Genomic DNA, 144,179 nt, shown 5'->3' with positions numbered 1-144,179 from the left:
CATCACGGGTTTTTGTCAAAAGAGCTTAAGAACTGCTACCAATCCCTGCTTATCTATTTACTGAAGTATTTACCACAAAATTTTCTGCCTGGTTCATGCCTGGACTTTCATGAAGAGAAATAGGAACAAATATTTCCCCTTCTAAGTTTCAGGTTTGAAATTTTATTTTAATTTTTTAAGGACCTTAGGTTGGAACATGAAAATCTTGTCACGGGCTGCATCTGCATTTTGTTGAATGCTGCCTACAGTACCAGCAGATAAAAAAAAGGTCTTCTAGTCATATTTCAGCCACCCTAAAAAAGAAGGTATGACCTATTCAATATTAAAGACAATGTACAATGGATTGTACATCACAAACAAGCACAGCTGCTTCTATACAAGTTGTAGTTAACCTTGCATGCTAGAAGATTGAGTCAAGTAGCCTGTGAAAATGGAACTTATCCCTTTGTAAATCCAATGTGCAACTTTTACAGCCATGACCCTACAGGATAAGCTGTGTATTTGCTATGAAATTAGAATTTTTTGTGCTTCTATGGGGTATCTCTTTTGATTCAGCCTTTTAAATATACAATATCCCAGGTACATTGCTACAGAACTGCTGTTAGAACTGTTACCTAAATATATAAACAATGCAAATGGTCCAGTTTTTTGATGAATCCCTTACATTTCTCCACCAAACATTCTCTATTTTCCCCTTTGGTATGTGATCATGCTCCTCTTATAACAGAAACATGGAGAAGGAGGAATTATAAATTGAGAACTAAAGCAGCACAAAGCCAAGAGGTCTCCAAGTTTAACCTCTGTTATGCTCTATATGAGGTCACATTTAACTTAACAAGCCACGTTGAAATAATTCTTCCTCCTTATAGGGTGAGTAAGCAAACCTATAGGGGCTGAGCTGTACGACAGCCTTCAGGGAAATGTTTGTGTTTGAAAACAGTCAATATAACTTTGAGGGGTTTCAGATGCAATTTTCCCGTGGTTGAATCACCTTTTGCCCAGTATATTTGTGGCCACTTCACTGAAAAGTTAAAAATGTCTGATCTGTATATCTAAATAGGGGCAGGGGGAGGATAAAGTGCCTCAGCACACTGAATTCTTTATTCTGCTCTGCATCTCCAGTACTGCAAAATACTTCAGAACAATCCAGCTCTCAGAACACTTCACTCACTGTGCTGGTATTAAAAGTTAAAATATAGAGGGTGCAGATGACAATGCATAAGAAAACAAAATCCATAACTGGATGCCAATCTCAAATCCCTGTCTGGCAAAATGAAATTAAATGGCAAAGGACTGAAAAGGTACCATATAAAATATGCCAGTAGGCATTTTACTGCTTGAATCTTAATGGGGTTTCTTTTTTGCATTTATGTAAGTTCTTCAAAGATTTATTCTCTCAATTACCAATCAAAAGAACTCATAAAGGTAAAGTTGGTGGACCATGAAGGATTAGAGCTGTCTGCTAAGAAAGATGCATACTTGGCAGGCCCTGTGCATTAAACAACCCCATTTGACACCAATCCCTGGCTCAAAGGATGGCTGACAATAGAAGCTGTTTATCATGAACTATTTTGATTTAAGAAAATAGATAAAGAAATAACCATCTTTCCACATAACTCCTACCCCACTGCCCCCCCAAAAACCTTTACAGAGTCCAGATTTTATTAGGAATTAGCCTATAAATACTAATTTTTAAATCTTGTTTATGGACACAGGATTTCAGGCTGGTAAAACCTGAAGGATAAAGACTGACTAGACATTCTTTCCTCAATTTTCTTTTTAGTAAACCCCCCCACCATATTAATGTTATAGTAGCTTCTGCATAAATTTAGTCTAACATTTACTCATATCTATTCAAGTAATCCTTAATATTCATATTTAATTTGGGGAAATTTTGTATGTTTTCTAAAAAAAGATTTCTAGGGTTTCAGCAAAGCAATTAAGGATGTTAGATTTCAAGTATAAGCAACCCCATTTAGTTAAAGGCTAAGTGGCAAGCCTGTTTCATGGGCTACACAACATGCATGCATAAATTTAATATTTCATTGGACTCTGGCTTGCCCAGAGAATCAGTCAATATATTGAGCTATTTTTTGTATCCTTATTTCACAGCTGCCATTTTCCATGGAGGATGAAATCTTGAACACACTCAGAGTCATGGAATAGCCAATAAATTTTCACCTCTGGAAATCATCAGTTCCACCTTTCCTGCTCACAGCAAAGCCAGCTGCAGCTGTCAGGTTCTGAACTTCTCCAGGGATGGAGACTCCACACACTCCCTAGGCACCATGCTCCAGGACTTCTTTAAAGACTATTTGCTCTTCAAGACAATTAATATGGAATATAACAAGGATTCATCAAAAGCCTGCTGACTGTTAATTGTTTAGCTATTATTTTTAATGCTTGTCCAGGAGTTTCATGGATACTGATCACTGGATTATAGTTTGACATTAATTCCTACATAAGAATGGCCAGCACATATAAAAGATGGTGCAGCAATAAATGCTATCAAAAGTTATTCATTCCTGGAATTGCTGTTAATTATGTGTAAACAGCTCTAAGTACTATACCCAGCAGAAAACTCAAGGTGAATCAACTAGGCAGGATATTTTCACACCAGGCAGGAATTTAGCTAGGATTCAAAGCTGCTCACTTTTGAAATGTAAAAAAATCCTCAGTACATCACCTTTGCTTCTGATAAAACCCACAACACCTCCATGGGCCAGAAAAATGCTCTGGCACCCCAAAGGGTTTGGAACCCAACAGCAAGTACTACCTTGGAGATTACAACATTCTTTTTTTTCTGACATTCCTACAGATGCAGGAAGCAGCACAGCAACAGACAGCAGTGCTGCTGTGCTGCTCTTTGAGCAGAGCTGTGCCTCAGCCTGACACTGCACCGTGACACCGAGCGGGCTCAGCATGGCAAAGCTCCAGCCTGAGTGATCACCACCATGCTCCACTGGGCAGTGCAGGCTTGCTCATTGACCCTGGCACTCCCCCACAGATACAAATCCAGAAACCCTTTTGCCTCCTCTCCTGAAAACTTGCCTTTGAATTAGCCTGCTGGTTTTCTGAAACGTTGCTCTTAGCTTGTTACAAGAGAGAGATAATTAGAAGAATCTTCAAGTCCTTCTTTACAGTTCTTTTTGTATGATCATGTCCAGATCCACAGATCTTCACTTCTTCCTTTGCTGTGCCAAGCATGGAATGGTGATGAATGCAATTCCAACCTCATTTCATATATCCTTCTGACAGGCAGCAATATAAACTTTCCTTGGAGATTTTAGTCATAAATCAAGAGGCAGTGTGGTCTGGTGAATGCAGCACTGGACAGGGACTCAGGAGGCTTGATTGTCACTTCATTTCCCTATACCTAGCTCCCATTATTTATTCAGTACATAAAGTCATCAGGTCACTCCTAACTACGTACTATTCATATCAGCTTTACATAGATAAAATAGTCAGACTTGGTATTACTTCAATAAGAGTGACATTCATCATTAAGATGGCAGAATATACTGAACTAGGTAATGTTAGGAGATAAACATCTGAAATAAAGCTGTGATACATCATAAAGTCCATTCACAAAAATTTTTCTCTTGGTATCTGGTGTCATAATCTCCCAATCTAAGGATGGGCTTTGCCATGTTGTAAAGATCCACTCCATATTTATGTCCTCCTTTCCCTAAGGAGATCTTTAAAGAGCAATTTTGTCAAATTGTACTAGAGAAGAGTAGTGCTTTAACTATTTTATCACATTAAGTAGGATTCTAAAGTAATATAATTCTTTTAAAATAATGGAGGCTTTTTTTCTTTCCTGGAAAAGTATATAAAGAAGCTAGTGTAATTTTTTGATCCACCATTTTTCAGCTGGCATTTTACCCCCTCTTTTATTTTTTGGAACATCATTACTGATTATATGACGGGCAACGTATTGCTGTACTAACAAGGTCACAAAATCCCATTAGTGGTGAAAATGACAGAACTGAGTTGTCTAGTGACAAATAAGGTAGGTTCTCACGGAATACGGGTCTGTAGGTCTCAGGGTCAAATTTACACAATGCAGAAGTAGAAGAAAACTCACATCCAGTATGTACAACTTGTACAGAAACTTCCTTACTCAGGCAAGAAAAAGTCAATGAAGCTAGTAGCTTCTTCTGAGCTATACCTATAAACCCCACATGCATAGCCACAAATGCTACAGAATATTGAGCAAAACAACCTTCTTTCAATATTTGTGTGTGATACCAGCAGGGTCACCCAGGGAGCATGGCAAGCAGGAGATCCATAATTCAATTAAAGCAGGCATTACACGAAAGCTTTGCTCCCTGATGGAAAGAAAAGACAGCTACTGCTTAGGCACAGCCCAGAGTAGAGGTCTAATCTGTGCTGCCAGCAAAACTCTCTAAATTACAATTCCTTCCATGCTTCTCCCTGCCTCTTGTGCAGAGCAACGCAGCTCTGGCATCCCCCAGCAGCACAGGGCAGCTCCCCCCTGCCCCTGGGTGGCTCGGGCAGGAGGGCAGGAGCCCACCAAGCCTCACTGGAGCTGCCCTGCCTGGCATCCCCAGCCCTGGGCATGGTGGAGGAGCAGCACAGAGTGAACAGCTCCACCTGCACACAGGTTTGTAATCAAACAGCAGGAAACAAAGAGCAGGCACTGCAAAGAATAGTTAAAGTGGTAGCAATTCAATGGGAAAACAGGAACCAGATTAAACCTCTCCACTTGGAAATCTGCAAGTTTGGCAGACTGAGGAACCCATGAAAAACATCCAAGCAGAATTTTGATTAGAGCCAGATGAAAAAGGCAAGCTGTCTTTCTTCAGTTCCTTGCCATTACTCATTTCCCTACAAGTTACCAAGGAATTTCTCAGCAACAGACATGCAACTGGGTGTTCAACAATTTTCCTCCTACTTTTAAATAAATGATCCTTTTTTGACCTTATCAAACCACCTAAAATTCTTGTCAGAAGGATATTTTAACCCTTTAGTTTTATTTTTTTTTTAATGGGGTTTTGAGGAAAAAAGAAATAGATATACCTGTTACTCAGCTACACATCAATATTTGCAGGGATAAAACCTTCTGGCTCCCCTAAACCTCGTTGTTCCATCCATTTGTGCCTGATGATTCATTTCTAAGGTCAGGGTTTGCACAGGCTGGACTTGGTTGCAGATACTGTACAAAACCTGCAAGCCAGAGAAAATTCTTTCCTTTTATTAACACTCTATTGAAGCTTTTAAGCACCATTATCCATCCCACGCACAGACTTTTTGGGTACAGCTGGCCTTTCAGTGAAAAAAGGAAATATTTGCATCTCAAAGACATTTGCTTCTTATGAACCATCCCAAGGACTTAAACATTTTTAAGGCACGCTCTCATTTCAAAGACATTTACATAGGAACTTTAACACTCTTGTAAATGAATCAGGCATTGTGCATCATCTGTAATGAATTCAGGGAGTCTTACTGAGCACCTACGCAACCCAAGGAGAGCTGGATTTTCATTACTTAACGCTTCAAAAAACCAGACCATGAACACAGCTTGGTTTTTCAGGCACTGCCCTTTATGTGCTTTAATTATTTACATTGAAAAATAATTCAGATTTAAAGTAGATTTAATGCAGTAGAGATTGGAGGTTTCAAAACAGGAATGAAACACTAAATCTGGTTGCATCAGTGTGAGTTTTGCTTTTTGCAATTTCACTGAAGAGGAAAATTAAAGCAAACCCCTACAAATATCTTGGTGAGTTTCTAAAAGCTTTTTAGGATTACCCAATCCCAGCTTCAAGTGAAGACTCAGGATCAGCAGATACTGGGAAAAGCATTTGATCCCAGGGCACCCAGTGAGGGATTTTGCTGAGGGCAGCAGTCTCCTGCCTACGTGGATGCACAATGCCCTAGAGGAAGGCAGCTGAGGGTTCCAGTGGCAGCCAAAGCAGCTCATCACCTTGTGAAAATCAAACTGCCTGATTTGGTCTGACTGCTCAGAGCACAGGTCGTTGTTTCCTGCTGCTTCCCTTTGGCTCAGGACACCAGCGGTGCACAGAACAGAATAAATGCACTGCTAGTGGGACTTTGGGGAATCACTCACAGGGGCAGATTTCCACCTTCCTCAGCAAATTCTGCAAAAGGGACATGTATATTTTGTCAAAAGAACATTCCACCTAATGGGCAGAAAGTATAATGACTCCTCTCTGTGTTGCACTTTCAGGCTGTCAAAAATTTTGGCTGAACTTGGTAATACAAAAAAGTAGAAGAAAAAGCAGGTTTCAAAAGAAATGTCCAATTAACTTCCTTTTCTGATTTTTATTCTTTCTGAAATTAGATTTTATTGGAATTGTATTTACAAAACTTGTGCTGTGGGACATCTTTCCTCCACAGTCTGTCATTGCTAATGAGCAAAGGACACGTAGAGAGTTCTTGTAGCACTTTTTTCTCCTATTGTTCCTCAAGGTGAACTATGATTTCTTTCAAGAGCTTTGCTTGCAGAAAAGTAAGGATTTTGTGAAAGACAGAGGCGAAAATATTAATTGCTTTTTCCCACTTTACTGACAGTTCCAACAGCAGCAAATGTTATTGCAAAGGAGCAAAAAAGCCTCCCACTGTCAACTGCAAGATCACATCAGTCCTGAAGTCAGCTCAACCTTTGCTGTTCCTCCCACCTTCCTTTCCCAGTAATGTCTTGGGAGGGTGCTGAGGCATCCTCTCCAATAAGGCAGTTATGGAAAAAGTCACAGAACATTACAATCACCAGGTAAATTAAGTGAAATGGTAAAAGCCATTCCTATGGGGTGGAATCTTTCAAATCCTGGAATGGAAGGGAGGGGAAAGCAATAATAGGAAACTAGAAGGGAAATTGCATTCTCCCCCTTTCTTCACAAGAGAGAAACTTTCTTCAAAAATTTTTTTTTTCAATATATAGGGTGTATTATTAGATGCTGATTTCATGCCTTAGAAAGAACAGATAAGGCAAAAACATATATTTGCCAACTAGGATAGAATATTGATTTATTTTTTTCCCAACCTGCCTGCCAAACAAAATCCAAGCTAAAGCAGACTCTGTGGCAACTTGAGGTCACCGTAATTCTCTTTAGTTCTTCTCCTTGTCAAAAGCTATGATATCAAAGCTGCCCTTTTGTTCCCCTTAATTCTATCAAATGCACTCCCCACCTCCAATCTTACCTACTTTGTCAAGGTAAGATGAAGAATAACTCAGAGACTTGGACTCAGATGTATCTACAATCAGGATCTGAGCTAGAAGAGCCAACAGAGGCCTATTTGCACAGCTCCAGCCCTGCAGACAGCCTGTGTTTTCCTGGGAGATGGAAAACTGTGAGGTGAACAAGAGTCAGTCTCTGCAGCATAATCAATAACAAAATCTAAAAGTAATGTGTCACATCCCACTGGACTTTTCCTCACAATATGATAATTTTGAGGATTTCCTAACCAGCCCCTGCACAGACATGTAAATATCCAAGGACATTGGTCAGAATATGTTTTTGAATTCGGTGTCTCCAGTACGTACCCAGGAAAATGTCAGACTGGAAATCTGTGGAGGGCTGGTTACATGACAAAGGTCACGTAGACATGCTCTGGATAGCTGAACAGGAATTGGAAAAGTACCGGACCCAACTAATCTGAGTCCCTGTACCTGCGGGGCCGCTGTGGCCTTGAGCGTAGCTGTAGTATGGTAACAAGATGATGTAGCTGAGAGAGGGACGTGAGAAAAGGGAGATGTAAGTCATAAGGAATGAGGGAGTAAGAGGGGAACTGATATTTATAGTATAACCAATAGATTGCTTAGCTTATAGAATATGCATGAGCTTATTACTTGTTGTGCATAAATGTTGTATTGCACTAAATAGTTTATTTAGTTGTTGTTTGCACTGAGTGATGGGAATTCTTTACTGAGTATGTTGGGTCAAGTGGATGGGTTTTTTCCCTCCCTCACCACATGGTTTCCCCCTCACACACCCGCCCTGTTATACACACCTGGTGATCTGTCTCATGGGTACCTCTCCTTTTGCCCCTTCCCAATGGCATCCCATTGGCCGCAGTCCTCTCTCCCCCACCCGCGTCCCCTAGGGTATAAAACCTCCTGTGTGAGAGTTCTACGTTCTCTTTTCTACCTGGGTTGTTGTCATCACCAGAGTATTTTGCCACCAAGCCAATAAACAAGGTACTTGTACCCACGTGGAGAAGAATGCGTCTCGTCTTTTACTTTCGTCTATGTAGGTCCGTGTGGTCTAGAGTCTGAGCTAGCCAGATTTGGACTCATATAAGGCCCAGGAAAACCACGGAATACTGCACATAAATGTCTGATGCTCTAATCAATAAACGAAGCTTACTGATTCTCATAATGAGCGTCCCAAGTCTCCCTCACTGCAACAGAAATGAGCTGAGTAGCTCACCTTAATTCTCAGTTTTCTGAGAATTTCTTCACAAAATAATATCATGGTCTTGTCCCCCAAGGCCCAGGAACTGCCAAGGCTTGCTGCATGCCGGTTCTCCTGGGCTTTATGGAAAAATAGACCTAGCAGCACTCTTTAAATACACAGCCCACTGTGAGGAAAACATTCCCTCCATCCCATGGTTTGCAGCATGGCTGAGCTGCACTCTGTGGCTTCTTCAGCTCAGTCACCTCCTTGGTCTGAGAGGGATTTAGAGCTACCTCTCTCCCTCAGATGTACATTTTTCTTGCTGTTTTGGGGTGGAAGCAGCCTTTTTCTCCCCACGGTCACATCTCACCTATGTGTTCAGGATTTGGGTTGCTCTCCTCGGAGAGAAACACAGCTAAACATTGGTCATTGTTAAAAAAGCATAAAGTAGATGTACAGCTGATGGGTGGGTGTTCTTTTGTTTGTTGCTTTCTAGCTTGTTTTGCCTTTTTATATCCTATAACCTCTAACTGTATAATTTCTACCTAGATTTATTTCCAAATGTGTCATTTCTTTTATTATAGACAGTATGAGATAACCATGATGCCCACAGCTACATGACCCATGGCTAGCAAGGACCTGTCCATCATGCTCCACACATCAGGAATTCCTGATATGATAGGAATGAGCATAAAGAGCAAGCGGCCAGTGTCTCAAATTTCACTATAGGCTGTACTATCAGTGTGGAATGAGCCTATGAAAAAAAAAAGTTTTAATCCAGAAAAACCAGAAGGGAAGAAAAGCCACTCTTGTCATATTATCATAGGGATTTCCAGTATAATCATATTACACCTTCATTCATTGCCTTTACCACTTTGTGCCCATCTGTTCTAATCACGATTTCCCCTTCACACTGAAGCTCTCGTAATTACAGACACTGGCCACAGTGTGGAATTGGCCATTGCATCTTGTATTCTGGAGAACAGAAACACTGACTTGTAGTTCTTACTGGGAAACTGGTAACAGAGCCTGACCTTGAGATCCTTTTCTATGTTCTTGGGTAAAACAATGACAGTTTTCAAATCTCAAAAGAAAGGAAAAGGAGAATGAAGGCAGCACAAGATTTCTCGAAGCACTGTCAGCATAAAGACTTTTATCAATACTAAAGTTTAATATTCAGAATATTGTCAGGAGTCTGCAAGAGAACACTTCCTAAAGCAGAGGAAGATAAAACCAAACACTGCTTTGAGTTTAGTTAGTACAGAAAGGTCTGAGCATAAGCCAGAATCCAGAATTTGACAGCATGCAGTAGTCATGCTTGGATCCAGTATTGGTTTTTGAGTTAGAAGCAATTATTTTGATATTTTAAAACAACCTTTAAAGGAAGACTATTTTCATAAGTTACTTTTTCTGGCTCTTGCCAACAAGGTGAATAGAAATTGGCTCCTTCCTTTCTTTCTTCTCCTCTTGTCAACAATGGCAAGCTGAGATGCCCTGCAAAGTGTCTATGGGAGCCAGTGCTTTCAGCATAAAGCACGAAACATCTGAGCCTTGTCAACAAGGTTCTCTGTGTCTGCATCAATAACAAATCAGTAGTAGAGAAGGGAATAAAAGCCACAAGCCCTGGCTCCCACTACCCTTAACATCAGACAAACTGATTCTCAAGCATTAAAGCTGCTTGTGTCTGGATGTCATTGTCAGAGCTCTTTGGAATGACAAGATCCCAACAATTCACAAACCTCTGACACTAAGTGGTCTCACAGAAGAGCACAAAGCTGGAGTCAAACTGTCAGGCAATCCAAGGTTTAATACCAAACATAAGGTTTGTGTCATTAAAATGCTGAAATTTTTCAGCAGAAGAAATACCACTGGAGCTGGAAGGTTTACAGAATGACCAGCTGTGAAATAGTCAAGGGCTCTGGCTGATATGTCTTTGACAGCTAACCTGACAGAAAGGACCAGCTGGTCACTTCCCTCCATCCTCTCAACTCAGGAATACTGTACAGGATCATGAGTTTTTAAAAACTCTTAAACTCTGGACAGCAAGCAAATGAAAATACATTCAATACATTTTCCTAGCAACTACTAAAGTGTGAGGAAGTGGTTCTGGGTGATCATTTGTAGTAGTTACCAACCTTTTCAGACATTTTTAATACTGAAATGATTACTGCATCTTCAGCTATTTTTCAATCCAGAAACAATTTTAAAAAATAGCAAGAGTTTTCTTTGTTAGGAGACCTTAAAATATCAAAACACAAAAATTTCTCATTCTTAATATATAAAGTGGTCAATTTACTGCAAGCTACACCATTCAAAATGCTGTTTTCAAAATAAGAGTTTCCAGCCTAGGGAGTTAAATAAAGAAGGAATGTTCTTTATTGTTTTACTATACCTTAACTACATAATTGATGAAAGGACTCATTTCTCAATATTTAATGCTTCTGTACTCAGAAGACCATACCTAATCAGAACATCAGCAAGTTATGCACCAAGAAAAGACAGGAGAAAGAAAATATATTATTTGCTAAAATTAAAGAGAAAAGGACAAAAGTGAGCAGCTCCCCATCTCAAAATGAAAGCACAGACACAAATGTTTAGAGTCATTAATGTCATAACTGTGTTTTCCAGTATGAAATTCTGCCACTGCTATCCCCAAAGCCAGCCACACCTCTCCCCTGACCGCAGTAGGGCCAGCATTTAATTTCCCAGGGCTTTCAGTGGGAGCAGGATTAGAGCACAGCAAAGGTTGGCAGATTGTTAAAATTAGCTGTTTCTGGTGCTCATCCTCTTATGATCTCCACAAAAAGTCCTAATCAATTGCACTGTAATTAATCGAGGAAATATCCCACTAAATATAGCTAAATCTTTCCAGATGCACCCATTTAAGAGAAGAATTTAGTAGCTGCTGTAAACCCACCTTTCTTGACATGACTTCTTTTTTTTTGATTTATTTTTAATCTTGCACTTCTCCATTTTTTCAACAGCTTTTATCCCTTGTTCCATGCTCCTCCCTCTCAGGGAAAATGCAGGGTGACAGTGCAGACTGCATGGCAGCAGGAGGAATGGAAGGTTTATTTCAAAGTTGCTCTGTTCTTTTTTTCTGTGTGTGGCTTTGTTAAGTACATAAGGTATTTCTGAAATCCAGCTAGGAAAAACTAGAAAAGTCTTCCAATTATAATCCTTGATATTTCCCCTGAAGCTAAACCAAAGCCCCTTTGAACTAGAAAAGTGTCTTTCAAAAACGAGAAGGGCAAGACCTGAACTTTTCTACCTGTAGTCTTCCAGTCCAAGATTAGAGTTGTGGGTTGATTTTTTTTTCCCCCTCTTCTCCTCAAGGAAGAAAATACACTGATTTTTAATACAACTATTTTTAGTTAATCCAGCTTTCCTTTTTATCCTCTGTAGCCAATGCCTGCACTAGTCATTTGAGCATTATTTAAGTTATATTTCTACATCAAAAGTAAGTTTCCCTGGTGTGTATTTGCTGGCTGTTCAGGGGAGGTAAGTAAGATTTTGCAGTGCTTCTTGTCCAAAATCCTATTGTCACAGGCATGTTTATTGACTGATTTTCCCAAGTATGTAAGTTGTGGATTAGCCTTTGCTCACGTTGGAAAACATTTTCCATTAGGAAGTCAATGCCTTGTAAGGTGCAGAAGGATTTAACATGTCTGTATTCATCTGGTGCTCTCCCAAATGGCTCCAAGGTGGGGTTGTGGGTGATTTCAGGAGGGAGGGAATTCATCATGCCAGCTTAGGGGCTGGCTAATGGGTTTCTTCCTGTCACCCAGGGTGCTGCTCATGAGAACACAAAAATGGAGACCCTGCGTTTGTTGGTTAGAAAAACTGCTCTAATGCAGGTGGTTTAGAAAACTTATGGGTCACATAGACGTGAGTCTTCTAGCATGAAGTGTCACAGCAAGGTGCAACAAGGGTTTAATGCACAGAAAGTGAATCATTCCAATTTTTCTAATGGGTTTTCATATCCATATGAAGAAAAACAACTCGGTTTTCTACGTCTTTTAAAAGCAGCACACTTTACATAAAAACTATTGCCTTTCTGCTTGATGTATGTTTTTAAACATAATATTATGCCCAGAATCTGAACCAAAAAGGTAATAAAGATACTGTCTTCTGGGACCAGGACAGCAATGAAACTTCCATTCTCATAACTCACCAATCCTCAGCACAGCTTATCAAATTTATTTGCCTGGAATATTTTACAAGTAAACAAAGGGAAACAGGTTCCAGTGAAATAATGTTCAGTATTTTAATCTGACGTCTGCAGGAGGACAAGTAATCATGCATTTTCATTAATTACTTACACTTATTCCTTGTTTTTTAGTATGTCTGCAGCAAATTAGACAAGAATCTTCAAAGTGTTATTGGAGTTGTGTCAAAGATCATGTTACCTGCTTTGTTTGCTCCAGCAAAAGCCCAAAAGCTACAGAGAAGACAAACGACTAGAGTGAGAGGAAAATCTCATGAAAGGAAGTCTCCTGGTACATTAGCAAAGTTAGGAGCAGATAATTCTACTACAGAATCTCTCAAAGGCCTTAACCAGAGTAAGTTCCTTGCTAGATCCAGGAGATGCTGGATGGTTGCTTGGTTAAAGTACAAGGATAAAGCATTACACATTTCAAAGTCTCAGGACTCTCAGAGTTACAAGACAACCAGAAAAGTCTCCTTCTGCTAGGGTGTTTTGGTTTCTTAGCCAGCCCATAATTCTAGCATAAGGTCTTTTCACTGCTGGAATGCCAGCACACAAGGAACACTGTTGGGTGGAAGATTGTGGACATCAATTATTGAGGAATTGAAGCCAAGTGTTGCAAAGTTTAGACTGTTGTGGTGGAGCCAACACTTCTTCTCCTCCCAGACATGTTGCAAAGATGCCTACATCCAACCCTGAGGGGGAAACAGCTGCTGTGGTTCCCAAAGGCTACTTGTTAGGAAAAGCAAGAAGCTGAAATGTGAGAATTTAAGAGAAGCATTCATTGGCTGACAGGACACTATCCTACTCCAAGACTCCCCATATTTGCTCCTTTCGGTCCCAAAAGACAGGACTGAGAAGTGGTAGAGAATTTCTAACGAGTTCTCACAGAAGCACAAATATATTAGTGGGTACTTGACCCTCTCCTTTGCACTTGCTGAAAGGAGAGAGCCTTTGGACCAGTCTAGCACTGCCTTTGCAATGGTTACCCCAGAAGATCTGGGAATGACTCTTGTTGGCCTATTCAGCATGGAGAATGCCATCCCCATATTCTTTTTTAGGTCAAAGATAAAATAGAGTTACACTGCAGTAGTCAAAGTATCCTTTCTAGACATGAATATGATGTGCAACAGATCAAAGGCTTTAAGGTCATTACCCAAGGGAGACAGAAGTCACACTCTGGACTTTACCTACATTGTTTTACCTTGGCATTGGCAAGTTGGAAAATTTCCTCTGCTTAGCAAACAGTGCCTCAGAGAGAGCCAAGCCTGGTGACAACTTTCAAGCTGCCTGTTGTGAGGTGTGCACTTTAGCAGAATTTGTATTGTAGCAAGTACAAATTAAAAACAACGGCAAAAGTTTCATACAGAAAACACCCTCACTGTGAAGCAAGGAAAAACCCCCCAACAGGTTAGCATTCAGAACACAGCTCTTTAAGCTGGTATTGATTGATTGATTCATTAGATGGATACAAGTGCTATTAAGAGGTGAGGGCTCCTGTTGACAAGGATAGGCACATTCAGCACAGCTTCAGAGCACATCTCGAATGCAACCATCCAAATTGAAGACATCCCATCACAAGTAAGTCCAATCACATAAGCTCTATACCCTTTCAGTTCTCACTTCCATACTGTCCCACGAATTTCAGGGGCTCTTTTGAGAGAAAAGACTGAATCCCGTCATGTGCCTTGACTTCACAATGTGCCCTGGCTCAGACAATGTTTTGCTCAGACACAGAAGAGAGGAGGCATTTTCAGAGCAGTTGTCAAGAGCTTTCAAATTACAGCAGTGCTTGGCCCATCTTTCCTCACTCGTTTTAATCAAGGAGCTTCCAATTCAGATAACCCCTGCTGATCACAGCTCAGACTAATATTGTAAGAAAACCAGGAGAATGTTAGAACTGCAGCCTAGATAGGTATGCTACTCCTATGTGCTAATGTATGCACATCTCCTGAAACAGCCTGAAATTGCTTTGAGTTCATGATTTTTTTGCCAGCCCAGGCAAAGCTTCCACTGACTGTTACCAGGAACATTATTTGACTTAAAAGAGCAAGCGTGAATTTTGTGCATCTGCCCAGCGATGTGAAATCAATTCCGATACTGCCATTGAATGTAACTTATCTGAAAATTACTTTCTTGTGCTGTGGTTTTCCCTGTGAAACCCTGCAATGGTTGAGCTGATAATGTTGGATCTGAAGTCTCATGACTATTATGCAGTATTACTCTCCAGCTGGGAGACTTGGCAAGGCAACACATTGACATCTTCATGAACTTAGCACTTCACATCAAGGAGAGGATGTGAGCCTGTCAACTTGACACTCATAGTGCAATCTCTTTCAAATTGGCCCTTAGAAATCATTACAATATGACTGGAAGCTCTTCACAGTCATATAAATAGGATACATTAGACTCAGCTGCCACAAAAAAAAAAAAAAAAAGTCAAAGGGTACTAATCATGTCCTTTCTCTCAAATTAATATTGTCACATTTACTTATTTGTACTTAGAAGATGTTGGTGAAATGTCTCTTCCATCTGCTTTGGTGCATGCTTACACCATTAGGAGGAGTCTTTAATTTTATCTTTACTGAAGCTGTCCTTCAATTAACATAGAATTTCTTTCTAGCTTGCCAGATATTTTTAAAGTTACAAATGTATGTCACACTAATATCTAATCCTTAAGAAATGCCTTCACCTTGTTAAATTAAAGGGAGAACCATCTTAGGTTCACTACAATGGCAGGATTAAGGGAAATGATGGGAAGTATTCAAAAAGTGTTTGACAGGGCTTTAAAGATGAACAGAGCACTTCTGAGCACTTCTTCCTACTTACCTAGTCTGCATAGCTACGAAAGCAATTTAAAAAAGAGAATAAAGATAAACCAACAACAAGAATTTGATTCTTAAGAACCCACTTAGAGTCTCACAGTCCTTTATATTGACCTGGTATACTTTACCTGTTAATAAACTACAATTTAGCTTAGGGAGAAAAAAATAAATTTTATGTTGCTCTCATGATCCATATTACAGAAAATCTCAGAGAAAATATGGAAGTCTAGGCACCAAGAGGATGTGCCCTACAGGCAAAAACTATCTGCCAATTATTCCCTGCACCATCATCTCTTGATGCCAGGGAGATTTAAATTCCAGTATTCACATTGCAAAAGTATTGCACAAGGAGATAAATGCCTTTTGGTATTTTAGGACTATTCAGATCCTCTACAATTTTACACTTTCATGCTAGCAATGTGAGTCAAACTTCTGTTTTCATAACAGGTATGTTTCCTTCCATGTGAGATGAGTGCACAAGACAGCATATGGACTAACTGCAATTACAAAACTGCACAAGGGCCACTTCTGTGCACAATGCAGCAGCAAGAACCCACAGGATCAAAAATGGAGTGCAATCTTCATGCAAAATACAAACTTTGACAGCATTCCTGGCCACCTGAGACAGTTCCCCAGGGTCTCAGGTGTAAAACAGAAATTTGACATCAAACACCCAGCCATCCTTTCATTTAATTACTTCCTCTCATTTCATTAGCTCTGTGCTAGCTGAGTTGCATAAGCAATTCTACGGTGTGAGAAGGATCTGTAGCCATGGAAATATTTTTTCTCTGAAAGCATACTTGCTCACTTTGTGAAAAATGTATAATCCTTCCTGGCAAAGCAGTGAGGATATTGGATGTTTGAAGTAAGCAGATTGAGCCCTGGGTATAGCTTTCACATTGCAGCCCACAGTGTGGGACAAAAATAAAAAAAACCCAAAAAGCTCTTTGGTCCTGAGGGAGTCTGGGTATGGCTCCTGTCTGAAGGCAGCCTTGCCTGACAGGTTTTCCTGGAGCAAAGAGGGTGCATCCTGCTCTTTCTCTGTGCTTGGCAAGCATTGGGAGCCAAGTCTCCATCACTGCTTTTCTGCCTCTTCCCTCTTGGAGGAGCTGGCACCTGGAGGCGGATGAAGAGGAATCCCTCATTTCACTCATCCCAGATTCAAGGAGTAGTGCCTGCAGAATGCATGGAAATGGCACCTGCTGTCTTCCTGTGAGGAATAACCCAGTCCAGGGTGTGTGTCACTTAGTTCTGTGAATTTAAGCACAAACTATGAACCACCAGATTTTTAGATTTGAGTCAATTTTTTTCTCCATTTTGCTAATGGAAGAAACAGCTAGTCAAGCTAATCTTTATTTCAATTATTTTCAAGGTGCAGCAAAATCCATGCCATATTTGATAATCTTATTGTTTGTGTTGGTAGATTGGCAGAAGAGCCTACAACATGAGTTACATGGCAATAAAGATGCAGGCTCCCACAAGATCTAGTTCTGCTCTAGAAATTAGAGGGTATATGCCTCTCCACCAGCAGCCTGGGGAAAAAAAAGTCACAGTAATACTTCATCAGAATTCAGCCAAAAAAAGTTGCCTGTGTCCTATAGATTATTATTTTTTTTCTTACACAAATTGCATTCAACTGCACTTGGCTGCTGATACAGGGAATGGGACAATGACTCTACAGATCCCAGTCTATCAGACAGATTTCAGACACCCATAAATATTTCTGTTTTGTTTCAATCACTTCAGGTCTCATACAAAGTCAGTGATGAATTTATAGAATGAGGCATCTGTGGCTTGTCAAAGTTTACTTTTACATGGCAGGCAACACAGACAAAATTAATTCCTCGCTATCATGACTGGATTACAGTAAAGTGCCATGTTAGGTTGAGCTCAGCTAAATTCAAGTGTCCATTGACAAGATACCGTATTTCACATTCAAGAACAATTGCTAAATTCTGGCCTTTTTGCAAAATCCAAGGAAAGGACAATTTATTATTTAAGCAAGCCCTGCAGTAGATCAGGAGACAAACTGGCATCTTGGCTATTAATTACCCTGCAGGGTGACCAGCAGGGAAAACTGTCAGTATCAAACCATTTGCAGCACACATGTCAGTGAGAGAACAAGGGATGAATACCGACCTGCTTACTACTGCTGCTCAAATACTAGTTTGAGTATTGAAGCGGGGACCTACTCTATTAACAGCCAGTGTCCAGCAGTCAGGGGCTGTCAGCAGCCACCCCTGAACTCAGAGGAGCTATTTTGGACCTGTAGAATGCACTCACACTCTCTGCACTTGGACATAATTTTCCCCCCCTCCTTGGAAGCCACTGTGGGAAAGGGATACTGCGCACACAGGTCTTGCCCCAGCAGGGAGTCAAGTTGTGTCCAAGGTGGGTGACTGGATCCCAGTTTACTCAGTGTAGGGAGCAAACAACATAGTCTGACTTCCACCAAGTCAGTGGCTTCCCTTGGGTCAGAGTCCTGGAGAACACATCCTAAACTGAGTGCTTTCACTTAGACTGGAGTGGGAGGAGAAAGGTCTGTGTCCACCTGAATGGGAATTGCACCCTGGTTCATCACAAACCCTGGGCACTTGGGGTCCAGCCCAAAAAACCTGTGATTTTGCCAAGAGGCCACAGGCTATTGCTAGGCAAGGGCTAATCCTTCCTTCTGACAGACAGGAACAACCAAGGAACAGAAGAGACAGGACATGGGCTGAGATGTGAGCAGTGTATTCTTGGGAACAATTTTAACTTCTTTGCTCCTATAGATCCCAGCAAGCTCACAGGGCTTCTGAGCAGGCTGCTGCTGGTGAGCTGTGATTTCCCCTCTGCTAGGTAAAAAGCTCAAGTAAACACAACCACACAGTCAAAAAGGGTTGAATATGGGTTAAACATATTACTAATATGTTAGTTTTTAAATCTTTCTGAATAAACATTCAAGAGGCAGCATGCTTTTCCCTTTAGGGTAATTTTCTCCCACTAGCCCTCCAGCCTTTGCCCTGCTGATGGAGATGCCATCACATGGCGCAACAGAACTCATTTCCTCTACCTATAACTCCTGAGAGGTTGCACTTCTTCCTGCAAAGTGACACTAAATTTTAAACAGGACTTGCTAAACCCTTGGCAGAAACAACAAATACTCTTTTGCCCCATGCAGAGATTGTGAAAGTAGCAAGGGCTTCTGGCCATTCCAGCACAGCACTGAATGGGCTGCTCTGCATTCTGTGACCTGGCAAGCCTGCAGCAGATGCTCCTTTTGGGCAGAGCAAAACCTCTTAGTAATCTCTCTCTTTTTAGGTACTGAGTTTGTAGTTTATTGACTACTGAGCTGGCAACTGACTGAAAAAAATCCCACAGGAGCAACAGTGGGAAAGGGAAAAGTGTTGCAAGACAGAGCTGAATATGATGCCATGGGTGGTACTTTTTAAAACCACTCCTGTCTCTGCAAACCACTTATCCTTGAGTGTACATAGTTTCCTCCTCAGCAGAATTTTTCCCTGTATTCTTTATTCTGCTGCATAATATCAAAGTATCTGAATCTTGTGATAAGCACTACACACTTAGTACTAATCAAGGTGGATTTTATCCCCTTGTTCTTTCTTGAACTTCCCTTAATTTCTCTACTTGTTTCTGATTGGATCAACTGTAATTGTTATATTGATTTTAATTTTTTTTCTATCTGCAATTTATCAGCAGTATCTTTTCTATTTGCTACTGCCTTTGACTGAAGGCACACTCTGAATGAATCAGAATTAGGTCTACTCACAGCCGAGCTGTGGAAACCTGCTGAGCCATTATAGCTAGAGCCCTGGATCCCTGAAACTGTCATAAATAAAAACCATTATGACTCGTACCTCATGCCATTTCTGACTGTGAACATATGGCAGCATGCTTTGTATGGCCAGGAAAACAATAACTACTTTATGGACCTATCTGAATATTAAAACAAGGAGCTTTTCTCTGATGTTAGGCAAAAGAATCAGAGTTCCTAGTAACTGAACAGTATGATTTCTAAATTCTGCTTCAAACCTTCAGTGCATCTCCCTCCTCTTGTCTGTGAACTGAAAAGTCAGACCCAGTGTGAAGGAGAATTTCTTTTCCATCAGAAAAGCAGACAACACAGTGAGTGCAGCTCTTGTATGTCTCTACAGGGCTGAGTGAAGTGCAGGAATCTTTGTCCCCTCTCTAAGGCAAGTTTATCTCAGGAAAAAAGTCCTCAAACCATTTGCAAAATAAGTGATGCAAATAAAAGAAATAAGATATATCTGGGCAGCTTTGGAGATGGGAGCAAGCAGGAAGAAATCAAAAAAAAAGAGGGAGATCAGGAGGGTGGAGAGAATGAGGATGTCCACAATGAAGCTTTGAGCACAGGAGTGAGATGGACATGTGCCTGCAGCCTTCTGCTGTCCTAGGTGAGATGATTTCATAAAATCTTGATTAAAACTCCTCAATTCCTATCCTAAAAACAAGTTGCAAGAGTCACGCCATCTGTACCATGGGAAAACTCACAATTGCTCTTCCTGTTTTTACACATGAAAGGGCTCTTGTGTCAATGCTGTGGTTTCTGCTCAAAGAACTGTTTTCCTCTCCTCCCTCCTTTAGTGCCCCCTCCTCTGGTAAATCTGCAGATATCAGTCATATCCTCTCTCAGTCTTGTTTTTTTCCTGCTTGAAGAAACCACACTTTTGATTTCCTTTCATAAGACAGCCTGCTGAGACCGTTGTGCCCATCTCACTCATTCCATCTTTAATTAATTTTTGTGAGATTATACAAAGAGATGCACACAGTATTTCAGACAGAGCCTTGTACACAGCATGGAAGTCACTACACTAAAGGAAGAATTTAATAACTTATGACCCCGATGAACTTTTCCATAACTATGTCTGCAGCTGACTAAAACACATGACCTGGCTCCCTCGCTGCTCCCAGCTCAAGCACCAGTTAATGCCTGAAATTCTTGTTCATGGTCCCAAAGTGCACATCTTTGCATTTTGTACTATAATGTTCCATCACATTTAAATGGTTCCTGATCCCAAGGTCATCTAATTATTTCTATATAATATGGTAATTCACATTTTTATTGTTAATGTGCCCCACATCTGCACCACCAGAAAAAAAAAAAAAAGCATTAATTCTCTCATACTTTTTGGTACTGAGGTCATTGATGAAAATATTAAATAATTATTATTATTTTTATTTATTTATTTCTTGGATTATTGTGCCATAATATGATAATTGTACTTTGCTAGACACTCCATAAGAGTTCCCTCTTCAACATGGCCTCTTGCCAGCTTCTTCTGGACCACCTTTCACCATCACTTCATAATTTTCCTAAGTTCATCCTCATTTAATTAAGTTACTGTAAATTTATCTAATATTTTCCCATCTGGCACAGCAGTAGACATTTTACAGGAGCCTGGAATACTGCTTACACATGTACTTTCCTTTCCTCCTCCCCCTCAGCTATTCCATGCCCTACAAATGGTGAGTAGCCTGCAATCCTACAGATGTGTTGGAGTTCCACCACCAGGAGGAAGCAGCAGCTTAGGGGCAGGAGGCTGAGAAGACCAAAGCACCATTGTTCTCTGGGCAACCAGAGACTCAGGGCATTCACCAGGTTTGAAATTCAGCCTTCTCAGCATCCCACACCATGAGGTTGTGAGGGAAATCTTGCCCTATTCCCTTCTCCCTCACAACAGACATCACTAGAAGAAGATGCCTTTGAACATTCCTTCCCTAAAATCAATTTTTCCAGAAAGGACAAGAGATTAGGGAGTTCAGCAGAAACAGGATTTCTCCCCATGTATACACATATATGTGTTTTTAAAGCATCTTTCTTATTTTACACAATAGAAATTCCAGAAACATTAGTCTTTAAAATTATTGGTTCAGCACCAATGCAGTAAATTCTCAAGTGCTCCACTGCTCTCAATTCCTTCAGTGCTTGCAGCATTTTTGCAGCCTCCTAAGAAGTCCAGACTGCTGTAGGATCTATTCAAGATGATAAAGTCATGTTAAAGGCCTTTGCAGCCCTTTTTTCTTTTCTTTTATTCTTAAGGAAATGTCAGAGCTAATACTTGCCCTTTGTGCTGTTTTCCTCTGGTATTACACAAATCCTGTGAGATTTTCCCATTTGACCTGATGACCACATACCTTACCCTTGGCAATAAAAGGCATATCCATGCATGAGTCAGAAACAAAGCTGTTGAATGTCTTGGCCCTTCTGTAAATGGTAGTAAATTTGTAAATAAATAATAAAAATAATGTGTAAATTCATGCTTGTTTAGGCTTTTATAAAAATCTGTACTTGGAGAGCACTGTGGATATGAAAGGGAAAAATAATGGGTTTGGCACTGCAAGTGCATCAGGAAAAAGCCCTTGTTGTATGCTGCTCATCCAGTGAGCTACAGAATTTGTGAGTGCTGATTTTCATTTGCCAAGACATTTAAGAATTATGGAGTCTTGTTTTATGCTCCTATCACATTCCCACCCAGGACTCAGGCTTACTGATGTTCTCTATTGTAGCTAATGTTCTCTTATGTCAGAGCATGACATGAAAAACCTTTAAAAAGATGGCATAAAAAAGAGATTACTTTTTTTGTTCAAGGCAGACTAGCAGGTTTTTTAGAGCCATTTGCAATTGAGACTTTGGAGTCTGGTGCCAATCTCATGTTACTTTCAGCACTGGGGACACGACTGACACTTTGCAAACATTCCCATATTCCCCTTTTACCCTTCCTGTCAAGGATGACTCAAAATAATACAAAGTACTTGAACACATCCCAGCCATATTTTTTTGTGCCTCCAGAAAAATTTGATCCAAATTGTGATAGGATGGGTTTTTAATTGCCAAGGGTTCAGGGAGTCTGGGAAGTCCTTTCCTCCTCTTTGTTTTATGGACAATGCAGCTGTTAGCATAATATGGGCTCTAATACAAGAAGTAACAGAGAAAGGTGAGATGGTGAACTTAATCTCAACATCAGTGCCTTTTTCATTTCATTCTTTATTAAAAAGGTCAGCTGTAATTAAGGTGCTTACTTATTTAAACACCTATAGATAAGGATGAATGATCTCTCAGAGCAGTGCCATGAACACTGAGATAAAGATAAGCTAGATGTTTTCCAAGTGGCTGGGTCTGATTAAATTTCTTGTAAAATATTTTTGTAGAACTGGCTAAAGTAGTCTCAGATTTCCTAGTGATTATCTTTGAGAATTTCTGAAAAATAAGTGGAGACCCAAAAGACTGCAGAGGGATAAAAACAATGCTCCTGTACAGTAAGGTAGAAAAAAGAATATTACAGATAACACAATTTCAGCTCTTGAAGGAATGGTGAAAAAAAACCAAAAACAGTTGAAGAATGTATAGGCAATTAAAAGAAAAAAAAAAAAGACTAGAAACAGCCAATAAGTAGTCACCAGGAACAAATGTTGTAAGACCAATTTAGTTGCTTTCCTTGGCAGGGTAAGCAGCTTGCATTTAGAGAGGTGTTGCAATAAATATCAGATATCTTGACTTAAGTAAGGTTTCTGATCTTATCTCCTAGAACATACTCATAAGAAACCTAAGAAACAGAGTGTAAAAGAAACTAGAGAATGGAATCTAAAGCATCCTGAAAAACATCCAGAGAAAGTACATTGCCAGAGGACAATCCCAAGCAATGCCGCTCTGTGGAGGGATGCAGTCTCTAAATGATTTGTGTCAGACCCAGATGATAAAATATAAGATGTGTGTTGAATTGACAGGTTTGCAAACGTATTAGATCAGAGAAAAAGGCATAGTTTTACATTAATATAAAGCATTATGTAAGGTAAGCTTTCCCTTCCTCTTGGGGCTTGCAAGGACTGTGTGAGAAGAGTGCATTTGGTTTTTGGCCAGCATGCTGCTGGGCAGGTATGGAGCACTTGGAGAGAAGTAGAGAGTGACAAAAAGGTCCCAGTTTTCTGCAAAAATTTGGGCTAGCTTGATTTAGGGAAAATGCTAAGAGGCAGCATAGAAGAGTGTTCGTCTGTGCAAAGAGCAGTGTAAAAAGCTCTTACCCGTGACAAAGGAAGACAGGAAAAAGCTAATGAACTTCAACTACAGCAAGAGTAGATATTAGGAAAAGCTTTCAGCAGTAAAGATACTTAATTATCTATGGAGTTTTTAGAAATTCCATCTTGGAAGATCTTTAGTAACAGATTCAGATAAGTTGTCCATTTAAAACTCCAATTTACCCATAGAGGTAAAAATCACTTCTCCTCTTTTATACTTTCTTGCTCCAGACTCCTTCCCTCAGGGCCCATTACATGCCCCATGTGTGCAGCTCCTCTCCCCTGATGGAAGTTCTGCCACAATTCCACAACTCCTTCCTCTAGCAATTCCCACCAGCAACATTTCTTTCACCCATCTATTGTAACCCCTTCAGCAGATTTTAAGTGCACCAGAGTTTTCCTTCTGCTCCATTAATCCCCTTTCTTTACCAGGCCTCTACATGTTCTTTCACCTCCATACAAGCTGCATGTGCTTGAAAAGGGATGAACCAGTCCCTGGGACATGTTTGACCAACTAGGTCAACATGACAACACCTGGCACCTCGAAATAGTCAGCAGTCCATCAGAATTCCCCCCCAGGCTGGGTTAAACACCTACTCTGAGCCACAGGGGTGGCTGTGATTGTGTCTGGCTGGTAAGGAGCTGGATTGCTTGAGTTCCTGACCTCCCCTCAGTTTAGTTTGGAAAAGAACCTTAAGATCATCAAGTCCAGCTGCCAATGTAATATCAACAAGTCCCCCTTTCCACCATGTCCCTCAGTGCCACAGCTACACAGAGATGCAGCCCTCTCAGGCAGATGAAACTCTGTGCCAGTAGATCCCACTGCATTTCCTTTACCCTCCTCACTGTGATTGCAAGCAGAAGAGGTGATGGTGAGGCAGCAGAAAAATGAGTTAGACTTGGATCCCAGAGGCCTCCCTGGATTAAGCCATGGAAAATCATGCTTTGAAAAGCAAACTGCACTGCTACCCATGAAAGGGGCAGCAAAAACTCTTAACTCCACAGCACTGGCTGAAGCTGCTCTGGGTCTGCCCGACGCATGCAGCTCTCCAATGAGCAGAGTCAGACCTACTCATGATACTCAAATGCAAGCTATCCCTCATTGCTGCAAAGGAACAGGATAGACCCCATGCACTTTGTTTATCAAGCAGATTTACTCAGTTAATGCACTGAAAGCTTTATGGCCATGTTTTACTACAGCTAAAACATTATTAGGGAAATATGGGCTTCTGTATTGGATTTCAGGACCAACACTTCCATACAGAGTTTTCATTCATTGATTTCAGATGGCTGCACTGAGATTGCCAGGCTTGAATGTTTACAAGGACTGAATTTTAGTAATTACCTGTTATTTTCAATAAAATCTATCCCAAACATGCCTGAAGTTTCAGTGCCAAGTTGAATACTTCTAATTAATACAAAGTGTTTTAAACACCTGTACTTTCCTGTCAGTGCTGCCTCTCTTCCAATACATGCCTCCAATGGTTCTAAGTTTTACAGGTACAAGGCATATGCTGAAAAAACCTGTGGACATTAAACATCACACATTTTAATTAAATAAAAGATGGTTGCCGGTCAGTTTAATTTATTATTTAAAGAAACAAATAAGACTTATTTAAGCCTCAAAATTTCAGGCACAGGTCTTGAACTTAGCATCATCTATTTCAGAAGTTTGTGCTTTTTGCCTGTGGCATACTTCATTTTGACATGTCCATCATTTTTCAAATGGATGTGTGCTGCTATCCAAAATCCATTACTTGTGCTATGAATTGAGTAACACTCTATTATTTACTTCTGGCATAGTATAATCAGACACATGCATCTTTGTTGGCTTTGGTACTGCCTTTCACTTCCCAATGAAGGAGCCTGAATACATTAACTCAACATTTTAATGAATTGGTAACAGTAATGGGTGCTTAGAGTATAGATTGCTTTTGTAAAGTGCTACTGTATTGAGAAGTGCCTTGAAGCGTTGGCCAACGTTTACCAAGCAGTTAAGAAAGCATGATTTATTTTGGACTGGTTTTATTAGGCAGTTATTGATAGCTATATAATGAATGATCTGTATGCAAGGAAAAGCATTCAATTGCTTCTTTCAAACCATTCTTGACATGCAGTGTAGCCAAAATAAACAACCTCCTTTCAGAGACTGCTTAAATCACACAAGAAATCCCTACCAGCACTCAATGAAGGTTCTTTTTTTCCCCTCTTAAGGTAATTATTGTTCAGGCATATTAAAAAATTCTGGGTATTTTTCACTCAAATGTCCATGACTCAAAATTATTCTGCACACCTTGTGAAGGGGGTAACATCTCTTCCTCTTTCTTCTTTTCATATGAGTGTAGCACACTGTAGCAAGATAAAACCCACCCAAACACACTTTCTCCGTACAAAGAATACAGTGGTTCAAACTGCAGTGAATCTACATTTTTGTTTCTAGCAGTGGTAATCCTCCATCCCATGTTTCCACACTATTCAAAGCCAAAGGAAAACCATATTTGAGACTGAATTTTAATTAAAAGCTAACTAGAAAGTGATTTTAGTCTCCACAAATGCAAAAAAAAAAAAAAAAAAAGAAGAAAAAAAAGGAAAAAATAAACCTATGGTATCTAACTACCTGCTCTCACCCCAGGAGCTGCTGTCACCAACTAGAAAATTATTAATCACAGATTTATTCAAATTCATATTTTGAACAACATCTAAGCATGTTTGTGAAATGCATCACCAAGAAGCCATCTGTGCATTTTCAATGATACCATTTATATTTCATAAAACCAGGCAGCTGTTTTGCTGTGATTTTTCTGAGCCTTTAAAATTGGCTTTCAAGACCCCAAAGCCGCTGAGGTTACAGAACATAAACCACAAAGCATCTATTTCTAAGTGTGCCTGGAAGGGTGATGATGAGAAAAACTTACAAGATGCAGAGAGGAATTCTTAGTGCTTTACAGTCTCGATTAGAATGAAAAGTAATTGTCAGGATTATTTTGACTCTCCAGCCTAATTGCCCAAATTCTCTTCTTTTATTAGACAGAGATGGAGACTAAAGGTGGGAATGCAAACCTGAACTCCTGATAAGGAAAACAGACAATATGTTAAAGGTAATTATTGTGTCTAATTCCATCAGAGTGAAAAGTTTAAGTTAATGCTGAGCCTCTATAATATGGGTAAATAATTGGAAGAAGGAGCATTTTATCAGCAGAGTAATGCATTTCTAAGCACAGATGAGTTACATTTACTGGAGAGCAGCTAATATTTATGTTAGAGGCAGAAAGCAAGTGAGTCACTGTTCTTTATCTGACAATTTGTTCACTGCTTCTGCCTGAACCAAAATAGTCGTGTTGATTGAAATGGTAACACTTACCTCAGTACTGGCAAGCATAACATACACTAAATTAAAGACCATATTCAGTGATTAGCTACTTTTTACCTAAATACATTCCCCTTTTTTACAGAAAAGAAGCTCTCCTGTATTTTTATTGCTGTTGCTTCACAGGACACCATAGGGATGCAGCTTTTTAGAGATTAGATACAGGTAGGAAGATTAGGAGGAATAAAGAGGAATTGTATCTTCTGGTAAAATCACAAAGCCACAGAATAACTCTGGATGGAAGAGAGCTGGAGCACATTTAGCCTAAATTCTTTCCCAAAGTGGGATCATCCCTGGATTCTGAACAGGTTGCTCAGGGCTTTGACCAGTCAGAGCTTGAAAGCCTTCAAGGATGGAGTCACTGTGACCCATCTGTACAGCCTGTTGCAGATTTTTAGTCCACATTTACAGGGGAAAATGATCCTGCCCTTACCATATTGGCCACCTCCCCTAAACTTTCTCCAGCTCACTGATGCTTGGCAGCCCTCAGTTTGGGTGCAATACTCTAGATAGGGTCTAAAGAGTGATAATTCCAACCTCTTTCTCCATCAAATGGTCAAAAATATCTTCTGGCTACTTATTCTACAGCAAAAGTTCCATTGACTTGAATGAGGGAAAATTTCACTCAGCCCTTTTATAATTTTGGGCCTAATCCTAGCTGGATTAGACTGTGCCAGGTGTAGGTGGAGATTATGCCCTTCCCAAAAGAAGGCTGAGGCAGAACCAGCACAGCTGAAAACAGGGAAGCAACTTAGAGCTCCCCAGGGAACTTTGTCACCAGTTACAGCACTCTCACTGCAATCACAATTTGGCAAGGTATATGACTAACCCTGAAGTGAGAGAATGCTCACCTGAAACCTTTCAGAAGTACTTTGTCATTTCCTTAGTCTCATGCAATGCCTAGAATGGGAGCAATACCCAGGGGCTGTACAATAACACTTAAACAATCAGGTTTATTATCTGCTTGTCTTAATTAAATGCCGCAATTTTTTTTCCCCGGAGGAAGAAAGTTTTTTTTACATGAAACAATTTAGTTTGAAGTAAATGGGCCTCTAAAAGATATATTGTTTACTCTGATTTGATTTACTCTGCACAGAAGATTCCTGTTCATGACTATTAATGTGGCTTAGCCCAATCAGATACGTTTCATTTGTGTCCTACTTCAAATCTTTAGTTTCTCCCATATGTCAAAAATGTTGGGGCTGCTGAATTATAAAGCCTTGTTGCTATGGCAATTAGCTCCATTACCTAGGTGACAGTGCTGGCATAATGTCACCACTAAAGCAATATAAATCCTGAAATATTTTTAGTGTCTATTGCAGATGAACCAACCACAGGAAAAACAACCACTTATCAATGAGCCAAAACACTCCTAGGTGATGGGAGGAAGGTGAAGCTTGACCACTGTCTGTGCTTCCTGGAGAAGTGCAGGTAGAGAGCAGACTGGACAAGTGGACTTCCTACATGCAGTAACACTACAAGAGAATGACAAGGAATAACAAAGAATATCCCACAGAGAATAATAAAAAAAAAGAGAAATAAATTCTTCCTTGTTTGGGCAACTGCTGAATGAACTACGCCTCTCTACTCCCACCACATTGCCCTCTCCTAATTCTCTGGGGTAATATGAAGGCATGTGCTGTAGCTGCATGGATTTGCATATTTTAAGCCTTTGTATTATTTATTATACAATATTTAGTCACACTTTGAAATCTCATTTGGGGTTAAAGTCTCATTGTATGGGGAACTGTACAAATAAAAGCAGTGCTCGATAGCCTCTGCCCTCCCAGAGCTGACAAGCTTGCAGAAGGGTTCAGGTGATGGTGAGGCAAAAAGCAGCTACTGCCATTTTCCTGCTTATCTACAATTTATGAAAGCTTTTATCTTCTAGCCTCTAGTCACACCAATTCATACAGCCCACAGTACAAGTGAAGCCCACAGGTAGCAAATTTGGCAGTGATTAAAAGGACAATGATGGCAACATCTGTTATGTTTTGGGTTTTTTCTCCTCCCTCAGCTTTGCCTCAGGTTTCTGGGGCAGGCTGAAGTGTGCTGGTATTGGCTGCACAGTCAGCATCCAATTGCACCTGCTTTGACCAGGGAATCTGCATAAAACGTGACAGGATTTTAATCTGAGAAAGAAGCAGGAGAAAAAGTCCATGTTGTGGAAACCTGCCAGGAAATCAGTCGTTAGGGGAACACCCATAGCCACGTTAAAACAGGAGAAGGATTTCATCAATCTTTAAGCATTCAGACAGAACAACAAAAATGTTATTTTCACTATCACATGCACAGGGTTCTTCCCCCTGCCAAGACAGTGTGTAAGCAGCTAAATACACCTGAGGAAAGAATATGCATCAAATAACAAAGAGAAGAATTCTCTTCCCTTTCACTGCTCCCAAAATGAATAAATTTTTAGTTTATTTATTATTTAGAATTATGAGGCTATGCTTAGAGCAAGTAGTCCTTGATCCATAAATCATTGCCATACCATTAATTATCAACACTCACTGCTTGCTGACTTGGTTAGTCATATAAATCACACGACACCCTGAGCAGGCAAATGATAGTTGCTAAACATTACATTTGTTCCTTTTGTGCCACTTTCCCCACTTGCTCCTCTGCTGGACTTTTTCAGAAACACTGCATCCCACTTGCACATCAGCAGCCTCTCTTTGTTTATCCCTTCTCCCCAAGTATTCATTGGTACAAATCACATTTGCAGCAAACTTCTGAACTTGCCTAGTTCAGGATGTAGCTCATGGTCTCTGCCTGAGCAGCTGCCATTGAGGAGCTGAAAAAACCCATATTAATAATGCCATTTTGGAAGGAAACAAAAAGGAGGGAACTTCTCTGATGAAGATGCAGACTGACTTCACAGCTGTAGGGTCTGTACTGCCTGTACTCCAAACTGTCAACAAACCACCAGGAGAGTCCTACATGTGGGCTCACTTCTGACATGGACAAAGGTCACATCAGTAATTTCTCTCTCTCAGGGATTAATATTTCATATTGGTCCTCTGCTGGGAGATTCAAGTAAATTAACACTGATGATGTGCCCTTTACTGGCTGGTCTGTGGACTTCATTAGGGCTGGAGAAGAACATTGCTTTACTACAGAAGCCGCAGCAAACATCTCTTTTACAAACCTGACCGTGCGTTATTTCTTGCATTTGATCCCACAGTGACACTTTGCTCTCTGAACATTCATTTCCCTCATATTTTTTTCCCCCTGACAATGAACACAGATGACAGCATCAGAAGCCCACAAGGCTGTGGATCCAGGTCTGCAGTTTTGCAGCACAGTTTGAGAGGTGGGCACGGTCACACACAAGGCCAACCCTCTGCATATGTTGGGAGCTTACAGAGTTTTGGCTTTCTATGAGCAGCTGAGGAATAAAACAGGCATTGTCATTAGCAGCTGAGAAAAGGGGAATATTAAAGCTCATTTATGAACAGTCACAATACCCAGGTGGAGCTTAGCAAACACAATAGAAGTTTGCCTCATCTACCTGCTCAGTTGACAATTTTCTTACAGACACCCTCCAAATGCCCTACTGCATTTTGGGCACACTACTGTTTACACAGGAAGTAACAGTTCTTATTCTCATGCCCCAAGATGTGTGCACTGTATCTTTTGACAGATTCTGTGTAAAATCCCTGTTTTGGACTTATGACAACCTTCACCAGATTGCACACTGGCAGGCAGAGCCAAATGCCCAAGCTGGACTTTTATACAATACATAGGGAAGGACTTTGGCTTCCTTATCAAGATCTTTCTTCTGTTCCAAGGGAGCATCTTTGGCCTGGGTGCTTTATTATGGCACTCAGTTCCAAGAGTGCAACCCTGAGACAAATACTGAATGACTGCATACATGGCAAATAAAGTGAAGGTCTCAGCAGGTGATAACAAAAAAAAATAAAAACACACCCAAACCTTTTGCACTTCACAGGAAAGCACACAGAAACATCCAGTAGGAACTACTAAACCAAGAATAAGGGATGAGGTGCTTCCAAGGCACCCCAAATTACAACCTTTGTCCCTATTCCAGTGCTTGGTCCTGAGAGAGCTGAGCTGCCTTCTCTGCCAGCATCTCCAGTCAGACAAGTGCATGTGTGCTCTGTGAGTCAGAAGCTTTCAGATGAAAATGCTCACACTACACCTAAGGATCATTTAGCAAATGAATAACACTCAGCTACCTCAGGTGCAGCCCACAGGAGCATGTTATGTTGTGCAGCAGTTTACTTTATGAGCTGAAAATTACAACTGATAATACTGTCTAGCTCCTGTCATGAGAAAGACATTGAAATTGCTGACCTTCCACAGAAGATAATCTCAATTCATTCAAAACAGTAACATGCCATAAAAAACAGCGTGCACCAGTGGTGCCTGTGTTACAGAAATAAGTATAACCAGCTCTGTACCCTGTAATTTATACATAATAGCCATAATACACCATCAAAACAAAAATTCAGCCTGAATGTGCAAAAATGGGAGTGAAGATGTTGCCCTGTAGTGGGGTAAAGACATTTCTCAATACAAAGTTTTAAAAACATCACTCACTTGTTTTCAGCAATATTAAGATGAGGCAATCTTTTAGCTTGTCCTTAGAGACATGATACTTTGAGCTCAGCAGTTATCATTTTAGCACAGGTACCAGCTACCAGAAGCTATGGGCTGCAATCTTATAGGCTTGCTTTATTTATTTTAAACTTGTGTGAATGTTGGAGAGAGACACCCTGGGAAATGTGGTGGTATAAATTTCTTATGAGTTATTCCTGATGTTCAAAGATGCCCAGTTAACTAATTCCCACTTCCTTTAAAGAGAGGGTCTCAAAAACTGGGATAGTGCAAACAGTATGTCATCTAGTATCAATGGAGAGAAAATGTCAAACGTTTGCAACACCAACAGAAACTTCTTTAAACCCACACTTCATGTTGCCCTCAGTATTCAGTATTACTGTCAGCTGTATCAGTGTTCAAGGCTCTTCAGAAATCTGCAGCTTGGGCTGTTAAGGACATTCACACACAAACACAAGCCCATTACCCTACAAAGCACATTCTTGCCAATAGCACTTACATTTTCAGCTATTGCTATTTAATTTCTTACTTAGTTGAAGAAAAGGATTTTTCTTTAGTTAGTATTCCTACAGGTCAGTTTATGGCAAGCAGCTAGAAACACACAGATGTCTTACTTAGGGTACAAACTAATCCTCACCAAAATCCCATTTCCAACTAGAGAGTTAGGATTAAATATTTCTGCTGATAATTACCCAATTCACAGTAAGTGGTCAGCTCTGCAGTGACCATTTTTGGTCTGTGGAAGTTGCTTTGCTAAGGACTGAGCTGGGAAGAAAAAACCCAGAATGGGATATAACAGGAAAAATCCTCTTTTCCCTTCTCTTCCCTATGTAGCTGTCTAGCAATGTGCTAGAAGAAGGTCTGTTTTAAAGGGAAGTAAAGGCCTTCCTTGTCTGCTTGTTTAAGGAAAAAAATAACAGCCATCTCTCCCTCCCTCTGTTTCTTCCTCTCTTTTGCATTTATAGCCCTCATTTATAGCATGGTACAAATTGTATATTTGCTTGTGCTTCCCCACTGCCCCATTGTTGCACCAATTATAAAGGGGTGAAAAGAAGAGTCTTTTTTTTCTATTCTAGCCATAATCTTCCACAGATCTCAACTCTTTCTGCTGCAAAGATCTGCCTTGGTTTCCAAGCACTTCACTCAATACTGTCTGTATACACCCAAGGACAAAAACGTGTTTTACTCAAAAGTGGCCTTGTGTGGCTCTCAAGCTGCTGAGAAAGTTTGGCTACACAGGAGATTAGTTTTCCTGCTGAGGAATATCCTTTTGGAACAGCCATATTAGTCCTGTCTTTTTAGAAAGTAGACAAGCAAGAGGCAAGGTGTAGATTACCAACTGTGCTTAAAGACAATGAAACATTCAATGTTTTAATAGGTATCTCCAGGAGAGAGCCCTGCAGTGCACTGCTCACAAGTGTTCTCACTGACCCTCTCATCTATACCCCCTGTAAGGGTTTCTAATAACCTAAGACCCAACCTCAACAACAGATTATTTTTTAAAAAAAATATTTCTGACAACAATCTGGCTCACTCACACCAACATCTTTTCACACTACAAGCAGCCTAAGTGACTTGAAGTACAGCCACTGAATTTTGTTTTGGGCTTACTGAATTTTCATGAAACTCTATCCAAGAACACCAGGACTAGCAGAAAGACAGCAGGAACTCGAGGCCATGCTTGTTATGGAGAGGTTCTTCAGGTTTTGCATGTAGCTCTGGGCTTTCTGCCCATGCACAAGTCATGCAAGGAAATATTTAACTTTCTTCTGGGAAAAAGGCAACAATTCTGCTGGTGCTGCAAAACAAAAAGGGGTGGCCTGACCAATATTTGGGTTTGATCTTAAAAGAGGAGTAACACTTGGGTTTAGCTCACCAGTGTTCAGAAAGGCTGTTCTGTGGAGCAGCTGGAGGATCCCATCTCACAGAAAAGCTCTAAATCTGTGGAAGGAAACAGACCAGGAAGAAGATTGTGATGACTGGAATATAAAAAAGCATGAAGGCCAACAAAACAAGACAGATGTCATCTGAAAAGACAAGTCTATTATTTTAATGTCATGTTCACCCTCACGTTGAGGAGTGGAAAATTAGTGGCCAGAGCTTGTGCATCAGTAAAAATCAGAATATTGCTGGCACTCCAAGTCCAAATGTTTTAGCTACCTTTCTTTTGCTCAGTACAAATTTTTTCAATGGATATTTTTAAGCACTCATTTTTCTATCTTCTGCCAGTCTGGGATGCCTAAAAATGAAGTATAAAAGGAGGGGGAAAAAAAAAAAGGTGTGATGAGAAAGTCTTGATATGTTTTGCTGGAATAACAGAGCCTTGCTCATCAACTGATGCTCAAACATCTGAGCACTTGATGGCTTATCAATATATTACAAATACCTCAACAGCAGTTCTTTTGTTACAGTATGGATGCATAACATTTCTTGCTTCTCCAGAAATACCCTGCTTAAGTTGTCTGACTGATCTTTAACCACTGACAAAGAAAAAAGGTCCACTAATGCAATTTCACTGTCATTGTTTTCAGAGCTATTGAGCTGTAAACCCTGCTGTGTGGGGCAACTGATGTGTGAACACCTCATCTGGAAACCTGTTTTAAAGGGAAATATTTCAGGAGGCAAATTTAGTTAAAATGTATGTAATTAGAACATGAAAGGGCAACTGATTTCCTGGAGAACATGAGATGCTTGATACAATACTGGTATATGGTAAACTCAATTTTTTTTCTGTATTTGGTCTTCACAGATGTAAAAACCAATACAGACATGTTTACAGTATTGTATATACTTAATGAGAAAATTGAATTTCTCCTTAAATTATACTGTGAATTACTCAGCTCCCTCTGCATGAGATAAAAAAAGAAAACCAATCCCTGAATACCAAGGTTTTTTGCATAATTGTAAAGTCCACAAGAATTACTGTTACATTTATATAACTTGGATCCTCTGTGATTTTTGTATGTAATTGAAATAATTCATTATTCACTTGCAATGTCAATACTTTGCTGTTCTGCACAAGAAGTTACAAGCTATCACAAAGTTCTGAAATCCACTCAGTACGCATTTTCAGCAACATAAAGTGGTTTTCCTTCTCATTTATTTTTATTTCAGTTAGTCTATAAAATTCAATATGCTTGATATTAAAGAGGAAGATGGATAAAACAGTTGATTCACTGCATTTGCCACTGGCATAGTGGAAATTACAGAAAAAACTTTACATCAGCATTCTTTGATGTATTAGCTGATCATCAGTATTCAATTATTTTAAAGAGGATTTGTGAATTGTAAGCTAGTAGTAGTAAAAAAAAGATGACAAAATAGTAAAAAAAAAAGGATTTAGAGAACATAAAATTAAAAGAGAAAAAGATAATATAGTCTGAGCTAACAGCTGGGAAAAATAGAATGCTACACACAGAATATCTGTATTTGTCAGTGACACAGCTTGCTTTAGACCATTTGGTTATCTAAATATTTGACAGCATTCAGTCTTGAGCAAATATTCTAGAATGTAAAAATACATTCAATAAAAAAGAAAACATCCTAAGAAAGCAGTCATTCAGGACATTGTCAATATTAACAGAGACAACAGTGGGCTGGTCATCAGCCACAAAGTCTTTACCAGTCAGTGTGAAACCAGAGAGATTTGTCTTATTCCACTCAAAACCATGTCTGCAGTGATGTACTGATAACCTTCAGCTGCACCTTACCTCAGACACACTGTGCTCTCCAAAGCACTTCTCAATTTCCCTGCGCTGCCCAAATTACACACCAGGAACACAATAAAGCCAGTCTGGAATGCTCCTGCTTCCCCAGACTGATTCAATTTATCTGCTTTGCCAGATTTTCTTCCTAAATCCCTGCTCCCCCCTGCCAAATGCAGGTGAATTTCCTACAAACTCTCTACCCTTAATAAATTAAGCAAGTTGTCATGGGATATGTTATCATCACTATTCACAGAAGGGAGGGGGTTGTAGAAACTCTAGGAAGTGTATGCAAACTAGTTACATTCAGAAAAGAAAGATGCATAAGGATAAGACGATGACAATCCTGCCCAGGGGAGTTCCTTCACTGGGTGCTGGCTGCTTTTGTTTAGCAGCTCCATGAAAGTGTCCAATTTCCCTGGAACACTCCTGTGACTGTCCAAATCCTATAATACCAAGAGGAGGAAGAGTGCTACAAACTTAATTTCTTATGAAAAAATGCAGAAATGTTTAAAATAGGGCCATAATTCCATTTTTTTCTCTTACATTTTTCTTTAGCATAAATGCTTTCTAAAGCAGAATAATTAAATAATGAAAAGAAGAACACAATGAAGAATGGTTATCTTCTTCAGGGTTTTAGAGAGGAAAAGGGTTTTTGGCATTCTTTCTGGGGGGTGGGGTGATCTTGGTGTTTTTTACTGTGCTAGTTTTAAACATCCCAAGAAACTGTAGAAGTGATGAGTTAAAAAACTCATATCAGCAAAAAACAACTACTCAGAATTATCAAATCATGTAGCAAATGTTAACTTAAGACAAACTACAATATGGTCAAATTACTGTTAAAAATTTGGAATGACCAGATAAAATTCATCAGTCTTCTATCAGAGTTCACCTATTTTTCCCTCCCTTTACTACTCCAGCTGTAGGCTGTCCAGCAGGGTTTGAGACATAATTTTCCTTTAATAATTGCTCCTTCTCCCACTGATGCTGCTCCTCAGGTCTGGCTTTGCTGTATGAAACATGGAAAGCATTTTTACTCTCCTAGTAAAGAGTTCTCCATTCCCACAAGGCTTTCCTCTCTTCTCCTCTTCTCCTTCTCTTCTCTTCATGAATGCCTGAGTGTTTTTAAGGATCGCGCCTAACGAGCTTCACGGGATACTCCAACACTGCAGGTTGGAAAAGCTTCTCCTGACACATTCTCCAGTCACATTTGTCATTTTTGCACTCAGTTCAGTATTATTAGGGCATGACAATCCTGTGGCCACCCAAAGGACTCGTAACTGATGCACCTGAGCTGAGTTCCAAGCACTTAACTGGATCGCTGAACAAGCTGCAGAGCAGGAGGCTCCTTCTCTCCTGCAGCAGGGTATCATTGCCTGATGACTGGCAGCTGAACAATACCCAGCACAAGCAGCTTCCAAGTGAAGTTACTAATTAGTGCAGATGTTGTGAAGGTAAGAAGCCATCAGAACTTGGCAGGAATAACTTTGTCATTAAGTTATTCCATCTCTGAGTGACAAAATGATTTGTAGATGACTGTGCTGCGTTCTCTGCCTCTGCTTCTCACACTCCAGCACTATGAACAGGAGTGTAATTTGGGATATTTTCCCTCTCAGCTGTGTTTCTTTCTGGTCGCCTGTCATCTTCCAGCAAGGATGGGAGTAAGAGGTTTGGATGTCACCTCTGTTCAAACATTGTGAAATGCAGCAGAAATGGAGCTCTTAATGACAGAGATAGAGCACAGAGCAAGGAGACGTGAAAACACAGCTCAGCGTGAAGTCTGGAGCTATCTTAAGGAGACAAGATATCAAGAGTGGAGCAGAACCTTATCCTAACCTCATGCTCTTAATAAAGCCCAGTGACATGGCATAAGGCATTTTCAAGTCCTAGTCTTCCAGTTTTGCTTGGTTGGGGGTGGCAGTGCACTGTCACTGTGGCAGAGGCAGACTGTATAAAAGACAACAGAGCAGCCAGAGATCAATGTCACAACACTTTCTTAATGAGAACCTCCCCTGATCTGGGTGAAAAAATTTCAGGAAAATGTGGAGGCAAGAACAGGAAAGTGTTCTCCAAATGGAGTCTTCTCACACCTGGAATTCAAGGATCTCCTATGCATGCAGACACAAGCTCCTGCTTCAGAATGAGCTGCAAATATCTCTGAGACAGCCACCATCCCTTCTGATTTGAGCATTGTGCTCGTCATTAAACTCTGCTGCCAGAACTTTTGGGCTGAGTGACGAGCACAGCTACACTGGCACTGTGCACACTGTGACACAAGACACAGCATTCCATGTGCAGGGAAGGAAATGTTACAGTCCTGAGCAACAGGTTATTCAGGACGATGAGAGCCAGAGGACAGAGTTATGAACTACTCATACCATGACTGAAAGGGACAAATAAAGTGCTGGTGATATCAATATTCCAAAAGTACTATTTTAAAAACCCCCAGTTTTTCCTCAATGTGAAATTAAAGGGACACACCAGGCAATACTCTGCTCATACAATTATGCAGTATGCAGAGTGAGGGATGTTTACATCCACAGCACCCCTCCTAGGGCCAGTTTCCACCAACACACTTGCACAGCTTCACTGCTGTCACACTCTCGTTAGCCCCAAATGGCCATTTCTGCTCTCTGGGTGGCTCTGATTGATTAGTCTGCCTTGAAAAGCAAGCTGCTCTGTGCCAGAAAACTCTGAAGCTGTGCACTAAACACACAGGGACATAGCTAGGCTCCCAGTCTTCATCTGGATCAGGACTTCCCAGAGGCTCTGACAGCTCTTTTGCCATACTCATGTGACAATATGAGTCCATGTGCCAGCCCAGACCTGGCTGCTGCCACTACAAAACCACTGTTTCCTTCTGTACACAAAAAGGGCTTCCACCATTATGCTGTGGCTCATCCAACTACACAGACCCTGGAAATAAACTTAGGCATCAACATCAGCAGCCTCATTTTCAGATGTGTTAAAAATGTGCAGCTCTCAGAGTTACTATACAGAAAGGCGGATTTCTTTCTTGGTGCCTAGCACCTAAGTATCTAAATATGGATATTTTTTGATTAATTACCTGTCAAAACCCCATGGATTTGCAATATTATTCATCCAGCTACATTGTAAGAGATCTCTTTCATATCTTTTAAATGCAGATCTAGGCTCAGGTGCATATGTTGATCCCTAAAGAGCCATTTCTGTATCAGATGATTCACTTTCAGCATATGATAAGGTACAATAAAAGCAGTCACCAATAAACCACACCCCCTCACAATTTGCCTTGTGTAATTGCTACATTTAAGGGCTTTGCACATGAAAAGCTACTGGTAACTTTTTTCCACCCAGGTGCAGCCTCTGTTCCTCTGCAGGTGCATGTAAAGATTAGCAAAACATTTCTTGTTTTAGGTTTGCTTGGATTCAAATACTACAGAGAAACCTGTCTTCCTCTTCTAATTGATGGTGTGGGACTTTAGGCAGAGGAAGAACAAAAACCCTCTGTGGTCTGTGTATAGCAGGCACAAAAAAAAAAATAATTGGCAACAAGCTTAACTGGAGGCTAAAGGTAAACCACAAATGAGTGGAAAATCCAGCGTTGCCCATAACAGGTATTTTTGTCACTACTGGGATTTTTTGCCACGATTGTAATCTCTTACAAATAAAGCCATTTACCAGCAACATATCAAAAAGGCATTAGCAGAAAAATCAGCCAGATAGACTACTTCAGCTAGAGCAGTGCATGCAATGCTGCCCTTCTTAAAGGCTCAGATTTATGAGGCAGAAACATTGCTCCAGGTGGTTTGCAAGAATAGGTACAGGAGGTGGAGATTCCAGAGAGGACCATGTTGTGGTTAAAGGTTGTAAAGCTGTGTTTACACCTGCTCCTCAATAGCTGTAAAATTAACTTAGATATTTCAAGAAAGGATAAGCACAAAACTGTCAGTGCTGCAGAGACAAGGGGGGGAAAAGAAACCCTTTTTTTTTTTTTTCAGTAAAATTTCTGTCAAAATGGAAAACAGGATTTATGTAGAGGTATCAGAAAGTTAAAGTTTCATCTGCAGAGAGTTCAATTTAGAAGCTGACTGTGAGAGAGGGGGAGAGGACAAAGCGTAGGAAATTTAACATGCTTCCCTGGCACATGCTGTGACAGTATGATTCTCACCTCCTAAAGCCCATGAATCAAAGGTATTGAAGATTCAAGCATTTTTCTCCTGGCAGTGGGTGGCCTCATCCCAAAATCCAGCTGCCTTTCTGTATGAGACAGCTGAAATCATCTTCACATAGACGCTAGATTTATGTTATTATGCAGATCATATCAAACATATATGCTCTGTTGAGTTTTCTCACAGTATAATTGCCTTCTTTCCAAGCTAAGCACATGTCCCATCGCAAAAGATCCAAATAGGTCTTTAGGCATACCCCCAAAAAATTAACCAAGTTATAAGGTTAATTTATAATTATAAATAGCCATTTTCTCTTTCTTTTCACTCTTCCTCACTGACTTCCATCTACATCAGATTTTCTCAGTGCTGACCTGGAGCTCAGCTCTTTTCAGAAGCAGAAGTGGAGTGCTAAGCTGAAAAGCTCTCACAACGAGTACCTAAGTGATTGTTTGACAGTCAGGGCCACAGAGTGACCACACAAGCTACCAATGTGGCTGGGAGCAGTGATCCATGCAGTCAGACACCTCGTCCTCAGCACTGACCAAAACAAGCCCCTATAGGCAAAACATCCTCACAGGCAGCTGCACAAGAGCATGGAGTCTCATAAAAACCCCTCCATGTGAGCCAAGGGGTCCCATGAGAAAAGATTTCTGTCCCTGCCCTTGATGCTTACAGAAGCACAGAACTGCTGTATGATCCTAAAGTCTCCTCATTTTCTACTCCTCTTCTTCAGTGAAGAGTCCCAATTATACATACAAAAACCTTTCCACAACACTAAATATTCTACTTTTTTTTCCCTTGGAAGACCTTCAGTTTCTGCTGCAACCCTTCATCACTGGCCCTTTTTTCCTAGGCCAGATGTGAGCACCAGCTGTGCCTTTACCACTCAAGATCTTGTCATTTCCATCGAAAGGAAAGTTTTTACACCAAAAACCTGGTACACCAGGATTTGTTTTCTCAAATTTTTTATCATTCACTTAATAGCGCAAAGAATCAGTGCACTGTCTCCCAGTGCTTGTAGCCACCTCTCAATGCAGCAGCTCTGCAGCAATTTACTGGAAAGAGCTTATTACTTAGTGTTAGCTGGTATTAACCATGCTGGCTTTTATGCCATGTTCATCTAAAATGGGTATGTATGAGTGTGGTATCTCCATCTGCAACTACATGCATGTGATTTAAAGCAGGGTATCCAAATAAGAACTTAGGGGGCTAATAGTAGAGACTTGCTTTGTAAAATGGCAGCATTAAAAAGCTGCCACTCCATTTTGCAGTTAGCACTAGGCTTTTCAGCAACTCTCTAAGTGCAGCTTAGCATTATTGGTTCAAAGATCTTAATCTTTGAAGGAGCCCAGCACCTAAATATCCTGATTTAGGCACCAAGGTGTGTGTGAGTGATAGATTCATTTGGGCATCTAGTCCTTGGAAAGAGCAGCTGGAAGCCATGAGAGTTTCATTTAAATGCTGAAGTAGGATCTGAGCTCTCCTGAAAATCAGATATTTAGGGGTAAAATCTATAAGCATTCAGGTCAGTAAGAATTATCATCTCTGTTGGACAGGATGCATTTGTTTTACTAGATAAAGCAGCAATCATTTGGCTGTTTTTCTCACAGCAAGAAATGCCATTTTTCACAAATTTATGAGACTGTGGCCAAATCCTGTATGCTTTATCTTCCCTCTGTATTTGCTATATGAAAGAAACAGGTAAGGTTTGCAATACAACAGAGAACTAGCTGAAAACCTGCTGTCAAGATTGCAGACTTGAAATAAAACTCGTATTCTGAAAGGCTCTACTAATTCAGCCAGGATAAGTGAAGTCTGAAGACTAAAAATATCAGCCTAAGGAAGACCCTATATAAAGTCTGTGCTATTCTGCTAAACAGTTTCTACTCCACTGATGCTATTAGGGTGGTACTTTAGGCGTTGCTATGAAGATCTGAAGTATGTTGAGCAGTTTCCTCAGTTAGGGAAACTTATTTGACTTCTGTGAATGTGCCATTTATATATTGCATACGTAGCAAGAAAATACTGATTTATTGGTGTAGCTCGTTTCTGAGTAGAATAGATTTATATATTCAACTCCAATTTATCTGCTACCTTTTGGGAAAGGTAAGAGGGCAGAGTTTGTGCAATCGAAGAAAAGTAGTATTTGCTCCTTACTGGTTTTGGAAAAAAGCTTCAATTTTTTTACAATCTCTGCAAATAACAAAGAGAATTCCCAGCTCAAAATGTCCCATCACACAATTTCTAGCAAAAAAGCTTTAATCCTACCAAACACGAGGTTCACCACACTCTGCCCATGTGTAGTACCTGCCAGTCCCAGCCTTGCCAAGATGCTGTCTATCCTATTAGGTAACACAGTTTTACTTCTTTAGGTTGGTGCATAATCCTGGAGGAACAAAGCTGCCAGTGCTCACTGTTTTATGGAGTTTCATGTGCTATTTACTGTTTCCTCTCCAGGCCACAAGCCTGAGACTATTACACACACACCCACAGATACAAACACATCTTTCCTTTTAATGGCATTCCCAGCTCTGGAGATTATGGATCATCCTGGAACTGCAAACTCTATTCATCCCAAAATACCAAAACCAACCCAAAATGCATGCAATCTTTGGATCCTTCCTTCCTGGGATTTTTGGGGTGGAGGAGGAATACCTCTGATTTGGGAATGTTCCTGGTAGGCCAAGTTTACCCCCTTGCAGCTTATGCAACAGCTCTGACTCACTCACTACAACCCATCTGCCAGGATGCATCCTGCACCTGCTGCTTGGAGAGGCTGCAAGGGGCATCACAGAGGCTGCAAAATTAACCTGGAAGTGGTGTGCACACTTCCAAAGGTGAGGAGGATCCAGAAGCTGCCTAGGAAGGACCAAGCCCTTGCAAAGATGGATCACAAGAAGCTTTTCTGGAGGGTGACCAGTGGAACATCAGCTCTGTTTCCTTAACACATCCACAGGCAGCATCACCTCGGGTGATTCGAGAGCTCCAAAGCTGGAAACACAACCCACTAAAACCATTTGTGATGATGGGCCAGCTGCACTGGAAATGTCATTACAGCTGATGTCTTTGCTTGCTTCAACTGACATTTATGTCCTAGCACAGTATAATTGGCCTTTATTTTGCATTTATTGAAAAGTGATTTAAAAGACTGACTTTTGCACCTTCTTTTTTTCTGTCAGCTGAACATATTTTGGAGCCTTGGTTGGTTTTGTTCTTTTTGTCATTTTTTTTTAAAAGCCAGAGCCTTAAAAAAGTCAGCAACTTCCATGAGAAGACAAATGTTAACTACTTCAATAAATACAAATCATGAAAGAAGTGAAATTATTAAATGTTCTCCCCTCTTGGAAGCTAGCGATAATTTCATACCTGTGGGAGGTGCTGGCTGCCCAACTGTTTGCTTAAGTATATTATTTGAAGTATTCCTAAAAATACTGTTCCCTCATAACACTGAGCATCCCCATTACCCTAACCATTTAAAATGATTTTCATTATGAATGCAGGGCATTCTCACTTGATTCGTGACAATAAGGAAAATGGAAAGCAGACAGAAAATCATGAATGATTGTGCAGTGTTTCTGTGAGGCTGAGTATCAAAGTCCAGAAAGACCAAGCTAATCATTCCTATACTTCCATTGTGGGCTATCCTACTTAGTTACTGTGAGAATCAAAGGTTCTTCATTTCTTGATCACCCTTGACAAATGAACAAGTACCAGCAGCCTCATGGTCTGCCCTCGAGTTCTAAGCTGATAGGAAAAAAAAAATGCTCAAAATATAATAAAGAAGGTAGGAATACATCTGCCTTTGTAAACAAAATCACACTGATGACTAAATGGCATTCATGCTAATACTGCCAGAGGCAAAACTGTGACCTGAGAAAAAACATCAATCTCTTTGTGCTGCTCTAGCCTCATAGGGATTGCTGTATATATTAATATCCAGATTTTTCCCATACATCAGTTGCTACTACTGCTTCATATTTTCTCCCCTGCAAGGTCAAAATGTAGCTCACGGAGTCTTACTATTAAAAATAAGAAAAAAAGGAAAAGGAAGATTTGTTTCCAGTCAGCTCAAAGTCACCATGAAAGACAGACTGATCTGCACACAGGGCAGCCTAGAAAGGAGCTTCAAACAGCAGGAGCAGGGATGCTAATGGAACCACACTGAAAGGTCAATATCGTTCCCAAATTAAATTAAAAAAGAAAAAGAACCTACTCTGTGCTTCCTTAGATGTTCATGACCATGTGAGGAGTGCAACTATAACTCAGCAGTGACACACAGAAACCTCAGCAGGCTCCTGTCCCACTTGGCACATCCCAGCCTGGGCTGCAGGGTACCCCAGTAAAGCATAGTCTCAGGACCCTGCCTATCCCCTCACCACCCTGGTAATTCAGCCTCCCCCACGTTTATCTGCCAAGCAATTCGGCACTGCCACCCGTGGAAAGCTGGAGATGACAATGATCCACTATGGATCACACCATGGGAGCTCTTCCAGAGCCACCCACTCCCATGGGATGGTCTGGAGCAGGGCTACAGGCTGAGCTGGATCCCCACTCTGGGATGGTCTGGAGCAGGGCTACAGGCTGAGCTGGATCCCCACTCTGGGATGGTCTGGAGCAGGGCTATAGGCTGAGCAAATCCTGGGGTCACCTTAGATTATTCTCTGCCCAAAAAAAGGCAGGACAGTCCCATCCTCATCTGCACCTGGCAAACAGGGATCCCTCCAACTCCACAAAAAGGTGGAGTTTGTTATTACCAAAGCCATGCAAGACACACCAATCTGGCTCACAGGTGTGATAAGCAAGGGTTTATCTCTCATATTTCCAATACTATATTTTTTTGAGTGTAAATTTGCCTGAGATGCAAAGTGGACTCAAAAAAAAACTATCAGGTTGAACAAATCAGTCAAAGCCATCAACTAAGATTGCCCGGAAACCTTATAGAAAATAACTAAATTTAGGATTTTAACAAGGTCCAGGCAGGATGAGTTTCGATTGCTTTCAGATGTGACAGCAAAATTTGAATACTCATAGCTGCTTGTAAATTTAGGCAAGAGCTATAACTCTCTCTCTCATTTGTCAGTTCAGTTATGTTCCAGTTCTGCTGCTCTACTCAAATGCTTGGCAAGATTATGATTTTGTGTTTTATTTCCTAATCTGACCATTATGGTAACTAATTTATTTCTATGTAATTTAATTATCTTTAGCTGTTCTGCATCCTTGGTGCTCTCTGACTATTCCATCTCCAGCTATTTAATTTTCACTCTTCTCCTGCATTTGAATGATTGCTCTTTACATAGATTGCTGACATGGAAATGTTGCTTAACTTGTAGCATCTGCTGGCAGAGCCATTTTTTTATTTCAATACATCATCTGGCCAAGGGGATGGACCTTTGGTCCTTTTATCTTTGGTCCTCAGGGTTTGTATTCAGAAGCCATTATTTTCTTACTGATGTTAACAAGGTTGCTCTGCTCTTTCCCTCTCTTGGTTCCTGCTCCTGTTCCACCAGCAGGTACTATTTGCAAAGCAGAGAGTTTCCTTGATCCTTGCAAGTCTGCCTTTAATTCCTTTATTTCTGTTTTAAAACCCTGCCAGGCCACTGCTGGGAGATTCAAGTTGAGGAAGAACCTACTTCCCCCACTTTTGGTGTGACGGATCTTAGCACGGGTTTCACAGCTGAACCCTGTGGAATGCAGATTTCACCTCTACCTACAATATAAATTTATTCCACCTTCAAAGTCCTCACAGAGGCTCACCAGTAACTTCAGCTTCTCTCAGGGCAGCCTTTCCTCAGCTCCTGCCTCCAGCTCCTGGGTGCTCCCTTGCCACAGACATCCCTATTCCCAATGCAGAGCAAGTGCAGGATACAGGCATCATTTCTCTTGTTTGGCATTCTCCCTGTATCACCTTTCTTACAGCAGTTCTGCCACAGCAATATTTGTAGAAGTATAATAACCTAAAATGTGGCAGAGGCATTTTGCACAAACTTGTCTTCATTTTAGCCATGTGTATTTGTGTCTCAGAAGAAAAGCAGCATTCCTTACACCTCTCTTTTCAACATTTTTCTAAATTAATAAGTCTCAAAATACAATAGCAGCAGATAAATTTACTTATTAGACAACAGCTGCCAAAATTTGCCACTAACAGGTGTATGCAGGACATATTTTTTCACAGTAAAGAAGAAATTAAATCTCTAAATTATTTCATTTGGCACTAAGACAGATGTTCTTTATTCTAAATATATATGGACAAATTTTCCACACAAGGTTTACCTTTGTTGTATATTAAAAATAAATGATAATTCTTGTTTAATGGTCTGTTCTCAGGGCAAACTACAATTGCCAGATGATATCTTAAATAATACAAAACCTGCTTTAATTATCTGGAGATCTTTCTGAAAGTCTGTATACCTCTTCCTGCTTTTTTTACTGACTTCTCCTTCTTGGCTGGTTTCATCCTCATAGACCATGCAGCACCACTCACCTGTTTTGGTTCAAAACTAGTCACTGCCTACTCTGTGTAGTGGGAACTCAGGTGCTACTCCCCAGTTTGAAGATAGGGTGAGAGAAAGCTGAGTATGTAGTGAGATGAAAAGATACAAGTTGGGTCTGGCCAGACCACTTAGCAGCATGAAAGAATATTGTCAGCTGCTCTGGCTTGCTCTGAATTTTTTTTTTTTTTTTTTTTTTTTAAGACATCAGCAGAAATCACACAGTGATTCCTCAGTGTGAGTTTACAGAGAGAATGGGATGCCCACCCTAAGAAAACCAAATTGAATTTAATTCATTTTCTGAGAAAATGATAGGCCTTGAGTGAAAGCTGGAAGCCTGGTGGGGTTTGGTGGTGGCAGGGATCTGCCAGCTGTGCTGACCCTGCTCCCCTTGCACACCATTCTGTGCCAGATCTGCTGCTCACAAACAGCCTTCCCCTAGACAAGTTTCGAGGGGTGAGCACAATTTATCCTGCAAGCACTGCTCCTGCCTGCTGGAGGTGGACTTGATCCAGAGCAGGGAGGATATTCTGCACATTCTCCTCAGTGCTACCCATGCAGACATGGGGATGCTAGAAACAGGAGTTAAGCGTCTGTGGGAGTATCAGCTGGTACCACAGAGCTGACTGCAGACAGAAAGAGAAAGAACAAGCAGGAAGGTGAGATCATAAAAGTCTACAACTGCAGTGCAACAGGAGCCTGAGGTCACAACAGGGACTGTTATTTTCTGGCAGGAGAGAAATAGTAAATCGATGCTTCATTCTGGTCTGGTGGCTGGCTGACATCTATGGCACAGGTGGTTCACACGACAGCCTCCTGCAGTATATCTTCCACACTTAGGAACACTGCAAGGAGCAGAACAGTTTCCACAAGATGTATTGGGTTTGTGTTCTCAGAAGCCTCTAGAATCACACAATAAAACAAAACCAAACAAAACCAAAGCTACACCCCTGCATACAGGTAGCTGAGGTCTCAGAAGCGAGGTTTCAACAGGATAACTTTAGTTTTGTTTCTTTTTAACTTTTTATATATACACTGTCTTAAATGCAGGAGAAAACATTAGGCACTTTTAAACAAAATACCTAGAATTATGACAAACATCTGAAATCTGTGTGGGTGGATTTGGGTGTTTGGTTTTGTTTTTCAAACACAAAGTCATGCAACCTTTCTACTATGTCTACGTGGTTTAAATTGCATTCACCTGTCCCAGAAGACGCTTACCTGGGAACCTTGTATTTCAGATATGTAAACTATCCCACTAGTTTACAGGCTAAAAATACACTCCAGAAGGCACACTCTGATTTCCTTGGCACTGCCCCTCAATCCAGCTCGATAAATGGACCCCCAGCCAACTAATTAACTCTAAAGCCAACCAAGGAGTAATTCTGCTGTGCTCCAAGTACTTGTTCTGCTTTCCTTGCCAACACCACCAACAGCAGGGACAGCAACTGCCCTAAAAACAGGCAGTGGTCCCTGGATCCTTGAGGCTGACCCTCAGGCAGGAGGGTGGGGATGCAAAAGCAGACCTGTTCTTCTGCCAAGGCAAATTGTGAGCAAGCCGATGTGAAATTGCTGGGTACGAGGCACCTGCTGGTTATGAGAAATTTAGTTTGCTCCATCATTGCAGGCAATATAAAACCAGGGCATTACACAGCTTCTGCACTCACATCCAGTGCAGAGAGGGATTCCTTACAGGGACATGTGCCTCCAGTATCACTGCTTCATTTTTTATCCCTGGCTCCATTCACTTTTCTGCTTATAGCTCAGAAATGAAACACTGTCTCTTTTATAATTAAAAAATTAAATGTTTATAATTTAATAATTAAATTATAATTAAATGTAATTATAAAATTTTATAATTGTATAATTAAGAAGTGGATTTTTTTTCAACTCAGTTACTGATGCAGCTTTGTGCAAGTTCACAATGGAAACCTTAGAAATAAAGGTCCTGCAAATTTTGCCTCAAAGACACCCAGTCTGAGTACAGATCTGGATGTTACAACCTTGGGTTTTGTCAGAAGTTTTCAATGTCACTGTAAAACCATTTATGTTTTAATACACTAAACGGACATATTGGATTTTGGTGTAGATATATTGATGAAAGGTGGCATTATTTTTTTGCCAGAAATCAGTGGCTGTAAACACTCCAATTTTGCTACTTAAACTCACAAAGGCAAATTATTACTCATGTGTACTTAGGAGTCCATTTAAACAGGTAATACTCACAAGTGCTAATTTTGCATAAACTCTGGTAATGTTTATTAATGAAAGAGACAATATAGTATCAATTAGGAAGTGTTCAGCAGCTAGTTATTAATAGACTAAATAATCCCCTTTGGCTCCTCAGCTGTCTTTGCAAATGTTTAACAAAGAAGATATCCAAGCTCAAGCAGCCTAAACAAAGAGGCTTTTTCTCCTTACATACCTTTCTGTCCTTCAGTGTTTAGCTCATATAGATCAACAACTGAGACTTATAAAGACAAAGCCTAACTACACATTTCCTTTCACTTCTGCACAGTCACAATATGTTGTCAGGGGCTCCATAATAACAAAAGCATCTCCAGTTCAGGGGGAGACCAGGACATGCAGCCCCTGCTGCATTGGAGATGACATTCCTTCTTGATCAGCCTCTACACCTTGGCTGGTGCCTGCTGTGCCACAGCAGTGTCACTCATTCTGATGGCACCTCTCTGTTTTCTCTTCTCCAGATCCATCCCTGCACAGTCCAGGCTGGGTTAGCACTCTCTCTTACACAAACTGTGAGGAATTGCTGCTCAAGAGGATGCAGGAGCCCTGATGACACATGCCAAGCTCAGCCTGGTGCGCGTTCAGGAGCAGCAGTTTGGGCAGGCAGGGTTTTCCCTCACTCCCTAGCAGCTCTGCACTAACACAGCCTCCAGAACAGTTCTCAAGTGCTGGGAAAGGCTGAAGTCACTGTTGGGGGCTGCAAGAGACTCGACAGCATTGCTTCAGTTGCCTGTCTCTGCTCAGCAAGGAGCTGCCCAGAGAGAGGCTTCAGACCTTTGAGCAGAATCCTTTCTCTCCAGGAGATACACCCTCTCTGTCCTTGCTGCCTCTCCTTCAGACTTCAGTGCATTATCTAGCTCTTCCACAGCAAGACTTCAGAGAACCACCCTCCTTCAAGGCAGGTTTACTTGAAATTTGCTGTGATTTACTCACACCATGGGAGGAACAGTATTTCACTACAGCTGTTTTCAAAAATTAGGTGAATTACAATAAATACTAATTAATTAATCTAATAATAAAACGTTGCATTGTAGACATTATTAATATCATATTATAGCATAATAATTACAGTGAATACTCTTCTCTCTGGTGGTCAGCTAGAGGACATGAGGAATGGCATGAAGCTGTGCTGGGAGAGGTTTAGGTTGGATATCAGGAATGTGTTTTTCACCCAGAGGGTGGCTGGGCACTGCAACAGGCTCCCCAGGGCAGTGGTCACAGCACCAAGCCTGACAGAGGTTAAAAAATATTTTGGATGATACTCTTGGGCAAAAGTTGTGACTCTTGGGGCTGTCATCAAAGGACTTGAACTTTGATGATCTTTGTGGGTCCCTTTCAAGTCAGGATGTTCTATGATTCCATGAACTACTGAGATCTGCCCTTCTCCCTTCCCTCAAATCCATAACACTGAGTTCTGCTTTTCTTTAGGGTCCTTCCCACAGGCTCTCATGTCATGGAGATAAGCAGAAAATGCAGAACTGTCTGAGAGCATTCCAGCAGGAAACAGTGTCAAATTAACCAAGTTGATATATTGTGATAAATGGAATGCCTGGGGTGCCATGTGCTTGAACTACGTGGTGCTGTGTATCACAGCCAATGTATTTCCTAAAAACCCCTAACTGGGCAATATCAACCATATAAAAATGCTACTAAATATGCCTTTGCTTGTTGTCAGACACTTTCTTCTCCTTCTCAGCAGCTATAAAACATATGGTTTACAGTGCTGAGAGCCTCTGTAAATCATGCAGTAATACCTGTGGGTTATGCTTAGTCACAGACACGTCTTCAGCAGCTGATGTCAATTGTGGTAACAGCCCTGACGTCAGAGCTGAGATTATTTACAGCAGCTGAGCACCTGTGCTCAGCACTTACCCAGGCAGGCAGATGAGAAGGGATTTGGCTTTAGGGTCAGGGGGACATAAAAGTAGAACTTGGTCTGGAGACATTAAAGCCAGGCAATGACTCAAATCTGGTCCTTGTCTGCTTGAGAGCAGATCTGTAGATATGAACCTGTTAATCTTTACTCTCTTGGCTTGCTGACTCTGCTGCCCTTTTCCTTACATAGCATAAACCTAAAGAAACATCTCTGGAACAACATGAGTACATACAAAATAACATTTTAGAGGTGTTTAACATTTGTCTCACTCTCTGAAAAGAGAGGGTGGCAAACACCTTTCATAGGACCAGCAAGGACAATGCTGAATCTTGCAAGCTTCTCTATACAGGCAGGAAAGGGAATGCTTGAAGAGGCATCTCCACACTACAACTCACCCACCAGAGAAAAGAAACTTTATCCAAGGATGGACAGAAATTTCTCCTGGACTGTAACCACAGCAGGACTCCAGGCCTCCTCTCAGGGTAGGTTTAGGAGGAGCCTCTTTTTAGTAAGAGGGTCACAGCAGCTAAATAAGAGTGATACAGCCTAGGGGTAAACCTCTCTCACAGCTGGGAGGGTTTCCCAAGCCACTTCTTCAGCAAAGTTCCAAGCAGCCCTCACAATATTCTAAGTTACACATTGCTGCACTGCATATAATCCTCACAACCAAGGTTTTTGCAACTTCCACACAGTAATTTCATAATAGCAGAATGTAATAAAGAGTCAAGAAAAAAAAAAAAGTAAAGCACACCATGACCATCTAATAGGAAAATAACCTCTACCTTCTCTACCTGCAGGAACCTGTGGAACTCACAGGGTTAAAAATTATTTTTCAGTCAATCTCATTATGCATCCCACACGATAGAACTTATCTGACATGAAAGGGAATAGATGGATATAAATATAGTACATGAAGTGCAGCATTAACTTTAGTACAGACAAATTATGTTAAAGACTGTCAACATTTAGTCTGGCACAACTGCTGTACTGCTACAACATTTGGGGGAAGAAAAGAGGGACTCAGGATGGTCTCATTTGTCTCCTTCCAATGGGTCATTCAAAACTAAATCCTGTGTTAGCCCACCCTAGGCTTTGGGGAGCCTCAGTGGAAAGATGTTATTTGTGAAGGGGCTTGTAGGAGCAGCTTGGTGGGGTCTGCACAGGGCAGAGGGAGCACTTTGTGGAGCTCCTTGTGGGAGTGTAACAGCTCATCTGGGAGAAGCCTCTACTGCAGAACCCACGAGGGATAGCAGCTCCTCCTGATGTAGCCCTGCTTTCCAAAGGTGTTCCCAATGCAGGGGCTTCCTCCTTTTGTTTCTGTTTTAACAATTCTGAGAGCTTAACAATTTCTTTCATTTAAAGGAGGAAAATCAAAAAGAGAGCCAGAAAACCCAATTTCCTATTTATTTTTAGTGCCACTTAATGTGCATCCTGCTAAGCCAACAATCATCCCAGCGTGAGCTGACTAGAAGCAGCAGCAGGTAGCTTCATGGCTAGCTGGCAGGGATCAGAGTGGATAAAAGAAAAGTAAGACTAGGTTTGCCATGCAGAGCAAACCCAAGCAGGGGATTTCACTCGTGCTCTCCACCCACATTACAAAGAGCTTCTTTTTTTTTTTTACGACAGGGCCCCTTAGCTCAAGATATAAAACCCCAATGGCTCCCTGAAAGAACTCGCAAGAGCAAATAACTGCTGTGAAGCCACCTCTGGTGCCAGGGCCTGCCTTCTCTTCCTCATCTCTGCTTGCTGCAGACCCATTTCAGAATCACCTGGGGCAAGCAGCATGAGCAGCTCTCCCAGACAGGAACAGGACTGGAATTTTGCAGTGAAGGCCCTGTACCCCACAGAGATACTTCCAGGTTTGACTCACATCTGCTGGCTGGCTTAGCAGCAGCTGCTCACTGACACAGAGGGCAAGGGGTTTAGTGGCCAATGCTCAAACACTGTCATAAAGCTGATCTTTTACAGACACCCACCCAGTGGAAGAAAAGTGTGCTCTATCAGCTGCACAGAGATGCATCAGCTTTGAAACTCCAAGGTCAGATCTCTGTCTGAAGATAGGCATATACATGTAAGGAAAAGCAACAGAGGAAAAAAAATTACACAAAGGGAACATTTATTTCAACATCAGAGTTTTCAATATTTTTTCAACAAAATAAATATTATATTATTATGAGCTTTGCCCACAGGGGGAGGGCCTGCTAGGAAAAAACTATACTGGGATGCCTTTGTGGTGTAAACAACAATTCAAACCAGGTACCTGCCAGCCAAAATAATGCTCATGCAAATGCTTTACAAGCCAAATCCAGCTGGAGAGCTGTGGGTTGGGGATAGAATTTTGGAGAAATAAAAACTTATTCACTTTTTAATCCAGAAGAGTGATGCTGTTCCCAGGACAAGCTCCCTCCCTGCTAACAGACTCAAGGACTAAAGGAAGCAGGCAGGACTCCCTTCTCCTGCACAGCACTGTTCATTTTCCATATCTAGCTTGCCATATTCACTGCCATAATCTCATTGCAGATTGCTGACAAGCTGGTATTTAAACATTGTCCATTCACAAGTATAATGCATATTTAGTGTCACTTTTATCATTAGGGGAGATAATCTGGGGGGGCTTTGGGGCAAAAAGACAAGGCTTTTACAGGGAGTCTTTTAAGGGCCCACACCTTCCCTCTGCAGTCACTCATCATGGGCACAAAACAAGTGTAATAGGGAAGGTAAAGCATGAAAAAATGCTGGGACAAGGGCAGCAATGTCTCACAAATCTGAGCTCCTTAGTGCTGAAGAAGCAGAAAATGACAATCATGCATTTTTTCAGTGCAAGAGGACAGTCTCCAGACACAAAATTAAGCCTTTTCACTGAAAACTTGTATCCAGGGATCAAACACAACAAAAGAAATCACACTTATAAATCAACAGCAATTCCTACAGCAACACACAACCCTTGGCTTGAGGTCTGCCAAGCAACCTGCCAGTGAGCAGATGCCAGGACACCAAAACATACTCTGCATTTTGGTTCTAGGAGGGTACTCATGACGTTGCACCTACCTCAGAGGAGACAAGAAGCAGGAAGGCGCCTGCCCTTCCCCAAGGAATTTGAAGAGCCCTGATGTGTATCCTGGGAAGGCCATCAGGCAGGTGCTAGCAATCAACAGCACCTCCAGTTCCACTAACACTTTGCCTAATGAGACTAGGTTCATTACAACCACTTCCCCCTGACTGGTTTGCTATCCCTGTCCCTGTGGAAAAGCAACTGCCTGCTCTGCCAGGAGCTGAGCATGGGGCTGCAGTAATCCAGGCAGGATTTCCAGCCCTTGGTGATGGTATCACTCACCTCTCAGTGCATCCAAAGAAGACAGTGAAAGGCAGATGCAAGTAGTCACTTCTAATATTTTCTTTTTTTAATCTTGTCAACAGAGTAACTGTTGAATAACCCAGAATTTATACTGAAAGCAAAATACAGGAGAGGGATAATCTGCCAAGCCCTTTCCCCTCTATATCTCAATTTAGTGTTAAGATTAGGTGACATAGAGATAAATCCCCTGTCTCTCTTCCTCCACTTGTGAGGAAGAGTCTGCCCTCTGAAAACTCAGATTAACCCCGTAGTTCACCAGGGAGCTAAATCATAGCACCAATGGCCTCTACCTGTGCATTCTGCAGATCTGCTACAGGACCGTCAAGAGCACGGGGACAATTCTCAGTGCCAAGGCCCACCCTAGGACACAGCACACAGCCCAGCAAGCTGACAGCAGCATTCACAGGGGCTGTCAGACAACTGTGGCAGGACCTGTTTTGCACAGCTCCACTCACAGCCTGACATCTGATGTCAAAAATCATCTGGCACTCTTTGTCAATCACCAGAGTCAGTCCGACCTGGAGGTATGTGCTGAGCTATAGGCAAGAAAAAGAATGGATGGAATGCTGAGCCTGCTGGGATGCTCAAGAGCATGAGATGAAGCAGGCAAAGTGCATCCCAGCATAGCAGGTTCAGCACTGGCATGGTGGAAGCTGTAAATATTTTTATGTTTTAATTGGCTTGCTTGTGAGGTGGAGGAAATACCTCATCATAATGGACTTGTTGTTGGTCTAAATCCAGTCATATACCCTGTACCTCTCTGAGAAGATGAGAGTGAGCACATTCAGTTCAAAGCCTGTGCAGCAGCCCTAGATGAAAAGCATCTGGGCACAGTGCTTACAAAGGAGCCCATCCATGGTGGCAAGTCCTGGCTGCCAGCAGGAAACACCCAGAGCTCTGTCCTTTGCTGAGCAAAGGGCTCAGAGGTGTGAACATCACAGAGCCAGCATTACACAGAGCACTTGTGAGCAAGGAAAATAGCCCATGCCTCCTGAGGACCACAGCAGCTCCATCCTGGAGATCACAGTGATGGACAGGGGAAGTGTGGGGCCCTTCACTGGCCTGGGCAGGCTGGGGAGGTCTGATAGCACCTGCAGGTTTCTGCTGAGCCCATGCAGAGACATTATCACACTGCTCCTAGGAGATGGATTAGCCCATACAGGGGCAGCAGCAGGAGGAAATTGCTGTTCTCTCTTCAGCTTGCAGCAGTGTGTCAAACACCCATTTGATAGACATGCACCACTGCCTGCAGGCCAGCTCAAATTTGACTCCAAAATGCACCACATGCTCTGTTTGAGGCAGGTTGCAAGGGTAACACATTAGAGAAAAAAGCTACAACATAACTAATATATTCTGTTAGTTTTAATTAAGCTCATCACACTGGAAAACTTGCTGATTCCAGGGAAACATTTGTCATTGGGATTCCTGCCTCTTTTGTTTTGCTTTCAAGCTTAAAAACACCCAAATAGCAAACCAGCAGTGGCTAAGTGATCCTAGTGAGCTCCTCAAGTTCCTGCAGTTCACAACAAGCTCAGCAAGAGCCCATCTCAGCACTGAATATTGGAAATGATTTCCAGCTGGTCACGCAAGACATCAAGAGAAATTTTACCAGGACAAGAGACCTGTCAGAGCCATCCTCTGTTGCAGGATGTCCTTTCACAGAAATGACATGAGAACTGCAAATGGGACAAAAAGCCCAAGAGACAGCAGCTCCAGACAGGATTTGTTTCTCACTGACTGACTGTGAGTTCAGCTTTTTTAAAGCCAGTTTCTGTCTCTTTACATATTGTGCTGCTCTAGGAATTGCAAAGATAAGGAACATTTTTCCAGGCACACATTCATAACACAAGACAAAGAGGAAGCACTAGGTACAGGAATGTAACAGAAAATGTAGGTCACGTTCAAAAATATTATCAGGAGTATGCAGACTATGTCATACCTCTACAATGAGCTTTGCTTTCATAAAAATTAATTAGGCACAGATTTCCAGTATTGCTTTTCATTTCTGTTGCCTCAGCTCTTTGGTGTCACATCTCAGACAGCCTGGCCCTGCTATTCATAAGCACTGATCACAATCACAGCAACTGGGAGCTGCCCACTGAAAAGAAGCTTTTGCTGCCTCAAAGTCCCCATTCTGCCTCTTGTCTTGGATGAGAAAACAGGTGACTATTACAGGAATGCCTGTAATCTCCAATGAAAGGGCCAGCAGAGGCACAACAATGGTTCTCCACTGGTGGTAGCAATGAAGGGCAATCCCAGGAATTCCCTAGGAAAACCACTGCAAACAGATCTATTTTTTTTTTTAATTACATACTAAGTGGGATTTAACATAAGGAAACATTTCATGCATTAGTTTTAGAGCAAAAGTTTTATTTCATTCCCCTGAAGGAGAATACTGATTGCTCAAACCACAAATTTTCCAATACATGGCTCAGCTCCGGATCAGTTAAATGTTCACAGGCATCACTCCAACATTTCTCAATTTTCTTTCTCACTTCTCTCCCTGCCTGCTATTTCTGCCTTCAGGAATCTCAATAACTCTAGTATTGCTTCTAGTTTTTATCACCTCTATTTGAAGATGTATTTATACAATGAAGCAATGAAGGAGAATGTTTAGAACAAGGAATTCTCCAAAGTTTATTATGGGAGACAAGATCACAGCAGATATGAGAGTCAATTGACAATATATTTTATGTCTATCTCAATTCCATGGATAAAAATTTGTAAAGAGAAGATGAGCCTCTTTTGCTTCCATCTTTTATGTATTCTTTAGTCCAAGAGCCACAGTAGGTTACAGTGTCTGGACATATGACTGTCACAAGAAAAATAGTTTTCAAGACCTGAATGGAAGTAAATTTCAGTTTAAGAAATGAGGGGTCAGGCATCTATCCCAGATAAACACTAGGGGATGGGGACCCCAAGTCCCTTCAGTCCTGCATTAGTACCGCTAAAAGTCTCCTGTGCTTGACCTACCCAGCTACTCCAGCTAAGTGGAGTCTCATCCAAATCCTACTGTCTTCTGCTTGATGAATATGGAAAATTTGACACCTCCCACATCTATATTTATGCCATGCAAACTCATGAATACCCAGGTAAGTGACTCATGACACTGAGGAGGTCAAATCACAGATTTTCTTACCGTCAGTTTTTGCAGCCCCCAGAGAATAAACAGGGTTTGAGCTGAACTTCTGAGCTTGGTGCTCAGGGAACCTCAGTTTATGTGCTGCACATGCAGAAAGGGAGTCCATCATAAAATAGGTTTTTATTTCTGCCATATTTTCTCTAAAGGCATAGGGTATACAATCCTAAATGAAATCTTGCTATACCTCACTGTGCCAAGTGAGACAAAAGCCCCAAAGCTCTCATAAAAATTAAACCAAGACAAACTGTGCTCCAAATCCCCAGAAAACAAGAAAAATGTTGGAACAGAAAAACATAATCCACTTGGCTCCTCTGTTGCTGCAGCACCAGGTATTTATGTTCTGATGGAAACTGATGGTTCATAATGTCATAGATAACAACTCAGCAGCATAAATGGTAGCCCAGAGGAACTACATCATTGTGTGTTACTGCATGATATTCCCTGAATTTCTGCATGCTGGTGCTCTTGAAAGTTTAACAGAAATAATTTGAGTGCAGGATATATTAAATTAATATATCCTTTCAAAAGTCAAAGCTGCACCTTTTACTTGCCTTTATTTCACAAGAACTTAAAAACAGAAATGTGGGCTTAAGGAGCTGCCTTCTAAATAATCAGCTGAAATTGTGTTTTCTGAACAGAGACAGATCTTTTTGGTGGGACTGTGCTCAGATGTAAACACAGCCTCATATCATGCAAGCATCATTTCAAAGCACTCTCCACATACCCATTACATCAGGCTGCTGCAAGATGAAACACTCCCTGTTATTTCTTCCTGCTTTTCCTACAAAGGGATAGTCTAGGGTTTGGACACAGACACAGTTGTTGTTTCTGGAACAGAGGGTGAAAAACTGCAGCACATAACTTACCTCAAGCAATTGAGGCCATTGTTCTTCCTGCCCCACCACAGATAAATGGAAGCCCACGTTCCGTGAGCTCGTGGGTATTTTATGTCTGCTGGCTCCTTTGCCCCTTCAGAGCTATTTCTGCAAACTAAATAAAACTAAAGACACTTCCCACTAAAAAGATTACACAGGCAAAGACACAGATAATGATACAGCAGCTCAGCTGTTAGTGCTGCAGCAGTAGTCATTGCTCAGCTTTAGTCGTCATATTAAAATAATTGACTGTTAATTACATAGGCATTAAGATCAGTTTATCAACTCTACATTATCTAGCATAAAACCCATTGGAGCTGGGCACTTGCTGTTTTGCAGTTGTGGCATATCATTTATTAAGGAGCTTTGCCTTAGTGTTTATTGCAATTTATGTTACTCCCTTAAACTTTTTTCCCTTTTAGCCAGCAAATGGTTGATTTTACCTTTGTTGTGTTTTTCATACAAATGGACCTTGTTTCACTCCCTCCTACAGCACACCTGATGGAAGATCCTTGGAAGCAGAAAGTTTCCAAGGATGGTGTTCTCTTGATGTGAACAAAGCCAGAGGAGTTGCATGTAGGATAACATCCCTGACTGTTAATAAATCCTGGCACTTGATACAGAATCAGAGTGGAAAGACCTGGAGAAAATGGTGTTCTTTGGAGAGGTTCCTTGCTCTGAGTGTAGCAGTGGAGAAACCCAGTTAGGTACTGACCATGGGTGAGCAAGGTGTGTGTCCAGAGAACTTTAACACCATAGATGGCAGCACAGCTGGAGGTGGGCAGTCATTAGTGTTCACTAATTAGTATGTCCCTACTGGACAACAAAGGTGTGAAATCAAAACTGCACAGTTTTTTGTTCAGTATCACAAATAGTTGTTTGTTTGGGGTTTTTTTGATGAAATTCCCTGTGGCAATTCATGACAATAAGATTTCTGGCAATTCTAAGAAGGTATGTAAATAAACTCGTACACGAAAAAAAATAGAATTTAAAACTTCATTCTTTCCAGCTGCTTAAAGAAATGCACCTCTCACAGGTGATTACAGCAGATTACAGTAGATATCCTTTCCTGGCAGGCAGCATTGTTATTTAATATGGCTGCCATCTAAAATCTTGGTGAGAGGTTAACTTTCCCTACATATTTCAGTTGGAATTCGCCTGAAAAAAAAAAATAATATAGCTGCAATTCTTTGCAGAGTGCAGCAAAAAGCCAACACTAATGCACTAAATCAAATAACCTGAATGCAGGCTGAAAGCTCAGCCCTAGTCCTTCACACTCTCCCTTCCCTCTTGTCAAGGGGGCCTTGGGCAAGCTGCAGTCACTCTCTGTAAAGCAGGAGTAATTCTATTTACTTCTTTTGTGTGAGGAAGTAGATAAAACTCCAGATGCATCATCCCAGGCAAGAAGAAATGTTTGAGGGAGCCAACCAGGGTGGGAGGTGGGAGCAGACCTCTGCTCTGGGACCATGGTCACTAGTTCTTCCCTTCAACCACGTGCTGGTGAGCAAGAAGTAAAATTTGGCTGGAACCTTCAAAGCTCCCAGTAGGATTTGGTCAATGGGAGACTGCAATCCACCCTTATGAATAACAAAAAGGAGCAGGAGTTCCACTCTTTTACCAGCTGGAAAAGATTGAACAAGCTGCAGCTTTGTTAGAAACCCCTCCCCTCAAGGCTTCAACACCCAGCATCCCAGCATCTTGAATGGAAAGTGCCAGACAAACCTGCTGGGAAAGAAGACATCCCACAACAGGGAACCCAACACCATGGACACTTGTTTTCTTTGGGAAAGAGTCCCCTAAGGAGCTGTATGGCTGCTAGTTAGGTAACACCAGTATTTTTTGCAATTTCAAATAAATTAATAGGACATCACATCACCAAAGCCTGGCTATTTTAAGCCATTAAGTCACTCTCACTCTCCTGTGTATGTGTGAGAGAAAAATCTGGGAGGAGATATGTTGTTCTAGCATGGCAAGGAGTTTATTTCAAAATTGTACCTCTTTTAGTTCTATTTGTAAATCTTTATAAGATTTATGAAACAAGACAGTTTAAGTGACTCAGCTCATCCATTCTTATGTTACTTCAAGAATAAACAACAATATGCTGGTTTTTGGGTGGATATCTGTCATTGAAGCACATAAAATTCAAAGATCATTTTACTTCTAGCTTCCAAAGCTCTGCTGTGGACTGAGTCCAAGCATGCAAAATTTCATCCTGCAAGTATCTGCTAAAATTGTAATCACCTTATTAATAAGGGCTTTGTTGTGGTAATGATGCAGCCTACACCTATCTGTGCTATAAACAGCAAGAAAACTGAGTTAGGACCATTCACAAATTCTTCCATGAGTGCCAATGAGTGACTCAAATCTGGACAAGTTGCAAGCCTTGCCTTAACTTTTGGTTTGCTGTTGAATGCTTCTGAGTTGCTGCTGGTGCAGTGAATGGATCAGTAAGCCCTAGCTGTTTCCAAGAGCACGGTGATGCCCAGCATAGGGGTGGCTGTGCCAGCACCAAGGGCTCCATTTGAAAGCCTTCTGAGTTCCTCTGCAACACTCTCCATGGTACTGTTGTGCAATCCCAGCACTTTTTGCTCCTGATTTCCTCCAAACACGTTATCCTGCCCCTGGACTGTGCTCAGGGATGCACAGCAGGTCCCTGGCCAGACAGAGCTGGTGCAGTGGGAGCACAGTGAGAGGTATGGGCAGCACTGGTCTCTCCTGCCTGCATTTCAGACTTGCAGCAGCCAGCTTGGCATGCTGCCCTCCCTCTCACACCCTCCCACCTTGTCCTCTGGCAGCACAGTCTCACAGCCACTGGACTGTGAAATAGCTCCTTTTTTGTTTTTGCCTCCTTGATGAGCTGTGATACAGGTGAAGAGAAGGAGGCAAGAGGCTGTGCTGGTGTTGGTGAGAGCTGTGCTTGCTGTCCTGTCCATTCTGATGGAAGTGTTTCCCAGCAGCCATGCAGAGGAGCAGAAGGAGCAGGCCATGTCCAGTCCCACTCGATTGTCAGAGTATCACAAGGACACACAAAACAAGGAGAAAAGCAGGAGCTGCTGCACACTGGTGCAGACATCTCTTTTTGGGGTTCAGAATGCTATCTGGAGGCAGGAGTCTCAAGGCCCTGGTGAGGACAGTGCTCCACATGTGGAGTCACCTCTCCTGCTCCTTCCCATCCCATTTCCTTTGCCCACCCAGGCAGCTGAGGGAAGGGGAGCACTATCTCCCACCTCCACTCACCTTGTATTCTGTCCTTCCTTTGGCAACAGGAATGCTCTGACCACATGCCCCAGCACGCTGCCCACAGCTATCTCTAGGCCACCAGAATGATACTCCTTCAGAGCCAGGGGGGTGGAAGAAGAATGCTGTCCTTAGCTGCTCTCCATTTTCCTGCCATGGAGTTTCCCTCTCCCTGGCTCCTAGACTGGATTAGAGGGGAGTGCAGGCAGTTCTGGCTCCAAACAAATGACTGTTTCCAGGAGGAGGATGCCACCATTCTGGGTGGGAGAGCTCAGCCTCCTGCAGCCAGCAGGAGACAGAATTAATGACCTTTTTTACCTCATTAGTTGAACAGTTAGGCATCTGGTTTTGACAGAAGAGATAAAACTCAAAGCTGCTGTTCAGTATCTGGTGGTGAACAGAGGCCTTATGTTTACAGGGATTTTAGTCCAGCAATTTTGATGAGCCCTACATTCATCCACAGTAAATATATATTTGTGTCCTGGAGAAGCCCTTCTAAAAGAAACTTTCAGTAAACCTTTGATAACTCTTCCCTTACTTAAAAACATCCCCTTTGGTTGACAGGGTGATATCAAGACTTCAAATTGGAGCTGGTGAAATGCTCAGATCAAAAAGGATGAATTTATCTTCCCAGTAATCTATAGCTGCTATGTCAGACACCGTGCTGCAGTGTGTCCTGCTGTGTGCCTTATGCCACTTCTAAAGCAACGATAAACCTTCCCTGATAGTGCCTCACACAAAGTGTTTACCAGAATATAGATTGCTCTGAGATACAGTCAAAAGTTGCTCAGAAATAAGAGATCAGGTAGGCTGACCATTTCAGCGAGGTTTTTTTTTTGTTGTGCCTTGGTTTTGCCTTTTTTCTTTTTTTTTTCCCCAGCAGCATCTAAGTGCAATAAAATATCTGTGAGAAGAATTGCTATAGCAACAAAGTATGTTCTCCTAATGGAGGCTGTGTGTAATAGCTGACTGCCACTAGAACTTTAGGGAGAAAGAATAAAATCCATCACTAAAGCAGGAAAAGGAATAGCATTAAAAATTAAGATTTTATTGTTCCATGATTTATGTTTGCTTCCTTCACATCTCCAGATGATCTAGAGAACTTTCAGAAGTTCCCTTCTCCTATTTACTGCGCCACACGAAAATTTTCAAAAACTCAGAAAAACAATGTTGTGAATGATCTATTAGTAGCAATAGAATGATACAGTTTTGCATTCAACAGTAGCAGGATTGCTACGAAGATGAGGAATTAGGAGACCACAGCAGCACTGGAAGACCCCCAGGTAAGACAGCAGTTAAGACTGACAGAATGCCAACACAGATCAAGACGTATCCTTGCTGTCAAGATTCACAAAATACAGAGAGAGAGGGGGAAACTACCCCAGAGAAATAAAACAACAAGTTTAAGATCACTCAGCAAAGCAGTGGCGACGTCATTACCGTATCCTCTCACTGTCCATCATCTAATAAAGCTGTTTATAAAGCTAGTTTTACTGTTCTTGGGCAGTGTGATTGCCACAAACCTTAAGGTGCACTATGTCTGCAGAGGCTGGTTTGTGCCAGAGTTCAGTGTGACAGCTAAACTGTCCCGGGTGACACCTGTACCCATGCTTCCTTCACCCTTAGTCAGGCTCTAAGATCATCTTTCCCTTCCCTCCTTTCTTCTCTGGGGCTCAGACTGTGGTGCCAGTCACACAGAGAAGAGGGGGATTATAAAGTGGACAAATTTAGACCTCCAAAATTATTACACAGGATATCTGGAGAAAGAGAAGATTGGTTAAAGAATTTAACTTCAAGTCACAAGTTTTCTGCCTCTGGAATGCTGACGCTTCAAATGCCTTCAAAGATGCTTTATGCTGATGGAGATAGCCCTTGACCTGTCCTTGTCCTTGTCTCCCATTACCTGTGTGGTAATGCTTTCTCTTGCTGGCTCTGAACAGACCCTCAAATTATAATCTAGGTTGAGACAAACTCCTTCTGCAGGTGAGCAAACTGAAATGCTGCATTAAGGTCAGCGGCAGAACAGGGTCAAGAAGCAGCAAGTCCAGAAAACTTGATTTCTACTGCCCTGGTGGAGTCTTTGCATACTCAGGTCTGGAACCTGCAGAAGGAATGTAGAAAACTCAAAAGGCTCTTTTAAAAGATTCTCTCCCCACAGCAAAAATATTTTCTGGCATATCTTTGCAACAAACCTTGTTATATGTTGTCCTATTTATAACTCACATGTCTCCCTAACAAGCAAGCTCCTCAGAAGTAGAAAAGCAAGTGTGATCTGAATAGAGCTGTATATCACAGTTTGATATTCCCACTCTGGCTATGATTTATAACAGAAGCATAGCAGCATGGGTCAGCCAGGACATTCTGCAGAAAAGAAAACTGAATAAGTTTCCTTATTTGTATGAAAGACATTTTTTTTTATCTGAAAGAGTGTTTTAGGCTCCCATCCTACCAGACTAAGCAGCAAGTTGGCTTCATTCTAAAATACAGTTTCTTCTCATTAGGTTCCACCTCTAACATTCCTAAACAAGGCATTTGTATCACAAAATAATGAGAACAAGGCAATATGAGTGATTAACTCACAACCAAGCATACAAGTGATTTCCAAAATCGTATAATGGTACACTTTAGATGTTTACCCTCTGTGAAAAACAGACAAAAGCAACACTGGAGTTTCCCTCAGACAGCAGAGGTCACCTTGGGTTAAAGTCCTGCCAGCAAGAATCAGTAGAGGCAGAGCAGACAGCAGCTCCTTGTGTGGGAGAGGGCAGAGTGAGGCACTCTTGCAACCTAAGGCACCAACCACTGCAAAATTTCTTATGGTGGACTGAAAGGAAACCTGCAATCTTCTAATCTCAGACAACTGAAACCCAGTGGGTAAAGCTGTCCCCATGTACACTGTAGCCAGTTTTACAGGCTACAGCAAAACAGTGGCACATCCAGGTGATAATAGAGCCTAATTTCTCCACCAACATAAAGGAACAAACAGGGGAGAGATCAAGGTTCACAAAATCAAGGGCTGCCATCTCCTATTTGCAGTTGTGACTAGGAGTGCCCAGGGATTTGAGTCATGCTCTGTTTTCAGCTTCCTCTGCTCCCATGAAACTTTTATTGCTTTTTCATCTGTCGCCTAGCTATTATCACCTCCTGCTCTTCTGGGTAATCATCTTAAAATGAGAATTGTGCTGCTGGGTTGTTCCAAAGAGTTTTTGCACATGCTGATTCTCTGGGAGGGTAGTCAAGGGCCTGACTGAACACAGGGCTCTCCCAGAGCCTTGCTGCAGCCTTCTCTGTGATGCTCTCCCAGTTTTCTGCCGGTTCCCAGCCTCCTCAGTGTTTGTGGCATCATGATGAAACCCCTATTCTTCCCCAAGGTAGAAGGTCAGAAGTGGCTAGGGAGCTCCAGTTTGGGGACCAGACAAATAGACCATAGGCAGTCCAGCAGCAATGCTTTGGGTTCAAGCCTCCACACAACAAAAGGAGTTTTGCAAGAGTGTCTTTCTTGTGTCCATTTACCCTAAAGTGATGAAACTGGCTTTGTTTAGAAACTGAGCACACCCTGTGCCTTTAGAGAGGCACACACTGCCTTCCTCCTAAAGGCTTAGCAGGTTCCTACCCAGCTGGGAACTGTTTCCCAATCCCAGAAGACTGAGTTTGCATAAATGTTTACAGATGAAGTTATTTACATGCTGAGCAGGGGGAAAGAGGAAAGAGTAAGGGGCTTGGTGAAGCGGGGAAGTGACTCTACATGCCTGCCACCAGCTTCTCCCAGTCGCCTTTGCCTACCAAGCTGCTGTCTAGCTGTCACAGGACCTGGGGAAGACAGCAAGGGTTCTAACAGTTCAACAGCTCTAATTACAGATTTCCCATCCCAAGAGGAAGCTAACAGGTCCTTGTCTCATGTTTCAGTGGAATCTAGCTTATGTACATCTCATTTTAGCCCAGTCCTTTCCCTGGTATGCCTGGTTTTGGCAGATTGGTTATCCATCCACCAGTCAGTGCACAGCAGGCTAAGCATGGGTTTACATCAGCTCTCTCCCATTTAAGAGCTTCCCTCTCTGGGAAACAGACAGATGGAGAGGTCCAGCTCTTTAAAAGGGATGTTATTCAAGTGGTGTAAAGGTGTTTGGCCTTTCTAAGAAGTACTTTTGTTCTACTGGCACAACAAAAATTAACTGCAGGGACTTCTCATTGTATCAATGACAGAATACCACCACAGGCATTAGCTGGAATTACCCCATCCTTCAATGTTTTTCCTACCTGTTCCACAAATCAGCTAACATGACTAGTGGTCAGTCAAGTTTTTCTATCATGTTTTCCTACTGAAACAATGCAAACCCCCTGTTTTAACTGAAGAGTTTTGTGTGTCTGATTTAACATGAAGGTATAAGAGAAAAAATGAAAGACTAACTCCTCAAGCAGAACAGTTATAAAACAAAGCCATAAAAAGTGCCTCTTTCATTTACTTTGTTTGAAGATGATCTCATTTGTATTGTGGGCACAGATTTACCCTGTTCAAATCAAATTTCTATGAATAGAAAAAAACTGTAACTGTGATAAACACCCACAATTATAGCACTTGATTTTCTCTTCCATAATTTAGCACAGCTTTAGCTGGTAAACTCTCTCTTCTCAGGAAAGGAAATTGTAAACCCTGAATTTTTGCACAGTAGTTTGCTGGGTGTATGGTGTGCTCCTCTGAGTTGGGTACAATGTCCAATGGTGCCTAAAGCAGACAGTACCATTCATTGAATCATAGAATAGTTTGGGTTGGAAAGGACATTTGACAGCCATCAAGTGCACTCAAATCCACTCTCTGTGTCATTGATAAAGACATTCAACAGTCCTGGTCCCAGTGTGAACCCCTGAGGGACACCACCTTCCGCTGATCATTGGCTGGACGTTGAGCCATTGACTGCTATCTTCTGGATGGAACTATCCAACCAATTCTTCATCCCTGCATCCAACCCACTTCTCTCCGGTTCAGAGAAAAGGATGTTATAGGGGAATCTGTCAAGGCCTTACAAGAGTCCACATAAATGTCATCCACAGCCCTTCCTTTCTCCACTGAGGCTGGTCAGGCAGGACTTGTCCTTGGTGAAGCTGTACTGGCTGTCCCCAGTCACCTCCCTGTCCTCTAAGAGCCTTAGCACAGCTTCCAGGAGGAGCTGTTCCATGATCTTCCCAGGCACAGAGGTGAGGCTGACAGGTCAGTCCCTGCCAGGGTCCTCCTTTCTGCCCTTTATTGAAAATGGGTGCAATGTTTGCCTCTTCCCAGTCACCAGGGACTTCACCTGACTGCCAGGACTTTTCCAATGTCATGGAGAATGGCTTGGACCCTACACCAGCCAATTCCCTCAGGCCTCATCAGGTTCCACAGACTTAGGAATGTTGTTTCCCCAGGTGGCATTTTCCATCTTGAGTGCTGTAATGCATGTTTTAGGAGTTATGAAGATAAATCATTCCTGTCCCTTCCTCCACTCCCTTAATTAAACAAATTAAACAAAGAAAAGTTAAACAAGAAAAAATCTGTTGTACATCTGTTTCCCTGTGCTATGTGAAGTTTTCCTCCCTCTCAAACACTCACTGGTGCCTGTTCTCCAGGAAAGGTCTTTCCTAGGAGAAAGCATCCTTTTCTAGGAAAAGGGGTTTTAGGAGAAATGGATGCACGTGGCACAGTTAATTCAAGGATGATCACAGCTGCTAAAAGCTTTCCATATCCTGGATCAGTGATTCCATCTCTCCTGCCCAGGCCTCTACTCTCTGTCTCTATGAAAAAAACAAAAGCCACTCAAACCCCACACCAGTTATGTCCTGGATGCTGAGATTCCTGGTATCCCAAGACCCAGGCTGGGACATATCTCTCCCTCCCCCTGCTCTGCCCCTGCCTTCCACCCCAGGAAGAGAGGTGGCCTGAGCAAAATATATTTGACTACCTCATTCTTCTCCTCATATCTTGTTACCTGTGTTGCTCATGGGGGAAGGTGGGAAGTTGCTCTTTTTGCCATTCCTTTTCTGAAAGAGATACCTGTAGGAGCCTTCCCTGTCATTCCTTGCATGCCTTGCCAGGTTCAGCTCCATCCATGCCCTGGCCTTCCTGACCCCATCCCTACACAACTGGACAGTGTCTCTGGACTCTTCCCAGGTCACCTGTCCCTGCTTCCACTGCCTGTGCATTTCCATCCTGCCCTTTAGTCTCAACCCAGCAGGACTCTTGCCTTCCTTTCCTGATTCCTTACACCTGGGGATCAAGAGCTTTTGTGCCCTATGGAAAACATCCCTAAAAAATCTTGTCCCTAAGGGCAGCTTCCCAGGGAATGCTATACCACAAGTGAGCCAAATGCACAAACCAGTTACTCTTTGCCTCTTTGCTATTCTGTGTGGCTTAATTTTTCCAGATGAGAGACAGTGGCAGCAGACAAAGCCTGCAGGTACCTCTCTGAAAGCTTTCTCCTCCTCAGAGCAGCTCAGCCAGCTCCTTGGGGACATGAGTGGCACACAGCATCAGCCCTGTTGTGGTGTGCTCAGCACAGGCTCAGCTCCTGGTGCTCTCTGAGGTGTGTCATGGGTACACAGGGAGCTGGTCTGCTTCACTGGCAGAAGAAAGAGAAAGCACAGGAGCAAAACGAAGAGAAACAAGTGGGAAGATCCAGATCCGTAGAGTCAGGAGGGAAGCTTTGGAGGATAGAAGGGCCAGGATGGTGACAGCAAAAAGTCCTCAAAAGGCAAAGAATAATCATAGAGGATGAAAGATGGGCTGGGTAGAAGAGAGCTGGAAAGCATGAAAACTGAAAATGAGTGAGCAATGGACAGAGCAGCAGAAAGCAGAAGTCATTTGCAAGGAGCAAGCTCTGTGAACATCAGCAGTCCAAAAAGAGCTTTAACATTCCCACCTGGCCTATGAATGAACAGCATTTTCTAGCCTTTCCCTAAACACAGTGAGAACTAGGGAATGAAATCTGGGGTCATGCATATGATACAGCTCATAAAACTTCATAAAGATGAGATGTGGATCTGTGAGAGCTGTAATATAATGGAATAAATGAACACCCTGTAAAATGTGGAACATGGTCACAACAATTCTCATTTTGAGGATAAGCCATACACGAGGATTGTGGCCCTTGTCATTTTGTTGTGTAGGAAAGTCTACCCATTTTAATTAGAAGACTGAAGTCAAATTTTGAACTCTGTCTGGGACTACAGCCCTATGAAAATTGTCTGTGGTCACTCAGTACACTGCAAGTGTAGTCTGAAAAAGGGAATTGAAATAATTCCCCTATAACATACTGTACTGCTTGTGCATAATCTGAAAAAGGGAATTGAAATAATTTAAATTTTTTTGTAATGATCAGGGAGTTGAAATAATGAAAGGTGATCATTAATATTTTAGAATAAAATTATATTAAAATAATATTCAGATTTCTCTTATGCTTTGTCAAAAGACACTAACACCATAATGGTATTGTAATTTTTCGAAATACATTATAGATTCAGATATTCACTATTCATAAAGTTCATTGATGCCTTTTTTCAAAGGTGCTTTAGAAAAGATTTAGAAATATCTTTAATCTTTGAAAACACTGTAGTTTGTGATTAAATATATCCACAACATAGCTAGGAAGATGTACGTCTTCATCATAAAATCAAAATCAGAATATAGGACAAGATCAGTGCAATTGACAATCTCTATATTGTTGCTAATGTTTTATGCAGTATCCTTCAGATGACCACAACCCCTAATAAGTTTCTTATAGAATCACACTAAGGGTCCTTAAGAGAGACACAATTCACAGAAGACAGAGGTGATGCTGAAGTCCACCTTGCAGCAAAATTTTGTATTTTTAGGATATCTGTTTTCTTTTCATCAAAAACCTTGCAAGTCTACAAAAAAAACCCCCAAAAACCGAACCAAAACAAAACAAAAAAAAAAAAACAAAAAAAAACCAAAAAAAACCCAAGACCACAAAACATACAACCCTTGAAAAACAACAAAAAAACCAACATACAACTCAAAGTCAAATGCATTTCCTTAGTGGGAGATCTGAATATCAGCTCAAAATTATACAGTAGGTTTTGTTTCTCTTATACTATTCAAGGAATTTAAGTATTACAACAAAACATGACTGCATTTCTTGGTGTCTGTGTGAAGTCTAAAATAACAATTTAAAACGTTATAGATTTATAAATATATACCTCTTTAGAGGATTGCCATTATGCTTCTACAGCCTAATATCTACAATGACTACAGGAAGCTCCAAGACTTCCACTGTGTTCAAGCTGCTTGTTTTTAGCTTTGCTTAATGCTATATAACTGGTTGTAATACTTCAAAAACAAAACTCATACTCAAAAGAAAGAATTACAGAGGGCTTGGCTTCTTGAAATGTGTATTATTTTCCAGTGCTATGCTCCTAAAAAAAATGCTCTATTTTTGATCATTAATTATTGGAGGTTAATGAGAGCCTTATGTTTCTCTTCCCTGACATTTTGAGAACATCCAAAGACACTCTCCCTTTTGTCCATGAGATACAGAGAGCAGAGCAGGAAGTCTTGTCAGCATAGCAGTTTCCACAACACATTGATGAAAAACATAAACCATTTAGAAGCCATGTGCATGAATGTATATTCTGTACCTATTTCTCTTATTCCAGGAGGTACAGGCTTCATGAGTGCAGACCTAACTAATTATATTTTCAGAGAAATGGAGCACTGATATAACTTTAAAGAATGCAACAGGATATCCACAAATAATGCTTCTCTGAGATCTTATCACTGCAGAAGAAATACTGATCTCAGTAGGGGTTATGTTCACCCTAACTGGGGAGGTAAATCCCACTGCTACTTGTACCTGCCCCTGCCCACCCCTGGCACCTGATGCAGGATGCTGGTGAGCAACTGCAATAGAGCAGCCAGTACTGCCCTCCTTAGAGGCAAAAGGCAGGGCAGAATAAGTGCAAGAGGGACACTGAGGCACCAGCACTGCTTCATCTCAAAAAATTACTGAAATATCTGATGCTAAGTGGACAGGAATGAATTTAATCTTTGGGCTGCTCACACAGAGTTGATCAAAGGCTCTGTCCTTAAAAACAGGCTGCTTGCAAGCAATCAGCATAATTGTATGTCAAGAGGGCACAGGGGTTTTCTTTGGAAATGAAGAAGAGCCTTTTATCTGAAAGGATAAACAGGCAGCACAGAAGGGATTTTTGAGACTAGGATTTCACCATCCCACAATTACCAGAAAAGCTTCTCCCAGCAGAATAATCATATCTAAACTTCTGGTTATCCAAAAAGGAACTGCTCCTTATCATCTTCAGTGGAGTCCCAGTCTGCCCTGCTCCTCATCTCAATAAAGAAGACAGCTCAGCTTTTAATCAGTTTGCAAACATAAGGATTCATTTGAGAAGCAAGTCCTTGTGCTCACCTCAATGGCAAGGCACTGCCTTGCCTCAATTTCCCTCCTTTCCAGCATCCTCCACAATGCAACCTTATCTTCCCAAACCAGACAAACAGCTCCCTCCAGATGTCAGGCCAGTGCCACTGCTGCAGCAATAAACTGGTGAGAGGGGAAGGATTAAAGGTACACTTACTGAAGGAAGAAGTAAATGCCTCTTTCAGGGTCTGAAAACATCACCTCCACTTCCTTAAGCTCAATGAATATCAAGCTGTTTCTGAACTTGCCTCCATCTGGAAGTACAATTATGCTAGTTAATCTTAAAATGCCTTTGGCAGCTGTCATCTGGGTTTTTTTTAATATTATCCTTAAAACTTTTCTAATGGTAAGTACACATGCAGTGAGAAATAATAGCCCTTTGTGTAACAAGTGATACACACACTTTGTCCAATCATTTTTACTGTGTTTTTCTCCATTTCAGAAGTTATTATCACAGGACAGATTGAAAGCTGAGCCATCATACCACCACTTAAATGTAGCAGTGAAATGTTCCCTCTTTTTCTCCCTTCCCCCTCCAGCTTCTATTTTTCAAACCAAAGGTGTACAGGATGCTAATTGTGACCAAGAGATTATTATTTCTCAAGAAACCCAGCCTAATTCCAGCACAGCATTTGCTGCTCTGCTCTCAGATCACAGCCTGTGTGGCCCTTTTGGGCTTCTGCCAGCCTCCAAAACATCCCCTGCCACAGACTTCTGCTGATGCCACAGGTTAAACAACAGGGAAGGACTCAGGCCCTGCAGAAACAAAAAATAAGATAGTGTCTTCCACTCAGCTTTGATGCCAGGCAAGTGCTGTGGATCTAAGAAGTGAGAAGCCTGCAGGCTGAGACAGCTGGAGGCACTGGTAAGAGAAGCTCACTTTGAGACAATGCAGCTGATGTGCTGAGTGTTGGTCCTCAGCAATTTCTCCTTGTTTTAACTTGGAGCAGGGAGGGGCAGGCTGGTACAGGAGAGATCTTGAGATCTTTGAGATCTTTGTCTTGGCACTGACTTGCTAGGAGATCCCAGCTGACCCCAGGGCTTTTACTGTGCTGCATTTCCCTGGAGCTGCCCAAGCTGGAGAGTTACTTTAAAAGCACTAAAATTAAAAAAAAAGGAAATTATAAGAAATCTGTGACATTGTTCACAGGGTCCCAGGATGAGGGAAGAGACGAGAAAGTTGACTCCATGTTCAGAAGGCTTGGTTTATTAGTTTATGATATATATTATGTTAAAAACTATACTAAAAGAATAGAAGAAAGTATTTCATCAGAAGGCTCCTAAGAATAGAAAAGGAATGAATAACAAAGGCTTGTCTCTGACCGAGACAGTCTGGACAGCTGGACTGTGATTGGCCATTAATTAGAAACAACCAGATGAGACCAATTACAGATTCCCCCTGTTGCATTCCACAGCAGCAGATAAGAATTGTTTACAGTTTGTTCCTGAGGCCTCTCATCAACTCAGGAGGAAAAAATCCTAAGGAAAGGATTTTTCATAGAACATGTAGGTGACAGAAATCCACTGAGAAGCCACTTTTAGTACCAACATTCTCCAGCGTGAACCCCAGCGTTCAGAATGGGAAATGCTTGAGGCTAACTCTGAACACAGGTTCAAACTCCCATACAAAAATTGTGAAGGACAACACTGAATCCAAAATGTGTCAAAGATATCAACTCTCAAGTTTAGTGCCTGATCTATGTATGCTGCTTGTCTCCTTTTGTCATTAATTTTTTTTCTCTCTTATACTTCTTTTAGAATGCCTGATTGAGGGAAAGCACTCAAAAAATCATGAGCCAAAAACTGCCCCAGGTATGATTCTGACTTAACTCTGAGGATCTGTTTTTCCACAACCAGCCCTGGCAGCAAAGGTTGGCACCTACCTTCTTGTGCCTGAGTGTCCTTCCTCCCTGTAAAAAAAGCAATCTGTTTCCCATCAGAAATGTTATTTCAAATTCAGCCAGCAGTGTTTAAAGCAAAGGTCACCATTAGCTCTGGATGTGCTAATGCACTGTGCTTATAATGGTTCTGTATCCACTCTAAATTTCAGAACATGAGGCTATAATACTTTTTCCACCTAGGATCCTTAGTGGTCACTTAAAGCATGTTTTCATTAGCCTGTAGTAGCCTCTATATATTTTAACAAAACACTCCAAGGATTTCATCATGAAGTTTTCAAAACAGTTTTACAATTTTACCTCTAGCCTCTACATATAATTTGAAATTTAAAATTTTGCGTCCCTTCGGTTCATTTGTTTCAGTGCCTGAAATAAATTAAAAATTAAAAATCTAAGTCCCAGCCTATGTTGTTGGAAGAAAAATTGAAAGTCAGATAATGTTAAGCAGCCAGAGCTAGAAAATGATTAAAGAGTGCTAGGTAACTCAGCTCCAGTCTGTGGCAGGTGAATGCATTCTGCAGCTTGAACAACAGAAATCTCTCTGCCATGCACAATGGGAAGGAGTTTCTTACCATACATTCTGGTTAGGGCCATGTGGGATATGTGTTCATAGTCTTTTGCAGTTGACTGGCAGTCACAATACACTATTTATCAGCTGGGAATTTTTGCAGTACTCTTAAAACTGTGAAGCAATTTATAAGGTCTTCCTTTCACTCAGCATGTTCTTATCAGAGAAGCAGGTAACAGAATAACTTGGGACTGAAATCTAGTCTAATATTTCAGAGCCCTTGAGACCCTGATCAGACCATTTCTCTGTCTGCAGATAATCTACTAAACTAAGTGGATGGTGCTTTGTTTTGTCCACATAAAAGCACTAAGACTTTGTACCTGAAAAAAAGCAAGAGCCTGAGCTCCCTGATGTGCATGCAAGGAAAAAAAAAAATCTTATTTAACTAACAAAAGAATGAGCTAGGGATGAATAATGCAGATGCTAAAGCAGACTAAAAATTGATTGGCACAAAATTTTTCCTCAAGTTGTAGATATTCTGGGTAGCTTGCACTCACTGGGCAGATAACTAATGATAGGCTTCTCACTCTGGAGTTTTAGGCCAAAAGCAGCTCTCACTTACCCTTGAAATCTCAAGTAAATCTACTGATGTTACCACAGAGTTATGTCAGCTTCACTGAGAGCATAGTATGATGCCTTGTTTACAAAATTAAGCTCTGAAAGGTACAGCTGCATGTGCGTTTTGATTTGACAATAAAATAATTTTATGGAGTTAAATTTATGGAAATACTTAGAATATAAATCCAAAGGAGAATTTTAGTCTTGTATTCATTAAAGATTATGCACCATTTTACAAGAAGGTAGTCAAAAATACAATATGGAATACAATTAAAAGGAATAAATTCACAGAGGTTTCATATTTTTCCAAGTTTTTGCCCCCTAAATATGTATAAGTGACTGCCCCCCTAGGAGAAAAGAGTTTACATGCCCCAGCCCTTGTATTTATCTGCCTAAAAATATCAATACATTTCTCCAGGTCACACAGACAGTATTGCCACTCTATCTTTAATCATGCACAGAGTCAGGGGAAATCATTAGACTTCCCAAAGGCCAGACAGGGAATACAACATGTAAATAAGGAGAGAAATGCAGTTTTTCTGCACCAGCCCTCAAGTTATACTCAATCCCTTCATAGGGGATGGAACATCGTGAAAGGGTGGGGGGATTGGAAACAATGTCTATGTTAGCTCCCAGATCAACTGATACCAAAATGAAGTCAGAGGAACTGCTATCTGAAGCATTTATTTACATTTTTAGGTACACCATACCTGAGTGTATGCAGCTTATAGTTTGTTCACTGGAGGCAGAACAATTTTTAAAGGACTGCTGCTTCTTTTCCCGTGCACGGAAAAATTCAACACTGCAGGTGAGGCGTTAGGGGAATGAATTCCAGAATATAAAAATCACATCAGTCTTTCAATATGAGGATCACCTGCAGGCTTTCACACAATTTTTTTATGCTTACAACAACTCAGTTTAAAAGAAAACTTAGGGGATGGCTGGCGATGAAGGAATTCGTTTTTAAAGCAGGCATTTGGAAAGATGAAGGAAGAAACACCATTCATTTTTCTCAAAGAAAGAAGACATCAATTCCACAATGAATACATCTATAAATTATCATTTATTAACTTTAAAAAATAAGTTTTTCTAGCCTGCTTTGGCAACCCTGTAGTAATTCTCCTGCAGGTTGCAGAATCATGTTCTTGATGGTAGGAGCTAGCCTGTTCCCAAGAAGCCGACCTTGCTGACATGTTTTTGGGATAAGGAAGGTAACACAAGCTCTGTGTATTTGCTGGGGTTGCCAACACTCATACCACTTAGGTCTGAAGAATCTCTGCTTGATTTAAATTCAATAGTCTGCTGGAGTTTACCAGAGTGGATGAGCCTTCTGACTCACACCCAGCTCTTACAGCTTCAATGACGCTGGCCAGAGCAAGGAGACAATTGCCAAAATCACTTCAAACCAGCTGGCAGACAGCCACTACTACATGAACCAGAGCAACCCTCAAATGAAGCACAACTCACCAAATTGATTTTGATAGGCCAGAGAGTACAGGAACAGTTTAGGCTGACTGCAGGCACTGGGCAAGCCATAAATTCCCCAGCAGCACCATGCAGAGATCAGGAATTGGAGCAGCTGCACCCAGAGCAAGGCTTGTCAGGACAGACAGCTTTCCACTGCACCATCAAAGGCACAACCATGCTCCCCTATCAGGTAAAAGTTGGTCCCATCATTCAAAAACCTATCATTTTTTTTGAGACATTTTATCAACCTTTCTTCAAAAGCATGTAGGCAGCCTAAAAACACCCCACAGATTTGAATGTCACTGCCAGTGGTTTAGTCTATCACTGTCTCCTCACTCTCAGCTTCCAACCAGCTTTAGAGAGTGACATTTGTGCACCTGAGGATGTGTGAGCTGACACTATGTACTTTTTCAGGTGGTTCTATCTTCTCCTGGGTTTAATAACAAAAACATGTTCAGGCTGCTGAACTGTCCACAGAGCCCATCAATGTAGAACACATAAGTGATTCTTTAATTTTATGTACCAAATGTCCATATGACTGGGTGTCTGCTACACTGCCCAATGTTTTTTTGTTAATTTAAAATGTGAATTTTCATAGGGAAATGCATAATGTGATCAGGATTTTTCTGACACGTAAATGAACAGCAGTCAGACTGGAAGCTGCTCTTCATATGCTGAATAACAAATACAATCCTTTCACACCTCCTTGCAACGCTCCCCCAATTCCCACTCAGCCTCTTTCCTCTCCACACCATTCTGCACTGAATATTGCCAAGTGGAACACATCTAAGGAAAGCCAGGAATTTTTTCTTTGCCTGAGAAAAGATGAACCCATGGGCTCTGGATATAAAGAAAGGAATGAACAGATACTGAAAGACACAGAGAAAACACAACTTCATAGTTCACAGTCACACTCAGTGCAGTCCATCCCTGATCTCCCCATTTCCACAATGCAAATCATCCCCCCTGTGTAGCTGTGCAAGGATACAACAAGCAGTGCCTCTATAATGGTAGGCTGTCATCCCTCCAGGAAATTCTTCACAAGACTTTTTACATCAGGTTTGCAAAGGTAAAATCTGTAACACCAACACAAAACCCCAACCACAAACCATGCCCCACCACAAAAGACCCCATGACCCAGAGAAATACTGTTTTCTTTCAAAAAAGGAGTAAAAGCCCTTTCTAGTTCTGAAAATGTCAGAATTTTTCCTTTCCAAATGACTATGCAAGAAGCAATGAAGTCATCTTTACAGAACGCTTTTGAAGAACTATATAAATAGTTTCTCAATCCTGTTTAGGAATCAGTGGAGAATCACACAGCATATTTAGGCAAAGGAAGGTTTTTGGGCTTCAGCTCAGTGCTACTCCTTCAGAGAACTGATCAGCTGAAAACAAATGCAGAGCAATACCCTTGATATTTATGGAGTACAAAAGGTGAGAACCTCTGATCCTCAGACCTGTGAGACCTGCTTTGTGCCGACACCCCAGAGCAGAAGGCACTCTTGCCACGTCCCTGTGATGCCTTGTGAATGCTGACCTAGAACAGAGACTAGATGGAGCTAAAGAATAAAGTAGGGCTTTATTAAGAGGCCTCAATAGATCCACCTTGGGCATCACAACCCAAAATGGCCACAAAACGCCCGACCGGTCACGGGGTCTCACACTTTCATAAGTTTTGGTCCATTAGCATATTGGAGCTAATTGTCCAGTTACAGCTTTAGCCCATGAAGTCCCATCCTTCTTGTTTTCTCTCTTCAGTCCACTGTTGTTTATGCTCTTGGGCCTGAGATCTGGATGGGCTGTCCTTGATCCCCAGCTAGAGAAGGAATTGTTTGGTCTCCCTACTCTGTGATGAGAGCTCACCATCCCCTAATATGAAGCCGAGACTTACACACTAAAGCAGAACAGAATCTGAAAAACAGAAAAGCTAAAACCTGAGGCACCAAGAACACTGTAGAAGAACCAGATGATGTGCTTGTGGCAAGCAAGGATGCCACAGGGCATTATAGGGATGTCAGGCTCCCAGGTGCTTCCCAGTATTTCATGGCTCACATCACCAAGCCATAGCAAGGCAAACTTCAGTGCATCTCAGCAGCTGCCCCAGCTCAGCCTGCCGTGCTGTTGTGGCAGGAGTCAGCTAGATGGTGCTCATGGGGTGGCAGCCGATGTGCAAAGTTACCTCTGGGATTTCTCTCCGGGCCTCCTCCCCCGCCTCTGGCATCCCACACAACCTAAGCACGCTGTCACAAACGAAAAAGCAGGACCCGGAGGAAGGGGATGAAGGAGGGAGGTGAGAGTGAAGCGCATCTCGCTGCTGTGTGAGCCCAGATCCTTATGCAACCGCGCTGGCTTTCCAGGGATGGGCTGCAAGGGAGAAACAGGCTGGGGCTGTGTGTCTGAGCCAGCTCATTTACTCCTACCTGGCAGCCTGAAAAGAGCACAGCACTGACAATTTGGGAAGGAACCACGTTGTTGGAAGAGAGACGTGACAGTTTGGAAGTGGTTTTTCCTCTGACAAATAGCAATCCTAGCTGTAAGATTCATCGTGGTCAGATGGAGTGTGCCTTTATGGGTGTTTGAAGTTAGAATTAATTAGTAGCTTTCAGCTGTCTGTGAGGTTGCTTAGTTTTGCTGGATTAATTGTGTATTGCAGAAAGTGATGTAAAGACACACTGTGCTAACTCCCAGCAAATGTGAAAAACTCAAAGTGCACGGGAATTGTTTGGTGTGGACATATTGTTTAGATCCATTGAGTGGCAGAATACTTATAAATTGTTAAATCTGAAGATTCCACTTGGTCCCTTGGGCTGAAAGTTTGTATGAAAATTTCATTTCAAAATGACAAGCCTATATATGAACAGGAATGGTTTTCTAAATAAAACCCTAGATCATTTTTTATTCATCTAATGTCTAAAATGCCCAGAGGCATAGCTCCATAAAAATTTTAAACTTTAAACAAAAGCTCCTTTTGAGTTGCAGGAAAACAAAACATTCTGAAAGCAACAGTTTGTATTATTTATTGTGATGTTTACTTAGCAAGAGAAGCTGATGAGTTAATTCTCAGTGGAAGCACTGAATTACTTTAGGAACAGAAGCCCAATTAATTAAGGATCATTTCCTATTGATTTCACTGTACTACAGTCCAGACTCAGAGTACCTGCTACACTCCTATACAAGATAAACACAATAAATAATAATACACTTACACCAGTTGCTGCTGTCCTGATGACTTGTAATTTTCAGAGAGGAAACACTTCTAAGACTTTTACGTGAACATAATAAAAGCCAGAATGTCTCTTGAAAGACAGAGAACAGGAAAACACAGAAGAGGCACTGTATACACACCAGATAAAAGACAATAGTCAAATGAAGAGACAGATTTAAAAAGCAGACAAAAGTGGAAATACATATATTTGTATAGGAGTTATCAATGGGAAAATGACAAATTTAATGCCTAAAGCTGGGAATTTTTTAGAGTGCAAAATGTGAGTGCATTTGGGACACTCACTGTGGCTATGCTTTAAGTCCAGATCCACCTCACAACTTCATTATGAGCGGAAATCAAGCCCTGGAATTGTCATTATTTAACCACTACCAGCAGCCTGCTGCATGGCCAGGAAGAACCAGGGCACAGGTTTTCTCTCTAGGTGTCTGTCCTGGCTCCAGGCAACACAGGGTTAACTTTTGCAGCAGCCAGGAGGGGCAAGGCCAGGACCCTGGGATTATTCCATATCACCTCATTCCATGGCAGGGGAAGGGAGGGTGGTGTTTCCCTGTTTTTCTGGTGTGTGCAGTGGTGTAGTGCCAGATTCCACGTGGTGAGCAATCACCTGTGGATGGTTTTCCTGTCTGGTACACTCTGGTATTTGGGTTGTTGCTGTTCCTGCTTGCTTTCTTATCTCATTGCTGTTTCCAGTGAATTGTTCTTGTCTCAACACGTGATCCCTGCCTTTTTATAGCCCCAGTTCTCCTCTCCATCCTGTCTCAGGGAAAGGTGGGGTGGAAGGGAGTGGGCAGCACATGGTCTGGGGTGTTTCAGTGGGAGCACCAAACTGGGAAATACCATTCTTAAATACCATTCACAAGGGTGAACTTATCCATCCTGGAGACAGGCTGGAGCCCCATGTGTCCTCCCTGCCAACAGCCTTTCCACCCAAAGCAAAACAATGAGTTCTGTTCTCCCAGCTCTTAAAAGAACATAACAAAATTTGGGGTGAAGTTTTGGCTCAGTTCACAGGCAAGTTGTACTGCAAGATTACCGAAAAAAGACAGATATGTTCCAGTTTGGAAAATTTAGCAAACAGTACATGAATGACCAGAATCCTCTATGAAGAACTTCAAAAAGTTCAGAACTCCTTTGGTACAACCATGTGCATTTTCAAACAATTTACATAAAATGGTGTTCTTTGAGGGACACCTACAGAAACAAGTTGTCTGGCTACAATTTTCAGACCTGCTCGTGTTGAGTACAGCACCTGGACCTCTGCTTCCTCTTAAAGCTAAACTTTGTTTTGGTCTGGTACCTCTCTCCGCTCCCTGACTGTTTCCTGCCCTGAATCCCACACAGCAGCATCAAGTGACCCAGCTTTTTTGTTTGCACCCAATCACTAAAAAGACCACTGGGCCATAAAAATTTGATTTTTGCTAGAAGCTGTCAGGCTAGCTACTAATTACTGTCTTGTACAGCAACTTCTCTTTCAGCTCTCACTGCCCACATGGCCTCACTTGGTTTTTTTTCACTTATCCTTTAGAAATGACAAGAAGCACACTCATGAAGTTCAGCCAGATTTACACCTCATGATGTCCATCAATATTGTACAGAACAGCAGCAACACAGGAAATAAAATACCTTTACTTGGACAATAGGACTGAACAAACCACTTGAGCTGAGGCCCTAAACAAGGCTGCCAGCCATGAAAAATAATGCAAAAAAGGATCAACTTTTAAAAGGCATCTAAGCATCTTTATTATCTAAAGGAGAAGGTGAAATCCTATCTCGTGGTTATGGCAAGGAGAAAAGGAAGCTGGGAGCAGTGAACACAGAGCAGGGGCGCAGAGTGCCTAAAAGCAGAGCACTGACTCACCAGGAGAGCATCCTTCGAGACCTGAGGTCAGGCTCCTCAAGAGGCAGCAGATGAATCAGCAGAACCCCTAGATCTCCATGGACAGGCATCAGGACTCCCAGGCAGGGCTGCAGGGACAGGGGCTGGCAGTAATAATGTTCTTTGAAAGCCTTTAGGAAGCTGGAGAAGAAGGAGAGAAAAAGGAAGGTCTCAGAGCCTTTGACTTCTGCCCATTAAGCTCAGACTCTTTGAGCTTAGACTCAGCAGGAAGACAGGAGTTAACCACAGAAAACAGCCTTTACATTTCTTCTGCTGGTTACATTTTGGGTTTGCTTAGACAGAGGATGGACTTGAATTAGTGAGGCCATGTTTTGCCCTCAGGAACAAAAAGACTCCAAGAAGTGACCAAATCCAGTTTAAAAAAGAAGAAAAGAAACAGCACCTTAAAATTCTAGCCAATTATTTAAAATAAGACATTTTATAAAAATAATGATTCCAGACTGAGAGAATGTGTAGTAAATGTGAACATGAGATAGAAGGAGCTGGGTTTTCCAGTCTGGAGAAGTGAAGGCTGAAGGGAGCCAAGTTTTCTCTTCAGCTACCTCTAGGGGTTGTAGATAAGGGAGCCAGAGATTTCTCCATCTCACACTGAGAGGATGAGAGATAATGACTGCAATGGAGCAAGGGCAGCTATAAGGGGATGCAAAGGAAGATGTTCTTTGCCATGAAGCTGGTCCACCACTGACTGAAGTGCCTTGAGAGGCTGGAGGAGCTCTGTCCATGGAGATTTGCAAAAAGCTTGACCTTTACTACAGTGTGCAGCTCATGAGTCACCATAAAAACTCAAATTGAAGTTGAGACAACTTACAGAGGAAAGCTGTAGACGCGTGTCCTATTTCTGCTGCCACTGACATATTTGTCCCCCATCCTCCCCTGTGGTTTTTTATCATACTGGAGGGTGCCATGGATGCATCAGTGCAACTGCAGATGCAGACACTCCTCAATCCAGTTACACAAACTAAATGTTTTCTATGTTTCAGCCTGTTTTGGGGGTTCAGTGTATGCTGCAGAGGTGACACAAATCTGGGAAAAGTACATTTCTAATGCTCTGGTTAGGAGGGTATAAGGTGCCTGACCTCCAGGTCATACACACAGGTCTAGGAGCAACTAGATTCAGGGACACAGACTGCTGCAGTTTGGTTTTTTTGTTGCTCTCTTTCCTGCTGGCAATAAATAAAAGCCCCCAAGAGGTATAATTTTGGATGGACACAGCAGGAGCTCACTTCACTGAAAGCAAGACTGGAACCTTACCCACTGACATGCAATTATTGAACTCCCTTCATGCCCCCCATGCACCAGCTGCACTGCACAGAGGGAGAACAGCCCCAACATGAAAATGCTCTGATATGCAGGTGGCCGTGACTGGAACAAGGGACAGGATCCAGGGATAATTCTGAGAGCAGGAGGTGAAGTGTGCACAGTGAGTGCTGACTGCTTCCTGGGGTGGCCCACCTGCAAAAAAAAAATCCACCCTCCCCTCCATGCAGCTCATTCTGCAGTGTTTGCAAAAAAAAACATCATGGGTGTAATGCCCAGGTCAGAAAGGCAAGTAAAAGGGGGAGAATGGAAAAAAAAAAAAGAGAATGTCAGCTTCTGTGCAGCGTAAATTCATAGTGATGATTATTTTTATTACTATTAACTTGTTAACTGTGTCAATAAGACAAAGTAAACAAACACAACAATCACAACAGTCTATAAATTCAATGCACAAACAGCAGTTACACAAGGTTGCTTAATAATTCATTTTAGTCAGCTTCAGAGTAACTTCTAACAGAAATAAATAACAGGAGACCATGAAAAAAAAATCTAAAACCCAAAACACCACTGTGTGTGCTGTGAACTCTTGTTCCTGTGGAGTCTTTAATGTTTTGGAACATGATATGCAGCAGACACAGTAATTTATAAGGTTTTCCATACTTTTGTTTTGTTTTACACGTGTTCCTGTCCAACTGAATTTTTGTCAAAGCAAGCCCCAAGTTTTTGTAAGCGAAAAATCCTCTTGGTAGCAAGAGGAGGACAATGTGACTGCAGAGCATGTGACTACATGAGCAGGGTAGATTGCAGCCAGGACACATCCAATCTGCAGGGCACGTATGCCTGCTGAGATTGGACCCTGGAAGGGGCACTTCAGACCCTGGGCATGGGACACGCCTCTGCCAGTTCCAGCAGCACTTCCCCGGTCCATGGGCAAAGCCAGAACGTTCACACAAGAGCTTGCTCACCCCACACCTCACCTGTGGTGCTGCTGACTCTACAAATGCTCTCAGTATTTCCTTTCCTTTTCAAATTTATACACTTCTCCACGTCCTAGAAAACAAGGTAAGGACAAAACTTGAGAAAGTTGGATGCATTTTTTTCTTGAATACTTGCCACAACCACACCTTTCGTCCTCACAGCAAATCACGTCAGAGTCAGGGTTTGTAATTTTCAGTGAGAAAGGATGAACATTTTAAACCACTTAGAATTGTTTCAACCATTCCAACAGTACCTTCTGAGTGCAAAGTAGCTGTACAGCATCACATAATTTATGTGATATTGTATTCTATCCAGTGGTGCTTGTTCAGAACATAGAATGCTACCCAAAGACAAGGGGAAATAAATAACAAATGGAAGAAAAAATAATAATAGTGTGAGGTGTTGGTTTTCTTACCCCTCACAGTTCAGTTGTTGGTGGTTATTGATTTAATTTCACAGCACAGGCCCACATTGACAAAGGATAGCACAATGTAATATACACATAACAAGGGAAATTATGGAATAATAAGGATATGATTTTCTTAAACTAATTTTATTGTGTTACTATACCATTCCCCACATTGATCCTTTGTATTTATTAACAAATAGTAAAATATATTTTTATAAGAGGGAGGAAAAGAAAAAATTTGAAATTTTAACACCATGAATGGCTGAAAAGTTTCTTGTGAAACTTCACAAGAAAACTATCCAACTAACCCTTTCTCTTAGGAGTTTTTGCTTTGTATGGAAGAGAGTGGATATTTTTCTTATCTGAAATGTATAAAGATGGGGAGATGAAAAAAAAAAAGACTATGCAAAAAATGAAAAGGATTAAAAGGATTTTTGAAACATAAGTTATGGCAATACCTCTTAGAAGTTATATTTCAGATAGTTCATATTTCTTTTCCATCTATGCCCCTGCAGTGAGGTTCCCAGTGGAATACTGCATTTTATCACACATGGGAGTTTGTGGTAGCTCCCTGGAAAGAGCTCCAGTCAGAGTCCTGTGGTTCAAGGGAAAATAATGAACCATACACTAGAGCTATAACACTTCAATGTACTGTGGAAAGCTTTCAAGGCTCCAATTTTTCTCAGAAATACTTTCTTTTCTTAAATAAAAAAACCACTGGCAAAAATAAGCATTTTTTAACGATAGTAGTTGTACCGAGCCTGAGTCAGTCCTGCTCTTTTTTTTTTTCCTATTTCTTTGGTAGTGTGGAACCCTGCAGCACAGGTGGGAAATAAGATCTATACCTGGAAAAGACAGAGAAATTCCCAAGCCAAAAACCTGCCCCAGAGCAGTGCCCTGTTTGGTCTGCCAGGGATCAGCAGCTCCCCAGTGTTTATCTGCCTGCTCAGCAGCAACTGCTGCAGTCCCACTCCTGCAGGGAGAAGAGCCACTGAGGCAGGAGAAGCACTGTGGCAGCAGGATTGCCTTCCTGGCACCCACAGCTGGGTTTGGCTTGGATCCTAAAGGTTTGTGTCAACATCAGTTTGCAGGTTTTGAAAGATGTGCTCTTTCAAGCAAAAAAAAAAAAAAGATGGTTTAGAAACCACTGCCACACCTCAATGTAGAAAATTTTACAAGGTAATAAGTTTAATTTAAGCTATGGCCCAGGTTTTGCAGTTTTTATGTAAGTTGTCCATAGACCGTCCCCCTAGAAGAAGAAGAACCAAAGACCCCACTGCATCTTTTGTAAAACACTTCAAGCCTGATTTGGAAACTGTTGAAACTCTGGCACTCCAAATAAACACTGCCATATTTTTGGAATGTTTTCCCATCCAAATTCAGTAGTACAGCATGAACTTCCCTCAAATAACAACACAGCTCCCCCAGGGTGTAGATAATACACCTAATCACCACAGTCTCTGCCTGTTCTAGTTAACACTTCTTAACAACAGATGTAATCTTCAGTGAGACCCAGCTTTTACAAATTGCTGCTAATATGAATCACGCTTAACTTGCCCAAGTATCTCTTCTAAAAAGCTTATGTTTTCCCTAGGGGTATTTAAATTAGGAATCCTTAGCTGCTAATTGAATATGAACTTGGATAACTGAGCAGGTCATCCTGTTTCTGAAACAGAGGATGAAGGGCTGCTCTGACCAGAGTAAGTGAGGTGAACATGTCTGATTTACAGTGAATAAAACCTTCATGATACAGTAAAGGTTTGAAGAGCACAGTTCCAACTGGTCTTGGATGAAGAGCATCAGGTGATGCTTTCAGATCTTTGCCAGCAGCTCAAGGTCCCTGCCACAGAATAAGTTCTGTCACTGCATTCATTTTCATTGTTTAGGTGTCTGGCAAATTAGGAGGGACTCCAGTTCAAGAGTGTTTTTGAAATTCACTAAGTATATGCTACGTTCAAACATCATTAAGACAGTAAAATGATCTGACAAAAGAGAGGGATTTTTGACAGGATATATTGCCTGTTGCAAAAGCTTTCAGAGCAAAGAAAAGCAGGCTCATTGCTTTTAGAGCACCAAATCACTGTCACATGTCAGTGCAGGTATTGAATTTGGTCCAAAATTTTAGAACTCTTCCAAAGCAACAGACCTTTACATCTCCTAAAGATTTTGCAGACAGCTCAAAATTGTACTTTGGTATTTTTATACAATGATAATGATTCAAAAAGTAATTTAATGCTGTTTATTGCTTTTTATTTTGGTGTAGTAATATTAGAAATATAAATATATTTTAGGAGACATAATGCTGTCAGAGAACTACTTAATCAGCATATGAAATTGCATTGAAACAAAAGCTGTGAGTACCTTTATGGAGTTAAGTATGAATAGTGCCAAAATGCTCAAATAGAGAGAGGGGAAATGGACCTGCATGGGAGAGAAATCAAACCCCCACTGATCCTATAAATGCAGAAAAAGGACAGATAACAAGCATGATATTAACTTAAAACTCATATTGCTCTATTTTATTCTGTGTGTGTTAAATGATAGCTTTGCTGCAAAAAGGAAGTTTCTTTTTAAACACAGAGATAACTGTGAGTGCACGCTGGGGAATACTGAGATTGTGCTTGTAGCACAATATACATTCCATTTCCACCCAGTTCAACCTAAACCCCACCCTGTTGCCCAACACCATCAGTTTTCCTTAAAACAGAAAGTAGAATTTTTTCAGGTATATTGATACATTTCCCTTTTACCTTTCTTTTTGTGACAAGCAATTCTGTGGTACTTGTGGAGTTTCTGGATATCTTTTTGGGTTTCCACCTGAATGGCAAGACATCCCAATCAAGGGTGGTAATTTTGGTATTTCCTCATGTACGTGAGACAAGAGGTGGAATACTTCACACAGACTACAGATATGGTTGCTTCACAAACCCTTACCAAAATGTGATCCTGTGGTGGAAAAGGGTAGGTTTGGCAGAGGGAGAATTACTGAGGTTCAGAGGTACAGAAGGAAGAGAATTAAGCAAGCAGGGCTCAGCCATTCAACTCCAGCACCTCAACAGCAGACAGAGCAAAGACCCTTGCAAAGATCAACTCTTGCAGGTAGAAAAGGGGCCTCTTTTACTGTGGGCTTGAATGCCCTGGACCAGGCCATAGTGGCTTTCTGAGTTGCTTTCTGTTCAGCTAACTCTTATTACAAAACAGGCAAAAAGGATTCACCTTGCAAGAGGTGAAGTAAAAAGGAAAACATAAGGCAACATAAAACAAGATCTGTCCTCAAAAAGGCTATCTTTGCTTTTAAAGATGCTTGTTCTCCTTGGGGGCTTTGTAAAACAAGACCTGGAAAATGCAAATATTTCCAGTAATGCTTGCTTGAAGGGACAGTGCTTTGGCAACAGAAAGTCTGTCCCAGCACCCTGGCTGTTCAGCACTGCCCCTGGCTCAGGGTCCCACTCTGCTGGAACATTAAGCCTCCTGGCTCAGTCAGCAGTAGGAATTGGGCAGTTTAAATGGCTTTGGGAAATTTTTTCTTTGGGATAAAGAGCCTGGAGGAGGGGAAAAGTGAAAGCTGTGAGCTTACAATGCTGCATGGCTTGGGTCTAGTGAGCCACTGCCCCAAGACCCAGACCTAACTAGGCCATGAGGGACTGGACAGGGAGCAAGACAGATTTCTGTTTGGCAGAGGGAAAATGAAAATACATTTTAAAACTTCATTTTATAAAACTATAGAATATCAGGTTGAAAGAGACCTCAAGAATCATCTGGTTGAACCTTTCTTGGCACGCTGCAGACAAGGTGGCCCAGCACCCTGTCCAGGCACTCAGATATTCTACACTGGGTAATCTACCATTTCCCTGGGGAGATTGCTCCTGGTTGTTCTCACTGGGAAAAGTTATCATCAGTTCCAAGCAGAATCCTCTGGAGTAACTAGTACCTGCTGCCCCTTGTCTCTCTCTATAAAAAAGGAGCTTCCACTTTCTCTGTAGCCATCCTGTAGATATGGGAATAAGGTGACATTGGAACCTTTGGCTTTTTTGAACTTCTCTACCAAAAAACCCTCACCCTTTTGTAGAAAGACTGACCTCTTCTCTGCTTGGCACAATTCTGTGTTGAATACACACACCCAAGAATAGATACATGCTACGTGGTGTCCGTGGCCCAGAGGAGGACAGTCGTGAAGGGCAGCACACATGTGACAGCTTTGCACAAGTGGAAGAAAAGGAGAGCAAAAGACCATATTTCCTCAATTTCCTCACAGGAGTCACTTGCTTCTATCACTCCAGTAGTTAGTTGAAATCCATTTACTTTTTTTTTTCCCTGATACAGGCAATACAGATTCCCATGATGCAGCTTCTCCTCACCCTCACAGAAGAGTTTTTCCTTCATAGACTTATCATTTATGATGAGACTACGTGGCAACTTTTTTTCTTTTTCAATCCAAATACATCTAACCAAAAAAAAGAGAAATATTTTCTCTTACTGATTTCCAACTCATCAGCAATTTGAAATCATGAAGCTTCCAGGAGCTGAGGGTGGGGGAGGGAAATCTGCAGCTTTGTGTCACCTGGGAGAGCAGAGCATAATCCTCCCACCTTTGGCAACCTTGCGGACACAGAGAACTGTAGAAGGCAGCAATTTTCACTGATCAAGAAGCTTTCTGACTCTGCATAACCCTCACTCATACATATCCTTGAATGCTGTTTCCACTTTGTCTACTGATAAGTTATTTAGTGCAGGCATGACTCTTTATCCTACATCATGCTGAGGTTGCCCAACACTCTCCATTGTGGATGTGCTTTCAGCTGCCAATGGCTTTGCCAAACTTGTGTTCTATGCCACTGTCTGCCTCATGTTAATTAGCTCTGTAGAATATAAACACAACACACCCTTCACCCACAGAACTTTGCCCAGATCAGAAGAAATTGTAAATGATGGATTGAAAAAAAAAATCAGTTATCCATGCCATGTTTTGGTGAGGGGAAGTGAAATATGGCAGGAGGTAGCATTTTTCTGGGTTAAAAATGCTGTCATTGCTCTATTAATAAAAATCTGTACCACATCAACCACCTTAAAAGATGCTGTGTGTTTTTCCCTTACCCTCCCTATCAAGATGCTTATTCTTAAGCTGCTTACAGTTTATCAAGTCCCAGGGCTACTGTGACTGAGTCTGTGGGCACAAGATTGGCAGGGGAGATTTCATCTTCTGCTCAGATTTCTGCTTGACTGAGGCAGTGGAAAACAAGGACAACAGAGAGATCCCAGTGTCAGCAGTAACAAAACAGGTGGGCAGGGACTATTACTGGGGACACAGGCTTGCTCTCCCATCCTGCTCTCCCAGCATCTCCCCTCTCTGCCCAGATGCCTCTGTTAGATGGATCCCTGTGGAAAACACTTGCATTTGGGAAGCCTTTTTGTTGCTTAAATGCTGGAGGTGGATTATAAAGAGGGCAGGACTGGTTAGAGTGTTTTGAGGTGTGGGAAGAAGGAAGTTGCTAAGAGAAAAGACTAATTTGGGCTCCTAAATGTCTCATTACTTGCTCATGCATATTCCTAGTCCAAGGTTGAGAAAGAAATCACTGCATATCCAGCCCTGACAGCAACTTAAAGCCTGGATTCTACATTCTTTCTCTCTCAGTGAGGAGGCAGGACACCTCAGGCTGTAACTTCAGTTATGCACCCACTTGTTGGGAAGGATGCTCCTGCATGTGCTCACATTTCTGGTTATGGATGCACAGGAATAAGCAGATAATTCTTATGTCCTTTACCTTCTCAGGACAAATGAGCGCAGCTAAGAACTGCCAGAGCCTTGAGTGCAACATTTAGTACTTAGACAGCACATCTGAAAGAATATGGTATATAGGGAAAGAGAAAAGACACAACGTGCTCAAAGAAATACCATTCTTCATTTCCCTCCCCCCTCCCCCTTAGTCATCTGCTTCATGGAGCAAGTGGATAAAAAATCATGATCCAGAGGGTAATGGCTGGCTAAGAGAGGCTCCCAGGTCCACTGCAGGCCTGCTATGCTTCAAAACATAGCTCTTGCTCAGCTCTGACAGCTGAATCCTCATCTTTGTAATCTATTGCCTGGCTGTGGAGCTCTCTGCTCTAATTATTCTGCATTTGTCTCTCCTCCCAGCCTGGAACAGTTTTCAAAGGCCTGAGACCACTGGAATGGGGAAGATTTATGGAGTCAGTCAATGCTGGTTGCATTCTGCAGAACTTTGAATAAGAACCAAAAGACTATTTGAATCTTTGGAGGGAAGTTTCCCTCTGATTTGAACATTATTCAACTCCTGGTATGCTGAAGTTGAAGGATTAAGTAACTTTTCCCAAATATAGGGTGCATCACATCCAATCACACACACACACACACTCTCTCACACACACACACACACTGCTGCCTTCTTTAAGTGAAGCATCTGAGGAGGAAAATGAGATTACAAATTTAGGAGTATAATGAGATCAAGTTAAATTCACACCATTTACCCGCCTAGGCACAATCTATGTCATTAGAAAAGATTAATTTTTTTCGTTGCAATTTCTAATCTCATTATACCTTTTGTCACAAGGATGATTTATCAGAATTTCAATACTTAATGCCATACATTTTGTATGTTCACTTGGTTTCTCCAGTATTTTATATTTTCATTAGCTGATATTCACTCACTCATGCCATACCACTCAGCACAGCTATAAATAGAGAGACCAACCAACCAAATCACACAATATTGAAAAAGGTCAAAGTAGTATATTACATTACTATAACTTAGAGAATACTATTTACAAGGTATTAAAACTTTGACTCCTTATTTATGTGACAACGAAAGCAGATAAAATAGGAGGCACTGTGAAATGATCACATCATTACCAGACATCCTTGGGAAACTGAGGGATTATAAACCCATCAACATTATTATCTTTACAGCCTAATATAAATTCATGTTATTCTTTAGGTACTGTATATCTTATGCTAAGACAGTGGTCTCTCCACTACCACTCTTTATGTTTTTAAATAAAAGTATTTTAAAAGCTCTTAAGGGATACTTATAAGGTTTTTTGGGATTTTTTTTTTTTTTTTTAGGTAGAAACCTCTTTTAGCTCACTTGTAAAAATATCAAGCCAGAAAATAAAAATAAGAATTTGTGAAACTTAAGATAAGGATTATTACTGACTCTTTTCCTCCACAAAGACAGTAAGAGAATTATGGCCTTTCTCTCAAAGCTTATGGAAAGGACCTGTTTGAGCTCAATGGCTGCATCATCAAAAAGTCCTTTTAGGGTGACTGTGAGCACAGGCTGTTCTGCAATACATCCACCATCCTGTTCTCTCTAAAGACATCCCCCTTGTCTGCATTTCCCCCAGCTCAGGGTTCCTAAGAGATCCAGTATACACTGCAGAAACCCCTAAAAATCCACAGTTACCTTCCCAGCTTCAGTCAGGTGGCTGATGAGTGCCTTGCATCACTGCCCCTGCATCCAGTGCTGCTTGATCCTGCAGAAGCTGTTGGCTCACATGAAAGTCTCTTTGCTAAGTCAGCTACAGACATTTCAGGTTTTACCCAAAGAACAAAAGTACAGCTAGGATGTGCAAGGCTAGAAGAGCTGTCCCAGACACAGCAGTCATGGCCCACATGACAATACTCAGGGCTTTATAGAGTCACAGAGAAAAAGTGGATGTTTTTAAAACTGGGGGAAAAAAATTAAAATGGAATGGACAATGTTATAGGGACAAAGAGAGATGGTATCAGCTGGGCTTTGTTGAGATAACTACACAAGGACTGAGATTAGTACTCAACCCACAGGATATTTTCAGTATGTTCCAGGCCACCCTGATCCTCTGGGCAAGTTTAGGTGTCCAAAATCCAACATGCTGTGGAAGAGGTTTGATGAGATCCTGGCATTATGCTGTGCTGTAGGTTTGGGTAATCAATAACGATGCCCTTACAGGGGACTTAATTCATGGAATTGCAATTAACTTGAGAGATAACTGAGAAGTAAGCTCAGCTAATATTAGACCAACAGCCACCAGTGACCTCATTTCTATCTTCTGAGCCTCACTGTCTTCCATGAGAGAATACACAATCCCCAGTGAGTCAGAGGGGATGCCAGGATAACTCTTTGAGGGCTACTCACAAGTTCCAGTTTGAACCACCACGGTTGCAATAATGCATGGCCAGATTTCCTGATGCAGAGCTGGAGCTGATCTGGCATGTCTCCCTCTCTCCCACTGAGTCCCTGCTAAGAGATGAGAGAGGCTGAACTGCAGCAAAGCTGCAGTGTCTGCAGGCAGTACAGCTGAATAGCCACATTTACCTGGTGATGCTGCTTAGGGGCTTACACGGCAAAATGAGCCTGCAGCTTCTGTTTTTCATACATGGGACTTGAAGGGTGGGTATGGATGGGGTTTTCTTGGAGAGGGGGGGTGCTTTGGGGGCCTCTCAGTGAGCTTTGTCTGGTGGGGTGGGTTGTTTTTGGTTTGATGCCATTTGTGCTTTAGTTTCTTTTTTCTAGAAAATTACCTGATAAGACTTTGCTTAAGGCCTTGTCCACATAAAAATGATGTCCTACTAGAAGTGATGAAGCCTCCTCTCCTGACAGTGACACCTCCAATACAGATGCTATTATTTAAATAGCAAGGTTGTGCACACACTGCTAAATAGTTTGCTGAGGAAGGGATTACACCCTACCTGTGTCACACAATTTTCAGATTTACTCTTACAAATTACAGAGTCCATAGCTAAAACAAGCAAGTAATTTGCAATGAAGGAGACTTAAAAAATTAAAAAAACCTACCAAAAATAAAAAGCAACACCAGGCTTTATCTTTGCCAGAAAAAGTTACCAAGGAGAGAGCAAGAGAGAGAAATGTAAGTCTCCTGGCTGATCCATGCCACCTGAAGATTCCCACCCTGAGCTGGTGCCTTGGCACAGTTCTGGCAGGGCTCTGGGCTCTCTGGCAGCCCAGGTGGCTCTGAGTGGCTGCTCCACTGTTCCCCCACTCCCAGCAGACTTGCAGCAGCTGGGGGTGTGGAAAGTGAGCTGCACCTGAGCCAATGGAGCCCCTCCACTTTTGGGAGGATGGCTGGAGGGATGCAGAGCATCCTTTGGAGAATGGCTGGAGGGATGCAGAGCATCCTTTTGGGAAGATGGCTGGAGGGATGCAGAGCACCCTTTTGGGAGGATGGCTGGAGGGATGCAGAGCATCCTTTTGGGACGATGGCTGGAGGGATGCAGAGCATCCTTTTGGGAGGATGGCTGGAGGGATGCAGAGCATCCTTTGGAGCATGGCTGGAGGGATGCAGAGCATCCTTTTGGGACGATGGCTGGAGGGATGCAGAGCATCCTTTTGGGACGATGGCTGGAGGGATGCAGAGCATCCCTTTGGGAGGATGGCTGGGGGGATGCAGAGCATCCCTTGGAGCATGGCTGGAGGGATGCAGAGCATCCTTTGGAGCATGGCTGGAGTGATGCAGAGCATGCCTTATGGGATTTTGCTTTGAATCCTGCAGCATATGGAAATTGGTCTGCAAGAAAAATGAGAAATATTTAGAAACAGTTGGAAAGGCTGTCATTGAAATTTATCCTGGCTATGTCTAAACATGGAAAAGGACAACAGAAACCAATGTTAACTTAAGAAAAAATGTAAAGAGAACTGACTCTGCAACAAGCAGAAGGCTTATTTCTTTTTAAGTATAAACAATCTGGTGAGGAGGAAGAAAGGCAGAACTACAAAAATAAGCCAAGGCAAGTAAAAAAATAATGAGGGTAAAAATTAATAATACTCTGCAGCATTTTGCAGAGTTTTTTTTTTCTTGTACAGCAGTCTCCAAATATAACTTTAAGGGAGAAACCAGACAAAATATTTCTGTTCTGAACTCTCACAGCAGAAAATGTCTTAAAAGGAAATTGTGCTGGGAGAAGGGGATAGCTTCCAGTTGTGGGCAAGCTTTTTAGACCCTTTCCTTGGGAGACTAATCTTTCTATACTCTTTAAACAGGCAATGGCAAGAGACACCAGCCTCCACAGGACAGTTTGACACCCCTAAATGCAGGTGACACGGACACCTTTGTACAGCAAGGACAAAGGCTGTAATAAATCACAAAACTTGCCCCATTTTCTTCAAGCTTTGCCTGTTTGGAGGCCTGAGCTGAATTTCAGGTGAACATTGATGCCTTCAGGGGGAGTTAAAGAAATGGGTGAGAAGACACAGAACTCTCATTTGACCCTTCCAATTTCTCTGTCCTCTGGTGCATCACTGTGCATTAAACCCCATTCCCACTTGCCTTTGGTTTTTTTTCTTTTTTCCTCCCCTCAGCTCTGTCATATTTCTTTTCACTTCTGTGCCATGGGCAGTCACAGGCAATGGCAGCTTCAAGGCTGCAAGCCTGGAACAGTGCAGAGCACTCCCTTCTGAATCCAGATTTCCTCTCCCACCCAGGTTTTGTACCAGGAGAGGTCCTAGCCACAGGAAGCAACCCTTTCTCCAGAACAACAATGCTTGCAACAGCAGCTTCCCTTGTGCAGTGTCTCTAGTTCCAAGGCAGAAACTCTGTTCCCAGGGCACTTGTAAAAGAAAAACATTATAAAGACAGTAGGAAAAAATTAGTGTGGAAGCAGTCTAACAAAATGTTTGAAATACCAAGACCAACAACGACTGTAAATAAGGCCTCAGGACAGAAGTAGAGAATGTAATTGCTTCTACTGTGAACACCATAGCATTTACCACTTCCCATAGATGCCAAGCAGAGATTATCTAGATTTTCAAGTGACTTTATCTATGACAAATTGACTGAGTGGATTGACAAAAATAATGAAAGATGCTGAATGTGAAGCATATTTAGTACAGATGCACTATGACAGATAATGCTGTAATTACTGTATGCAGTTGCTCAATCTAACAATATAAATTCAATGCAAAACAGGAGTTTCTTTCCCACAGCTTTAGAGAATCAGAACAACCTAAATTTCCCTCTATTTCTTTTAAAAAGAAAGTTATTTTAAAAGTATGTATGCATATAAATTCCAGAAAAATTATAGGATTCTTCTGCCTTCCTTTCTTCCCACACTGTATCTGAGAACACCAATTTTTTTTCATTTGTTTCACTTTCCTTTGTAGACATCTGACAGAGATGCAATTTGCTTTAGGAGATCAACTTATTGCATTAACTTATTCTAAGTTTATTTCCTAGTAACTTTGCATAGTGCAACTACCTGGAAAGGACTAAACAGGGAAATCACCATGCTCCTATGTGCAGAAATATAGAAGTGATCCTTTACCTAACAGACATCCATGATTTTCAGCTGATAATTTATGTACAGATACTAAATTTCAAATTCACTGGTTACTCATAATCCTTTCCAACAGATGACAGGAACCACATCACATCTTGTGTTTTTCCTCCTTCTGCAATACACAATTTCTGTGTGTGACAGCAAGCAGTGGGTAAACTGCAGTTTCATTTTGATAAAAATTTCTCAATAAAATTTAGTTGCCCACACATTTCTGCAAAACTTCATTGAAGAATTTGGATTAATAACATATTGACTTGCTGATAAGATATGGCACGGTTTAGGAATTCCTGGGGGAAAATAAAAATGAAAATCAGAAATAATCACTGAATAATGCATAATTTATTTAGTGTATTCCATCAATTTCTCAAATCTTCCTGACTCGTAATAGAGCAAGCACACCCAATCCTGTAGAAATTTGGCATTTCCTGGCCTTCATTCGTGCTGAAGCACCTGAAGCACGTCCTGAGTTAGACTATTCCATGACAAATGGGGTAAAAAAATCTACCTGGCCTAGCAGGAAAACACCAAATTTGGACTGATAATGCATCATATCTGAGCAGCAGGACATGAGCCAAACTAGAGGGGGAAAAGGAAAAGAGGTGGAACCCAGTTAAAGTGCAAGTGAATCTCTTCATGGCTGAGGCAAGTGCAACCAATGATGACTCCTATAATTTTTTTTGCTTGCACAGAGAACATTTAAATAATTTTGTGGTGTTTCCCTCCCATCATTCTCATCCCTCCCTTCCTCCACTTGCAGGTTGTCTCAGATCACAGGTTTTTTTTTGTTTGTTAAGGTCAGTTGTGATACATCTTCCTTTACACATGACTAAGGCCATAGTGAATACCATGCTCTAAAACATGAAACAATAATCAGTTCCCTATAAATATCTCGACCAGCTAGCAGCAGGAAAGCAAGGGAGAACTCTTCTGCTTTTGTATATGGCAAAGTGACATTTTTTTTCTCTTTCTTTGGGTAAAATTGTTATTAAGATGAAATCCACCTGCTACAACATCTCACATGCCCAACATCTTTCATGACCCAGAATTACCGGGTCAGCATGAACACAGAGTGCACCACAATCCATGAAAGGACAGCATTAACATAGAGCAACACAAGTAGACATAAAAAGGTCAACATTTAACCCTGGATTTTAGCCCTTACCATATTTTTGGCCTTTCAGCAACTAAATTCTTTGGCACTAGCAACAGCAAGCCAGGCTAAAACCAAAAATTTCACCTGTGAATTAGTGGCCCATTTTTTTCAAGTGCCTAAAAGGGATTCAGAACCATCCCTGGGAGCAGATATACTCAATGCACAAGCAAACCCTCTTTTTGTCTGGAAAAACTAGGTAATTGCCAAAGCTAGCTGCTGATCTACTTGACCACATATGTAGAAGGTTACAGTGCATGACCTGTATGGATGCTGGAGGAAATAAATAATTATTTCAATATTTTTAATATTCAAAAGCAAAATCAATAAAAATCTTTTTAAAAAATCTGTCCTTACCTCTTGCACTCAAATCTTCCATATATTGAGGTTTTGTGCTGTAAGGCTTTTGCTCCAGTAAGAATAATGTTTAGAGAAGGAAGATGACACTGTCCATGTAGTAGGAGGAAAATAAAAAGCACTGTTAGGAGCTTGGCAGCAATATGTACAGACATATTTTCTTTAAATGGGAAATAAATATTGGATCTACCAGTCATACACACATATCTCAGTAGGTATGGCTCTATTTTCCTCTTGATTTTGCTATCAAAGTGTTTATTTACCACATTTCTATGCCTCTCAGAAATATACACAGAGAAGCAAAAGGTCTTTTTGATCAGATGAGAGGTTCCTTTGCAAGGCATTTTTGCCCATTTATCTAAAAGCCATATACAAACTGTCTCAAGATGTTGCCAAATTGCTTTCTTACTTGTTTTGCTGAATTCCTGTTAGATCCTGTTTGAATGCACATCTGGCTGTTGTCATTTCCACACCTTGCACGCTGCAGGGTGCTGCAGGACATATCCTGCTTGCTGACATACTTTTTGGGTAGGAAATCCCTGCAATCAGCTGTCCAACATATGAAGCTACGTTTGACCACAGGGCATAGAATGAGGGAACTGTTATTATGACCAAGGAAATCAAAACTGTTTCCTCCATAAAGTTCTGGGAGGGGAGAGGTGAAGGGAGAAAGAAGCACTAACACCCACGTCTCTAAGAGCATAATGAAAAGAAAAATAAATCCTTTCTAAAGGCCTGTGGTCGAAAAGAACTGAGTTCCAAAATCCCAGAGGCCAATGGAAGCTGAAAACATTTGACATCCCTTTGGCCTGGTCTTATTACTTCAGTACACTCCTCAAATCTTACTATTTGCAGCATGTATTTTCTAGCACACAGCAGAAAATGGTGCTAACTGCAGCAGCAGTATTTTGGAGCTGGCAGCAGTAACCACTGCTAACTGATAAGCACAAATTAGAGACAAACTTCAGAGCCTATTTAGCTCACCATTTCCACTTGCAGCTTGAATAAAACAGAAAACAACTCAGCCTGCTGCAACACACTTCACAAGAGCTACAGAAGTGAATTGAAGGTAAATAGATGATTCAGGAAAAAGCTGAATTTAGACATACAGCATTGACTTAAAAGTCCAAGTTTTCTCCCTGTTTAGTTTTCTGGCTCTGCTGAACAGCCAGGTTTTGTCTTCTGCTGTGAAAGAGGAACAGCACCAAAGCCAACAGATGCATCACCTGCAAAGAACAGGTCACTGTTACAAACCCAAATCAAGACCCAGTCCAAAGTGTTTTGTTGGTTTCAAAGCAGGCTGGGACTCATTTATGGTGAATTTTAATAGGAATAAAACACCTGCTCCCTTGACAAGAAAGACTAACAATATATACTACATAAATAGTAGTGGTTTACAAATAACTTAGTATATATTTAATTAAAGCATATGCATAAAAGCAAATAACATTTCTGTGCTATGTAAAGTATTAAAGCAGTTAAAGAAATCCTTTCAGAGGACATGGCTGATTTATTATCTGGCTTATTTTATGGTTTCATCCAGAAGTCACAAATATCCAACCACATCTTTCCAGAATACTCTACCAGGAATCTTCCCTCTGAGGTTTGTGGAAATGTTCCCAGGACCCTCCATTTACAATTTAAGAGGTACTTTAACTTCTTAGGCACTACCACATCCAACAATGTGTAGGATTTATGTATCCAGACATAACAAGATCCTATTGCCTTGCATGTCCACTCTGAAAACCCCTTCTGGAAGTCCCCCACTTGTCAAATCATCATCAAGTTTTATGTGAAGTTCCCAAAGAAAGCAATAATCAATCTATGAACGAGAGTGGGCATGTAATATTTCTCATTGTATGGCAATGTTTTACCAGTTCATCTTAAAAAAAAAAATCACACAAAAAAAGTCTGAAGACTAAAGTCAGGAAGATGCTGCAATATTTGGGCAACAGGACCACTGGTTTGGGGTCTTTAGAGGGACAGGGAAAGAGCCTTGCATCTCACACATGATTTCATTGTATGCAATCACAGTGGGAGAGAAGGAAGTGGCAATTATTTTTTAACTGATCTTTCCATCTAGGCTAGACAAAAATGCAGATTTAATGCAGTTACTGCACACGCAGTAACAGAGAGAAGGCATTTCTACAAACTCCCAGCCTGTGCTGCTGTGGGCAAGCTGAGGCCACAGCAAGAGTCTCTGAAAGACTGAAGGGAGTTAATTATTGTTGTATACAGTTGCAATAATGCAGAAGTATTAAATCTCTGTGTGAACCTTTGCCATCCCTTGCTTATATGCATAGAACCTCTCTAAAGTTTAATTGTTACAGTAAAGGTGATTCTTCATCAAAACAACAAAACAAGGTATTCACATTCCTGTGAGTGGGACAGTTAATAAAATGAAGGAGCTGGACCTCTGCTTTGGTGTTGACCAGGGCAGAGAGCTAACAAATGAACAGAAGAGACTGTGCAGCTCTGGGGCAAAAGAGAAGCATCTCTGCCCATCTCCACAGAGCAACTGCACGTGGCAGGAAAGCAGCTGTGCTCAAGAGGCACCACCCATTGAGATGTTCCAAGTTTGGGCAAGCAACTGAGCAGTGGCAAGAAGGCATGAAAAAACTCAAGATGTTCTTATTCCTAGACTTTCTACACTATTAGTGCTATGTTTTAAAGCTTTCCCTGTTAATAAACTTCCTGTGCTTTTGTCTGCCTCTCTCAGCTGAGCTACCAAACTTCTGTAAAATCTTCCTCACATCCCAGCCCCAACCTGTGCCTGCCACAGCAGCTCTAACTTGGGTCTTCTTTACTGCTGACTACAGAATTATTCTCCCAGCGCTGCCACTGCTTACAGATGTCTTTGTTTAACTTGAATATTCTTTAGCATCTGCCAGCATTTTCCCCTAGCTAAATTCCTACTAAATGTACTTTACTTCTCTAAGCCTCATCAGCTATTGCTCTAAATGCATCCCTTCAAGAGAAAAAAAATCTCCACCTGTCTTTAATATGTGTATCAATAAAAGGAGGATTAGAAATCTGCACTTCTGGGCTGTTAAACAAACTCTTTTCTGCATCCATTTATTCAACCATAAAATGCTTATACTATTCACTACAATATCTCAAAGAACAGTTAAAAAGCTTAATGCTGTTAATTCAATACTACAGATTCTGTCTTGCTACAGAGAATATATAAACATTTCCCTACCAGGTCGATATATATTTATAAGATTTATAGTTTGTGGTTTGTAGTCATTAGTATAACATTATTTGCACGGTAAATACCCCGGCCCTATGGAGCAGAAGGTAGTATCTGCATTACAGGCAAGATTATATTCTTACTTGCTAGCTATTCCTTTTAAGTAAGCCTGTAACACTTATTTTCTCCTACAGGGCAGTATTATAAATAAAAATGTACTGCCAGTAAGCTTTAATTTATCCTAAAGCCCATTGTTTTAAAGAACTTCTGTGGAATAAAATTAATCCCTTTTTTTAAATACATATTACAGAATCTTTTTCTTACAGCTGTTAGCAAGGTTTTCCCCTTAGGTCTGTATATAATAAAAATATTTTCAAAAGAAAGTTAAAAAAAAAAAACCCAAACCAAAAACAAAGCGAAGAATCAATAACCCATAGAAGTCCAAAAAACATCATTGTAGCCTAAAGACAAGAAACACTAAAATTACACACCTGAATTTGTTCTTTAAAAAAATTAAAATTTAAATAAAAAAATTTGTATATCTAAGTAACTTCCAGGTTTGATTGTGCAGCCCATATTTACAGTAACACGAACATGTGAGATGGTGCACTCTCTCCAGAGGAAAGAAGGTTGCATTTAGCTGCACTAATCTTCTCTAGGAATTATTCTGCTCTGTGCAGGGGATGACTGTCAGCCATTTCCAGCACTAATTGGACTCAAGTATGGTACGACCTAATTTCTCTGCATATACTGCAGAGTTTTGAGATTCCTGAATGCTTCAGCCTTTTGAGAGTTTTGTTGTTTTCTATTAGCTGCAACTTCACTGTCTCCAACTGCCAGCAGAGGGAGAAAATGGAATATGAAGTAGAGAACATAATACAACACACCATCTCTCATCCACACTGCTGAAATAAATATGATGTGGTTTCAACCATTTCTTTTCTAGGGCAGGGTACACTCATTCTAAGTTTCCCAGTCTGCAAGAAATCTGATTAATTTTATTTGGGTTTTTTTCCCCCTCTCTCCCTTCCGACTTTTCCCCCTGCCTCTCTCCCCTTTTGCCTTTTGTTCCATGCAGGCAGAGTCTTTATGGGATATATAAATAGTGGAAGAATTATGCAGAGGGGGTTTATTATGAAACTAGAAATCATTTCATTGACATTAATGGGAAAGTCTGTCTCTTGGAGAGCTCCACATTTCTAGAAGCCATTTCCTGTTCTCAAGGTCCCTTAATGCAATGAACCAGGGCAAGATGGGAATTGCTTTACCTCTCTTGTGCCTCAAAGACATGTGTAGATGAGATGGGCTGCCGAAGGGCTACATTTTTTTAAGTACCAGCAGTCAGTATTCTATGTAGACTGGATTCTGTTTTGGTTAACAATTTGTTAAGCTTATTGGCACACAAGCAGTTATTTTCACCAGAAGTGAAAACAACTTCCCCCTAAAGCTGCCCTCCCCACATCTGGGAAAGCACGTACACACACAGCAGGCTGTATAACACACTATTTAAATAAAGTGCTTCCTCATTCCTTCCTCAGGCATGAAAGCTGTTAGCTGTAAGAGAGACAAAGGGCAGACAGCTCTGGCTGCTGCCTCATTGCCTCCCAGCTCTTGGCACTGAGGCTTGGCTGGCTGGGTCAGGAGCTTGGTCCTGATTGCAGGGATCCTCATGCTCCAGGTGAGGATGTGTCTGTGACAGAGAATCCAGGATCTCCACCTAATGCCTATAACTTGCATCACCTGCTTTAAATGAGGGACTGGGGATGCATTGGTGCAGCCAAAATGGTAGAGGCTCCCAGGAATAAATGAGTTTCTTATTGCTCTCATATTCTCAGAGCCTGTACTTAGGTTGCTCTGCTCTTCACGCTGGTGGCATTTTACACACGCAGATCATTGTGGGCCTAACAGCAGTGCTAGGTTAGACTTCCAGCTGTCTACAGGTCTCCATGAATCATCTGGTGTCAGGGGAATTTCTGTTCCAAGGTTGAAGGAAAGCAAGCCGTGGAGAGATAATTGATGGCCAAAAAACATTAGACACTCACTGAATCAATGCCCTCATCAATAACAAAATCATTAGCAAAGGGATAAACCCGACCTGAGATCCTTGATCTAGCAACAATCACAAGAGTTTGATCTGGGACTTCTGCAAACAGAGCTCAGTTTCTATTCCTGCAAGACTGGATTCTTTTAAACAGAAATTGAGACAAACCCCTTTCTTCCCACTTGTGTCCCACTAGGTTAGAAGGGACATTAGAAACTTTAGGAGCAGCAGTTTCAGAGAGCAAAGGTGGTCATGACTAGGACTTGGAAGAAGGAATAAGAGGTAGCAGCTCGAGTAATAATATGGCACAGGAGAAAAAGGTTTTACAGTGGTATGCAGAAAAGCAGGGGGTTACAAGACTTCAAATTTGTGTTACATGGGTTTAGTATGATAAATAAAGCCTGCTGCCATCAAAGGCCATTGGAACGATGCAGACACCCCCTTCAGTGGAGTACTGACAGAGGAACAGGTTACCCAGAACACCAGAGGAATGCTGTGCTGAGGCACAGCAAGAGGAGCAGCAAACTGAACATGCAGTCAGGGGAAAATGGGCCATTATGGATTCAGGATGGAACAAGAGGCTTGCTGACAAGGCCACAGAGGAGGAATGCCAGCTGGCTCATATCCTGCTAAATGACAAATGGATAGGAAAAAAATGTCCTGAGGTTTCTGTCCTGTCTAGCACGGCAGTGCTGAACACAAGGCATGGGGCTGCTCTGCACCTCCATCCACAGAGTGCTGCAGCTCTGCTGACTGGAGAACACACAACTCAAGCACACTCTGCTGCTGAGCAAGGCCTCTTTGGGGTCTGAGTTACCTGGTGAAGGATGCTGGCAGAGCCAGCTGCCTTCCCTGCCCAGCTAAGGATACGGGCTGGGTGTTGTCACCAGGATTTTGGAGTAAAAACTTCCTCATCCCTGGGGGCACAGACACCATGGGGTGTGTGGCAATCTCCCTGGGGTGGACCCCAGCATTGTACTTATCTGAGCTTATCCAACCCTATACAGGCTGAGAAGTGATTTATGAGCAGTACGCAGAACCAATAAAAGTTCAGTCAGCATATATGTGTACCACCTCTTCCAAAAAAGCAGTGAAAAGAAAACTGCCAGCTGCCTTTGAAACAGGGATGCAGGAGCCTGACTGCAGTAAAACCACATCCATCTGACAATTGGAACTCGACACACAGCAGTAGGCAATAAACTTCAAGGACCAGGCTGGTGCTGCTGGAGGAACGGTGCAGCTGGCTAAGCAATTTTTATCTGCATGTAAATTTTGCTGATTTAACCACTGCTTCCTCCAGGGATTTTTCTAGGATCTAGATTTCTCTTATGTCAGAAAGACTTACCTCTGCGTGATACAAAGTCAGATTCCTTCAAAAACTCTTTGCTTCCTGGTTGTTCCTGCGATGTGTTCACAGCTTCTGCACTTCAAACACTTGTCATTCGGGCAAGCCTGTTGAATATCAATTATTTCCTAAAAGGGCTCCTTTCCAGAAGCTCAACCCCACCTCAGCCAGCAGCTACCCAGCAGATTGTGCTGCACCACTGTGTATGGCTGCTCATACCACCTCTGTTATCCGTAACAGCTTTGGTATCCATAAAGGCACAGATATGAAGGAGTGGCTTGGATTTATCAGTGTCTGCCCCTATAGCTGTACTTGCACATGGCACCAGTGAAGCTCACACACTGTATGCCAGTGACAGAACATAAGTTCTGCCCCAGTGATAGAGTTTTTAGGCAGGAGTGTTCACTGACAGCTACTGGGCATGCTCTGATGTCTCAGCAGCTCCCAAATCAAAGCTGGCAGGCAGCTCACAGGCAGACTGGGAGATTTATGTTCTGCAAAAACAGGCCCATGGACTTCAGTGAAGTCACTGCAGCATGGTAAAGGAAAAGTCAGGCCCATATTGTGCCACAAATGGCTTCTGCAGGATTCTTCTGTAGGTGTAGTCAATTCTGCATGGCAAGGAATATTTTCCCAGATTATTTATTCCTCCTTTTCTTATAAGACTCTGGCTTGTTTTCTCTCAAAAAGTCATGTTTCTTACTCCCATTTGTAACTTGCCAGAGGCAAGTAAAGCACAGCAAATACCCAGAAAGCAAAGACCTACCAGAATAGCTCATTTTAGTCAGACTGCTAGTGGCATTTGCTGCTTGTGTCAACTTCTACAAATGGGACAGGCACAGGGAAATGGTTTCCCATGTGGTAAGTGGTATGGCATATTTAGAAAGTAATGGTACACCTAGAGAAGCATGAAGGCTGTGAATCAAAGCCTCACAGATTGGAATCAGCACATTTCATGGCATCCACATGCTGCAGAGGAGGCAATAGCCAGTGCTATTGGGCTTAATGTGATCCATTCTCATCACTGGGATGAAATCACAGCAAAATGAAAAGATTGATCTCCTGGAAACAATGCTTCAAAGAATTCAAAGAAAAAAAAAAAAACTTGCAAGTAATTCCACATTTTCTAATATCATTCTCTAGTTAATTTTGTCTGATTTTCTTTTAAGCAACTACAAAATCTAGAAATCAAGCCTAAGTCTATAGACTTGATTCTGTTTTCCACTCAGTCCAGTACAAATCTAGAGTAAATTAACTAAAGTTAATGTAGAAACCAAGCAATAAAAGTATGAATTAGATCTCATCTACTGAAAGGTTTAATGAATTGTATCTGGTCTACTGAAAGAAAAATACATGATATATGTGAAATATATATGATATATGAATAATATCTGGTCTATTGAAAGAAAAGAAAAAAAAAAGTAGTCCAGCTTTAATTTGCTGGTTCAATCAAGCCAAGGCAAAGACAGGATTGGCAGAAACAGATACAGAAATCATGATATATTTGTGTTCTGTGTCAAAATTTAGTTTTTTTTAGGGAGCCATGGCACAGGACTTGAATTTGCTGTTTTAGAGGGAGCTCAGCTGAGGCCTGAGAGCACTTGCTGCTTGGGGATTTTAGTTTTTTTCAATACTGTGTTAGATATCATATGCTTCAGACCAAATTCCCAACTAATTTAAGTGGGTGTGACACCTTTAATTTCAGTGGAACTCCATTAGCTCCTAGTACTGCTCAGCACTAACTTTTTAATGAAATGTATTGGTGCAAGCCAAAGCAATTTCACAACACAAGCACAGCAGTATTTGGTAGGGACTGATCTAGCTCTATTTATTAATGCTAAGACCAGAAAAGATCATTACATTATGGAGTTTGATCTGCTGAAAAGCACAGCCCATTCACTGAGACAAAACCTCTCATTAAAAGAGATTAGAATTTGATCTTGAGCATGTGAGAGAAATATCATCATTCTCAGGTAGCTACGAATTATGAAATAGAGAATGGACTGAGCAACACCTACCCATAACCTTCATGCTTTGACTTCTGGTCTCTTTCCAGCTCTGATGGCCTCTCCCTATTTCTGCATTTAAGGAGGAGAAAAAAATTTAAAATTGGAAAAAAGTTAAACCACACTCTTTAGACCTGCAGACAATTGGCTGAAGTATAAGATATGGTAACTAGCTGAACAGAAAAACAAAATACACTGATACTGAAACTGAACATTTTATCTTCCTTACTCATCTACAGAGTCAGACCAGACTAAAATACTCCTTGGAATGAATTTGAAAATCTCCTTGTGTCCACTCACCAGGTAAATTATCTCAGCATTTAATTGTCCTGTTCCTGTGGAAAACCTCCTTTTTTCCTGCTCCTTCCTTGTGCCTGGAAAGCTCCCTCTTATGCAGAAACTGAATTAGTTCATCTTCCCTTTCCAGCCACTGAGCTGTGATGTGCCTTGTAACAGCTGCTGTCATAGCCCTTGCCATGGCTCAGCACTGATTTTCAGCCACGACGTGCCCCTCTAATGTTGTTATTGAAGAGACTTGGGCATGCCAATGGCTCAAAAGTCTGTGGTAAACTGCTGCAGCCACGGGTTCAGTTCCAATTGCACTGCATCCTATTGCACAAGCTTCTTAAAAGGCCAGCAAATAGTTAAATCCCTGGACATGCTAAGTGAGCGTGCACGGAACATTTCCTTTTATCATTGTTGAATCTGTCCATTGATTTCACTCCCCAAGTTTCACATCCTCTTTCAATCTCCCTTGGACATTACTCGCTCTATTACCAGTCCTCTTTTCTGAGAAACTCTGCAAGTCACATGACTGTGTCACAGCCTAGCATGTCAATAGAAACTCTGAGGAGCAGCAGGCTCCAGTTTTCGGGGCAAGCCTCTAGAGACAGTGTCTCTTGCACTCCTGTGCCATTCTCTGTGTTATCTGCAGACAAAGAAAGATGTTATTTTAATGTTTCACACATCTCGCATAAGGCAAATTGGCTTAGCTTTAAATCATAATACAGTTTTGTGGCTAAGTCAGCATAAATTCAAGGATAGTATGTCAAACAAACTTCTAAGATCTAAAAGAAGCCTGCCAACCCCTACACCTCACTCTCCCAACTCCCCCCCCCCCAAAAATAACCAACAAAAACAAACAGCCTCCCATCACCATTAATGTTTTCATTAACTAATGCCTAAAATACCTAAAATATCATTCCTATGACCATTCTCCCAACTGCCTGCAAGGATCAGCTCCCCTTTCCCCACTGAACTGAGCTGTCTTTCCATCTCTCATATGGGGTGGGTTCATCCCCTGGTTGTGCTCTAGTTCCAAGGCATTCCTGGCTAGTGCTGCCCCAGCTACACTCACTTCTTTTCATGTTTTTAGCACTCACATCTATCAGTCACCCAACTGCCTTTCAACAGTTGCATAATTCCACTGGCTCCCCACTGGGGACCAGCACGCAGCTCACGAGCTTGTGAGCACAGGGAGTTGCTTACAGAGACTTCACACCAAATGCAAACAGACATTTTCACATCATCCAAGCCAGGTTCTTCAAAATGGTAAATCATAACCATTTGCTCCACTCTTCACCAGAAGCATATGATTTATAGCTAGAAAAATAGAATGATATGGTCTAAAAGTTTCTCCCTTCTGCTTGAAGATTGACAGTTTTCTCTGGCGGTAGCTTTGGATGTGGAAAGCTCTCAGGAAAGCAAAAGCATTAAAAATAAATGCAAGATGCTTCATGCACGTTATAACATACTGAACCTTCAGAATAAATTATTTATACCAAAGGTTGGATGTGCCATAATAGCATCCACCCAGCAGCTAAAATATGTATTGGAAATAGGAGAGCAAACCACAGAGATCAACAGAAAGAAGCCTGCCAGCTTTGGCTGAAAACCTGGTAGGGAAAATAACATAGTACTTAACTGAAATTATTCAGAAAGTAAAGGGATGATCAATTCACTTGGGCTTTGGCTCTTTTCTCCCCAGATAGTCTACAAAAGAACACAAGGACCAGAGAACCTTGCAGAATTACAAACTTGGTGTATTTGTTTATGCTGTACATCTGTATTTCTATGCAAATAAAAAGGGACATTGTTGTCAAGCCTTCATTTTTAAAAAGAGGTACAACTTGAGATTTCCCATGCAGTGATAATATAAAATATACAAATTCTTTTAATCAAATATCTTAGTTCTTACATTGCTTTTAGCATGATATTAACTAGCACCTTCCAGTAGTATGGTGTTAACAAGATTAGCCTTGTCCACAGTACTTTCTGGAGTTAATTGCAACCATGCTTGCAATCGAATCACCTCCCCCAGGATAGGGTTACACGGTAAAAAAAAATCCATTGCATAAGGCAGCATATACAGCACTAAACACACTCTTCTCAGCTCAGCACAGCACCATATTTTATCTCCATCTCCTTGCCATTAACATAAGAGACTGAAGCATTGGAACAAAAATCCATATGCTGATCTGGGGATGCAGATCTTTTCACACCATAGCACAGAAGCCAGAGATGGGAGCTACTGAGGTAGAATACTAGGAGGAACTTATCCAAATTCTTTAGTAAATCCTTACTTCTGCATTGTTGAATCCCTATTTTACACAAACTGGCATTCAGCTCTCTTCATACCAAGTGTTTTGAGTCAAGAGTTCAAAAAATTGTGCTAAATAATCACTGTATCATATGATTTTTTTTCAAAGTTCTCTTTCTATTCTGAGACCTCCCTCCACCACCAGAGAGCTGTTAGGTCAGAACACAAACATACCCTCCCTGACAAGGAAAACCTTTCAGTCAGAAGCCTTCACTGTAAGAAGTCAGAATATTACACTTGCAGTATATTGCATCTCTGGGAAACCTTTTCTCCTGGTGCCACGCTGACACTGTCAGAGTTTGGGGGTTCATTTTAATACAGTTTGTTCTTCCTTCAGGAAGGCTTCCTAAGCAGGAGAAACCTACTAACTAACCATGCACAGCAGAGTATTATAAATTCAGGAGTGTAACATTCCAGACTCTTCCATCCATCATGCAAGGCAACGTGCTACATATCATAACCAGGCTTTTGCACACACAGAGGCTCACCAGATCCCAAAATTCCATCACCTCTTTGCTGCAGAGATGCTCAGGTGAGACTGCAGAGGGCTCACACTGCAGCCCCTGAGCGCGTCCCGTGTTTTCCACGGCTGCACGCGACAGGTACACGCTGTGCTGCCAGCCAGGTACACCCCCACAGTTGTGCCAAAGGCATCAAGCTTGCTGCAGGAGGGAATTGTCCCTGCCCCATCTTCAGGGCCATCTGCAGGCCGTCCATCACGCCCGGTGAAAGCCCCTGAACTCAGTAACACGCGGTTTATTGTCCAAGACTGTCACCTAAATATGACAGAGCACAAACCAATCACTTTTACTGCTGTCACCAGGCTGAGCTCAGGAGGGGAGCATGAAGCTGAGGGGCATGCTAACTTTCAATAAAGAACCTGACACGATATTTCAGTGTTTGTCTGGATGGGCAACAAAGAGGCTGCGCTTTAACTCTATGTTTCTTTGTAGGCTTCAAAGGCACAAGTGTGGGCTTTGGATTTTTCACAGACCACTTTGGAAATGCAAATGCTCCCCAGACAATGGGACAGTACTCCTCATTTTAGTGTTTTGTGAAGATACTAAATTAAATTAACACCGTCCTTTCTCACTGTAAATGGGCAGAGAGCTCACAGAGAGGGTCTGTTTACAGCATTGCTAATAGTTTCAGCTGAAATCAGAAGGACATTTAACAAGGCATGAAGCATGGAAACAAACTTACAAAGATAATTTCAGAGCCAAACAAACTATTCAGACTCACACTACACTTCTCACCAAATATATTTGTATACAAAATTTGGGGGGAGGGAATTTAAAATTTGCCATAAATATTAAATTTAGAAAGAAAGTCCATTCATGGTGTCCTTAGATACAATTCTCTTGCTAGCCCCACCTCGAGTTTTGAGTAATTCCACTTGCATCTAAACTACAGGGGTGTAAAAGCATGAAAAATGTGAGGACAATTGTATCCAATATCAAAACCAGAATAACAGGATGAATAAAAAACAAACTGAGGCCAAGTTTTAGCTGTTGTAAAGCAAGTTGCAGATTTCAGTGTGGCAAGGTTAATTTACACTCCCTGTGGATGCTGGTCCATTGTCAGCAAATCCTGTTTTCCCACACTTACATTAACAAACCTGTTAGTAACATGAGAACAAATGCAAAAGTAAGTGTAATGATGAATTTGATGAAACTCTGAATTCATTTACTCCATTCAGGTAATATGGTATGCCCTATAAATGGACAGCATTTAAGTTTCGTAAAAAGCCATTAAAATCACAGTAGCTATTGAGCAAATCAGAGGCCCTGGCAATTATTCATCATTTCATTACAATTAAAAACTAATTGAAAGCCTAAGTAAATAACGTTAGAGTTTTGTTCATGATAGCAGGGAAAATGGGTTTGAACAGCTTATGTTAGAGACAGACTCTCGTGCCTTTCACTAATGGGCAGGATTATACCACACAATAATTTCTGCCATCACCAGCATTTATGCTGCAGCACTGAACACAAAGATCAAAATGATCAGTTGCAGCCCAGAATTCAGGGCAATGGCATTAATAAACCCTGAGAGCCCATTCTGTGCACCACAGGGAAATACAGCTCCACAAAGTTGGTGTTTGGAGGCACATATGTGACACAATTAGTATAACAAAATAAGTTTCTCTTTGCTGAAGCATTTACTGCAAATTGAGTCATTAATCTCATTTATAAAGCAGGCACGATGGCTGGCACGCTGCGATTGGCCAAGGCCATTTCTTCTCATTAGTGTGTGAAAAGCTCCATCCTGTTCACTTTAAATGCGGGTCATTTTAACTAAATAGAAACCCTTCAGCCCTGAGACCCTGCAAGAGCTGGTGCTCTGTTTATAGGAGCAATCAGAAGTTCCTACATGCTGGTGGTGCTGTGTTCTAGCACCTGCCTGGACTGCTGCTTGGATGGAGCTGTTTTGGCATGGGACTCCTACTTTGTCCCAGTCATGTTTCAGAGAATTGATTTTTTTCAGGGTAAGTTCTCTGTGACATTGGATCCAGCCTCTGATGGATCTCTGTGGCATTGGATCCAGCCTCTATGCAATCTTGTATGAGTTTGGCAGGGTCAGGGCCAGTACACCACAAGTAAAGGAATTCTGCCAGTCCTGGGGAAATAACCTGTGCTTTTTGACAGCAAAAACAATTCAGCTCCTACATGTGTGGGCAGGGTCAGCCTCTGCCTTTGATAGGTAATCCAACCCAACTCTAAAATCACTGCTTTCCCCTCTTTCATTAGGAATCTCCTTCTTTTTCTAGCCCACATACTGCATGAATGGAGAATGACCAAACTTGGGGAGGGAAAATCCCCTGAATGACTTCTAGCAAAATTCCCTTTTTCCTGATAAGGATTTCTCCATATAAAAAAAAAAAAAAAAAAAAAAAAGAAGAAGCAGTGCTAAAAATCTTCTGCATTCTTTGTAGGTCTTTCCTTCACAGACCTAATTTTAAAGTCTTCCTCCTCTGCATACATAACCACTAGGATGACTCATGCCACATTTACTTCAATTACACCACCTCATGAAATAAAGTGCCACTCATTCCAGCAAATGTGGAGAACAGCTCATCAGATCAGCACTAGGAATATCTACAGGGAGGAGGGGGAACATTACCTCACCCCTCCTCAAAGCACAGACTGGTTTACTGCTTTTAACTTGAAATTCTCCCCCCGGCCACCTGCTAGGACCCTCAGTGCCTCTCCAAGGGCTGCCCCATCAGCACAGTCCCTGCAGGGTAAGGTGTGGATTTGGTACAATGCAGGATCCCTTCACCTTCAGAATGAAATAAGCTCCAGCACTCCACATCTTTTTTCAGACTCAATTCCCATTTCCTTCCTAAGGGAATTTGCATCATTTGAGCAGAGCAAGCAAGCACCAAGCAGTACAGAGACCAAAGCCCAGCCTTCTTCCAGGTAGCACAGACAACCCTTTTTTGTCTGCTTGGGGTTTTTTGTTTCAAAAAACTCTAAACCCAATCACAAAATCAGGCTAACATGCTAATAAGGCTCCAAAAGCTCACATTTAAAAAAAAGCAACAGATTTGCAGAGAGGCTTAAAAACCTCTTCTGAAGAAAAGAGTGAGGAGGCTTTTCAAAATGCCTGAAGGAGGTGCTCTTACATGCAACAGCTCAGCAAAATTAAGTTACCTACCTACCCAGATAAAAAGGCAGAGGTTAACCAAGACTCCAGAAGCCTCTTGTCTCCTCCTTCCTATGAATATGAATAAAGATGTGTAAAAATTGATGCATTGAGTTTATGGTGTTTCACCCTAGACTGATTTGTTAGGATTTATAAATGAAAATAAATTTTTGGGCATTATTTTCACATCAAATTCTTGTGCTCTGCTCAAATAGGGCTCTTCTCTGAAACATGGGCTCACAGTAGCAGCTGTAAGTGATGGAACCTGCTTCCCATGTGAAATACTCTTGGATAAGCTGCAAGATTTTTGGGAGGAGATGGGCAAATGCAAAGTGCTGTGTTCCAGCTTAATGGGGTCCTCTGCACTGTGAAGCCCCTAGATATTTCTTTGTTTAACAAATCATAGCACACAATTAATCAAATAGTGAATGTTTTTTCTGAGGGTTTAAAAATATTAACGTTTTGAATACTCTTATTACAAATTTTCATCAGTTGCTGAGCTTCTGAAATTGAAAATGCTGCTACTTTTCTTTCTACTTCCACCCTAAGTCAAAAAGGTGATGAATTTCAGAGAAAAGGATCAGATCTCACTTACATTTGCAGGCCAGTAAGACCCAGGAGATTTGGCTGAAATCTGAATCTGGGACTTCTGAAAACAGTCCTACGACATTGTAAACAATCGTGGCATCTGAGAGTGGGATTACCTTTCCTGACCATGGCCTGAATTTTTGTGGCTGAAAGCAGGGCTTTCTCATCTGCTCTTTCACCTGGAGCTACTTAACCCTCCTCTGGCAATCCTCCTGCAATCCTGAGGAAGGAGGGGAATAACAGCATTAATCCAGTGCTGAAGGTATTGGCAGGAGTTAAGGCACAGGTCTCATTGGAGGCCTTGAATATTTACAGTTGTAATCCACTGTGGCAAGTGTTTTCAGCCTGTGCTTTCATTACATTTCTAGGCAACATACATTTTTTTGTTGTTGTCGTTGCTCAGAGTAAACACAGGGGCTCTGAACTATTAACGATCAGAACACTTGCTGTTGTTTGTGAAGTATTAGCTGACCTACTTCATTGCAGTTTTAATTAGGTATTACTCCCATGCTGTTCTGGTCCCTGTGGGGATTCTGCACTTGGCACTGATAGGAGTGCTCCTGCAGCACGGTGATTCACCAGGAAAGAGGCTGTGCAGAAATACATCAGTCAAGGGGCAGGAGCACAACAGTGCACTGCAGCCTCACCTGAGCCATGCCAGCCTCCCTGCTCCATAGCAGGAATTAACAGGACAGGACTGCAGGTGTCCAAAAAGGAGACCATCAGCAATTGGTCCTGATCCCCCCCTGAGTACAGCCTACACCCAGAAAAACCCTGCTCTACCAAAAGTACTGAAAGCTGGGACTGTCCCCAGGGATTCATCACCTGCAAGCTTTGGTGGACTGTATTGACAACTTACAAGTCATTTTAACTGTTTAATTTCCTAAAATATGTCTCTTTGCATTGTACCTCAACAACTGAAATAATTTCAAATGAACTATTTTTATTTTAAAGGAAGTCTCTCTCTAAAGAGGGACAACAAGGCAGAGGTCTTAGATTAGTTTCTTCCTTTATAGCACAGTTATTTAGTTACTTCACCGTGGCAATTCTGCAATTCAGTTGTGTGCTGCTAACTAGAAAAACCTATTCCCCAGGAATTTTGAAAGATTTCTTTCTTTTTTTTTTTTTTTTACCTTTTGGCAAGATAACTCTGTATGCAAAATTTCACTGCTCTAGGTCCAAAAATAAGAAGCAATACATTGAGCAAGAATATGATTCCATGACACATGAAACAGATAGTTTTACACACATCAAAAGTAATTTCAGAAGCAATTAAGGATGAAACACAAATCAGGGGAGCCTGTACTCCCATTGAAGTGTCCCAGGGGATAACAAACCCCTTCACTGCCACTCTCCTCCAATTATACATAATGCAACTGTATAGGATGCAAAGGAATTGATAGCTGTGGCTGCCTGCTGGCATTTGGCAACAAAAGAGAAAGTTAAAAGCTTCCTACAAGCAGTGAGGTTTTGAACTTCAAAAACATCACACATATTTTGTTAGCTTGTTTCCTTTTTCCTCTCAAAGAGAGAGCTTTTCGGGTAATCTTCCTTTAGCTGTGCCTTGGATCAAGGACCTCACTAATTTTCACTGACCTATAGCAGAAACCTTTTTCCTCTCTGTTTATAAATTTTAAGTATTATTAAAATCAGCCTAAATCTGCCTTTCCTATTACTAATGAAGGTTAAAGTGGCCACAGCCAAATCCACTTATAAACTGATGGCACAACCTGACCTTTTGTCATTAAAGTGAAGTCATTTTTTCATAGAATCATAGAATGATTTGGGTTGGAAGGGACCTTAAAGATCATCTACTTCCAATTTCCCTGCCATGACAAGGACACCTTCCACTAGATCAGGTTGCTCAGATCCCCATCCAACCTGGCCCTGAACACTTCCAGGAATGAGGCATCTGCAACTTCTCTGGACAGACTCTGCCATGGCCTCACCACTCTCACAGTAATAAATTTCTTCCTAATATCTGACCTAAACCTACTCTTTTTCAGTTTGAATCCATTCTCCCTTGTCCTGTCACTACAAGCCCCTGTCAAAAGTCTCTTTCCATCTTTCTTGTAGGTTGTCTTCAGGTACTGGAAGGCCACAATTAGGTAATTTTCATTAAGGAAATTCAGAACCTGGAGACAGGGACAGAGCACTATAAGCTGGACAGCTCTTATTGTGATTTAGCCTGGTTTGGAACACACCTGTAATACTTTTGTTCTCTCCTTAGCTTTGATCTGTCACAGCAGGGTTGTGGCTGCTCTGCTTGTGCTGTAACACTTCATAAGGCTTGGGTGACTTAATGAAGCAGCCCTTCTCCTATTACCTATAAACACCCAGTTAAACCACAGCGGACTTCAAGAAGGTGTCATGAAATTAGCAAGTTTTGAAGCCTCTGCAGGAGGATTTAATCACATAACTTTGTGTAAATGTTTGTAGAACTCATGTGGCGGGAATCTTTCTGAGCTACATGAAACATAGCACCATAAGACCCTGCTTCTCCAACAGCTTACCTATTCCTCCCAGAAGCAGACTTGGGCAGTTTCATTTTGTCATGACCCAGGAGACCTCCAGGTCTTCTGTCTTTCATCTACTTGAAAGCTGGGCTCCTTTGAAATCAGTAGAAACTCAATATTCCCAGCCCAGATTCAACTCACTGTATCTTGGCTGAGCCCAAATACTCAGGTGTGGGACAGAAGTGTTTCTAAAAGTTTTGGTTTCCCACCTGTGCTATGGATCCATTTCAGATGCCTCAGAGGTTTTGCCAGCTCTGTCATTACTTCTCCTCATTTCTTTCATCCCTTGCAGAATGTGGGACTGACCACAGGGACTGCATGAGTGAGACTGGAGTCAAAGGAAAAAACCCCAACCCAGGGATCAAGGAACAATGTTTTGGTAAAATAAAAAAGCAAATAAAGTGATTATGTTGAAATTTACTGTCTGTAGCTTGTACAGAAAGCTCCAAATTCTGTTCTATATATCTATATACAGAATGCTTTACAATGAACCTCAGTTCTAGCTGAAATATGTGGAATTTTCTATCATAAGCATACATATTTCAGTGGAAAGTACTCATTTACTAAAACTCCCTTTTTAACTTTTTTTTAAAAAATACTAATTGGAGACACCAAGAAGTAAAACACTGACTTGAGAAAAGTGATTTCAATGAACATATTGCATTCTCAAATCACGAGAGCTGGTTTAAGCCTAATTAGTGCAGGGTTTGAATGGGTGAGGCAAATCTCTCAGAAATCAAGTTGTCACGGCTTAACTCTGTTGCAAAAAGTTTGGTATATGCAAATAATCTAAGCATCAAGTTGTGTAGCTTTCAAGCCACTGTAGAAAGGGTGAAATTTAATCTCTGTGACTCCTGATAATCCTGACATCTTAAACACAATGACAACAGTGCATCTCTTATCTACCTGTAACACACCATAGCATAGCCATCAGTCTTTTGCTGATGGAAGTGACTGAGAATTACAAATCTGAGTAATGAAACAGATGCAGGGAAAAAACCAATACTAAATATTCTGTACTTTTGGGGCTTTTTTTTTTTTTGTTTATTGGTTTTTGGTTTTGTTTTTTATATCTCAGATTTAAAAATCACTATATACAAATTTAACCATAATCTGCTATTCCTGAGCTGTAAAATATGAGCCATGTCTTGGAGGAAATGGAGGAGAAACAAAGCAGAGATTCTTAAAGAAATGTCACCCACTAAAGAAACAAGAGGATTTACTGTAAATGTTCTGCTAGATCCTCATCTGCATGCAGGGCAAAACCAGACCCCTCTGTGAATACTCCCGTTTCCATGGTTCATGAAAGTAACATTATATTCTCTGTGTGTGGTGAGTTATCATTTTTGAATGGATATGCAAAAGAACCTAATGCTAGGACTGACTCCTCCTACGAGAATATCTATTCCTTCATTTCAATTTTATTGGCATTTCTGATGTCAGTGTTGCACCTGCTGGAATTCTGCTGAACATGTAACAAAAGACAGACATGCAACATTATTTTGGTCAGGCTTTGAAAAAAAAAAAAAATCCATGAAAACCTGCCTTTGGGGAGTCAGCAGCAAGCTACTGGGCATAATATACTTGTAAATGTGGGCTCAGCACTGAGCAAGGCCTAAGCAGGGACACATACCTTCAGAAAAAATATGTTGCAATGAGTGAAAGATGAATATGTATTGCTTTTGTGGAAATATGTTCAGTGACTCACACAAGTGGGCAGTTAATTTCAGTTCTCTGGCTGCAGTGCCTCAAGCTATACATTTCTAGGTAACATTCAGAGAAAGGAGTCATTTATGAATTGCCTCATTTCTGCCTGGGCTCTATATTAATACTTGCATTACTTTTCAAGCCACAAACAAATAGCCAAAGATGAGATTCAAGGAACAGGATCTGGGCTGCTGCTGTAAGGGGTGGGTAGAGCATTCAGCAGCGTGTCTTCATACAGGGGAACTGTCTATGTGAGGAGAGTAACTCACATGCATTAATGTTTCATGGGGAAGCTCTTGGGGCATATTATACATTTTGCTTTGTGGATATACACAAGATTATTTTATCTTTCATCCTATCCAAGCACAGTGAAATCAATGTATGCCTTGGTTTGACTTCTTGAGGTTTGAATCAAACTCACGACTGTAATTATGAAGGGCAAAGAGCCATCATAACGATTAGTGATCATTTTGGTGTCTTATAAGCTGAAATGTTGATTTACCATGTTCATAGCCCATGTCCTTTTACTTTATGGGGATTGGAATGGATTCACATGCATCAGTAGGAAATGAATTTGATGCTCCTTTTCTTTTCCAGTAAATTTGTCCAGAGCAAACAGCTATTTCCTTACCTGAGGGGCCACCAGCATCTGCCATTAGCATTTGTGCCAGGTCAGGACACTTAAAGTGATGGTGATGCCCTTTTTACAACTGTCACCAACAGTTGCCTAGACCTTGAGGGCACATCTTGCTGGGGAATCCCATGATGTTCCAGCATATGTTCTCTGGCACCACACAGAGAGCTGGGGGAGGCGAGGGAGGGTCACACTCACAATCCTGCCAGCTGCTCAGTCTTGCACATAGCAGTAGCTTGAAGTGATGCTAAGGCTGGACTCTTCTGAGTGCCCTGCCAAGTTGGTTGCAGTCCTAGTTAATACTTTTTATTGCTCTTTCAAACACAGGAGGTCTCTAAAGTTCCCTTTCATCTGGTTCCCTGCCACCATCTTTTTAGTGCTGCACCTAGTGTGTGCCCCTAAATAATAGGAACAATTACAAACATGCCAAGAGTTAATTAGCTGAACACAAGGACAGGTTTTTCTGGCTATTTTCCCAGGTCCTTGACTGACATCTTGGCATGGGCTCATCACAAGTTCTTCCCTGGTTGGTGAATATGAGAGCATACTGCAGAGAGGGCCAAGGAGGGAGAAGACAGAGGTGTTCCCCCAACTGCTATGAGGAACAGTGACAGAAAACCAGAAACTGGGTTTCATAGCTCTACCATTCTACAGATGAGATTTAATCATGAGCACAAGGCACAAAGCTACCAGAACATGGTGAACCCTCCAGAGATGCATGCTTCCTTGCCATTTTTCTTAAATTGCAAGTGATGCCCATTTCTATAGAAATACAATTTTGTTCACAACCGCTGAGGACTGGAAGTACAGGAAAGTTATCTGTAAAAAAGGGCTCTAAACATTTTTCTGTGCAAATGTGGCTCTATCTCTATTATTTTCATTCCCATATTTTAGTATGATCTACCCACCATCTTTTAAATCCAGAGAATAGCTTTAAAACATGTAGCCTGTTTCTGGAGTTTTCTGGATTTTCTTGCATATATGTCGTTTCACTTCTCTTTATTTAGAAATGGTAGAGATTAGAGCCTGCACTCAGAGAGATCCTCGGTGGTATATGGTATTCCAATGGATTAAATGCCAGATTTTGATCTCGTTGTAGGCAAGAGAGTGACTTGTACTAGTTTTAACATCTTTGCAAAGCTCTTCAGACGTGTTTCATAGCATTATAGCAAATGTAGGCACAACTAAACTGAAAAATATAACCTTTGAGAACAGAAAGGGATGGCCTCAGTTTCCCTAAGTATTTTAACAGAACAAGTTGACAAAGTAGGAAAAAATATTAGTCAAGATGTTTGGTGTCAAGATGCTTAGTGACAGCATCACTGCTTAAAAAGCAAATAAACTAGCAGAACTCACAACTCCCACCCATTGCTCCATCATTTCCAGAGAATCTATGATCAGGTAATTTATTCTAGGATTTTTATGACCTTTCTCTATAAATACAGTAAAAAAAAAAATATTTAGGAAATGTAGTGGCTTTGGGCAGGTGTTCCTTTATTGAGAATGGGCTGCAAATGCCCCTCCCAGCCTTATGAGAAGGTTTTTACAGTCTGTGCTTAGGAGGAAATATGTAAATAATATGGCTCAGGACTGAAATGAGTTCTACTCTGTCTTTACCCATGCTGGGATCTACATTATGAGCAAATATTGGAATAAAATTGAATCCTTGTTTTACTCAGTTATGATGCCCAGCCTGCCTCCAAATCCAGCAGTGTCTACACTGTTGCTCCAATGAGGCTAATTATAAAAATAAAAGTAAACTTACTGTCTGGGATGTCCCTTTCTTTACAGCACATATATATCCCTGTTGTCCAGCATGAAGATTTGAAGGAGATGAGTAAGCATTTTGAAGCTGTTTCTCCATCATTTTCCCCACATTTTCAAACACCTTCTTGTTCTGCATTTGCATTTTCCCCAGTGCCAGCCTGCAGTGTGTCATTTTCCAAGGCCACCTTGTCATTCTGTTTAGCTGAGCAAGAAGCATTTCCAGGTTCAGTTTGCTCAAAATTCTGTTGTGTTCTTTATCTCCCAAAGATGTATGATCCTGTTCTGTGCAGATGGAATGCCTAAGGGAGAATAAAAAACAGTGCCTGATGCGATGGCAGTGGATGGGGAATCACTGAACTCCATGGAGATGACTTGTCCCTCAGTGCTTATCCTGTAATCTGTTTATTTATGGTTGGTGCTATTGGTACCAACAGTCAACACTTTTTCCAGTCCTTTCCTAACCTCAGTGTCCCACATCTTAATTTTCCAGGCAAATTTTGCCTACAAGAGAAGAGGTCTTGTTCTGTGAATCACAGCTGGACAGTCCCATACACAGAAACCTATGGGAATCAGTGACAAAATAATTATTTTCCCATCTCAGGTCCAGCAATCCCTTAACTATACCTGCTAACATAATCTACAAATTCTTTAAATGTTTTGAAAGTAAGCCATGGTACTGCACTGTCCAAGGATTGATGTGGGATTTAGGGAGACAATCAAGCGTGATTCAAGCTCTTTGCACTTAGTTTGAAAAATTCACTGTTATGACCTAGACATATTGGTGGGTATCATCCCAGTGCAGTTGAGGAGAGATGGGAAGAAGCGTTGTGCTCATGCAGGTCATTGTAGTGTGAAAGAATTCACCCTCATCCATATCTTAAATACTGGTCCTAAGCTTAATGGAATTTGCAAAAAGCATTCCCACTTCCTTTTCTCCATGGCAGTATGCATCATGGCAGCACCCAATTTCTGTTGTATTAAAAGATTTATTTGTAAGGGTTGACAACCCAGTTACTAGCCAAAATACCAAGAAAAGCTGAATTTCCTTCAAGCTCTTTTCAGAGCTCAAGATTGAGGAATTGCTGATCCATAGGTTAAATCCCATTGGTACTGAATTCTCCAGTTCTAGTCAAGAAAATCACAAAAGGCTCTGAGGTTAGGACAAGAGATTTTTTTCTAGTCTCCAGTAAAATTACCTGCATACTTGAAGCTGAACATCTGCCTGAGTGCTCTGTTGGATTGAAACCAAAATGCTTAGCACTTCACCAGGCAGGGCTCTGACAGTCTCAAGGCCAATGATTTTTACAGCAGACAGCCAAGCCATCAAAGGATTAAACAATACAGAAAGAATGCTAAAACCACAAACTTATTGCCTTGCTTCCTCAAGGAGATGACAATGTGTACCCTTATCACAAATTAAATATGAAAAAGAAGGGTTGTAACCATAGCAGCTGTGAAAGTCAGGCACTCTGGGCACAGGATTTATTATGCTTCTACTTCATCACAGGCTGCATTCATTTACAAAGAAGTCCTTAACGTCAAGAACAAAAGAAACAAAATTTCTGTGAATGCTCTGAGTGTGCTGACTGCCTAATGCTTGGAGTGCCACTTCATAAGCTGAACTGACAGGAAATAATAATATAATTAGACAACAATGACCTTGAGGTCGGGCACTTCCTGGCAGTTAACCCAGTCTTTAACCTGGTGGCTTGGCTGCTCTTGGAAAGTGCCAAGTCCTGAGGCTTTCATAGCTGTGACAACTGCAGGAGTTCTTAAAACAAATAAATTACCATTTTTATGTGCTGAAAAGTTAAAAACTGAACTGCACATTGCCATGGAGACAGTGTGCTATTTAGAGCACAGAGATTTTCCAAGGAGTGAGAGTCCAGTTTAAAATCCAACAGGAAAGGATGCTTCAGTCTTTATGTTTCGCTGGATTTATAATGGTTGTACTTTGCATGTAGGATGCACAGAGATAATGTTAATAGATTCTCTGAAGTCATTTGTGCATTCTGGAGACAAATCTTGACTATCATATTGGAACTGTGTATTCTGCTTTGGTCTGGCCCAGTTCTTACAGCATCTGCTTTCTGTGATATCTTATTACCAGAGCCATCAGTAATGACAATATAAGGAATTGTTTAAGCATCAGCCAACAGAAACACTGTAATAAAAAGCCTTGAATTTGCAGGCTCTATATTATGCACTGAGTACTCCAAATTCCAGGTGTGTCAACCTGGTTTAAATTCTCTTTCATAAATATCTTTTTGGGGAATACAAATGCTCCACAAGTTTGCTGCCAAACACAACTGGAGTTGCACTGTGGGGATGTCAGACAAATGCTTGGTATTTATAAAACCAGCGTGCCCCAAAGCAGCAGTGCGCTTTACCAAGGAATCTTATTGATTTAAAAACTCTCTGACACTTTGCATTCCTTAATGCTGTACTTTAAATGTTTTTGTCATCTTGTCAAGGACTGGAAAACAACACATGAATGAGCTTTTGTTGTAAATATTGATTCTAGAGAAACCTATTAGACAGAGACTTTGCATGTAACAAATGTAGGAGAGGAAGAGCAGTGCGTGGCTTTCGCTCCCAATTATTGCACACAGTTTGGTCAGTGCTTCAGTTTTGTACTCCTGGGTATACCCTCTGCTTGGCAGACCTGTTCTGGGCTGCTTTGGAGGTTCCTTGGTTTTTTAAATAACTTTTTAAAAGGAACAATGACTTGTGGTTTGCAAATGATTCAGTTCAACGTGAGGCAGAAGATGATTCAGCCGCTGTCAGGATGCCTCAGAGGGGTGTGTGCTTTCTTGAAGGACACTTACAAAAAGTCAAAATACAAAGTTACCGAGCCTTCCTGCTGGATAGCTAAAGATGGATCTGAAAGGAGAGAGGGATGGAGGGGATGAACATCCTGATTTATACACAAGTTGTAGAGGAAATCATATATAAGACTGTGTGCAGAAACATATTGCAAACAGTGCAGTATAGGCCATAGAAATAAAAAGTGAAACAGTATTCATTGCATCAAAACTATATGAGACTAGACATGGAATGCTTGGTCCTTCTCTGCAACAATTCCTTCAGGGCCTTTTCGGTCTTTCTCAACACTAGAAATATCTGGTTTATTAGATCCAGTCTCATGACCTAGGCACAAGTCTCTTTTTTTTTTTGTTTTCTTTTAAATGTAGAACAATAAGGTGCTATACAATAATATATTACACCAATCAGATATCGGGAGAATTTAATTTTTTAAGCGAGTGAGAAGGCACTACCTATTAGCTACTTTGATATTCTCTTGAAAATTTATTGAATTTTCAATTCAATATTTTATCAATATTCTCTTGAATATTGATATTTTCTTAAAAATTTCTATGTAAAAAACCCTTTAAAATCAGCACTGTAATGCCATGTATATAAACAAAGATTAATATTTTCTCAGCTGTTGATAAAGCATCAAAAATATCTCGCCTAATATGATAAATCAGTATCATCAATGAGTCCATTTGAGAAAACCTGAAACTGCTCTCAAACTGCAGCTAGCTGTGTTTGAGAGTGTTGGGCTGAACTCAAGAGCACCTCAGGCTAAGGCTGTCCTCTGATTGAGGAGAAAGATCCCTTTTCAGAAGGGATCTGGGGGCTGGTAGCACACAAGAACCATTTGGGGTCTGGTAGCACACAAGTATGTGAGGTCAGAAATAGGACAAGAAAAATGTGGAGATAATCCTCAGTCACTCCCTCCACAAAAGGATAGCTGCCATGCTGAAGGATCTGATCCTCAGCACTTAAGGCTAAGCTTGTGCAGCAGGTGACTTTATCTGCTCTTCACACCCAGCTGAGACCTTGTAGCCACAGCTGATATGGCACCAGCCTCAGATAATAAACTCTTTCCCTGCATTAGCAGACTAATATGTGTGCTTGAAGCACAGGCAGAATGAGCTCATGTCTGCCCACAAAAGACCTTTCAAATATATTTAATATTGGTATCCAAACACAGGCATAACCACAATTAGCAATCCCAATTCCTTCTTAGCAAAGGTGGCAATCCAGACTATGAAAAATCATCACATAACTGCAGGATAAGTGAGAAGCTGAGGCTGATGCAGCCCCAGAGCAAGATACCTTGGCTTGGGACAGGGCCAAGCTTTGTTTTATCAGCTCTCAGAGCTGTTGTTGTCTTTGTGGAGAGGAAACAAGCACCACTGAGAGAGAAGAGAAATAAAATGAGAACAGGGATAAGGACTTCCTTAATTACTCATATTCTGAACTTTCACTCTAGTGGTGCACTTCAGACTCCCCTTAGGGCAAGTAACTGGCCAGACTTGCCAGTACCTCAAAAGAAGCAGAAGAGACTCTGCATGCCTTTCAAAGAGATGCTGCCATTTACCTGCCCTTTACATTGCCTTCATTTGCTTCCATCACATCAATAAACAATTGCGCTCTCTCCCACACAAGTGATCTCTGTCTGTGCAGAGCAGGAGATCATACAAAACCATAAAGGAAAGAACACAGTTACCTTCCTGTATTTTAGTAGAGAAAAAGGAGAATACAACTACAACAAAACCAAATCTTATTTCCAGCGTACACAGGGTTGATCGTTGCAAATACATTATCTCTCCAGAAAAAAATGGTACATACAATACAGTTGTTCTTGGACACAAGGGGATGGCAAGCACATGCTCTGGGAATGGCACCAGATTATCCTAAATGGAATCCAGCCACAAGTTCATTTGTGGTGAGGAGGAGGAAAGAACAAACATCTTCTCCCCTCCTCTGAAAGGGAAGGCAATGACAAAGCAAGTCAGGGGGCAATCAGCAGTAAAACAACAAATGTTTTATCAACAAGATATGGACACAATCCTTCCCCAGACATTGTGGTGGAAATAGTGGCAGGAACATATTCACCAGCAAAGCCAATGTGAGTGCTTTGTGCCAGCTGTAAACCCTTCTCTGGTCCAGCTGGCCCCATGTCTGACTCATGCAATGCTTTGACCCTGCTTTGGCTTGAATCTTTGTCTCTGAGCAGATGATGAGAGCTCTGAAAGGGTAACTTAAGGAGAGATATTCCAGTCGTAATGAATATCATGTGCTGTTTCCACCTTGTATATTTACAGGCTCATATGTACCTTTCCTAGACAAGTCATAGATTCCATTAAAAGACACTGCATTTACTTGAAGCTTGCTCTTGAAATTTGCCCAAAGATGAAAAGTTTCACTATTTCACTATCAAACACCCACAGTACAGAGAGTATCAGAGACTGCAGCCTGGGCCTTGAGTACAATTATACAGCAACCTAAATGATTATTAAGATCTTTGCCACTACTAATGCATGCAGGGTGGCATCCTGCTGTCTAATTGCCTAAGGACACTTGAAATTACACCAGCTCCATCTCCCTAGGTACTGGGGGTACACAATAATCCAGAGACATAGTGAAATTTAGCCCCCCACCTATCAATGGGGCTTTTTGAGTCATCAAATCTCCATGTCTTAGCAAAAACAAAAGCAAATCATATTTCCAGTGTGCACAAGGTTGATCAATGCAAACAACTGATTTTCCATGTATTCAGGAACAGGAGGTCTGGTTTGAAAACTGTTTTTCAAGCTTCAGCTCTTAAGGAATGAAAACAAGGAGGGGGGGAAATGAGAGGAAAAGGGAGAGGAGCTCTTATGAAGATGCACCTGGGTTTGTATTCATTTATGTCTTGTCCCGTCTGTCATGTCATATGGTGCCATGAAGCACAAATTGATTTCTAAGAGAGAGAGGATCTGGCTGCTGGTAGTATAGGATCCATTTGGGTGTTTTAATAGGAAAAAAAAAAAAAAATTGAAATGCCAGAATTCAGGGGACCAAGGGTTCTTTTTCTATTATTTTAATACAACTCACTAAATTGCATTAAAAAATACTGTATGTGCATTCTGGCATTTCCAGCATTTTAAAGGTAGGTGTTATCAGTAAAAAACTCATTACCCAAAGGGTGAAAATTTCAGTAAATTCAGAAAATTTTCAGGGAGTGGTAGATGTTACTACTCTTTTAGGATTTGTGCCTCAGATCAGCTCTTTCACATTTTGGTGCTATAGTACATAAACAGTTGAGGCAGAAAGCACACAACAGAGAAACATCAGGTTCATATATTATAAAATATAAAATACTCACTAAGGCCTTAAAGCTCTTTAGTTCTAGTAATCTCCTTTCTAATATTTTATGCACTGTTTCTAATAGCTTGGTAGACCACAGAAGGAAAATTCTCACTTCAGAGAACACGTGAAATAAATGTTGAAGCTAATGGAGTGATTCTTGCCCATTGAAAAGGAAAAGAAGCATCTCAGTACATGTCCTTAGGACAAGTAAATGATATTTAGTGTTACTTCTTAATCTTCAGTGGTGAAAATTTATTGCAGGCAGCCCAGGGCTAAAATGAATCAATCAGACATGCAAACTATGGTTGACAGTGATGAACTCAACCTGCAAAGAATCCAGAAACACCAGTCTGCTCCTTCTGAGACTGTTGGGTTATGTCCTACAAAGTGCAAATAAATTCCAGGTCTGGAGAGGACGCAGAGTCTGTAAACCCAGCCCAAATAATCCTGATTTCTGCTGACTAGCTTGGCTGGTTTAAAAAGGAACCTGTTTCCTGAGGCTCATCATATGCGCTCAGAGAGCTCCACTGAGTGCACGCTGCAGCTTTCTCCTGGCTGCTCATCCTGCTCCCAGGCCGAATTCACTTGCCTTTTTTTCCTCAAGAAGAAAAAAGCTTGGGAGCCCCAAAGATTAACACAGCATTTTCTAAAATCTTTACTTATTAAGCAATGACTCTGACTAGTTTGTGGGGAGTATTAGATAATATGACCATAATGTTCAGGCAATACGTGCCAATACTTCCAGAAGCCTGATGGAAAAGTCCTACCACCTTGCCTGACCTCTTCCATTTTTCATCTTGTAATATCCTGGTGTGATATCACAGACAGTGAATTTTTTTCTGTTCTTGCCTGGCCAGGCTCCAGATGGTTTTTAAGTCACTTGTTCACGCAGAAGAAGAATGGTGCATTTGGGATGAAATTATGCTGGAGGGCATTGCTGCAATTAGAGAGATGAATGGCCCTTGGCTTTAATGAGAACACCAGGTACACGTTTCATGTGCTTATTCAGAGGAATCCAGCTCACTCAGCCAGGCAATGCAGAGCTGCTAAGTCAATACCTGTGGAACTGCAAACACTGCTTCTGGAGAAGGGGCCCTTCCTACTCCATGTTTACCTACAAACAGAACACATCTTAGCGGGAGAAAGCATCCCAATTGCCATGAATATTCTGTCTCATTCCTTCCAGCATGTTAGAGCTACTTCTAAATTCACAGTAGAATAGTGAGCTAGGGAATGCTGGATGGGCATGAAAAGCACAATTAGGACATTTATATCACCATGATAAGTACACCCATGCCAGATAGCATGCAATTACATATCTCCAACCTCATTCCAATAGTGAAATTGTTTTTGTGCTACTTGAACAGAAATCTGTTCTTTAAACCCTGCTGCTTTCCTGTGCTTTTTCAAGCTTCATGAGATAACATTTTGTGCTACATATCTACAGCTTCACAAACACAAAAATACTAAAAGGACTGTATTAAGATCATAAAGACAAACTCTCTTAGATGAGGAAAGAATTAAGGCTGCTAGATCTGCCCCAGCTCAGTTTCCCTTTTCTGTGCTGATTATGATATAACCTTTGATAAGAACGTATTTTTTCACAGCACTTTTTCCTGTCTCTTTTTGTGCATAGAATGGACTGCACTCACTCAGTGAGCAGCAATTCAATATTTCGTTTTCTGCCTGTTGTTCAATGTATTGCCCCAGGCCTTATTTACTGCATATTTACAAATGTGGTTCTGAAGACAGAATTATTAATATCTTCCTGGGTGTTTCTGTGCTGCTTATCATTAGCCTATGTGAGTGCTTTATAAAGATCATTCCATTTATCTTCCCACCATTTTTCAGAGGTGAGGAGATGGAACCATCCCGGTTTTACAACTTTCAGCTCACAGCTTTCAGACATTTTTCCCTATTCTTTTTTGTCCACCACCTCTACACTTCTAGGTTTTGTCCTTTCCCCTTATATCACGTTGTCACCAGCATATGGCTGCCTCCTCTGCAAATTCCAGCTCTCACTCCTGTGACCGGCAGGAAAAATCCCCAGGAGGTGCTTTTCTTCTTGGAAAAGGGAAATAACATTCTTCCTTTTTGTTGCTAGCACTGACATTAGATATAATGACCAGACAGGTTTTTTCAGTCCTGTGCTAAACCATGCCCCATCCAAGCAGAAGCTCTGGAAAACTCAGCGGTCAAAATTATGAACTTTGTTGAACTCCAGCAAACTAGATATTTTCAAAGACTTGGAGCTTTTTAAAATAGACATTATAAGAGCATTCCTAACAGCAACTCTATGCTCCAGTCAAATTTCAAAGCCTCACTCAAAGTGTGAATAGTAGAGTGTTTCAATGACTCATTCACCTTTTCTTTAAAATAATAAAAGGAAACCTGCTTAATCATATTTTAGTTGCAAAAAGTCAAACATTCTTGTTAAAAGTTATATATATATATGTAAATAAAATTTAGATGATCCTGTTATAATAAAATCTTCCCTCAAATTAATGTTTTGAAGAGCTATAAACCCTTTATTTTTCAGTTTCTCTTAATAAGAAGTGGTGCTTGAACACCTTAATTACAGAAACTCTTATCAGCCCTACCTGTAATACATGAAAGGACACACATAAACTTCTTATGGCTAGCTCCATGACACAGAAAAAAAAATAATCTAGTAAGTAGATTCATGCACTTAGAGAAACATGAACATATACAAATGTCTTTAAGCTTTCATTTGCTTAAATAAAAACACCCAAGGGAATTCTTTAAGGGAAAATACACTAAGTGGGGAAAATAAAAATCCCTAAGTTTTCTGGGCAATTTATTACATCCCTCCTCAAATGCATATTCCAAACACTGAGTCCTCTCACAGCTTTTGATAAAATGAGGTAGCTCTTGTTAGTGGTGGGGAAACTATCAGCATCACAGTAGTGCTGAATTTCTAGATGCATTACTGAGAGTGTTTCCTGCTGGTACTCTGGTGGTAATTACAACACACATCTTAAAATCTGTCTGCACCCTCTGTGCCACTGTAACTGCATCCCTGACTCCCACATCCCATCCATTAACAGTAATAAAATATTTTACAAAAAATGAGACTTAAATTTGGATCAGTATTGTGAAAGACCCAGGTGGCCATGATCACATTTCCCAAACTTCAGGGCACTGTCACCAACATCCAGAGCAACACAGCACAGAGCCTGTAGCCAAGTGTTTGTATGTTTATGTATTTAGGGAGATTCTTTTTCCTTGTTTATTTTTTTCTTGTTGTTTTTGTTTTTGTTTTTTAAACAAAGATGAGATCAAACCCAATATCTATCAGTGTCAGACTCCCTCAGGACCCTCAGGCTTCTTCCACTGTTATATTTCAGTACAGCAGGATACTGACTCGGATAACAGCTGCACCCATTGGACATTTCTTCCACCCACACCCTGCATCCCAAGTCACCCTATATACTGGAGATGCTACTGTTTGGTTATTTTGGAGAAATTTAGGAGAATTACCTTAGGAAAGAAACAGAACAAAATACCAACCAGTATCACAATGACAGTAAACAAAAAACAACCACTCCCCCTCTAACAGAAATAGCATACCTTGATGTTAAAACTCTTGAAACGAAAGTCAGATTAAAATTACTTCAAATTTAAGTATTAATTCACAAAAATACAAAGCATATAAAGACCATTATGAAGCAAGTGATTATTTTTTCTAGGAAAAAAGTCTCTTATGATGTCAGCTTTTCTGGTTACTGGAAAAACTCTGGAAATTCTCTGACTTCTAGCAGAGGCTGCAGTTCACTATTAATGCTTTACCTCTGAGTTACAGTCACAGAAGACTCTTGTTCTGGGAAATTAGGCTGGATTTTGCACTTCTAGGAGGGAGCTTCCTTGAGGATTCATTGAGTTTCTGAGTTTCAGTCTCATTTCCCTATCCTTCTTCACAGAAGAATTTGACATTTCTTATCAGACTATTAACTACTGTCACCTCTTTGGAAACATCCATGTCTGGCAGGCTGGATGCAGCCCTCTTTTGTGCTTGACTGAGCCAATTGTTAACTCCCTGAGCAGTAAAACATTCTTTCTGTCCAAGGAGGCACTACCTACCTCTAAACATGGAGTTCTTCAAGGCATTAAAAATGCAGAAAGCATGTCAGCTGCTTATTATGCTTTCTACAAAAATGTATTAAAATATAGACAGGCACAATTACACATGGCACAGTCACACCAGCTCTGCAGCTGAAATTGGATTACAAATAATCAGCCACAGTGGAGTAGATGGGATCCTAATGGGTTTGGAGCTTGAGTGCCCACAGCTGTCTGATGCCATGCAGGAGGCTGAGCAGGAGGTTGGAATGTTATGTGCAGCAGCTGCAAGCCAGGGCCTGGCTAAGGCAGTCAGGATGAGCATTTCTGTCCCCTGGGTGCTGGTTCAACCTGGAACAGAGGGGCTGGGGCCTAGACTGGCAAGAGTGTGTCACTTACAAGGGTCCTTGCACAGAAATCTTGCTGTAAAAATTGTTATCTGCTCTCCAGGCCTGTCCCACTTAGTAAATATACTTCAGATTCTGTCACTAAATGATTCAATTATGTCTCTGCATCTGCTTTATCCTGCATTTCACCACAACAACATGCCAAGTCCCATAAGCCTTTCATACCAGAACAGAGCATGGCTCCTTTCTACATAACCTTCCTGAGAAATGGCTTTTCAGAAGCCAAGGATGCATTTCCTAACCACTGATTAACTCAGGGTCAGCTACATTTCTGCAACCTTAGACTTGAACAGCAGCAAGGTACACCGGAGTGCCCACTGACAGGCTCCAAGTGCATTCCTCTGAAGGCTGAAACCCACGCGGCATAGCAGCACACTTGGCTTACAGGAATTGCTGGAGGAGTTGAATTCCAAGGATTTCCTGCTTTTGACCCTCCAAGAGTTTAGCACAGGGTCTAAGCACTGCCAAATAGGGTTTGGCAAAAGGGAGAGGGTGTTGCCTGTGCTGCTAGTGCACTCAGGCATCTGGAGAACATGACCCAGATGTGCTCCCAAGGACACTGCAGCTGTACCCTTCATTTTGCCTTGACCTTTTCCTGGGGACACAGGATAAGCCACACGAGTTTCTCCCACGGAATAGGTGTTAGGTACTAATATCCTCTCTGTGTGAAAAAGTGTTGGAAGTGCTTCCTTCCATTGTTCCCACCAGAACCACTGTCAATGGGTGAGAAGGAAGAAAGACAAATAAATGGGGTACCTCTCACCTACACGTGCAGCAAAGGGAATTTCACTACATGGTGTCCTTTTCTCTAGCAGGGATCAGGCCCTCCATCAAGGCCAGCCAGATTTTGAGGGCAGTACAGCCCTTTTGCTGCTGTATCCACAAACTGGCCAGAAGCAAAGAACTGAAATTATTTTTTGCTGCAGACTTCTTCGATACAAGCTTATTGATTGCATTGCTGGTTTCTGGAGAGACAGATATGAAGTTAATTAAGATCAAGGGTTAGAGCTGATAAAAATTGATATTTTCAATGCAGTTCATCTATCATGCACATTCAAATTAGTTTCCCCAACAAAATATCTATTGTGGAGAAATGGTAACGTCTGAATCATTTAAGAGAATGTTAAGAAGAGCTTAAATCTGCTAAATATGCTTTTTGTTTATCCTGCTGAAAATGTTTTCTTTTGATAAATAAATAAAAACAATTTTTAAAATTTGCAGATTTTGGATTTAATCACCAGAAGATCTTTTTGATCAAAAGCAATCCTCATTACAACCTGCTTGCCAATGTTCATTTCTATTAATTAATTTTCCCAAGGACTTTGTTTTGCACAGCTGCTAGAACATTTGTCCAGGTAAAAGGAGCCCTTTTTTTTTCCTCAGATGTTGTTATTCCTGTCAATTCATTCTATTACATGTAATGAATGCCCTCAAATTCTCATGGGGTGGTGTGCATGTGCCAAACTTTTGGGTCATTTCAGCTCTCAGCAGGAGCCAAACGTGTCCTCACTTTTTTCAAGTAGTACCATGAAGGGGTAGCTGCCAAATCCAGGTTGTGTTAACAAGTTGCCTGCATTTTGACAAAGCTGTCCCAAACCCACCATTAAAATAGCTGGTGGTTCTGAATTTTCCTGGTGGTTTCATATCCAAACACCAGTGGATTTAACCACTTGTATTCTTAGTGCCTCATGTTTGGAAAGATGAGCCTTCTTTACAATTCCAACAAAAAGCAGAGGGGGAAAAGGACTCCCTGACCTCTCCACTGTATGCTGGCTACAGCTTAATCATCTTGTCAGCTCACAGTGTGCCCTGTTTTCTGAAGTGGAGCAGGGAAGGAAAACAGAAAATCATGGATAAGGCAGTACATTACCCTCAAATCCTGCTCTCACTTTTCAGATTCTCAGGGAAGGTCCTTTCCAAACGAGCTCTCAATCAACACAATTAATCCAATCACTGTGGGGTTTCCATGACCCTTCAAAATGGCATCAAAGCCACAGGCAGACTCTGGTTTTGATCAGACTGAGGAGGAGATGCTGAGCTAGATCTGAATTCAGTGTTTCTCTGCATTTCCCCAGAAGGGCTTTAGAAATGGGGCAGCCTCAGCTGAACCTCCCAAAGGGCTGCAGGAGCACATGTGCCACTGGGAAGGGATGCTGGTTTAGCCAGGCCCTTTCCTGTCCCCAGTGCCACCTCTCAGTTCCCCCTGTGCCACTGCTCAGCTGGTGCTGTGAAGCAGGAGGATGAACTGGCAGCAAAAGCACAGGCAGCCCCTTCCACCTGGCTTTGGCACAGAGGTTCAGATTCAGGAGGATGCCCAGGAAAGTCTGACATAGGAAGGCTGAGGAGAAGAGAAAGTGCTAATCCAGCCTGTCTGTGTGTACCCACTGCTTGTTCACATTATGGGCAGCACTCAGTGCCAGATTTGCATCTACCAATCCTGCTAACAAGTTAACTATGACAGAGCAGTTGCTCCTGACTTCCCCTGAAATGCTTTTACCTCTGGTTTTTTGTTTTTTTTTTTTTTTTTTTTTTGCCAGATAGGATTTCCCAGATGCTGCCGTGCCACACAACTGTTCTGAGCAGGGGAGGCACACACATGCACAGGGAAAGCTGTGACTTACCCAGCAGAGACTCCAGAGGGAGTGCAGGTAGCCAGAATGCAATTATTTAAGCTGGAAGTTAGCCAGGACAATGGGGTTAAATTCCCTATTTGTTTGAATTAATTTAATTTCTAAATATATTGTCCCACCAGTTGCTGTAGAAATAACCTTTTTGTATTAGCCAGCAGGTTAAATAGTACTTTTATTGCAGCCCTTACTGGCTTCCATGCAGTCACTTCTGCTTTTTATTGGAATTCTAGGCTTTTTGCATGATCCCTGTCAGCCTTGGAGCTGCATCTCTTAAGGATAGGTACAAAAAGGACAGGACTGACTCTGCCTAATTCTTAAGGGAACCCCCTGCCTCACCCTGCCCACTCATGGTTTGGTGCAAAATGCCACAAAGACTGTGTAGACTCCACTCAAAGCAGCCTCACATACTCCCCACAAGGTGTTCCAACCTGCACTCATCTTTTATCTTCTCTCCCAGATTCTTTGGAAACTAAAGCAGAACAGAGAGAAGGGCCTAGAGATTGAAGGAAAACAAACAAACCAACCCAAAAAAACCCCAAAAAAAACCCCTAACACCACCCCCCCCAAAAAAAAAAAAAAAAACCAAACAAAAAACAGGGGAAAACTGGAAAAAAGAAGGAAAAGAAAGGGGGGAAGAAATGGAAAAGAAGAGGGGGGATGGAAAAGAAAGGGGGGGGATGGAAAAGAAAGGGGGGGGGATGGAAAAGAAAGGGGGGGGATGGAAAAGAAGGGGGGGGGATGGAAAAGAAAGGGGGGGGGATGGAAAAGAAAGGGGGGGGGATGGAAAAGAAGGGGGGGGATGGAAAAGAAAGGGGGGGGGATGGAAAAGAAAGGGGGGGGGATGGAAAAGAAAGGGGGGGGATGGAAAAGAAAGGGGGGGGATGGAAAAGAAAGGAGGGGGAAATGGAAATGGAAAATGAGCAACAGTTTCTTCTGTCCCCTTCCTTTTGACTCCTTGGCCTGTCCCCGATCTGGACAAGTTAGGCCACCAAGAGCAGAGCACACAGGGACTGATTGGGAGGTATTGAAGGGGCCCAGAGCTGAAGAAACACCACTCAGAGGTTTCTGTGCAGTCAGGACAGCACAGCAAATGCACAGAAGCCTCCCCCAGCTCTAAGATTAAATATGAGTACAGCTGGGTAAGTAAAACCTTGTTGAAAGCCATTCTCCTCTTGCTTTCTTATTTCCCCCTCACTGTTCTGCTATCTGGAAGGGCTTTGCTCACTTCCCTGGAGATAAGGGCCCTAATACCCCTCATTAGTGCTTGTGACTCATTGAATGGACACAAGAAGACAATCCTGTGGAAAGGTTTTGACAGAGAAAAACCTGTCACATCTAGAGATACAGTTATTGGGTACCTAAAGAAAATGCCAAAAATATTTTTTTCTTCAATAAAGAAAAAAACACCATCACATATTGTAAGGAGGAGACATACAGTCAAAAAAAAAAAAAAAACCACCACAGAAAATAATTCACACAATTTGTTGATGGAAATTCAAGAGAGTTTAAAAAATATTTTGAAGCTCTTTCATATTTCTATTGCCTGCAAGAGCAGGTGTGTAATTACCAGCTATGGAGAGCTCAGAGGGAATCATAGAAAACCATTAAAAATGACTAAAAATAACTCTTTTTACATAAAGATGTCAGAAATGTGAAGCTTTAAGTCCTTCAAGGGCTTGAAGGAAATGCTGTCTCACTGAGAAGCTTGATTCCAGCCTGGAAGACACATGCTTTTGGTTCTGAGGAATCCCATCGCCTCCCAGCTGAGAGTTTATCTTGAGCTGCAGAAGCAGCAGAAGCCCCAGGGCTGATCCCTGTGCAGCTCTGGCACAGGTGGGTGATCTGCACTGCAGGCAGCTCCTCCTGGGCTGGAGGAGAGCCACAATGGGACAGAAAATCTGTAAGAAGGGGAAGGTGCTGGAATAATGGGCTTAGGGCAATGGAAGAAGGCTCTAAAATCAGAAGTGGGCAGGAAAGAGAAGCACCATTAAGAGAAGTGTTTCTCTAGAATCTCTAACAGAAAGATCTTGAGATTTACAGAAAAAGAACCAGGGACACTTCTTGAGAATCATCCCTTTGCATCACACTGTAAAATCCTTTTCATAAATTTCAATTGTCCCTTAAAGCTAGGTAATTTTGGGGAAACAGACCTGCAGAAAAGTCTAAAAATCACAAACTTCTAACTTGTATTCTAAACTTACCCGTGGTGGTAACACCCAGATACATTTCCTTACAAATATGAGCAAGGGTGAACTCTTCTCCTTGGAATAACTCTTCCCAAGTGTCTCCTACAGACCCTGTGCATGCAGAACAGCCATTCCATCACCTTTCCCTGAAAAGTGGTGCAATTCCTGACTGTTTTGCCTAAGTAACACTTCCTGTGCTTTCCACTCCATACTGCTGGTAAAACTTCATAAGTCACCTTCTCATACCTTCAGCACTGGAACCAAAGCTTGAATTGAAAACAAACAATAGGTCTCATGGTAGCAGCATAAAAAAAAAATAAAACAACAAACCTTTAGGAACTTTATTTTCCCTCCCAGACTGACCCAGATACAGTTGTGGTGTCACAGTTTAGGAGCTGGCCACAGTGACCTGCTATCTGAGATGCTTCCTTTTTATGATAATACCAGAAAGAAAGAAGATAAGAATGGATTGGGCAACAGGTGTCCATGTTCTTTTGATGACAACATCTTTTGTTCCTTGTTCCAACATTGTTTCTTTTTCAGTCTTTTTTCAATGACAGGTCTAAGGGCATTCTCAAAAAGAATTTTGACCCAAAAAAATTTAAACATTTTTTGCTAACCTTTCAGCTGTCAGTTGTAGTATGTGGGGCATCACCACTTCAAACTTTATAGTTTGTTTGCTATAGAAAAGCTCAGGTTGACTACAGAAGGATTATTTTATATCAAGTACTTTCACTATTTTATACACATTTTCTACCAGAACTAAAAAGTCTTTATTACATGAAGTAAATTTAAAATGTTCAATGGCATTAAATTTCAGGTCAATGTAGATTTGAAAAATTGAAGTACAATATGATCTGAAGAGAATACTTTCTGAGGGAGGATTGTGTGACATTTTAGAAAGTAGAGCTATTTTTTAAAGCTTGAACTGAAAACAAACAAACAAAAAACATACTCTAAGCTACAGAAAAAAAAAAAAAAAGCTAAGATATAATGACACATTTATAAAGCTTTCTTTCAACAAAGCCTGTCTAATGAAACATCATGGAGCAGGCAGGAGTGTTGATAGCAGTCTTACTAAATCAGGGATAAATCCCTACAGCCATGGCAACCTCCTCCCTTGTTTACAGTTCCAGAACACCATTTCCAGAGAAAGGGAAATGGCCTCTCTTGTGGGAGACCTTCCTCATGCCCCTGAATCTCCCAAGGCTCCAAACTGATTGATATCAGCATTAACATTGTACTTTGTCTCTATCAGATTCCTCTAATGACAGCTTGGCACTGTCTGGTAAAGAATATTTTCTTGTGTCTTTTTATGTCTTTTTTCATGTTTTTTGTGACCCCAAGGTGAATAACCTATGCTGCTGTTACAAATATGTCTCACCTCAAAAATCACAAAACAGCTGGTGAACCCAACATTATTTAAGTAACTACATGGTACTGTCAGGCAAACTAGTGTCACCAAGGCATGCAGTGATGATCCAGAAGCATGTTCTGCCCACCTCACCATGAACATATTCCCTAGACTCTGCTTGGTGCATGAATATCTGGAGCTCAGCTAGGAAATGTCTAACAAGAGGAAGGAAGCACAAATCCAAAGCTTTATCATCCTGAGTTTCTGTGTATTTGCAGGCCAGCTCTGTAGCTAATCTGCATGTGGTTTGTATTTAATTTCCTCAGGGATTCAAGCAGTAATTAAAATAAATTATAATTAATGACTGACCAAGCTTGGAAATCTTCATGCACCTTAACAAAAACTGAAAATAGCTGGTAATGTTGAAACAAACAAGGCAGTATGCTTATTCATCAAGACCAGGAGCCAGAAACATGAAATAATAAAATAAAATTTAGAAACCCCACTCTTAAAAGCTTTTGATATGAGGTACCTTGAGGTCTGCTAGGGATAAAATCATGCAAGGTTTCTAAGTTAATTTTCCTGAGTTGCAGGTCCTTGGTGTTCTCTGCCCACAGTCCTTATGAAGGAGGTGGGATATTTCTCCTTCAGCAGCATTTGGTGGCTCTCTGCAGGTGAGTGTTTAAGAGTGCACAGCATTTACAGCTCTGGAGTGGGGTGAGGTTATCCTTCTGGGTTTAACACGAATTTAACTTTTGTCAGCTCCCCATCAGCCCTGGGGAGAGCCTGTTTTCCTCACTGCTCCCAAGACCACCAGGCTTTCCAACCACAGCTCCCTCTCCCCAGTGAGCTTCCCACCTTCCCCAGGTGTGCCAGGAGCACAAGCCACACGTGGCCAGGCCACTCCCTGTGACAGAAAATGGCATGGTGGGAGCTCTGGGTGGTTGGTCCTTTAAATTCTGCTCCTTTCCTGGAACCAGAGCTGTATTTGCTTATGGACTTTTCTCAATTTGTTCATAGTAAGGCCCTTAAGCTTTAGATTAAGCACTTAAGCCTATAATAAAAGGGACACAAAGAAAACAGTAAACTGTTAATTTAGATAATAGTGAGAAAGAAAACCCTGCAGATTGCATGCAATTCTAATTCCTCCCCCTCATGTCCAAAGCTAAGCCTCTGTAGGTTTCTACATTCAAGAGTCCTCAATGAAATGCAAACACCAAGCACCATGGACCCCCTGCTGCTGCACATAAATCCTGAAAAGTGATGGAAAACAGCACGTGAGGAGGACAAGCTTCTTTTTAATTCTTCACCATGCAAAAACCTAACAGGATATCCCAGAGCTCTCAACACTAATGACTCTTGTGACATAATTGCAGACCACAAAGCAGCAACATAAAACAATGCCAGAAGTCCATTTGCCCCCAGACTTCCAAAAAGATTTTCAAGTCACCCATGCAGAACCATGCAGGCAACATGACAAGGTGGCTAACTTTAGGATCAAAAGATTTTCAGCAACAGGAACATGCCAGGAAGTTTGCCTCTATGCTGACAAAAAAATTCCAGTGGAGCCAGGCTGTAGCAGCACTATGAGTGGGATACTGAAGTGACGGCTGAGGTTTCTTCTTGCCTGTTTCTAGCATTTTCTGAAGAACTATCACAACAAGTGTATCCCTGCTGTTACATCTACCCATGCCAGAGTCCCTGCCTCTGGAAAGAGCCAGGCAGCAGCACTTCAAAGCCTGCCCACCCTGTAGGTCACTAACCCAAACCTGCTCTCTGGACACAGCTGGATTTACTGGGAAACAACCTCCTCCCTTTGGTGCAGATCGCTGTGGGAGCTCAGCACATCACTCCTGATGTCCAGAGCTACCGAGAGGACCCTTGGGGGGCTTGGGAGTCCTGGAATGTTGCCAAAAGCACTTGGTGGCTTGCTTTTGATCCATCTAGAGATGTGCCACCGATGAGGAAATGGAACCTGCGAGAATCACTCGGGTGTAAATGGTGAAGGGAAGATATCATTATAGGGTGAATCACAAATTTTGGGGTTTTGGTACAGGGGGGTTGTAGAGACAAGATGGAGGAATCAGGGTGTGCCACCAGGCTTTTCCTTCTTCTTCCTGTCTTCCATCTTCTGGGGTGGTGTTGGCACTTGTGGATTGGTCTGGGATGAGGGTGTACTTGGTGACGAAGATGATAGGTATTGGGGACAAAATGTAAATATGATATACGTAGTTTTTGTTATAAAAGATGCGGCCGCCTTGGGGGTGGGCAGAGTGCCTTTGGCTGCTGTGCTGGTCAGATCCTTCAGGCAGGGAAAAGGACTTTATAGATAAGAGATAATAAACAATACTGAAGACCGAAAAAACCTAGCGTCCAGTCTCATCGTTTGAAGCCCAGCGTGCAAGAACCATCCTGAGCGTGTGTGGGGGCAGAGACAGACAGCCGACCCCAGAGATCACGAGATGCACTGCCAGGGCTGTGACCCCAGACATGGTTACACACTGGGGATGGATCTCTTTCATTTTGGGAACAGCACCCCGGGCCATTCAGTATGGAAGCTTTGGCTGTGCCATGGAGTTCTCAAAGCTGATGAAGATATGGGTGTGCATGACTCGTTTGTACAGGTGCATACATGCCTGCAGGAGCATTCCAACATGCCACCCATCCAAGTGTTTACTGCACACCACCTTCCAGGAGGACAAAGTTCCTCGCACAGCTCATCCAGCAGCACCCCTGTTGCCTCACTTACCCCATTCCCATTGGACTTGCAGCACGTGGCAATATCACACTTAAGGAACCAAGCCCTCCACATGGTGTAAAGTGGGGCAGAACAGGGAGCCACTGCTGCCTCACAGCGTTGAGTTTCCCTGATTCTTATTCTTTGTGATGGCCTTGCATTTTTACATGTATTCCACTGTAATTTGACAGTTGCATTAAATCCTTTTGCTCTCACTTAGAGAGAAGCAAAATGCACACAATTTGCCTTTGCTGTAGCACTGATCATTTGGCATAGGTATAGCATGGCCTTGTGTCTCTACATTAAGGAGTATTAATCTCCTCTTGCTGTCATCTTATGGAAGCCTTTCCCATGTCTCTGTTAATTTTTAGGTCTGCAGACACCTCTGTTTCTGCTGTATGAGTCAGATAAGGAAAGAAAAAGACATGGTGATAATCTCTGTTTATATCCTGTACAGAGAAGCTGTATCCAGCAGAAGGAAAAAAGCTCAGAGGGAGGAACTACTGAAACATCACCTACTTAAAGCAGTGCCACACACAGCCAGTGCAGGCTTATAAAATAATGAGATTTGTAGCAACGACTCCAACTGGGTATTATACACTAAAGAGAGAGATGTTACAACATCCTGTCCAAGAAAGAGATTTAGTGGGTATTTCAGAAAGGCTCCTGAAGCATTCAGCCTGATATGCAGCTACATTAACAAAGGAGGCAAATAGGATGCTAGAACACCTTGCTAGAGGCACACAATGTACATCAAAAGGCTGATGGTTAAATGGCTAAACAAAGCACTCCACATGGGCCAAAAGCAGGGTTTTTTCCCCATACTTGCACTAAGTTATAGACCTGCAAGTTACTACCTTTTTTCTTTCCTGTTATGTTATTCTTTTTCTTTCCCATAATGACACCCATCCAGTGAACAACACACCATTCATAGCAAAGCCTGCCTGCATTCACAGTGACTTCCAGCCAGCAGTGTTGGACAATGCTGGGTTTATTCCTAAGCTGTTCATTGGATGAAACTACAGCATGAATGAAGCAGGGGCCTTTTTCTTCTCCCTTTTGAATTTCTCAATTAAGCAGGTCACTGATGCACCTTAAGTCAATAAGCACAAACATTTCCAGATTAGGATGTAGCTGAGTTTCTTCTTCTGTGCTCCTACAAGCAGCCATGGCTTGCTTGTCTCCAAAAATACCTTGGAAACCAGCACAGTTTGTTCCTCTGCTGAGAAAGAAATATGTATTCCTTTGCTCAAGAGAGCAGTAAATAAAATAAAGGGGTGGATGAAAACAAACACCTCAAATTGAACTGAATATAAAACAAAGTGAGAGGGTGAAGATCACTTTTAAATGCTGCCAGCATTTGAGAAAATGAAGTCCATTTGAAGGGAGAATTTTCCTCTCAGTTGTGTTGCTCTAGATCAAAAGCCACTGTGACAGATTGCTGTGTATGGGACAGATGTAATGTAACATGCAGCCTAAGTATTTCCAACTCTGAATGTTAACAGGGGGAAAAAAAAAGGCCAAAACCAATAATCAGGAGCTATTTCTAAAAGAAATAATCCTGTTAAAAATCAAAAACATCCGAATTCCTTTTTGCCTTCTCGCTTCTGAGACTTTAGGAACTACATCATATTTTCATAGCTTTCTCCACTGGTGTGGAAAAGCAAACATGCACACACAAGAGCACATATATTCATATATTCACAAAAATAATTTTGAAATTACCTGACTCCAGGAGTTGAAAACACAAGAGAAACACCAATGCTGAAAGACTTAAAATAAAAGCACAAGTTTCCATTACAGCAGTTAACTTTTTTCCTAGTAGACTATGCTGAATATTCTTGCTTTAAATAAGTATATGAATATTGCAATACTTCAAAGCTCATACTTCTGGTTTTTAGTGTGGGACAAAGGGAAAATTGTCAGTGGTGCCTTAAGCAGATCTGGTTTTGGTTTATTACACTTACTCTCTACCTCAGTAACCATACCTGTGTATTACACAGTGAGAACATGCAAATCCTGGCACGCAGAAAAGAAGGAAAACTACAAAAAAGCATGAGTAAAATTCCACTGTGGAAGGTGCACATTAGGCTCATATGACATTAAAGGACATTTGTTTTCCTATTTTTGATGGGAAGATTTTACTAAACTACCTGCAATATTAAAAACTGTGTGGTAAATATTTTTCTGTGCAAGAAATAAAATGGAGCTAGAACAAACAGCTGTCTTTTGAGGGATTAAAATTTCCTTTTTGCACCTTTTCTTGACATCCCCCAAGGAAGAATTTTGCCCACTGTGTTCCTTACACACTTTTACACCTGCCTAAATAGCTCATCTTTCTCTTTTGTATCTCTAAAAGCTGATGAGTCATCAGCTGGCAGAACAGACATTTGGTAGATTTATGAAGCATGCTCAAAAATTTTGTGACAACTAAAAAAAAAAAAAAAAAAAGGGGAAAAATATTAAATAGATATTTTTACTGCAGCTTAAGAGGCTCATGAAGGTTCCCTTGAGAGTAAGTCCAGATAGTGGCCTACAACTACTGTAGAAAAAATTCCATGTTGTTGATATCAGGGGGAATGCTCAAAGTTTTGCAAAACAGCAAAATATTAGGATGAATTTTAATTCCAGAAGAAGAATATCTGTACTGTTGCAGAGAAAAGATGAGCTTATTTATAAATGCAGCAATATCCTTCCTAAGTGTAAATTGAATAGGTATATTTAGCTTTCTGCAGAGATTCATGAAATTAGATTCAAATGGACAAAAAGCAGCATGTGAGTGCTGTTATTTCCTATGATAAATGAACAGTGAAACAAGCACATTTTTATAAGAAAACATACACCTCATCCAGCACACTGATGAACAAACCACTCAGCTATCCTGGGGGAGAAAAAAAACCACCAAAAAACCCTTCCTTTGTTTTATGATTTATCTTCCTGGCTCTAAGAGCCAGCCACTGCATCTGTCCTGCAAGGTGAGGAGTCAAGAGGAGCATTTCTCTTCCCTCTGGGCTCTGCAGTCTGCATTGTGATTGCCTTTGCAAAGGCCATGGAGCCTGCTCACGCTGCCTCAGGCACTGGAAAGCAGCTCCTGCACTAAGGTGTGCCAGCTGGAATGGGTTTAAAATGCTGCTTTCACCCTCAGTCCTCACCCCTGCTCCTGTCTGAATGGCAGAGCAAGCTCCAAGCCCAGCCAGTGGGGAGCAGAGGTGCCAGCAGAGCAGCTGACAGGTGAATTTATCCCACTCACAGAACCCTAAAACAAGGAGTGGTTTGGTCTTTTCCCCATCTCTGTGCTAAATTGTGCTGACAACAGACTGGTGGACAAGGCCTAAAGGAAATTCCCATCCAAAACAGCCTTCATTAAAGCAAAGCTTCTAAACAGCTGCTTGCTGCTGAAGGGAAAAACCTTAAGACAATCCTGGAGTTTTATCGAAAACCATTAAAAAATAATATTGAGAATTGGAAGTTCAGATTACAGCAAAAACAAACAAAACCAAACCAGAACAAAAACCCCAACAAACAAACAAACACAATCCCAGAATGCAACAAAACATCAATTTGCATAGAAATGTATCTTTAAAGTCATTCAAGAGCATTCACTTTGTCCTCTCATGTGTGCTATTCACCTCTTTGCAGCGCCTGTGTCTTGTGCAAATGAGACAAATTTTGATGGCAGTTTGCACTAAAGCCTAAAGCAATCCCCAAGCTGTAACCAAGCTGTAACCAAAGGAAACTTTAGGCCCTGTCCTTGGATCAGTTTTCCCAAGGAGATGAGAAAAACTGGTGCACATGATATTGCCAGTGCCCAGAAACTGATTCATGGCTGATAAGACCAAAAGCAGCACAAAGCCTGACCTGCATAACACAGCAAGGAGACTTTACCTGTGCCTTTGCCTCAAGCTCTGCTTAAGCTGGAATATTTCCTTTAAAAAGATGCTCACTTTTGGTACAAATATTTCAAATGAGAGAATATCTGGGAATACCCAGCTCTGAAATTGCTCTCTGACATGTGTCCTTACAAAAGGGAATCTAATTTGTGGAGAAACACATGATTTCCTTCATTGCTTTGCTCTCCTTGCAAACTACATTGCTTTGTGCCTCGTTCTGTCCTTATTAAGTATTTGCTCAAGCTCCTCAGCTAAATGCATTTCCTGTCTTCATCTAAGTGCTTAAAATGAATGTTGTTCTTCACAGATTTTGTTTTCAGACCATCTCGAAATCATTTCAATTTCCCTGCTTCCCTCAGATTTCCTAGAGGAGATTCTTGCTGGGGAAAAAAAAAAAAAAAAGCATGCCACAAAACCAACCCAGCCCTGTTAAAATTGAACAAGTGGCCTTTGCAGCCTTTATACACTCTGAAAAATTCTACTTCTCCCTCAAGACCAAGGTTGCAACCTCATGCTTTTAGTGTGTGTCTCTAACTGCTTGACACTTTTAATTAAAGTCCCAAGCCCTAGAATCAAAGGACAACAAAAAAAAATCTCAGCCTCTAGAAGCACTCCAGCCCTCTTGGTAAGCAATAAAATGGGCATATGACCCAAGCACCACAAAAATGCAGCCTCAGATGTAAAATTGCTTCATGATTTTAGACAGGTGAATCCCATAGGGAATGCATGGGACTGGAAGCACACCACTGCTGACTGGAGAGGAGGAATCTCCTGCTGCTGGAAATTGCCATCATCTCCAAGAACACAGGAGGAGCTTCTAATGAAACCCCCATTGATCTCATTCTAATCAAACCCTGCAAACTTAGCCTTCGGCAGCCAAGCTCTGAAGCAGAAATAATTCCTCTTGACCTCACTTTCTAAAGAAGTAGAAATGCTAAAAGGAGAAGCTAGAGCCTCTCTCCATATTTATGTGAAACACATTTCAAGAGACCAGCTGAAAACCTCTCCAGTTTCAACAATCTCACTTCCAAAGAGCAAGACTCAAACAAAGAATTCCCTCTAGACAACATGAGCTCAAAATGGAATGCCTGGCCTTACCTTCCTGAGAGCATCCCATCAGCTACAGAAGGTGGACACTATTCCCAAAGAACAAAACCAGCAAGGTGTTCCTCAGAAAAGGACTCCTGGAACATTTGAAACCAAGCAGGGGTTCCTGAGCAGTCCCAGCTCAGGACTCTGCAGATGACAAACACCTTTCAGCTGCAGCTCAGAGCTGAACTTGTTGAGGCACTGTGCTCAGGAAGAAAAGGATTTTGGCTGTAAACCTCATCAGGTGAACAGGTAACTCTTTACTCTGGGTCTGTGCACAGCTTGGCACTCACTGCAGCTCCCCAAGCTGCCATCCGATGCCTTGTTATCCCCAGCAAAGGGAGATAAAAGTGAATTCACTGCAGATTCTCCATTCAGAGCCACCTGAAATAATTTAAACCAACAAACAATTGAAAGCAGCCAAACAAACCCTTCCTCTACTTCACTTGCACAAAGCAAATTCTTCTTGCTGGTAGAAGCAGAAAGCTCTGCAGGGCATGGGGTACTGAGAGACAACTGCTGAACAGCTGGGCAAGTGAGAAATTTCACTGCTTACCAATTTCGGGTAAGCTAGACATAACAGCACTATTAGGTTTATATTGTGTATCACTAAAAATACTAATTACTGAGGCCCAGGCTTGAAACAGTTTCTCAGAAGAAGGTGCCTACAGCTAGTGTGTGGAACCAGTGTGCTTTGCAGGGCTACATGTTCCCTCCTCAACAGAAACAAACACTCACTGTTATTATCATTTAGAAAAGACAAAAGCTGCCAAAGCCAAGGAAACACCATCAGTGCTCTAAAAAGAGGCCTTTATTGTTTGCTACTAATTGCAAGGAGAAAAGAATTCACAGACATTTCAAAGCAGCTGCTGTCTTGTCCTTAAAAACTCCTTCCACTTAAAAAAGGACATTTTAATTTTAACAGCTTCAGAAGCTTTTATGGCTTGCTACCATCCAAGGCCATTCAGATGTGTTGTTTCAGTATTGATTATATTGTGAGGTTCAGGGAAAAAAAGGTCTGAGAAGCTGAGAAAAACCTGGTGAGTCTCTAACCAGAGAAATTACTATTTAAGTCTCAGCAATTTCTGTTAATTTAAGGATTAGTTCTCCCCCACAACACACATTGGTCTTGTTAATTTTACTGGTAAAAATCTATGCAGACTCAATTGCTCAGGAGACTGCAACTTGATCCTTTGAAGCTACAGGTTCCAGCTGCTGCAAATCATCTGCAGAGTGAAGCTGATTTACATTAGCTGAGAATCTGGCCTGCTGTGGCTAAATTCTCCCCATCTGGTTTAATCAGTCCCCCTTCTGGAAAGCCCTAAGGACTGTAGTTTCAAGCAGTATTTGTCTCCAAGACCTTTGTCATGTTGATATTGTGCATACAGTCAGGAATATTTTACCCAGTGGTGGGCTGGGCACAGCCTCAGCGATGGGGTAGCTTGCTAAATGAGGCTCAGAGGGTGCCCACCTGCTTTGCAATGTCCTGCAGAATTTTTTATTTAGAGGTTTCCCCAGCTAAATGTCTTTCCTTTGAGGTGCTTGTCCTGCTTTTATCAGCCAGTAGAAGTGGCAGCTGTTATTGTGTGCATCTGACTGCTGGGAGCTGCCATTGTTGTATTTGTGGCACTAGATGAGAAAAACAACTAAAGCATCTTCTGTGGAAAGATTTCCCTTGATGTACTTTTGGTTTTGTCTTATGGAGAATAACTGGCCTGTTTTTCTGTCTCTAGACCTCCAATTAATATTTGGCCATCAGTTTAAAATCAAGAGAAGCTCTGCTTGGGCAAGTAGCGAGCAAAACTAAGGCTTCATTTAAATCAGATGGGAAAGAGAGATCCAAAGATACATCATGACTTTGGAGGCTGGGTTTGACTCTGTTCTGCCACAGATTCTGCCTGGGTACCTAAATAAGCTACTCAAGGTCAGATCCAAAATGGGATATAGGCACCTACAGAGAGGAAGAGGCAGAGCTGGAATCTGGAAAAAGTTGACATGCAAAAAATTCATGTTCCTTGTTATCAAACTTGGAGAGGCACCAAAATATCAGTCATGGAAAGACTCAACTTCCTAGATACTCAACTTCCTAGATCCAGTTCCTGCACCTGCTTACAGGGATTAAGACACATTTGCCACCTCACAGGAGCATCTGAACTGTCTCTGTCCAGAGGGACTGAAGAAGAGGATCTTCACAGCTATGTTGCAGCTGCATCATTGTGCCAAAATTATTTTGGAAATGCTGTGTAAGGAGAATGTATTCATGCCACTGTAGCTGGGGAATTCATCAGGATGAACCAAGTGAGTCCTGATTCCTACCCAGAATGCATGATATTCCCCAAACGTTATCCCCAGGTAGCACATTGCAGAGCTAAACTCTCTCCTGCTGCTTGTCTTGCTCTCAGATTATTTCTGGTGTGAGCAACAAGTTCAGTGTGGGAAGGAAGGAAAAGAGAGATTAAACTTGCCTTAGCAGGCCACTTAAATGTGCACTACATGCACTGTGAAGAAGGACAGGTCTCCTTTTATTTCTGGAAGAGCTGAGGGAAGTCTACCAAGCACATGGAGCCCTTTGGTATGCTCATCTAGGGGAAGGCATGGGCAGTGACCCTAAGCCAAAACTCCTGGAAAACCCTGATGAGGTAATTAAGATGTGCAGTCTGACACCTCCTCT

Source organism: Haemorhous mexicanus, chromosome 3 (genome assembly GCF_027477595.1).
Source record: "Haemorhous mexicanus isolate bHaeMex1 chromosome 3, bHaeMex1.pri, whole genome shotgun sequence".
Taxonomy (NCBI): domain Eukaryota; kingdom Metazoa; phylum Chordata; class Aves; order Passeriformes; family Fringillidae; genus Haemorhous; species Haemorhous mexicanus.
The sequence above is the reverse complement of the archived record's forward strand: the minus strand, read 5'-3'. Positions refer to the sequence as shown.